The sequence below is a fragment of the Gopherus flavomarginatus genome, chromosome 1 (genome assembly GCF_025201925.1).
Source record: "Gopherus flavomarginatus isolate rGopFla2 chromosome 1, rGopFla2.mat.asm, whole genome shotgun sequence".
NCBI lineage: Eukaryota > Metazoa > Chordata > Testudines > Testudinidae > Gopherus > Gopherus flavomarginatus.
Genome location: NC_066617.1, coordinates 368,123,891 through 368,267,484, shown reverse-complemented (window position 1 = coordinate 368,267,484; position 143,594 = coordinate 368,123,891). Strand labels below are relative to the sequence as shown.

The window sequence follows — 143,594 nt, the reverse complement described above, 5'->3', positions numbered from 1 at the left end:
TTCGGGAATGTTCTTCTCCCTTGCTTAAGATTCTCATGGGCTACGTCTACCTGCTGATCCTGCCCATGATGAACCCAACTGTGTACAGATTGAAAAGCAAGCACCTTCATGCAAGGATAATCAGAGTACTCAAAAAGTGAAGGGTCAGTTCATCAGCTGGCTCCGCTGCTGGTCACATGAGACATGAAAAACATGGGCCATGGCGAGGGCACCTATTCCATCCTTACACCCAAGAAGACATGAACTACTAATCTAAACTCTGTAGAGAGAAGTTCAGAAAAACTTCTGAGGAGAGTTGGCAGTTTTTCAAAGGGACGCTATTAAGGACCCAAAAGCAAGCTATTCCGATGGTTAGGAAAGATAGAAAATGTGGCAAAAGACCACCTTGGCTTAACCACGAGATCTTGCGTGACCTACAAAATAAAAAGGCGTCATATAAAACATGGAAACTAGGTCAGATTACAAAGGACGAATATAGGCAAATAACACAGAAATGCAGAGGCTAGATTAGAAATGCAAAGGCACAAAATGAGCTCAAACTAGCTATGGGAATAAAGGGAAACAAGAAGACTTTTTATCAATACATTAGAAGCAAGAGGAAGACCAAGGACAGGGTAGGCCCACTGCTCAGTGAGGAGGGGGAAACAGTAACGGGAGACTTGGAAATGGCAGAGATGCTTAATGACTTCTTTGTTTCGATCTTCACTGAGAAGTCTAAAGGAATGTCTAATATAGTGAATGCTTACGGGAAGAGGGTAGGTTTAGAAGATAAAATAAAAAAAGAGCAAGTAAAAAATCACTTAGAAAAGTTAGATGCCTGCAAGTCACCAGGGCCTGATGAAATGCATCCTAGAATACTCAAGGAGTTAATAGAGGAGGTATCTGAGCCTCTAGCTATTATCTTTGGGAAATCATGGGAGACGGGGGAGATTCCAGAAGACAGGAAGTGGGCAAATATAGTGCACATCTATAAAAAGGGATATAAAAACAACCCAGGAAACTATAGACCAGTTAGTTTAACTTCTGTGCCAGGGAAGATAATGGAGCAAGTAATTAAAGAAATCATCTGCAAACACTTAGAAGGTGATAAGGTGATAGGGAATAGCCAGCATGGATTTGTAAAGAACAAATCGTGTCAAACTAATCTGATAGCATTCTTTGATAGGATAACGGGCCTTGTGGATAAGGGAGAAGCAGTGGATGTGATATACCTAGACTTTAGTAAGGCATTTGATACAGTCTCGCATGATATTCTTATAGATAAACTAGGAAAGTACAATTTAGATGGGGCTACTATAAGGTGGGTGCATAACTGGCTGGATAGCCATACTCAGAGAGTAGTTATTAATGGCTCCCAATTCTGCTGGAAAGGTATAACAAGTGGGGTTCCACAGGGGTCTGTTTTGGGACCGGCTCTGTTCAATATCTTCATCAACGATTTAGATGTTGGCATAGAGAGTACGCTTATTAAGTTTGCTGACGATACCAAACTGGGAGGGATTGCAACTGCTTTGGAGGACAGGGTCAAAATTCAAAATGATCTGGACAAATTAGAGAAATGGTCTGAGGTAAACAGGATGAAGTTCAATAAAGATAAATGCAAAGTGCTCCACTTAGGAAGGAACAATCAGTTTCACACATACAGAATGAGAAGAGACTGTCTAGGAAGGAGTATGGCAGAAAGAGATCTAGGGGTCATAGTGGACCACAAGCTTAATATGAGTCAACAGTGTGATACTGTTGCAAAGAAAGCAAATGTGACTCTGGGATGCATTAACAGTGTGTTGTAAACAAGACACGAGAAGTCATTCTTCCCCTTTACTCTGCGCTGGTTAGGCCTCAACTGGAGTATTGTGTCCAGTTCTGGGCACCGCATTTCAAGAAAGGTGTGGAGAAATTGGAGAGGGTCCAGAGAAGAGCAATAAGAATGATTAAAGGTCTTGAGAACATGACCTATGAAGGAAGGCTGAAGGAATTGGGTTTGTTTAGTTTGGAAAAGAGAAGACTGAGAGGGCACATGATAGCAGTTTTCAGGTATCTAAAAGGGTGTCATCAGGAGGAGGGAGAAAACTTGTTCACCTTAGCCTCCACTGATAGAACAAGAAGCAATGGGCTTAACCTGCAGCAAAGGAGTTTTAGGTTGGACGTTAGGAAAAAGTTCCTAACTGTCAGGGTAGTTAAACACTGGTATAGATTGCCTAGGGAAGATGTGGAATCTCCATCTCTGGAGATATTTAAGAGTAGGTTAGATAAATGTCTATTAGGGATGGTCTAGACAGTATTTGGTCCTGCCATGAGGGCAGGGGACTGCACTTGATGACCTCTCGAGGTCCCTTCCAGTCCGAGAGTCTATGAGTCTATGAGAAAGGGTCTAAGGCCTGGAGCAATGGGACAGGGCCTGGTGAGGGAGGATGGTGCACTGGGAGAAAGAGACCAAGGCAGCAGCAGAATTTACAAAGGGACTGTGTCAGTGGATAGCCAGGGGACTGGTTGCATGTTGGCCCATAAACATCTGGATCGGTGGCTGCTCTGACCTCAGAATTCCTGCCGATACTCTCAGTAAAGAGAAGGGATGTGAGTGTTGTTTACCATTACACCTGACTGTCAATGTCCCATTGTCTTTGGTTAAATATCTAGGGGCCATTGAAAAAGCTGCAGAGCTATTCTGTAGTCACAGTCCTGGCACTTCCCGAGCCCTCTGGGTGCAGCTTGATCCATGAGCACTGCATGAGCTGTGGATGGGGCTATTGAAAGGGAATGGTCACCCATCCTTCCCCTACTTCCTCAGTCAGGTGCTTGTGATTGAGTCATGTCAGACACATGATGAATGGAGGAGACACAGGAGAAGCTATTTAGGCAACTTGTCCCCATCCCCTGGCTCTGTTGATGGCTCTGAACACCACACATGTGCTGAGCCCCCTCCGCACTGAGGCAGAGCAGAGCTGTGTGTGCGAGTGAGGGTCTGACACATGGAGCCTCCGGCCCAGATTCTCTTCTCTCACCATTCATTTGTGCTGCAATGAAAATGGTTGGAAACCGTCTTCAACTCCCCCGCAGAGGCACGTCTCGCTCCAGTCCCAGCCCAGCCCGTTCAGTGTCGAGTGACCATCTTTTCAAAAGGCAAAAGTGGGATACATGCAGGAGCACCATCCCCACTGCCTCTCTACTTCCCGCTTAACACTTCAACCCCTACTCTTCCTCTTCCCACCAGGACCCCTCCCTCAGCCCCATCTCTTCACTCAACACTCAACTCCCTGTTCCTCCTCACTGGTGAAGGCTTCACACCCTATTCAGACCAGAAGTCAGAGCTGGGCCATGATGAGAGTTGCCCAGGGATCCAGAGCCACTCTGAGGAGCCTCAAACCCTCCACCTGTCCTGGGCAATTCACTGGGAGACCCAAGGGGACCCCTCAGCCTCTGTCCCCGCCCCCCAGAACTTAAAATCCAGGAAAAGTGGAGTGTCCAGGGCTGCCCAGAGTTTCCTGAGCTCTCTGAGCAGCTCTTATCACAATCTAGCTCTGACATGGCTGGGGCTGGAGCATCAGGGAAAGGGGAGCAACAAGGGGCAATGCCTTCTGGGAAGAGATGAGGTCGTGGGTGTGGCAAGCCTGAACCAACTCTGACTCCAGCAATCAGTGTGTGTGTGTGTGTGTGTGTGTGTGGCGGGGGGAAGGGAGGCCTGAGTAAAGGAGGAGGATGGGGCTCTAGGGTAGGAGAATCTGTGTGTTCCTGGGTAACACCCCTCTGGTAGATAAGGCCACACAGCTATTTGTTGATAAACTTTCAGGGACACTTACCTCTCACAATGGGCCATATAATCAATACACTTCCCTAAGCATGATCAATGGCTGCTCTTATCTGTCATCAAAGAATGTAAGGACACATGATACGCTCATGGGACCCTGGACTCCAACTTGGGAGAATAATTTTCCAGGCACGTGCACTGTGGACTTTGTTTGGGACTGTAAAATTTCATGCAAGGTGGGGAAGGTATGGAAGGACCCCTGAGACATCTCCATCTTGTGGTTATTTCCTTGGACTGGGTATCTAAATAGGAAGCTCTGAACAGGGACTGATGACCCCCAACCTGCTTGTGTAATTTTCAGAGACACTTGAGCAAGCTAGCAATTTATTTTATCATTGCTATAATCCTGATCTACGAACACTGAAAAATCACTTGTATGTATCTCATTTATTAACCATTTATATCTCTTCTTCCTTTCTTTTATTATTTAACCTTAAGTGTTTAGTTACTAATGGATTGGCAACAGTGTGATTATTGGTAAGATCTGAGTCATATATTGGCCTTTCTAAGTGGCTGATCTCTTGAGAAGGACTCTAAATGTGGTGAAATTGGTTTTCACTTGCTGCTCATCTGGGTGTCCGTTGTTTGAGTGGTGAGCCAAGGGCTGGGATGCCTAAGGAGACTGTATTTTTGGCTTCTAGTTAACCTGTGCGGTGAAACAGAAGTTTACATTTGTTACTGGTTTGGTATAATGTAATGATAGAATAAACACCAGTCTGAGATGAGTCTGACCTATTTCTCAGTGCTTTGTCCTGAATTTGGCATCCTCTTCTTTGTCACACGGAGACACAGTGTCACATGGAAACCATAGATAGGTGCTTTACAGACTATTGCTCACTGCTTCCAGGAGGTATCCCCATTTTACAGATGGGAAAACTGAGACAGAAGAAGGGGAAGTGTCTTGAGCCAGGAAGGTCGCCCATGAGTCCCTAGCCGGCAGTCCACTGGTTAGTGCCTCTCAGACCTGGCTCTTATGGTCCATGCAGCAGCACAGAGGTGTGATGTTCTCTCTCCCTTTATTTCTCTAGTGAGGGAATGTCTCCTGATTTGCATGGGCTGCACCACTTACACCAGCTGAGGATTTGGCTCAAGTCAATGAGCTAGAGACAAAGCATCGCAGAGTCCAGTGACCTGGCAGCAAAGAGTCCCAGCTCTGCCACGGATTCGCTGGGTGACCTTGTCACTGGGTGACCAGAGTCACTTCCTCACTCTGAACCACAACCTCTCCATGCATGAAATGAAGATTATAATTTTAGTATTCCTAGTGTGCTGCTACCAAGAGGCCCTAAACAAAGCTGTAGAATCACACACTGCATTGATGTGATACCCTGCAACACATCCTTGGGCTCTATGCATTGTGTATAGAGAAGTGCGCTGCTTTGCATTACATATAGAGAAATGTGCAGCCCGAGAAGTGTGCTGCTTGCTTGGAGCTAGAATACAGGATGTGACAGAGTGTCTGCCAAGACTGATCAAAACATCAGATCGCTACCTCTTCCTCCTTCTCCACGTGGGCACCAATGGCCCTGCCAGGAATTACCGAGCAGATCCCTGAAGACTACATGGCTCTGGGAAGAAGGATAAAAGAGTTTGAGGCACAAGCTGTGTTCTCATCCATTCTCCCTGTTGAGAGAAATGGCCCAGGTAGGGACCGTTGAATTCTGCAGGTGAATGTGTGGTTACACATGTGATGTCAGAAAGAAGGCTTTTGTATTCTTCAAGCATGGGATGTTGTTCTGGGAAGAGAAGCAGACAGGCTGGCTAACCTAGTGAGGAGGGCTTTAAACTAGGTTCACCAGGGGATGTGACTCAAAAAGGAGACGTGTCTCTCCCTCTCTGTCACTTCTAAGTCCCTGACCATTACAAACTAGCAGCCTGCAGCTGTGGTAACCAATGATCTAGCTTACTTGCTTCCTGATATATCTTTTCTTAAAAGTTTCTTATTTGCTTAGGGTTGGATTATTTGTTTTATTAATAAGTTTACAGATTAATATTAGAGTACATTTCCCCTGTAACACAAGGGACCTGCAGGCCACATCCTGTATGTTGAGCTAAAGCAGGTAGCAGAGATGAAAAGGTTTGGGGAAAAGTGCAGCCAGAACCTCCTGTGGAAGTTGTGGAAGTGTAGGAAGAGGGGCTGCAACCTTGCACATTCTCCGTAGGCATGCGCCAGGGTCTGCCTCATGCCACAAAATGGGCAGGCATCTGGAATGGGGGTGAACTGGGCCATGTACCTGCCTGTGCTCACTGCTCCATGAAGGACCCACCAACCAATATTCCCAGTGTGCTGTGGGACCAGGGTGCAGTACTCGCTGGCCCTCCGGGGTTCGTCACCCTGGAAGGCGGTACTAGGTCCTGCCACTTGGTATCAGGACATCTGAGGAAGTGAAATGCTTGGAGCATGAGTATGTAAAGTTGTTCCCTTGGTGGAATTCAAAAGTGAAGCAGCTGCAGGGTGCTGAGCTGGCTCGGGTTATGAAAGTGAGGGAACCAGGGGGACTCATGGGCAGGAGCCAATTCAAGAATTCCAGAGGCATTGGGGTGAGGGGTGGGTGGGGAGAACCCTATTTTAGGACCCATTCAAGGAAAACCCGAGCAATAGGCAATAAGTTGGCCCCAGCTCCTGGAGTATCTGCAGGGGGTGTCAAGGTGAAAAGCCCCAGGCAAGCTCTGAGATGAGAGACGTCATTATGCCCACTAAATGGTGGGTGAGAACTGGGCCAGTCAAATGCTGGAGGAGTGGGCCTGGGCAAGATGGAAACAAAATACATACATGCCGTCCAATCAGGAGTAGCACAACCGATCGACCTCCATCTGGACATAGGTAAAGGCGGAATACTCATCCAAGTGCTGGTCATGCAAGGAGTGATGAGCTCTCTGAGGATGCCAGCAGCAGCCTGGCTGCTTTCAATCCCTGTGCAATTCTGACCTTCAAAGATGGTATTAAAATCAGGTAATAGTGAGGATCCAAATTGCCGAGGACGGCAGACACCTGTTGATAGAAACACATCCACTCTGAGTCTGCACTGAGGGGTAGATATTGAACAGAGTCAATGTCCCCCACTCCATACAGGCCTGGAGGTGCAGCAGACGACCTGGCATGACCTCAGCAATTCCCAGCATATCAGGCTGTAGGTTGAGGGAGAACACGGGTGTCACTCAAGCAGAATTAGTGCTGAGGTGTCTATAATATACCTGGTCTCCTCAATCCAGCTGCCAACTAGTCTCAGAGGCTGTATCGATGTGTGTTTTCTGCAGGCAAATCATAGAGTACCCTACATCACAAAGAAGGAGAGCACCACAACTTCGGTGACAAGGCTTTCAGATCAGTCATTGATTGTTGCAAAGGGCTGGATGGGGATTTCCTGCTCACGAGGATCCTCCTCAGCCTTCAGAATGAAGCCAACTATCTTTTCAACATTAAACAACAGAGGCTCTAGGGTGGGTATCCACATTTGCCCGAGAGTGAAGCTAACAGGTAATGATCAAAGTGATCTCTCTCTTGCCATCCATCACTATCCTCTGACAAACGGAGGCTAGGGACAACATTCCTTACCCATCCTGGCTAATAGCTATTAATGGATTTAACTTCCATGATTTAATCTAGTTTTCTTTTAAACTCTGTTATAGTCCTAACCTTCACAGCTTCCTCAGGCAAGATTTACTGTGAATTGAGTAAAGAAGAACTTTCTTTTATTTGTTTTAAACTTACTGCCCGTTAATTTCATTGGTGGCCCCTAGTTCTTATATTATGGGAACAAATAAATAACTTTTCCTTATTCGTTTCCTTCACACCACTCATGATTTTATATACCTCTATCATATCCCCGCCTTAGTCTCCTCGTTTCCAAGCTGAAGAGTCCTAGCCTCTTTAATCTTTCCTCATATGGGACCTGTTCCAAATCTCTAATCATTTTAGTTGCCCTTCTCTGAACTTTTACTAATGCCAGTATATCTTTTTTGAGATGAGGAAACCACTTCTATACAGAGTATTCATGATGTAGGTGTACCAAGGATTTATATAAGGGCACTAAGATATTCTCCGTCTAGTTCTCTATTCCTTTTTAAATGATTCCTAACATTCTGTTTGCTTTTTTCACTGCCTCTGCACACTGTGCGGGCGTCTTCAGAGCACTGTCCATGATGACTCCAAGATCTCTTTCCTGACTCGTTGTAGCTAAGTTAGCTGCCATTATATTCTATGTATTTGGGGTTATTTTTTCCAATATGCATTACTTTACATTTAGCCACATTCAATTTAATTTGGCATTGTGTTGCCCAATCACTTAGTTTTCTGAGTTAATTTCAAAGTTTTTCACAGTCTCCTTTGGTCTTAGCCATCTTGAACAGTTTAGTATCATCTGCAAACATTGCCACCTCACTATTTACCCCTTTCTCCAGATCATTTATGAATAAATTGAATAGGATTGGTCTGAGGACTGACCCTTGGGGAACACCACTAGTTACCCCTCTCCATTCTGAGAATTTACCATTTATTCCTACCCTTTGTTCCCTGTCTTTTAACCAGTTCTCAATCCATGAAAGGATTGTCCCTCTTATCCCATGACAAGTTAATTTACATAAGAGCCTTTGTAGAGGGACCTTGTCAAAGGCTTTCTGGAAATCTAAGTACACTATGTACACTGAATTCCTCTTGTCCATAGGTTTGTTCACCCCTTCAAAGAACTCTAATAGATTAGTAAGATATGATTTCCCTTTACAGAAACCATGTTTTATTTTGCCCAACAATTTATGTTCTTATATGTGACTGACAATTTTATTTTTTAGTATAGTTTCTACTACTTTGCCCGGTACTGACGTTAGACTTACCAGTCTGTAATTGTCAGGATCACCTCTAAAGCCATCTTTAAATATTGGCTTTACTTTAGTTGTCTTCTAGTCATTGGGTACAGAAGCCGATTTAAAGGACAGGTTACAAACCATAATTAGTATTTCCAGAATTTCACATTTGAGTTCTTTCAGAACTCTTAGGTCAATGCCATCTGGTCCCAGTGGCTTGTTACTGTTACGTTTACCAATTAATTCCAAACCTCCTCTAATGACACTTCAATCTGTGACAGATTTGTCACCTATAAAGGATGGCTCAGATTTGGGAATCTCCCTAACATCCTCAGCCAGGAAGACTGAAGCAAAGAATTTATTTAGTTTCTCTGCAATGATTTGATCATCTTTAAGTGCTCTTTTAGTATCTCGATTGTCCAGGGGCCCTACTGGTTGTTTAACAGGCATCCTGCTTCTGAATTACTTAAAAAACATGTTGTTATTACCTTTTGAGTTTTTGGCTAGTTGTTCTTCAAACTCCTTGTTGGCTTTTCTTATTACTTTTTTACACTTCATTTGGCAGTGTTTATGCTCCTTTCTATTTAACTCACTAGGTTTTGACTTCCACTTTTTAAAAGATGCCTTTTTATCTCTAACTGCTTCTTCTACAAAGTTGTTAAGCCAGAGTTTCTCAACAGGGGTCCCTGCTTCTGTAGGGAAAGCCCCTGGTGGGCTGGGAGGTGAGTTTACCTGCCCCATCCGCAGGCCCAGCCAATCGCGGCTCCCGCTGGCTGTGGATCGCTGCTCCGGGCCAATGGGAGCTGCTGGAAGCGACGGCCAGTAAGTCCTTCAGCCTGCACTGCTTCCAGAAGCTGCCATTGGCCCAGAGCAGCGATCCACGGCCAGTGGGAGCCACGATTGGCCAGAGCTCTGGACGGGGCAGGTAAACACACTGGCCGAGCCCGCCAGGGGCTTTCCCTACAGAAGCAGAGACCCCTGTTTGAGAAACTCTGTGTTAAGCCACAGTGGCTCTTTTTTAGTTCTTTTTTTGTGTTTTTAGTTTAGGGGTATGTATTTAAGTTGGGCCTCTATTATGATGTCTTTGTATTGAGTCCATGGAGCTTGCAGGGATTTCACTTTAGTCACTGTACCTTTTAATTTCTGTTTAACTAACCTCCTCATTTTTGCATACTTCCCCTTTTTGAAATTAAATGTCACAGTGTTGGGCTGTTGAGGTGTTCTTCCCCCCACAGGAATGTTAAATGTTGCTATGTTATGGTCACTTTTTCTAAGCAGTCCCGTCACAGTTACCTCTTGGACCAGCTCCTGCGCTCCACTCAGGACTAAATCCAGGGTTGCCTCTCCCCTTGCGGGTTCCCGTACCAGCTGCTCCAAGAAGCAGTCATTTAAAGTATCGATAAATTTTATCTCTGCATTTTGTCCCGAGGTGACATGCATCCAGTCAATCTGAGGATAATTGAAATCCCCCACTATAACTAGGTTCTTAATTTTGATAGTCTCTCTAATTTCCCTTAGCATTTCATCATCACTAGCACTGTCCTGGTCAGGCGGTCGATAATAAATCCCTAATGTTATGTTCTTATTAGAGCCTGGAATTTCTATCCATAGAGATTCTATGGAATTTGTGGATCCATTTAAGATTTTTACTTCATTTGATTCTATATTTTCTTTCACATATAGTGCCACTCCTGCCCCTGCACAACCTGTTTTGTCCTTCCGATATATTTTGTACCCCAGAATGATTGCGTCCCATTGATTGTCCTCAATCCACCAGGTTTCTGTGATACCTATTATAGCAATATCCTCCTTTATCACAAGGCACCCTAGTTCATCCATCTTATTATTTAGACTTCTAGCATTTGTATACAAGCACTGGAAAAACTTGTCCCTGTTTATTTGTCTGCCCTTCTTTTTTATGCGACTGTTTATCATCTGATCTGGCCCATAGTTTATCCTCTTTAATCCTCTCCTGCTGACTAGAACCTACACAATCTCTGTGAATAGACTCTCCTCTAAGAGAAGTCTCTTTCCGATCCATGTGCTTCTCTGCAGCAATCGGCTTTCCCCCATCTCTTAGCTTAAAAACAGCTCTGCAACCTTTTTAATGTTAAGTGCCAGCAGCCTGGATCCACTTTAGTTTAGGTGAAGCCCATCCTTCCTGTACAGGCTCCCCCATCTCAAAAGTTTACCCAGTTCCTAATAAATCTAAAGCCCTCCTCTCTACACCATCCCCCTCCACTCCTCCAAAACAGCCCTCGTGGCCCAGAAGGTGAGATGGACGTCTCCCCAATGTTTGAAAGGGATCCCACCCTACCCTTGAAATCGCATATGTCCACCAGAAAATGGTGAAGTTCATCCTACAGAACAGTGTGGGACGATGTCGTGGACCTATGATGATCCTCTGGTGGGGCCCTGTTATGATCCTATAGCCCACAGAAATGAGCATAGAGGGAGCAGACCACCAGTGCAGAGACTATATCAGTGGTGCCATGAACCTGCCTAAATCTCCAGAACGGGTGAGGGAGAGGAGGGAAGTGAGCAGCCCCTAAAGGGTCAGAGAGGGGACACAAAAAAACCCGCCCCCTGAGGTTCGTCTAAGGACAGGGGAAATGAGACAACCCCTGGCTGGAAGCAGTATGGAAGATAGAGGGGACAGAAATGAGTAGGGCTTCTCTCCTATCCTCCTCCTCCACGCTGTGGCAGTGGTTAGGGCTCAGGGAAGCCAGAACTGACAGATTCTTCTACCGTTCCAGCCGGGGCAGCCTGGGCTCTTCCCCTCCTCTGGCAGCTCCTACTGGGGCTGGAGGCTTGAACTCCTGCCAGATGAATCTGAGACAGCCCAGACTCAGGACATCTGACCCCTTCTGCTTCACATGAAACATAGGCTGATTGCCATGTTCTGTTCATTCCCTCTGAAGCACCTGGCACAGGGCACTGTCAGAAGACAGGCTGCTGGGCTGCCTGGACCATTGGTTTTACCCGGAATGGCCATTCTGTATTTCTCATTTAGACCCCAGATGTTTCTGTCTCCTGCTGCAACCCACTATACCCCACCCCACTCCCAGAACTCAGATAGATCCCAGATATGATAGAATCACAGAATATCAAGGCTGGAAGGGACCACAGGAGGTATCTAGTCCAACCCCCTGCTCAAAGCAGAACCAATCCCCCACTAAATCATCCCAGCCAGGGCTTTGTCAGCCAGGAGTCCTGATGGGGTCTCTCTCTCCACAGAGTTAGTAACAAATTAAGAATAAACATTAAAATTTAACACTAACTTGTTTCCCTTAAGTGACTTAAGGGGATAGAGAAAAAGACAGAGAATATATTATTGCCTCTGTATAAATCCATGGTACGCCCACATCTCGAATACCGTGTATAGATGTGGTCTCCTCACCTCAAAAAGATATTCTAGCACTAGAAAAGGTTCAGAGAAGGGCAACTAAAATGATTAGGGGTTTGGAATGGGTCCCATATGAGGAAAGATGAAAGAGGCTAGGACTCTTCGGCTTGGAAAAGAGGAGACTAAGGGGGGATATGATAGAGGTATATAAAATTATGAGTGATGTGGAGAAAGTGGATAAGGAAACATTATTTACTTGTTCCCATAATACAAGAACTAGGGGCCACCAAATGAAATTAATAGGCAGCAGCTTTAAACCAAATGAAAGGAAGTTCTTCTTCACACAGCGCACAGTCAGCGTGTGGAACTCTTTGGCCGAGGAGGTTGTGAAAGCTGGGACTCTACCAGCGTTTAAAAGAGAACTAGATAAATTCATGGTGGTTAAGTCCATTAATGTCTATTAGCCAGGATGGGTAAGAAATGGTGTCTCTAGCCTCTGTTTGTCAGAGAGTGGAGATGGATGGCAGGAGAGAGGTCACCTGATCATTACTGTTACCTCTGTTTCCCTAAAAACCAACCCAGGGTCACACTCGTAGTTAGTTTTATTACAATGCCGCTGTTAGATCAGATAGAAAAGAGATGGAGCTTATTCAGACATGCACACATTCGTACCCTCATGCACCCACACACTTACACAGGCGGAGAGTTACTGGAGACAGCATGGAGGCTGACAAGCTGAAGTGCGCTAGATCTAGGGTGTGTCTGCCTGCGCTCACGAATCCAGGCTGCTGAGCAGGTCAAGGAGCAGCAGCTGCTTGTGTCCATGGCTGCTTCCTTTTGCTGGAACATACACTGAGTTTCCCTTCTGTGTCCATCACCGAGAAGCATTCCCAGATGAGTTCTTCTTTTCTTTACAGCATTTTGTGATTTCCTTCTCAGGGCAGATTATATCAGACACACCTGGCTCCTGTCTCTGGGCTCCTTTCTCCTTGCAGTTCCTCTCCTCCCAGATGGGATATTACAAAGCTAGTAAGTTCATACAAGTAGTAACTTGAAAAGGTTACAGAGCTTGCAAAGGTTACAAAACTTAAAAGGCTCTGTTAACAATAACTGAAGTTACAAGTCTGAAAAAGGTTGCAGAACTTAATGATACAAGTTACAGATCTTACAATTGCATTTGAGCAGAGGCTTTACATAACAATTACCTGTTAGGTTCACTCACTCTGGGGCACCTGGCATTGGCCACTGTAAGTAGACAGGATTCTGGGCTAGATGGACCTTTGATCTGACCCATTATGTCCGTTCTTATGTTCTTCTGACTTGCCATAAGATATGAGAACATATTGGTTTTAGAGATGACTGGACCACAGCTGACAAGGAGAGGGGAAGAGAGGAACAAGAGATGGGGTAGGGCCTTGGGGAGAAGACATGCAGCAGTGTTCAGGATTGACAGAAGAGCTGAGGCAAGATTGCAATTTCAGGGATCCATCTACCAGCAATTAGAAAGGTGGCCACCCAGTGTATTGTACATAGACTGATTCCCCAGTTCATCACATTGACACAGCAAGTAGGGACAGGACAGGGTTTAATGTCTCTCTATCTGTCCAGGAAGTGATTCAGGGAAGAGGACCCAGCATCATGGACCAGCCAGCTCTGCACAGAGCTCAATCTGAGAGCCAGAGCACAGGGAGAAAACATTTAGGTCTCTTTATGGATAAAGAGCTGGAGCAGCCTGCCCCAGATCTGTTCGGTCCTCAGACCGTAAATGATGGGGTGTAGCACAGGAGGCACAATGTGGTACACACCACTAATGAGAACGAGGAAATGCAGTGGCATATTTTGGCCAAATCGGAACATGAGGGAGGAGAATACATCTGTGATGTACAAAGCTGAGATGGCACAAAGATGAGAGATACAGGTCCCAAAAGTTTTGAGCCAGGCATCCTTTGTGGGGAGGCGGAAGATGACCCGGAGGATCTGAATATAGGACACGGCGATAAAACATCCATCCATTCCAATCACAAAGAGAAGATCAAACAGGCCATAGTAACTACTAATGCGGATGTCAGCGCAGGCCAGTTTCACCACTGCAATATGCTGACAATAAAAGTGTGGGATGACGTTGGTTCTGCAATATGGCAACCGCCTCGCCAGGAAGGGATAGGGCAATGCGAGTATGCCACTACGCAGCACCACGCTCAGGCCTATCTTGGCCACAACAGAGTTTGTCAGGGTCGTGGAATGTCTCAGAGGATTGCAGATGGCCACGTAGCGATCAAAAGCCATGGCCACGAGGATTCCAGACCCCATCCCTGAGAAGCACTGAACGAAGTACATCTGGGTGAGGCAGGCACTGAAACTGATCTCCCTGGAATTGAACCAGAAGATGCTCAGCATTTTTGGTAGGGTGAATGCGGACATGACCAGGTCGATGACAGCCAGCATGCAGAGGAAATAGAACATGGGCACATGGAGGCTAGGCTCCCTCTTCACAATGAACAGGATGGTGAAGTTCCCCAATACGGCTATGGCGTACATAGCACAGAAGGGAATGGAGATCCAGATATGGGCTGCCTCTAGGCCAGGAATGCCAAGTAGGATGAAGGTGGAGGGGTTGGTGAAGTCGGTTTTGTTAGATTCTGGCATGGCGTAGGGGAAATTGTGTCCAACTTTGAGGCATAAGGGTGTCACCTGCATTTGCCATACATTCCCCTGACTTTCTGTGTATTCCCAGTAGATGGTCACAGTAGAAATGCCTGCATGGAGAGACAAAGTTAATATGAGACACTGCATACAGTAGTGGAGGCTGTTCTCATGGGAGAAGCAGATTGATCGCTCTTCACACACTGAAAAATGACATTTTCATTATTCAGAGAGAATAACTGTGAACAATGACCCTACTAAATACAATTCCATATTTGTACGGTGCTCCCTGCATTAATAATTCCTACACTTTGTGGTGGGGGAACCTTCAGAGGCACCAGCAGGAAACACAGTGTGGTTAGTGGTTATCCATCATTGCTTCTTAATGCAATGAGAGCCTGGATAGGGAGTCCATACTGAAGGGAGTTCCCCATTCAACCAGTTGCTTGAAATCAGAGAGGGGGGGAAAACAACCTTTTAGGAAGACATGTGCTGGGAGAAACATCCCAGCTAGAACATCCCTCAGGGGAAGGACCTGGGCCCCAGTGATAGCAGCTCAAGAGAAACACCTGCTCATTCGCAGCAGTGGACAAAATAAAAAAAAATGTTCAGATCCTCAAGATATGGGATGAAGCATAAAATGTTCAGGAATGTGCTGAGGTTTAGTCACCCAGTCTCTATTAAGGATAGAAAAGTCTGGGACACTTTAGTTCATACAAGGGACAAAGAGGAGAGCATATGATATAGGAGAGGAAAATAGAAAAGGAAACTGATTTATGTTCAAATGGACAGTTCCCTACCAGTACTGTCGATAGACACTTAGTGCTCCAAGGGGACTAATTCCCTAAAGATGAAGAAAATTGTCAGCAAAACTGATTGGGAGGAAAAATTTAGACAGAAAAATATGAATGAATATTGGTAATTCTTTGATAACATTTTATTAGATATGAGAAAAATCACAATTCCAGAGTCAACAAAGTGAACAACTTTTGGTAAAGTGAAGGCAACAATTAGAGGGAGGGAAGCAATATGTAAGAAAAAGGAAAAAAGGAAAATAGCTGGCCAGCAATAGAAATCAGAAGTTATGAAAATTGATAAGGAACGTTAAGACATCAGGGAAAACTCCATGTTTGCAGGGCTATGGATCACAAAAAGGAGTTTGTTAAGTATACTGAGAACAAGAGAAATCCTCGAAAGGGTTTATGTCAATTCCTGTGTTAAATGTAAAATATTGAAATATGAAAGGATAGGGGGTTTTTTATATGTAAAAAGATTGACAAGGTTAAGAAACAATGGAAAAATGGGTATAAGATTAGGTAAAAAAAAGTCTAGAAATGTAAGTAATGCCAGTCGCTAGCAGGGTTTATGCAGAACAGATCTTGTTGAAGAAACCTGTTTTCATCCTTTCATGAGAGTGCACATTGGTGGATGAAGGGAACACATTTGGGGGATCAAGCGAACAGCCCTGATTGAACAAACCTTGATTTCTCAGAGGCCTTTGATTTAATAGTGGAAAATACTGAGCTGGTGAGTTGGCGCAGGGAAAGGATTTAACCTCTGCACGTGGGATTGGGGGAATAAACTGCATCCAGTTCTGGGGCCCACATTTGAAAAAAGATGTTGAAAACTTGGAGAAGGTGCAGAAAAGAGCCACAAAAATGATTGGAAGATAGAGAAAATGATGGATTGTTATACTTGAAGGTATAGATCTCTTAACTTATCAAAAAGATTATCAAGCAGAGACTTTCATGGGGAGAAAATCATGGGTAATAACAGGCTCTGTAATCACCAGATAAAGGCTGAGCGAGACCAAAGGGCTGGAAGCTGAAGCCAGGTAAATTCCAGCTTGAAATTAGGGGCAAATATTTAGCACTGATAGTGATTAACCATTGGGATGCACTGAGAAGGGAAGTGTTGGATTCTCCAATTCCCCATGTTGGCAGATCCAGACTGGATGTTGTTTTTTGGAAAATCTCCTTGAAGGGTTGTTTACACTTAAAATGGAACAGTCATGCTGCCATAATGCTTCAATATAGACATTACTTACACAGATGGAAGGGTTCTCCCCTCAGCACAGGTAATCCTGGAGAGGTGGTAGCTAGGTCGATGGAAGAATTCATCTCATGTTGTCTACAGCACACAGATTATCCAGTAAGTTCTTGGAATGTATTGGAGAGATTTTTTTGTTCCAGGTGCTGGAGAAACCTACTTGGAGAGAGGTTGTTCTAGACTTGATTTTGACATATAAGGAGGAACTGTTTGAGAATTTGAAAGTGGAAGGCAACTTGGGGGAAAGTGATCATGAAAGGAGAAGACTGAGTGGGAAATAATAACAGTTTTCAAATACCTAAAAAGTTTTTACAAAGAGGGAGAAAAAGTGTCCACCTTAACCTCTGAGAGAAGACAAGAAGCAGTGGACTTAAATTGCAGCAAGGGAGGTTTAGGTTGGACATTAGGAAAAATGTTTCAAAAAATGCAAATGAAACGTTGGGTTATATTAGCAGAAGTCGGTGTGGGTTTGGTCTCAGCTGGAGTTATGTGTCTAATTAAAAGAAAGGATGTAGAGAACCTGGAAAGGATCCACAGGCAAGTAACAAATGTTACATAAGGGATGGAATGCAAGCTGTGTGAGCAAGCCAAAGGAACCAGTATGTTTATTTGGAAAAAGAGGAGATTAATGGGGGACATCATAGTGGTCTTCAAATACTAGAAAGTCTGCCATGAAAAGGTGGAGGAAAGTTATTCTGTCTTACCACAGAGGGACAGGACAAGAGGCAATGGGTTACAATTCCAGCCTAGCAGATTTAAATTAAATTTCAGGAAAATCTTCCTAACTTTAAGTACAGGAGGCCAATGGAACAGACTCCCAGGGAAGTCATGGAAGCTCCTTCTGTGGAGGTTTTCCAAAGTTGTGTGATTGGCCATCAGTCTTAGATGACTAACACAACACCAATCCTGTATCTTGTCGGGGGATAGACTAGCTGTCCTTTGCGATCCCTTATAACTCTAATCCTAGTGTAGACCTGGCCTTAGTCACACACACGTCTTTCGGCTCAATTCAGATGTAACTGAGTGAAATTTAATGGGCCTGTGTTTTACAGGTGGTCAGACTGGATTGTCAACTGGTCTCTTCTAATATTAAACCCTATGGATCTATTGATAAAGAAAGTAGATCAGGCATTTATATTTAATATGTTTCATAACATGAACAAGGGAACATTTAGTTAAATTGAAAGTCTGAACATATAACATTGAGAAAAGAAAATTGCCACCATAATTCCTATTTGGTCTGTAGAACTCTTTGCTACCAACATTATTGGAGCGAAGAGCATAGAAGAATGGGATTCACAAATGGATTGGCCTTTATAGGTGGTGCTGGTGGCATAACCTGTAGTTAAGGCTGTCTGACACCTTCCATTAGAAGACCTCATTTCCAGTTGCTTATAAATTTGCCAAATTTTTGGAGTTTGTTCTGAAATATCACACTTTGGGTGTCTACTTCAAGAAATTTTCTTTTTTTTCATTTCAGGCGTAATATTTCAGCAGACTTCTTGAATGAAGCTAGGAGAAATATGTGTTATTCATATTGAAAAATTTTCATTATTGTTCTAGTGAGGAGCCCTAGCACCGCCAAGATTTGCAGCAGATAAAAGTCAGGTAACAGCCCCTGTCCCTCTGCCACATTAATAGACAGAATCATGAAATGCAAGTGGAGGGGGTGACAGTGTCTGTGCATTAACACATAGTTGGCTCTGACATCTGTACTCAGTTCTTGCTCCAAGGGGAGTTTTGCCTCCCTAAGGCCTGAGCAAAGTACGAGCCGTGGTCTCAGAATTTGGCCTTGTATTGCACATCTACTAACATCTTTCATCCTGAAGGATTCACTGTGCCACTGAAATGCACCACCTTGGGGCTGGAGTCCGTCAGGGAGGATGAACAGGGGTGCACAAAAAAGAGTGACTTTTTGGCCAGTGATTCTTTAGCAAATTGATCATTTATGGCAGAGGCCCTGGGCTGTTCCATGGTTCCATGGTTGTGCAGAGTGGAAAGGATCATAGACTTACCCTCTATCACACTACACCCACCTTGCAGAAGGATTGTTGGTTGCTCAGTAAGAGATGGGTACCTGTGAATTACGAGATGGAAATGTCCTCCCTGGGAATCCCCCTCAGTTATCTGTGACCAACATCTCTCTAAATCCAGCATCTGCAGCAGCATCCGATGCCGAGAGCCAACACACAGTCTGCACAGTTTATAATATAGCTCTTTGTAATCCCAGGGGGGGTTGATCAGACTCTAGAGGACAAGGGAGCATCTGAATGTAAACAGACTGTGGACAAGCCTGTCTCTCCTTCTGTGCTAATTATCCAGCTTTAGAAGTAAACAGCAATTAAGGAACTTTCCCAAAGGGAGTTGAGAACTCCTGGGCTCTGTGCTGAGTCAGAGAGGAATTGGCTGCTCTGTACGTTTGTGTGCATATATTTAAAATTTATAGTTGATGAGTAAAAAAAACTAGGGATAATGGTCAACTCTCCAGAGGATCTGATGTCCTGTAAACTCTCAGGATAGATGGGTAGATAGTAGACAGAGAGATCTGGAGAAAGTTGACTAAGAAGAGACACAAGCACTTACAGCAGCACAGAATCCTGTGGCACCTCATAGACTAACAGACGTTTTGGCGCTCATGCTCCAAAACGTCTGTTAGTCTATGAGGTGCCACAGGATTCTTTGCTGCTTTTACAGATCCAGACTAGCACGGCTACCCCTCTGACACAAGCACTTACAGCAAACACATGGGGCTGTCGCTAAGGGATCGGAGATCAGTACTTCTCATCAGTAACTATCATTACACTGTGCAGCACCTTTCACTGACGAACCTTCAAAAACCTGGCAAAGGAAAGTCACTATGAACCATCCCCATTTCACTGATCAGTAAACTGAGGCACAGGGAGACGTGACTTGTCCAAGGTCACACAGACACGGGCTAAGAGAATCCAAGTGTCCTGACTTCCCCTCCACAACCAGGGTCTCTCTCTCAGTAAGTGACCACATGGCAGCAGGGAAATGGCCTTACGGTCTTGCAGGGCCTGTTCACTGGGATGGGGTGAAAGGAATTCCATGGATTGCAGCATGGGGCTCGGGGCCGCCGAACCCTCTGGCAAACCAGTCTGGCCCCTCTCGCACTGTCAGGTATTAGAGCAGTAGCTGTGCTAGTCTGGATCTGTAAAAGCAGCAGAGACTCCTGTGGCACCTTACAGACCAGGGGTTGGCAGCCTTTCAGCAGTGGTGTGCCGAGCCTTCACATACACACTCTAATTTAAGGCTTCACGGGCCGGTAATACATTGGAATGTTTTTTAAAAGGTCTCTCTATAAGTCTATACTATATAACCAAACTACTGCCAGCTGGGGTCTCAGCCCACTGCCAGCCTGGGGTTCCTTCCCCCAGGCCAGCAGCGCGTACTGAGTGAGGCTGCGGCAGGGGGGACCCTGGCTGGCAAGGGGCCAGCAGCAGGAACCCCAGAGCGGCGGCAGGCTGACCACCACTGATCTGGGGTTTCCACCACCAGCTCCTTGCCAGCTGGGGTCTCAGCCCGCTGCCGACCTAGGGTTCCTTCCCCCAGGCCAGCAGCTGGCACTGAGTGGGTCCAGCGGCAGGATGGCAGGAGCTGGCGGTGGAAAACACAGAGCTCAGCCTGCCCCACGTGCCATGAAAAACGGGCTCGCACGTCACCTTCGGCACGCGTATCGTAGGTTGCCGACCCCTGTTATAGACTAACAGGCGTATTGGAGCATGAGCTTTCATGGGTGAATGTACATGCATCCGACGAAGTGGGTATTCACCCACAAAAGCTCATGGTTCAAGACATCTGTTAGTCTATAAGGTGCCACAGGACTCTTTGCTGCTCTCACACTGTGAGGCTGTGACAAGCTGTAAACATCTGCAGGTCTTGCAGTTACACAGCCACACATAGACAAGGACACATCCAGCTGCAGTTACATGAATGATTTCACTAGTCAGCCATGAAACTACAATAGAGAGGCTCCAACCAGTTCCCCAGCCTAGGACCCAAGAGCTGTACCATCTTGCCCTGGCCAAAAGCCTGTCCAGTATAAGTTTCTTTCCCAGACTGCCCCTCCCTCAATGTGGAGAGGACAATACACCAGCCTGAGCAGATTTCCCTTTTACATTTCAAACAACATCCTGTATTGAGGAAAACAATATAAACCAGATTTATTAGTTAAAGAAAGATCAATTGTTTAAGTGATTGTAAGTAATAATGTAAAGAACAAAGCTGAAATCTGGGAAATAAACAACATCACACACTACGTTCTCTACACTAGACAGGCTTTGAATCAATGTGTCACACTGATGGTACAAACAATCCACCAATTTTCCACACACAGGCTAGAAATCCCTTCAGCTTGGGACCACATCCTCAGTTTAATCCCAGGTTCTAACGTCCTTTCGTGTTGAGTTGTTTGTGGAGTGAGGGGAAGTGATGATGTTGCTTCCACATTTTATAGCTTCTGACAGGTAGAGGGCGTGTCATTATTCCAAGCAAAAGTCCCCAGCACAATTAACGGAAAAGTACAGGCACCAGATGGAGTCCAGAGTCACAGGAGCTGGTCACATGCCCTTCCATGCTTTCAGAACATTATGTACAAAAATAACATATGCATTCTAATAGGTTAATCATATTCATCAAATCATAATTTTCCACTGATGTCTTACATGACATATTTTATATGCATTGTAAAAATCACATCATAATCATATCACCATGGTAAATATGAGTCTGCCAGGGTGTTGCTTTGGGGAACAGAGAATCACACCTCACTCCTGAGTTCACTGCAGGAGTGTTAGTCACTGACTGATGCAGAAGCAGTGTGCTCAAGGCTCCCTTTACCCTTTGATCATAAAACTCCCAAGTGTTGCAAACATTGTTATTCACAGGTGGTCTTGCAAATGTCTGTGTACCTTTCAACACTTTATAGATCAACCTAGTGATCTCAAAAGTCAGCTAGTGTGCTTTCTGTGCAGCATTCTTAGCCATTGTGCTTTTCCAACTAGTGGTAACTCAATACATGGATTCATCAATGCCATGAGGTGAGGTGCCTCAGTTTCCCCTCCAGAATGCAGACCAGGTTTATTATCATTTCCTTTCTGTGATAAACTTTGGGCCTTTGAACAGGTGTTAGCTGAGAAGTAATAGCCACCTACAGCATGTTGTTGATTACTCCTAGTACACCTCTACCCCGATATAACACGAATTTGGATATAACATGGTAAAGCAGTGCTCCAGGGGAGTTGGGCTGTGCACTCCAGTAGATCAAAGCAAGTTCTATCTAATGTGGTTTCACCTATACTGCGGTAAGATTTTTTAGCTCCTGAGGACAGCATTATATTGGGGTACAGGTGTATGTCCGAAAGGTTTTCCCCAAAATCATGCATGCTACATCTTTCCATAAGTTTACCATCAGTACCAATTTTTTTATCCTAAGATTTACCATTAGCAACTTACTTTGCATTCTGAGATTTAACAATAACACCAAATCTTTTTTCAGAGGTAGGCATTTCCAACTATTTTTATTGTACCAAGCCTTGTGTTTGGACAGTTTGGTTTGTTCAATTCTCATTGCATTTTTCAACTGCTTCCTAAACCTTAACATGTGTTTAACTACTGGGTTTCCTTTCCTTTCCCCAGTGTGGCCTTCAATAGGGATCTCGGTCTCAGATTGTCCTTGGGGTCTTGGTATGCCAGGGTCCGGTGAGATAAAGATGTAAGGGGACTTCCTGTGTTGGCTAGCCCCGTGTGGCGCTCCCTCCCAACCCCAGGGTATGGCCATGCAAAAAATCTACCCCTTCTTCACTTTGGTCACTGACTAATGTGGAGGCAGAGTACTGAAGACCATCTTTAGATTCTGAACATTTGAGTCCTGAGTGTTGCAAAACATTATAATTGTAGTGTTTCCTATAGGTGTTCTTGTAAAGTTCTGTGTACCTTTTAAGACTTTGTAGATCAGCCCTGTGATCAAAAGTCTGAAAATGTGTCTTCTCTGGGTCGCTAGAAAAACCTCTTTTTGTATCTTTGCACATTGTTAACCATTCTGCTTTTCCAAATGGGGATATGTCAATAGAGATATTCATCAAGTCATGAGACAATGTGCCTCAGTTTCCAGTTGCATACAGCTGACCAGGTTGTTGCAGTTTCCTTGCTGTGATAAGCTTTGAGCCTGTTTACAGGTATTAGCTGAGATGCAGTATCCCATAGGGCTTCTTGTTTACTACTCCTAGTGTTAGACTCACAATAGATGTCTCTTACGGGATGGGGAGCAGGGAGATTCCGGACACAGTCTTGGTGTATAATACTCTAAGTGCTCTTTATTGATTACAAAACAAACTTTACTCACTTTACATTCACACCCCAAATTATACCAGAGTCAAAAGTTCAGAAGGATCCTGATGGTCAGTCGAGATTCCTTTCTATCATAAGATAATTAGATGCGGGGAGCTGGCAAAAACCACATCTATATCCAAACGGGGCTGTGGATCAATAAACGTCTCTGATTTGTGGAAATCATAGGCAACCATTTATAGTCCGTTCTGTCTTGTCATCGGTTCTTTGCCTTTGTTTCCTACAACTTCTACACACACAATTGCAATGAGACAATCCAGGGTAGGCTGCCATGAGCCAAGGTGTGCAATTTCCTACAATTCTTACATAATTTTATATCAGTTCAGCTGGTGTTGTTTCCTTTTCTACTGATTCTCTATATTTTTCTTGGAACATAACAAGATCATTTTTGCACATATAGTTTTAATAGCTGTCGACCTTACGTTTTTGATTTGGCTGTCAACTTGAAATACACGTATTCATGTCAAGCACACATTATGTCCAAAAGCCTTTCCCAAAATTCATGAATGGTAAAAGTTTCCATAGGATTTACTATTAATACCAAATTATTTGTTATAAGGTTTACCCTTAGCAACAAACTTTGCATCATGATATTTACCAATAATATCGAATCTTTTATTACAGGTAGGTGTTTTCACATATATTTATTACACCACACCTTCCGCTTGGACAGTTTGGTTATTGAAAATACATTTTGGCTTTCAACTACTTCTTGAACCTTAACATATGTTTAGCTACCGGTTTTCCTTTCCCCTCAGTGTCCCTTTCAGTGGGCACCTCAGTTCAAGGTCTTCACTGAGATACTTGTTATCTAAGGTTCTGATGAGGTAAGGATGTAAGAGCGCTTTGCATGTTGGCTGGCGTTCACTGAAGCTGCTTCCCAACCCAGGGTTATGCCCATGGGAAAAGTTCACCCAGCACTTGGGCTTTCTTTGTGATCCCCACTCCAAACACTTTTCCTAGATGGTTCTGATGGTGATCTGTGCTCTCTGAGCAAACTATTGTGCCTTCTCCCAGCACCTCTTTCACAGCTGCTGTCTGTGTCTTACCAGAATTTCCTCCTTCTCTCTGTAAGGTGGATCATTAGCATTTTCACAGACAACTATTTATTCAGTGGGCTGTACATCCTGTCTTAAAGCTGAGGGGAGAGGCAGATATGGAGGAGGATAGGGGTAGGGTCCAGAGTGACCTAGACTAATTGGAAGATTGGGCCAAAAGAAATATGATGAGGTTCAACAAGGTAACAGAGTCCTGAAATTAGGATGGAAGACTCCCATGCACCGCTACAGGCTGGGGACAGGCTGGCTAAGCAGTGTTTCTGCAGAAAAGGACCAGGGGACTACAGGGAATGAGAAGCTAGATATGAGTCAGCACTGTGCCCTTGGTAGCAAGAAGGCATAAGAACTCCTCCCACTGTCCTCTACCAATCAGGAATGATTTCACCCCCATAGGCCTACTCCAAGAGGTGATTTGAGCAATCCAGGGTGTTCCAGGGTGGGGTGACTCATCCAGATGTGGCTCATGTGACCCCTCTAAGAACTCCTCCCTCTGCACTCTACCAATCACGATGGGTTTCAGCTTCATAGGACCACCCAAAGAAAAGATTTGACCAATCAGTGGTGTTCCAGGGCAGGGTGACCCATCCAGATGAGGGTCGTGTGAACCCTCTGAGAACTACTCCTAGTGCCCTCTGCCAATCAGAGCGCAGCACTATCACCCCCCATAAGTCCCTACAATCGGGACAGAAGAGGCCATCTTTTACCAAGGACGCGTGCTTTAGAAATCGTGGAAACATGGACTCCTTCACCGCCCCTGTGAGCACTTTGGACTTCGTTTTAGCCCCGAAGGCCTTTGGACTTATGTGGAGAAAGCGCTACATCAGCAACAGTTCCCGCGAGGGCTCTTTGACTCAGCCGTTGATGGATACGCCAGAACCCGAAACCCAAACTCTCGTGAGGCACCCTGATGAGTGTGATGGCCTCTCATTTTCCACCCCTCTAGAGGTGGAAGGCAAACACAGCTTGGGGGAGTCATCAGAGGACAAGGTGAATGGAAAAGACATTGCTCAGTTAAATGCATGATTAAGAAGTGACCGTTGATGATGGGGTGTAATGGGGTTAGGAACCGGGGGGTGGCGGTTGGGTTGTGTCTATTGAAAAACAAGCAGTGAGAACTTACACTGTTTCTTTTCTGAAAATCTCTCGACAACTTGGCGATGCCTTTCTAGAGGACCCAGAGGCCCTGGACAGCGTTACATCAAGCAGCAAAGATGAAACGGGTTTTCCTTGTTTTTGCTCAATGCCGATACAAATTGTTGAAGAGGACTCCAAGAATGACAGCTTTGAGGAGTTTAGGAGGCTTGGCATGGAACTAACTGAGCCAGTGCCACATCGTGAGCATAAAAAAGTCGTGCAGACTATTGTACGTGTTGCTGTTTATGCTGTCCTTAATCACTGCCTTAGGGAAAAGCTTTTTGAAGATTGTGAGGGCTGTGTCCTAGATGTGCCAGCCCAATGGCGCCATGACTGTGTGACTTGGACTTCAGTAGGTATAAATTGCAAGCTCCGGGGCCTGTGTACTGAGCTGTATTTGGAAAGCTTATGCTATGCAATGTCTGTGCCTAATCCAAGAACATTTAGCGTAAGCGGTGACTTTGATAAATGCTGTGCAATTTAGTGCAGACTCTGACCGAGTTTTAAAGAAAATGACCAAACCAGAAGATGTGTGTGTCACCTTATTGATTTGAACTGGGACAGTATAGAATATGGTTGCAACCAAGGTCCTGTTGTGGCACCAACTCTTATGTAAAGGGGGCCATATAAGGGGTCTAAGAAGAGGTTATGAGTTGCTCGTTATGATTATGCTGTCTGTATGCATGTGTCTTTTTGTAGTTGAAGTTATGAATATTGGCTCTATCCTGTCTGTATTTCAAACTTATGCTTTCCTTCTGGGTGACATTCCAGACGACTTGGTGTTAGCTCTACCTAGCCTGCTTGCTGGCCCATTAAGAACCATCAGCTACACAACTGACCCATTGAGAGAAGGCAGATGCACCTTGTGAATCAGCAAAGTATGCAAGGACTTGTCCATAGGACTCCAAACACCATTTTGCTTGTAATTTTCCACAGTAAGGACAAAGAGGTGTTCTTACACCTGGAAAAGACTATAAAAGGCTGATGCCTCATCTCCATCTTGTCATCAGTCCTGCTTCTTACCTCTGGAGGGACTTTGCTACAAGCTGAAGCTCTGAACAAAGAACTGATGACCCGTCCAAGCTGGGGATGTACTCCAGAGACTTAATTTAAACCTGCACTTTATTCTATCACTGCTACAAACCTGAACCAAGAACGTTGCCATTACTGTATGTAATTGATTCCATTGAACCAATTCTAGATCTCATCTGTATTTTTTTCCTTTTATGAATAAACCTTTAGATTTTATAGATTCAATTCATAGATTGTAGGGCTGGAAAGGACCTGGAGAGGTCATCGTGTCCAGTCCTCTACCCTCATGGCAGGACCAAATACTGTCTAGACCAGCCCTGATAGACCTTTATCTAACATACTCATAAATATCTCTGGAGATGGAGATTTCAAAACCTCTCTAGGCAATTTATTCCAGTGTTTAACCACCTTGAGAGTTAGGAACTTTTTCCTAAGGTCCAATCTAAACCTCCCTTGCTGCAGTTTAAGCCCATTGCTTCTTGTTTATTCTTAGAGGCTAACTAAGGTGGATAAGTTTTCTCCCTCCTCCTTATGACACCCTTTTAGATACCTGAAAACTGCTATCATGTCACCTCTCAGTCTTCTCTTTTCCAGACTAAACAAACCCAATTCTTTCAGCCTTCCTTCACAGGTCATGTTCTCAAGACCTTTAATCATTTTTGTTGCTCATCTCTGGACCCTCTCCAATTTCTCCACTCTTTCATTACCTCTTTTCCCTCAATTACAAGGTTTATCGAAGATGAAACCGTGTGTGTGTCTTGGAAGCACACAAAAGACCGGTACTCTGTCTCCGGCAATACCAACATCCTCATAGCCAGTTTCACCTCCGCTTATGCCTGCGTAGAACTGTACAACCTCCTAGAGAGGTTGCAAGAGTGGTGCCTGTACCACAACACTGTCTTTGTGATATTTGTGAAAATGGGGAGAGTGAGTGGAATCCCCCTCTGGGGGATTATTTAGGGGCAACAACCGATGTTATTTTAAACCATCGCCGTAAACCCTTTTCCATACCTTCAAAGAGTTTGAAGGGCTAACATCAGCGGATCTGGTACGTATAGCTCTGTGAAGCTCTGGTTGTAACTCTTTAAAGTCAGGTAACAAATCAATGTAGCAAAAGGTGTTATGGGTTGTAAAATATCTCCATATCCTAGTTTTTAAAGTTCTCTTAAATCACTCTACAACCCCTGCTTTCACTTCATTATTAGTAACAAACAGGTGAACTCCATGCCACTTCAATAATCTGCTTAAAGGTTTGTTTAAAAATTCTTTCCCCCGATCTGTTTGTAATTGTTGAGGCATGCGACCTTTGCTGAAAATAGCTTGAAAGGCCTTGGATACCTCAACACCCTTCTTGTCTTTTAGACCTAAGGCCCAGGCATATTTGGATAGAATGTCTATCACTGTTAAGATGTACTTAAAATCACTGCTGCATTTGGAGAACCGGTGCATATCCACCAAATTTGCCTTCCATTGCACATCCACATCTGAAACAATCGTCTTGTTTCTTTGAAAACGCAGTCAAGCCAGTTTGTGTAAAGGGAAAAAAGAACAGGAGTATTTGCGGCACTTTAGAGACTAACAAATTTATTTGAGCATAAGCTTTTGTGGGCTACAGCCCACTTCATCGGATGCATGCAGTGGAAAATACAGCAGGAAGAGATATATATATATATATATACACACAGAGAACATGACCCAATGGGTGTTACCATACACACTATAAGGAGAGTGATCAGTTAAGCTGAGCTATTATCAGCAGGAGAGAAAAAGAACTGTTTGTAGCGGTAATGAAAATGGCCCATTTCCACCAATTGACAAGAAGATGTGAGGAACTGTAATGGGGGGAAAAATAAGCGTGGAGAAATAGTTTTACTTTGTGTAATGGCCCATCCACTCCCAGTCTTTATTCAAGCCTAATTTAATGGTGTCCAATTTGCAAATTAATTCCAATTCAGCAGTCTCTTGTTGGAGTCTGTTTTTGAAGTTTTTTTGTTGTAATAGTGACTTTTATGTCTGTAATCAAGTGGCCAGGGAGACTGAATTGTTCTCTGACTGGTTTCTTAAAGTTATAATTCTTGGCGTCTGACTTGTGTCCATTTATTCTTTTACGTAGAGACTGTCCGGTTTGGCCAAAGTACATGGCAGAGGGAAATTGGCATTGCACATTGTGTAATGGTTAGCAAACCCCAGAAATATTATGAGTCAGTACTTTAGACAAGGGTTAACAAGGTGAACCAGGATATGGTCCTCCGGAGCAATACTGATGATAAATTAATCACCATCCGTTCCTGGGGAGAATTCAATAGGGCTTCAAATCTTCCTTGGGCCTTGTGGCTATATAGCTCAAACTCCCATTGCCCTGAAACATATGCTCCCTAATTAAAGATATGACATCTCACTGCTGTAGGGTTCTTGGCAACAGACTCAGTGAGGCAGGAAAAAAAACTTTTGCTATTCTGCATGGATGGAGAAGGATATTCAGCTGCCTTGAGAGGAGGCAAGAGCTTGTGACAGTGGATCATGTGACACCAGACGCTGCAACAATTTTCTGATAAGGTTCTTGAGTTCCACTGAACAGCCAGCAGGTGCTCTGCTCCCAGTCACCACTCATTCAGCAAGCCTCCATCTTCTGGGGACCATATCTCACTATGGTCTTCTCTAAATGCAGGAGCTCAGCACACAAAATTAGGCCTGTAGGTTGCTCTTCCTTTTTTGATGAAGCACAAACTTAGACAGACAAGGTGGATGAAGTAATGTCTTTTATTGGACCATCGTCTGCTGGTGAGAGAAACAAGTTTTTGAGCTTACGCAGAGCTCTTCTTCAGGTTTGGGAAACTAAGGGAAAATCTACACTATAAAATTAAGTTGGCCTAAGTTACATCCATGTACAGCCACTGCAGTAACTAAATTGCTTTTGCATGTCTAGCCTACGCTCCTTGTGTCGGCAGTGCACATCCTCACCAGGAGTGCTTCCACTGATTTGACTGTCAGTGTGGGACACTGTGGGATGGCTTCTGAAGGGCAGCAACAGTCAATGTAAGCAATGCAGTACCTACACTGACACTGCGTTGACTTAACTACATCGATCTAAGCACTCTGCCTCTCTTGAAGGTGAAGTTATTAAATCTGTTGTTATATCGGTAGGAGCTACATTTTAAGGTAGATGCTTACAGAGTTAGGTCGACCTAACTCTGTAGTGTAGACCAGGACTCACTCAGAGTGTCACTGCCAAATACAAGATTGAACAGATTGTTTAGCATAAGTAGTTAGCGCATATCCTAAGGGACCATTCGAGGTAAAGTGGCCTGTTAATATTCCATAGTCATTGGACAAAACAAGGAGGTTAGTGAGTTACACATTGTTGTAATAAGCCATAAATCCAGTATCTCTGTTCAGTCCATGATTTTTAATATTTAGCAAAGTTACGAATTTAAGCTCTCAGGCTTGTCATTTGAAAGTGTTGTGCAGGTTTTCTTTTGAGGACGGGGACTGATAGGTCAGATATAGAGTTATCACTTTGTGAAAAATATTCACCCACAGGTGATACAGTGTTTTTGTCTTTTATTATTTTCCTGTGTGTATTAATTTGAGAGCACAGTGATTATCTGGTTTCACCCACACGGTTGTTATTAGGGCAGTTAGTGCACTGGATGAGATATACCTTTGAACAACACCTCAGCCTCTCCAAGCTCATCATCCCACATACCAGGACAGACCAACTCAAAGCGGCACCAGTCCCTGCCAGAACAACAGCTGCAAAACCTGCAGACATATCTCCACTTCGATTGTGATCAACACTCCCCACAACACCCCTTTCAAAATCCCTGTCACATGCCTATCACAACATGTGGTGTACCTCATCCAGTGCACCACACTCTCTAATAGCCTGGGACCAACAGAGCTACAACACTGCATACAAAGCACAAACTGTCATTCCCAACTGCCATGGAACCTTCAATCCTCAGCATTCGACCCAGCTGCTCCCCAAATCCCATTCCTCTTGTTTGGAGCTCATCTAGTCCATCTATCATCGCCATGGCATCTCAAGGGCCTCAGCTGCTGTTTAGCCAGCAGGAAGAGGGAATGAATATTAGGAAAGAAGGGATTATGAATAACACTAGAGGGATTACTTCTTCTCCAGACAAGAGCCAAAAGAGGCATCATCCTAGAGTAGCACTTAGATATTATGTTGGCAGGTGCTATTGCAAAATTTAAGTTTGATAGATATAGACAGACAGATAATATGAGTAGGGAATGAAACCACTCTCAACAGAGTCTGTAGGAATCTTCCAGAGGGATGAAGCCACAAGTAAAGTGCTGTGGTAAGGTAGCTTTACATTAAAATTGATTTTGAGGCAATTGGTTTCCATAGTTGTCAACGCCCGACACTTTTGAATAAAATCCTCAAATTTAGCTTTTTATTGTTTTTAATAAACGTTTACATTGAACCATAAATTCACACAACTTTACAAACAGATTAAGACACATTTCCTGCTCCAGAGAGTTTATAATCTAAGACAAATAAAACAATCACAATACACTGGACAACTGTCATAAACAGATGGTTAAGGGTTAATGTCTCTTTTTCATGTAAAGGGTTAACTAGCAGTAAACCTGGAACACCTGACCAGAGGACCAATCAGGAGACAAGATACTTTCAAATTTTGGTGGAGGGAAGCCTTTGTTTGTGCTCTCTGGGTTTTTTCTTTGTTCTCTCTGGGTTTTGAGAGGGACCAGACATGTAAGCAGATATCTCCAAGTTTCTGAAACAGCCTCTTCTGTTCAATTTAGTAAGTACCAGTTGGAAAGGTGGTTTAGTCTTTTGTTTTCTTATTTTGCAAATGTGTATTTTGCTGGAAAAATTGTATCTCTGTTTGCTGCAACTTGTATTTGTGCTGGGAGGAGGATTCTCTCTAGTGTCTATAAGCTGAAAGACCCTGTAACATTTTCCATCTTGATTTTACAGAGACAATTTTTACTTTTTTCTTTCTTTTATTAAAAGTTTTCCTTTTTAAGAACCTGATTGATTTTTTATTCTTGTGTGAGAACCCAAGGGGAGGGAGTCTGCACTCACCAGGAAATTGGTGGGAGAAAGGAGAGAAGGGTGGGAGAAAAAACCTGCTTTCTCTCTGTGTTAGTATCACTCTCTCTCTCTCAGGGAGAGTCTGGGAGGGGAAGTAAAGAAGGGAGGGGAAAGGTGGATTTCCTCTCTGTTTTAAGATTCAAGGAGTTGAATCACAGCGATCTCCTAGTATAACCCAGAGAAGAGGGGAATGGTTTATTTCCCTTTGTTTTGAGACCCAAGGGCCTTTGGGTCTTGGGGTCCCCAGGGAAAGGTTTGGGGGCCAGAAAGTGCCCCAAAACACTATATTTTTGGGTGGTGGCAGCTCTACCATTTCTAAGCTTGGGGGGTTCATGCAGGTACCCCATCTTTTGGATGCTAAGATTCAGAGTGAGGGTTCATACCTTGACAACAACTATTAAAAAAAAAGAGAGAGAAGCTGGAGGTGGGGATCATTAGTGATGAAAAGAAGGGAGCAGGAGTTGCTTGAAGAGATGGACAGAGGCATCCGGGAGTTCTGGATTTAGATCCCGGCTCTGCTCCCTGTGAGACCTTGGACAAGTAACTTGGTCTGTCCATGCTTCAATTCCACATGTGAAAAATGGGGGTAGCAGCACTTCCGAACCTAATAGAGATGTTGTGAGGAGAAATTTATTAAGGTTTTGTGGTGTTCAGCATCTGGAGTCCTGGGGTGGAGTTCCCACAGCTGACCCTGGGCTAGTTGGTACAACCTTCAGGCAGGTTAATGTGCCCAGATGGACTGCTGCATAATTGACTGATTGGTCAGCCCACCCAACTGGCAGCAGCAGTAGGTTGCTGGCTGCTCAATGCTTATGTTTTCAATTGCAATCACTCTGTGCTTGCCTTGTTTCTGTATTGCTCCAATCTGCTCCTACCCTGTTCTGGTCCTGCATGAAGCCCCTCAGCCCAGCTCCCTTGCCTGGCTTCTGACTCTGGCTCTGACATTGGTTCTGGTTATTGGCTTCTAGTTCTGATTATTAACTTCAGCTCTGTCCCTTGGCTTAATTCCTGGTTTCTGACTCTGGCTTGGACTTCTGTCCTCTGCTTCGAATCACTAGGCTAGGCTCTGGCTGTAATCACTGGGTCAGATAACCCATATCTCAGGCCTGACACTGAGAAGGGAGGGTGATAGGTTTTGAATGAGGATTTAAAAGAAGAGAGAGAACTCCAGATGGACAAAATGAAGACAGCCTGGCCCAAAGTAGGGCGGGGCAAGGGGGGGCAGCATCAACACTAAAGCCATATTATGTTAATCTTGAAGTGTAAAGGGGCCTTAAAGTGAGAGTAAAGCCCTGTCAATCCAGGTATTCATAAAAGCAGCAAAGAGTCCTGTGGCACCTTATAGACTAACAGATGTTTTGGAGCATAAGCTTTCGTGGGTGGCAAGCTAGAGATAATGAGGTAGTTCAATCAGGGAGGATGCAAGACACACCCAAGAAAGAAACCAACAGGACTCCACTGGCCATCACATACAGTCCCCAGCTAAAACCTCTCCAACGCATCATCAGGGGCCTACAACCCATCCTGGACAATGATCCCACACTTTCACAGGCCTTGGGTGGCAGGCCAGTCCTCCCCCACAGGCAACCTGCCAACCTGAAACATATTCTCACCAGTAACTGCACACCACACCATAATAACTCTAGCTCAGGAACCAATCCATGCAACAAACCTCGATGCCAACTCTGCCCACATATCTACACCAACGACACCATCACAGGACCTAACCAGATCAGCCACACCATCATGGGTTCATTCACCTGCACGTTCACCAATGTAATATACACCATCATATGCCAGCAATGCCCTTCTGCTATGTACATCAGCCAAACTGGACAGTTGCTACAGAAAAGGATAAACGGACACAAATCAGATATTAGGAATGGCAATATACAAAAACCTGTAGGAGAACACTTCAACCTCCCTGGCCACACTATGGCAAACCTTAAGGTGGCCATCCTGTAGCAAAAAAACTTCAGGACCAGACTTCAAAGAGAAACTGCTGAGCTTCAGTTCATCTGCAAATTTGACACCATCAGCTCAGGATTGAACAAAGACTGTGAATGGCTTGCCAATTACAGAACCAGTTTTTCCACCCTTGGTTTTCACACCTCAACTGCTAGAACAGGGCCTCATCCTCCCTGATTGAACTACCTCATTATCTCTAGCTTGCCTGCATATATATACCTGCCCCTGGAAATTTCCACTACATGCATCTGATGAAGTGGGTATTCACCCACGAAAGCTCATGCTCCAAAATGTCTGTTACTCTATAAGGTGCCACAGGACTCTTTGCTGCTTTTACAGATCCAGACTAACATGGCTACCCCTCTGATACCAGGTATTCATAGGCTCTTATCATCCATAGTATCTGATGAAAATAGGGAAAGGAGATGAAGGGAGCAATAAGGTAACACCATTGGTCTTTTTCCTCCTTTGGATATTAAGTTAAAATTAGAGGCATTGTAGTTGCAGTTTATTCATACGTGTATTTCCTAGGAAATGAGAGCTCCTAGTATCCTGTGAAATCAGACTACCCCTGCATAAAAAAACCTTGAATTCGGAGCTCTCTGAGTTACTGTAAGTCATTCTGTAGGCAAACAGTGAGGAGTGGCAACTTAAATAATGGTGAAGGTATATTAACAGTGCAGTATTATCCAACTAACCTGCTAACATATGTCATCACCTCCTGAACAAGTAGCAAATGAGACGGCCTAGAGCTGGGGCCCTGATGGACTGCACTATCCGGAGACAATTTTTGCTGGCTGAAGGAATCCTCTGTTCTGAGATGGAAGCAGGGTCGGTGCAACCATTTAGGCAGACTAGGCGGTTGCCTAGGGCGCCAAGATCTGGGGGTGCCAAAAAGTGCCCCCAAATTTTTTTTAAGTGGTTGAGCGGCCGCTGCTGCTGGGATCGAGAGGGACTTGGAGCTGCCGGCAGCATCCGCAGCCGGCAGCCCAGGGTGTCCCCTGCATCAGGGCGCCGCCGCGGCAGCCGGCAGCCCAGGGTTTATAGGGGGTAGGTTCTATATGTTTGCGGTGCTCAAGCACCAGCAATATTCAGGGCCGGGGGCCCTGCTCCAGCAATATTTGGAGCTCGGTCTCTCCCCCGGCCCTGCCTGGATCGGGCCCCGCCCCTGCCCCCCGCGGGTCTCCGCCCCACACGCCCCGCCGCGTCCGTGCCTCACAGAAAGCAGCGCAGCATCTCTCCTCTGCCTGCTTCTGTTACTGGAGCAGAGCGGCTCCCGGCAGAACTGCTGTCTGCTGTCCCACGGTCCTAGTACCCCCCATCTCCTACTGGCAGGGCAGGCTGCCCTTACCCTGTGCTTCCGCCCTCGACCTGAGTCTCTCCAACACCCCAAACCCCTCAGCCCCCCACACCCTAATCCTCTGCCTCAGCCCTGAGCCCCCCCACATCATGAATCCCTCATCCTCAACCCCAGTCCTCATCCCCCTGCACCCTGATCCTCTTCCCCAGCCTTCAGCCCCCCCGCATCATGAACCCCTCATCCCCAGCCCCAACCCTCATCCCCCTGCGCTCCCTCCTATCCCCAAACTCCCTCTCAGAGCCTGCACCCCTCACCCTTTCCTACACCCCCACCCCCAGCCTGCACCCAAACTCCATCCGGAAGCCTGCACCCCTCACCCTCTCCTGCACACCCACCTCCTGCCCCAGCCCGGAGCCTGCACCCAGCACCCAAACTCCATCCGAAAGCCTGCACACCTCCTGCACCCTAATCCCCAGCTCAGGGCCTATACCCCAGAGCTCTCCCCCCAAACCCCTCCCAGAGCCTTAGGCAAGTGGGGGTGGAGTTTGGGGGGCAGGTTCTGGGCACCACCAAAATTTCTACAAACTTGCCACCCACGCCTGGGTGAGCGTGCCACTGGCAGCCCAGGGGTTCCACTGCGCAGTTGCTACTTCACTTCTCCCGCCTTCCAGGCTTGCTGCGCCAATCAGCTGTTTGGCGCCGCAAGTCGCGGAGGAGAATTAGAGCAGGACAGCATGCTCGGGGAGGACGCGGAGCAGAGGTGAGCTGGGGTGGGGAGGTACCACAGGGCTCCTCGGCCCAGGGGGAGGGGAGCTGTCGCGGGGGCGGCGGGCACACTTCAGGGTGAGGAGCTGCTGCAGGGCTGGGGGGGCGCAAGATGGAAGTTTCGCCTAGGGGGCGAAACTTCCTTGCACCGGCCCTGGATGGAAGTGAAGAAATCTGGCATTCTGAACCTGATCCAAATTCCATTGAAGTCAATGGAAAGACTATCATTGACTTCAGGCCTGAAATGATCATCAAATGGTGGCCACTGCTGCTTTATTTAGAGTTACAGTAGATATTTCAAACCCAGCAGTGGGGTCTTGGGGGAGTGTAGCAGGGTGGACCCCTGCTCCTGCCCTGAAGGGGTTAAAACTAGCCCTGGGAAGGGATTGTGGCTGAAGAAAGCAGCCTTTAGGCTGGGCCGATTGAGGGAAGTGGCTGCAGCTGGGGCCATGCCTCAAACTGAGCAACAGGGCCTTATAAGAAGGCCAGGGAAGCCAAGTCTCTCTCAGGGCCTGGCTGCAGGGAGCTAGACACAAGGTACCAGGGCTGGGGAGCTCTGCCCTGGAAAGCCCCAGGCTGTGGCCTAGTGTTGGGCTAACAGGCACTGGGGGTTGCAGAAGGCAGCCCAGGGGTAGGCCAAGGCAGCAGGTCCAAACCCAACCTTGCCAGTGATGAATAGGCTGATACTGCAGTCTGCCCCAGGGCGTGGGGCTAGACAATGACTGGCAGTAGCCATATACTGAGGCAGGGTGGGGGTTCCCTGGGCAGGGGAGACCTGGGAGAAAGGGGTTACTGCCAGGGGGCAGCACTCCATGTAAAAGGGCACTGGGTCCAGGGAGGGACACAGGGGGCTAGAGGACAGATGGATCACTGGCCTGCAGAGGGTGCTCTGGAGTGGGAACCAAGCTAATTCCCAGGAGTCACCAGCAGGAAGCACTGCTGGGGTGAGTCCACTCATCTACAGGGAGAGAATGAAAAGATTGTCACATGGAGGACTATGGCTCAAATGATTCCTCCCATCTCTTATTGTGGTGGAGATCCAATGCAGTCAGGAATAGGTCAGTGGAGTGGAAGCAACACTTCTTTCCCTCTGAGCTGTCAGACCCCCTTGCACACAAATATCATGGTTTGGCGGTTCCAATGGAAGCAGACAGGAGAGGGGAGAAGCCCAAGGATAAGATGTTTTAGTCTACATAGCCCTTTTGAGGCAGCAGAATTTGAGGAGAGATGTTACAGAGATTAGGGAGCTAGTCTTTGACTTGGGAGACCTGTGTTCTAGTCTTATCTTTACCACTAGACACTAGAGAGAAGCACCCCCCCCCCCAGCAAAATACAATTTAAAATACTGCCAGCAAATTACACATTTGCAAATACAGAAAACAATCAAAAGACTATAACCGCCTTTTCTACTTAATACTCACTATTCTGAATATATAAGAGACTGTAGCAGGGAGATTGGCAAGAAACCTGGTTGCACATCTAGTCCCTTTCAGGACCCAGAGAGAACAAAGCAAAACCCAAAAAACACAAACAAAGGCTTCCCTCCACTGAGATTTGAAAGTATCTTGTCTCCTGATTGGTCCTCTGGTCAGGTGTTTTTGGTTTACTCTTTGTTAACCCTTTACAGGTAAAAGAGACATTAACCCTTAACTATTTGTTTATGACACTGCCACTCCAAGTGGAGCTGGGGACAGGGCTGTGGGGGCAGTGCCATGCCGGACCCCATGTCATGATGTGCCTAGAGGTCTGGGTTGACATAGGGAGTTTCTTCACTTCAGAGTTAACTCAAGTTATCTACACTTGGGTTACTCCTTTTAAGTTAGCCTAGACTGAGTGAGAGGAGTCCACTGTGAAATAACACGTGTTGCTGTATTCACACTGGCACGTCCCTCGCTCGTGTGTAGTGCTAAGAGTTCCAGGAGGCATATCCCATGGTTCTTTGTGCCGCAGTAGGCTGAGCCACTCTATACATTTCCCCCCCCCAATGAATTGTGGGAGAAATGGTCTGTCCTTTCTGAGCCCATGGAGGGAATTGTGCCAAGGTACTAGAAGACTCGCAGCACTCAAGGAGAACTGGCCTGCATCCACACTACAGAGTGGTTGCGGTAGCAAATGACAATTTGTGCTCACTTGAGATTTAGCCCATACACCCTGACAGGCCAGCAACTCTAGTTACGGTTTGTGGGTGAATGGGACTTAAGTTGGGGGCAACACTTGCTTTGCACAAACTCATTTTATCTAGAACGATAACCCCTTCGTCACACACACATGTGCAGCACCTAGCACAATGGGGCCTTGAGCATGATCGAGGATCTACTGCTATTTTAATAGAAAGATTAGCTAAGAACAATTGGTTTAGGGGAGGAAGATTTGAGCATGTGTGTGCAACCCTTGCCAGAGGATGTTGTGAAGGCCAGGACTATAAACTATAAAAGGAACTAGATAAATTCCTCAATGGCTATGAGCTAAGGTGGGCAGGGATGGTGTCCCTAGTCTCTGTTTGTCTGAAGCTGGGAATGGGTGACAGGAGATGGATCATTTGATGATTTCCTGTTCTGGTCATTCCCTCTGCTGCACTGGCATTGGCCAGTGTTGGAAGACAGGATACTGGGCTAGATGAACCTTTGATCTGACCCAGTCTGGCTCTTCTTATGTTTTTACATTCTAAACCACTGGAAAACTGTCCTCTTCTAATGGCTGAAACACTAGAGGCTAACAACCTACTATTGCTCCCAGTTAATGGAGTTTCTCCAGTGGTGGACGTCAGTGTTATGGTCCCAAAAGTCCTGGATTTGAACCCAGCTGATGACTAGTGTTTGGGGTGTATCATGTGGTGTCCCTCTCACTGTTTGTCTGCTGCGTACTCTGAGGATTAGCTCTCGAGGTCAATGCCCCTTCCAGTTGTCACATGTGGTCACTGTCACTCCCACCAATGACCCAGACAGTTTTCCTGTTTATTGCCCCGCCGGTCTATGCCACGCCCTTGGTGGCTGGTAGGGAAACCCGGGCCCACGCTTCACATGGGGCTCCACGCCAGGGACCCTCAAACCAGAAGTTCTGGGCTTTCCTCTCCAAGCCTGGACTGCTTCCTACTACTCCTGGTTCCCCTCCTTGCATGGGTGGCATATTTGTAGAAATTTTGGTGGTGCCCAGAACCTGCCCTCATCCAAACTGTGCCCCGCCCACACCTGCCCAAGGCTCTGGGTGGGAGTTTGGGTGAGGGAGGATGTCTGAGGTGCAGACTCTAGACTGGGACAGAGGATTGGGGTGCAGGATGCAGGCTCTGGGAGGGAGTTTGGTGATGGGAGGGGTGCAGAGGGATGGGGTGCAGGGGTGAAGGCTGTGGGGTGTGGCTGCAGATGAGGGGTTTGGAGTGTAGGAGAGGCTCAGGGCAAGAGTAGGGGGTGAGGGCTCGGGGGATGGCAGTGAGGGGTTTGGGTGTGAGGGGGCTCAGGACTAGGGTTGAGGGTGTGGTGGGGGGGTCTGGGGTGGGGCAGAGCTGGGGATGAGTTTGGGGTGCAAGCAGGCTGCTCTGGGACAGGGTCCAGAGAGGACTCCCCCCAGCCCTTTCCCTGCCGTCTGCAGCAAGCTCTGGGGGAGGAGCCCCCCTCTCCTGCCCCCCAGCAGCACACTGTCACTGTAGCCTCACTGGGGGTGAGGGATGGAGCTGCCTCCTTGCATGGGGCAGAAGTGGTGACTGCGGGCAGAGGGGGGCTCCCCTGTGCTGCTTGAGGGTCCTGCTGAAAAAGGGAAGGGTTTGAGGGGTCAGAGCAGGCGCAGAGTCAGTCTGTCCTGGCCGTGGAGATGGCGGGGGAATAGGACCCTGCGGCAGCAGTTGCTGGGAGGCAACATGAAGCTGTTCAGGGAAGAGAAAATCCGTGATTCTCTGCTCCTGGACCCGGGAAAGACAAACGGGGCAGGGCCCGAGGGCAGCAAGTCGGGGCTGTGGAACACTCGGGGTAGGCGCAGGTGGGGAGCACCTGGCTCCACATATTGCTGGAGCTGGGCCCCTGATTCTGAATATTGCTGGTGCTGGAGCACCGCATGGGTATGGAACTCGCCGCCTATGCCTCCTTGTTCTGGGTGCACCAGCTCCAAACACTCTCCCTTCTTCCCAGGGAGGGGCTGCCCTTTCCCAGCGGCAGCCCCTGTCTGTTGCCAGCTTCCTGGCTTTATAGGCCTTGCCCATTCCTGCCCAGCTGAGCCTGCTTGGAATCAATTCCCTGCTCCCTGGCTCTTCCTCCAGTGCATCCTGTGGAGTTAATGGCCGTGCCTGGCCACCTGAGCCCCTTCCAGTGCTATGTGGGATGTATACCTCCTCACAGAGTGTCATTTGATTGCTTTTTCTTTCAAACACAGCACGGGCAGGTGCTAGATAGTCGCCTGCTGGCAGACATTGCCGTACAGAAGGATTTGATCCTACTCACAACCCCAATTTGTAGTCTCTACATTTAATTTCTGATAATCCCTCACCTCACGTTCACTGGTCTCTCACCTTGGAAGCTAAAGCCTCTTAGTGGCTTTTTCCCTGTTATTTTAGGATCCTGGAGTGTCTGGTTGTCCCTGCTCCCTCCTCTCTACATTCACTATCCCCTCCCACCCAGCCCCCAGTCTGGTGCCCCCGGTCAGATGCCTTACGGTATCAGAACTTCATCCAGGTGTCTAGCCACGTACTGTAGCCTCCTCTCCAAGAGCCTGAGGCTGTGAGCCAAGGGGAGCTTCTCCAGGGGCACAGGGCAGCTGTGGAACAGAGAGAGCAGATAGCTGAGTGCAGGCCCTGCCCTCAGGCCCTCTTTTACCCAGAGGTGCGGCACCGAAAGGCTCCCTGTCCCATTCTCCACTGAGGCAGCCTCCTCCCCTGCAATACCCGGACCTTGGATGGTCTGGTTTGGGGTTAGCTGGATTGTTAGGTGAGCCCTGTCTAGTGCTGTGGAGGTGAGAGTGTATCCTGCTGGCAGCGTGTGTGTCATGTCCTGCCCACATAATCTAATCAACATATAGGATAACAGCCTACTATAGCTGCCAACTAATGCAGCTACCTCTTTAGCTCTAAGGGGTACTTTATGCTGCAGAACTGAAGGTCCAGGGTTCAAACGCTACTGGGAACCTATCCTGGGGGACTGGAGGAGGGACCATTACCCAAGTGCTGCCAGATCCCTTTCACCCTACTCACTGTACCAGAAAGGTCAGCCTTCCTCCTGACCTCTCCACCTCACCTCCCTGGGGTGCACGGGGTTCCTCCCAGAAAACATTTTCTCCCCCTCTTGGGAGGGGAGGATGGTCCAGTCCAGTTGACACAATCTACTCCCCACACACTGCCCCAGGTTAAATGAACCGTATGATGCTCGAGGAAGGGAATGACCCACTGTACGAGGTGTGGAGGTGGATTAGAGATGGCAACTTCTGCTGGGTGGGAATGAATTACATGATTCTAAAGGAGAAGAGTTGCTTGCCTGGTACATAGGTCGGGGCAGGGGAGGGATTACTCGGGCTACTGCCCCTGGGTAGGGATGAATTGCATGATGCTATAGGATAGGACTGACCCACTGCAGATTTATGGAGGGTGGCATTGCTTACCATGTATCTAGGGATGCACAAGCCTCCTCCAACTCTTCCTCACAGCATCCAAAAGCTGCTAGAAGTGAGATATAAAGGAGATATTGAGCTGCTTGGGCACCCTCTGCTTCCTAACACTCTAGAGCCCCAGATTTCAGAGACAGTCTGTGAACGGAGCCCCAGCCAGTGCCTGTGCATGTCTCTGGGCATGACTGTGCCTTCGCAGGAAAAGGGGAGGCAGGTGGGGGAATAGACCTTATTTCTCTGTTTTGCATGGGGCCTGTCTGCCACTGCAGCTGTGGGGTCAGGGGCTGCTTACTTTTTGATTTCTTCTTTTTCTTTCTGTGACTCCTCTTCCTCGGAGAAGCCTGCCACACACAGAGAAAGCAGCAAGGTTAGAAAAGAACTCGTCAATAAACCTGGGAGAACAATGAGCCAGAGGTGACTGCCATGTGGGGCCAGAGGGAAGTTTTTCCTTGTGGGAGAGTATTGCACTCTGAGGCATCATGGGTAGGCATCGTGCTTTCCTATGATGCAGACAATGTAGGGCACACAGCACAACCCATAACAGAGGTCACTGGAACAATCCAGGGGTTGGAGAAAGAGGGATTGCTGGTACCAGGAGACTGCAGAGTTTATAAGCATTGAAGGAGAGAGCCTGCAAAGTTCTCTCTCCTGCAGAGATGATAAAACTCTGCAGGTTTTAGGATTGCAGGGTATGCAACTAACCCCAGATACTATGCACGGAATTCAGCCTTGGGGGAGAAATCTGACCTCTGGACAACAGTGTTTCCTAGATACATATTTAAGGAATGCATGCTATTGGGGTTTTATCTGTGTGCATTTGGGATGGCCATGCTACTCCTGAGTGGTGAAACCATGAATGGGTTATGCAAATCCTCCCAAACAAGTGCTGATATAACCCCAAAATCATCCTTAAACGGCAGCTCTTTTACACCAAAAAACAACAACAACAGTTTGGTATGAGTTCAGCCCACTTGCCTGGGAGCTGCAAAGTTTCTTGAAGGTAAACTGCACTGCTTGCAGCTTAACTCGCCAGGTATTCCTTTCCCAGGCTAGAACTTTCTCACCTGGGCTCAGCCCCTGCCCTTGTCCCCCACAGTTTAGTTCCTTTATTTCTCCAGGTGTTTTCAGCAGTCTTCCTTTTTTGGGCAGGGAGGTGGTGGAGAAGAACCTAGATTAACTCCTTTCGAAGCCTTAAATAGGATTGGGCTATGACAGGAATCCTTTGTCTCCCAGTTTGACCCCTCACTCCCTCCTTTTGGAAAAATACCACCAGTCCAAAATGATGTCCATCTGAGGGAACTGGGATTGTTTAGTCTGCAGAAGAGATGAATGAGGGGGGATCTGATAGCCGCTTTCAACTACCTGAAAGGGGGTTCCAAAGAGGATGGATCTAGACTGTTCTCAGTGGTAGCAGATGACAGAACAAGGACCAACGGTCTCAAGTTGCAGTGGAGGAAGTTTAGGTTGGATATTAGGAAAAACATTTTCACTAGGAGGGTGGTGAAGCTCTGGAAAGGGTTACCTAGGGAGGGGGTGGAAGCTCCTTCCTTAGAGATTTTAAAGGGCAGGCTTGACAAAGCCCTGGCTGGGATGGTTTGGTTGCGAATTGGTCCTCCTTTGAGCAGGGACTTGGACTAGATGACCTCCTGAGGTCCCTTCCAACCCTGAGATTCTATGGATTCTATGATTCTATGAGGTGATATGACCACATGACCCTGCAGTGTCAAAGCTGCATCCCAGGAAACTTCTCAGGAAGGAGGAAGATTAGGATCTTCAAAGTCCTATTGTCCTTCCTAATAGCCCATCCAGGCTGATTGCCTACTGTTTAGGGTATCTCCCTGGTGCAAGCACTTTTGTAATTGATACAGAGCCCATATTTCTAACTTCAGATACAGAAATGATACATACATACAAATAGGATAATCCCATTCAGTAAATCATAACCTTTCCAATGATATGTCACATGACCCATCTTGCATAAAACATACCTTAGTTATGCCATATTCATAGAACAATATTTCTATGAAGAATATGGGGCGTAATGTCACAGGGGTGAAGAAGCATGTGGAGAAGGGAAATCCAGTGGATATAGTGTACCTGAACTTTCAGAAAGCCTTTAACAAGATCCCTCATCCAAGGTTATTAAGCAAAGTAAGTTGTTATGGGATAAGAGGGAAGGTCTTCACATGGACCAGTAACTGGTTTAAAGATAGGAAACAAAAGGTAGGAATAAATGGTGAGTTTATGAAGAGAGATAAATAGCAAGGTCCCACAGGGATCTGTACTGGGACCAGAGTTGTTCAACATATTCATTAATGATCTAGAAAAGGGGGGAAACAAAGTAGTGGCCAGATTTGCAGATGATACAAACTAAAGATCGTTAAATCCAAAGGTGAATATGCCATCCTTGTTCCCAGATGCATAACTCTGTGCTGGGCTGTGTGAAAATACATTTTGTTTGAATGGGCCCCATTTGCCAAACAAACTCTCCAGAACTCTCTGTATGACCGCCCTGTCCTCATCATTGTTTACCATTCTGCCAATCTTCATCTCATCAGCACATTTTGATCAGCAGCAATTTTGTATTTACTTCCAAGTCATTGAAAAGATATTGACTAGCATCAGACCTAGTCCTGATCCCTGAAGAGCCCCATTAGAAACACCCACATTCGATGAGCCCTTTGACAATTACTTTTTGAGATCTGTCAGTTCTCCATTAGCCTGTTCCCAATCCGTTTAACTTGTGCTCCATTGATATTTTGTACAGGGCTAATTTTTAATCCAAATGTCCTGCGGTACTTGGATGCAGAAACAGGGGAATCTCAAGTTGGAGGAGAGAGGTTATTTTACCTCTTTATTTGGCACTGGTGCAACCACTGCTGGAATCCTGTGTCCAGTTCTGGTGTCTAACATTCAGGAAGGATGTTGATAAATTGCAGAGGGTTCAGAGAAGAGCCATAAGAATGATGAAAGGATTAGAAAACATGCCTTGTAATGATACACTTTAGGAGCTCAGTCAATGTCGCTTACAGAGGTTCAGGGTGGTTTGAGGAAAAGTCTATAAATCCCTACATGGGGAAGAAATAATTACAAATGGGCTCTTCAGTCTAGCAGAGAAAGGTCTAACATGGTCCAATGGCTGGAAGCTGAAACTAGACAAATTCAGACTGGAAATAAGGCGTCCATTTTTAACAGTGAGAGGAACTAACCATTGGAACAATTTATCAAGGTCATGGTAGATTGATTCTCCATCATGGCAGTTTTTAAAATCAAGATTGGACATTTTAATAAAAGGTATGCAATAGGCATTATTGTGTGGAAGTTCTTTGGCATGTGTTAGACTGGAGAGTCAGACTAGAAGATCACAATGGGCTCATCTTGCCTTGGAATCTATGAAAAACGACACCTTACAAAACTCTAAGTTTGTCACATCTATGTTTGACATGGCCCATTTTCCATAAAACGTTGTTAACCTGCTTTAAATATATTCCTCTCCTTTAATTCTTTATTGATTAATTCTCATATCAGTTTGTCCATTATTTCAGGCTAAGTGGCCTATAAGAAGCCGGGTCAACCTCCCGTACCTTTTTGAATATTGAAAAACATTAGCACACTTCCAGTCTTCTGGAATTCCCTCAGGAATCCAAAACTGGTTACAGAATTAACATCAGTGGGCCAATAACCTCCTGAGCCAGCTCTTTGAAGACTCTTGGGTGGAGATGATCCAAGCCCGCTGATTTTAAAATACTTATATTTGGTTCCTGCATTCAGCTGGCATCAGTCCAGCCTTTCCATCTCTGTAGGAGTTTCACTTACCTCAGATCTGGCGAGCCTTATCACAGCATAACAGACCAGAAAGAGCAGCATGAATTTCAGGAACTCTAGGCAGGAGGCAGAGTTGAGATAGCGGAGGAGTGAACTCATTTCCCCGGGCTCAAAAACTAAGACACTCTCAACACAGACACTCTCAAACCAGCAACAATTACCCAGGCTACACCTGAGGGCAGGTTGCTGCTCTGGCATCAGGCAGGCGCTGATGTCATGTCTAGGTCACAATGGGGCTGCCCTCCTGCAATCTCCCTCTTGTCTGTGAGGTGTCAATGCTGTACTTAGATCAGGAGATGGGATGGGGCAACCATTAAACTGAGCTGAGCTGCTGAGCTCAGAATAAGTCAGGAGAGAGGGCATCAGGTTTCCCAGGAAAACCCTGGGTCTTTTCCGATCTTTGACTCTCAAGCCCTCAGGCAAGGGACATTTTTTCCCTACTTGTGGGAACTCCTAAACCCCCTGTGACTGAAGCAGAATCTCCCAGCCTGAAGTGAGAAGCAGCCCTGATGTGATTATCTAGTGCTACGTGTGCAGAAAAGCTTTCACGGTATTGCCAGCCCAAGCATTCCAACACCATGAGCTGTACCCCACCAAAATCGTGAGATTGGCTTCAAAATAATGAGATCTTCCAAAAATATTCATCTGGGGAACTTTTCATTTGCCTTCTGGTGGCTGAGCCGCTAAGTTGCACTCAATTCACGTTCTCCAGCTTCTCTCTGCAACTATCAGGGCTTCAAATTGGCTAACAAATAAAATAAAAGAAAGAGCAGAGATTCTCAAATAAATTACTTGACTCCAGCAGTGGGAGCTTTAAGAGAGGCACCCTATATCATAAAATAATAAAGAGCCCTACCTCGTATCTAACATGTTCAATCAGTAGACCTCAAAGCACTTTCAAAAGGAGGTCTGTAACATTAGCCCCCATTTTGAGAGGGGAAACTGAGGCACAGAGAAGCGCAATGAGTTCCCCAAGGTCACCCAGCACAACAGTAGCAGAGCCAGGACTACCACTTAAGTCTTCTGAGTTCCATCTAGTGCTCTATCCACTAGGCCACAGTGCATCTGAAGGAATGGGTCATAGTCAATACATTCCTGTAGTGGTTCTTTTGGGCTCTTCCAATACCGTTCTTATTGAAGTTACACATTTTGACCTGTAGCCTGTGTTGGCACAGGGGCATCCTTGTTAAAACGAGTTTCTCACAGCAGGTTGCATCTGAGTTCTTGAGTGAGGAAGGGTCCTCTCATGGATCAGTAACTGGCTGAACCATAGGAAACAAAGCGTAGGAATACTGCATGGAGATATGGTCTCCCCATCTCAAATAAGATATCTTGGAATTGGAAAAGGTTCAGAAAAGGGCAACAAAAATGATTAGGGGTGTGGAACAGCTTGCATAGGTGGAGAGATTAATAAGACTGGGACTTTTCATCTTAGAAAAGACAACTACAGGGGATATGATAGAGGTCTATAAAATCATGATTTGTTTGGAAAAAAAAATAAGGAAGTGTTATTTATTCCTTCTCAGAACAAAAGAACTAGGGGTCACCACATGAAATGAATAGGCAGCTGGTCGAAAAGAAATAAAAGGAAGTATTTCTTCACACAATGCACAGTCAAGCCAGGGAACTCCTTGCCAGAGGATGTTGGGAAGGCCAAGACTATGAGAAGGTTCAAAAAAAGAACTAGATAATTTCATGAAACATAGGTCATCAATGGCTATTAGCCAAGATGGGCCAGGCTGCCACACCATGTTCTGAGTGTCCCTAGGTTCTGTTTACCAGAAACTGGAAATGGATGACAGGGAATGGATCATTTGATGATTCCCTGTTCTGGTCATTCCCTCTGAAACACCTGGCATTGGCCACTGTCAGAAGACAGGATACTGGGCTAGATGGACCTTTGGTCTGACCCAGTGTGACCATTCTTATGTTACAGCTGTTCAGCCTCCTTGACACCTGTGATGTCATAATCCTGCTCAGTTCTCCAGTCCTCCTTGGAGTCTGGATGGAAAGACAGAGTAGATGTCATCTAGTGAGCTGGGCCTGTAAAAGCAACCCGTGTTCAGGCAGAGAGGGGCTCCTGGGAGAGCAGAGTCAGTGCTCTGTTAAAGAGCCGGAGACAAGGGCCTGGCCTGAGTGTAACCCACCAAACTTCGGTTACACCCGTAACCATAATAATTCCATTGTATTGCAGGGATAGTGAGAAGGTTCAGTCTGTTCTGAGAGCGGAACTCCCCCCTGTGGAGAACAACACAAATATGCAAACTGGGACAGTTGGGGATGCCAGTACCCTGAGTCGCTCCAAAGTGGAGGAAAGACACCACAGTGTAGTAAAGCTGTTCATACTGAACAAAAAAATCCTTCCACTGATAAGACGACAATCTGTAGGTGAACTAGGATGCCTCATAAATCGAAACATGCTCTTATTATAGCAATACAGCACATACGGTCAAAGATAAATAACAGTATCCAACATACAGATTTCTTCAGTACAGTCTTACTTTAATCTTGAGCTGATGGTGTCAAATTTGCAAATGAACTGAAGCTCAGCAGTTTCTCTTTGGAGTCTGGTCCTGAAGTTTTTTAGCTGCAGGATGGCTACCTTTAAATCTGCTATTGTGTGGCCAGGGAGGTTGAAGTGTTCTCCTACAGGTTTTTGTATATTGCCATTCCTAATATCTGACTTGTGTCCATTGATCCTTTTACGTAAGAATTGTCCAGTTTGGCCAATGTACATAGCAGAGGGGCATTGCTGGCACATGATGGTGTATATTACATTGGTGGACGTGCAGGTGAATGAACCAGTGATGTTGTGGCTGATCTGGTTAGTTCTTGTGATAGTGTGGCTGGTGTAGAGGAACTGGGTGTTTATATGGGTTACCAGAAAATCTAATTACAGCAGTGAGGATTGTTTTTAATAAAGTATAGGAAGGGCTCTAAACCTTCCTGATTTACACCACAAAATATGTGTAAGTGCTGGGTGTCAGGAGGAAACTTTCCCTGGAAGCTGGTTATCTCATAGCTGCCTATTGAAGGGCTTCTTCCCCCTTTCTCTCCAGCATCGGAAACTGGCTACTGAGCTAGATGGAGTACAGGTCTTATCCAGTCTGGCAGTGTCTATCTTCCCATCAGTGGTGTAAATCCAAGACTATGTTTTTGATGATCTTCCTTGAGATCCTGGGAGTCTCTAGACTTGCATTGAGAGCAGAAAGATGTCTTGTTAAATATAGTCGAGTTTCCTGTTCTTTTTCCTTTCAGGAAGGAAAGTTGAAAACCCCTGGGACCTGCCCAGTACATTGTGTCAGCTGTCAATGACACCAAATCCAAACCTGGGCTGGAAGATGTCCATTTCTGGATCTCTATCTCTTTCTGCTTAATGTATGTTATTTTGATAGTAGGAAATTCAGTCATTCTGTTCATTATAAAAACAGATCCAAGCCTCCATGAGCCCATGTACATTTTTCTTTCCATGTTGGCCGTCACAGACCTTGGCTTATCGGTAACCACCATGCCGACGATACTAGGCATATTCTTGTTTAAATCTAGGGAGATCAGCCTCGATGCCTGTTTTGCTCAGCTGTTTTTCATCCACTCGCTTTCATACACTGAATCGTCCATGCTCTTCTTGATGGCCTTTGACCGCTTTGTCGCGGTCTGCAATCCTTTAAGATATGCGTCCATCTTAACCACCCCCAAAATAACCAAGATGGGAAAGTGTGTGTGCTAAGGGCAGTGGCTTTAATATTCCCACTCCCCTTTCTCCTGAAAAAGTTCCAGTATCGTTGAGCTAATGTCCTCTCCCATTCCTTCTGTGTGCACCAAGAAGTCATGAAGTTAGCTTGTTCAGATATCACAGTCAACAGCATCTATGGCTTGTCTATTGCATTGTTAACAGTGGGGTTAGACTCGCTGCTCATCTGCCTCTCTTATGTGATGATCCTCAGAAGAGTGCTGAGCATCACATCCCACATGAAGTCCCTCAGGCCCCTGAACACCTGCGTGGCCCATCTCTGTGCTGTCTTGCTTTTCAACACACCAATGCTTGGCTTGCCTGTGATACACAGATTTGGGAATAGCTCTTCTCACTCACTTCAGATTTTCCTGGGATATGTATACCTGCTGGTCCCGCCTCTGATGAATCCAATCGTGTACAGCATGAAAAGCAAACACTTTCATGAAAGAATAATCAGGGTGTTCTTCCAGTGACAGGTCAGTTCATCACTTGGCTATGGCACTGGTGACTTAGGAGACAAAAAAGATGGACCACAACCACCTATTCCATCCTGGACCGTTCCATCTGAGAACATATGAGCTACTTATCTCCACTTTGTAGAGAGGTTCAGATGAGGTCTAAGCCCTGGCACAATGGGAGATGGATGTCCTGACCCGCTGGTGAGGGAGGGCAGTGCAATGGGGGAAGGAGACCAACGGAGGCAGTGAGATGAACAAAGTTCTTGTGTTTCTGGAGAGACAGGGGACTGGTGGGATGTTGGCCCATAAAAAGCCATATCCTTGGCTGCTCTGACTTCAGAATTCCTGTTGATGCAGTTAATAAAGAGAATGGATGTGGCTATTGTTTCCCATTAGACCTGGCCTGTCACTTTCAAGGCTCTGGTTAAAAATCTACATGCCATGAAAAAAGCTGCAGAGCCATGATCAAAAATGAGTCCAGTCCTCTTTTCTGGCACGCGACCCTGGCATATTGTTCAGTGCATAAGCCTTTGTAAGCAAGGTCTAAATGAGTTTCCCCTGACAGCTAGCTGGGAGTGGAAGAGACTTCAGAAGCAAATGGTATTTACATCAACACACCTAGTCTTCCTAGATACTCAGCAGATAGTGGTGTTGCTCAAAGTGATCTACTTTGGCTGGTGCTGGGTTACAAATCACCATCGTACTGAATTCAGGGGTAGGGAAATGTTGTTATCAATGTTATTTTCTTTGTTGTAAGAACAAAGGTGAGGAGAACTGTGCTTAACCTCTCCCAAATGAGGGATTCTCACTCAGCTGAAAGGACCTTCAGCTGGGGAAACATTCGCCTTTAACAGGCAAACAACTTGGAATATCCTTTCCCCCTGTTCCAGCACACATGACTGTTTAAGGACAATTGCTTGGAGATTGGGATAGCTCCCTTCATGGGCAAGTCATTACCCCAACAAACACAGGAACATTTCCTTCACTGTTACAGTTCTGCACAGTAATTTTCTACAGAGAAACATTTCCCTGAGCCTTATCTAATGCCAGATTTACTTCTGAGATACCAGCTAGACACTCATTAACTAAACTGAAATTTAGTAAAAAACAGAAGAGAGTATGATTAAAATATTTCTATACATTCAGACATGAGTTCAATTCATTGATGTGCAGATTCATCGCACAGATGGTGAGCTTCGAAGTTTCAAAAAGTTCCTTTAGAATTCAGTTTACAATGTCAAATTACAATGTCAAAATTTCATATTCAGGGCATACCAGTTGTGATGGGGCAAGGCCAGATGGCTACAGTAAAGTACTGAGGAACAGGTATGTTAGCCCCAGGCTAAACAAATCCCTAGGACCGTGGTAACCAAATGGCAGTTGCTCCAGGTTAATCAAGGCACCTGGGGCCAATTAAGATCTTTCTAGAAGACACTGGAGATAGCTACATTGATTATAACAGCTACAGCCAATCAAGGCAGGCTATTCAGGGCACCTGGGTTTAAAAAGGAGCTCACTCCAGTCAGGCGGGGAGGAGCCAGAGGAGAGGAAGTGCATGTGAGGAGATGGGAGCAAGAGGCACAAGGAACTGAGACTGAGAGGGTGTGCTACTGGAGGAATGAGGCATTATCAGACAATCAAGCATTATCAGACACCAGGAGGAAGGTCCTGTGGTGAGGATAAAGAAGGTGTTTGGAGGACGCCATGGGGAAGTAGCCCAGGGAGTTGTAGCGGTCATGCAGCTATTACAGGAGGCACTATACACAGCTGTAATCCACAGGGCCCTGGGCTGGAACCCGGAGTAGAGGGCGGGCCTGGGTTCCCCCCAAACCTCTCAACTCCTGATCAGACACAGAAGGAGTTGACCCAGACTGTGGGTTCCACTAGAGGGGAAGATCACTGAGGTGAGCAAATCCGCCAATAAGCACAGGACCCACCAAGGTAAAGGAGGAACTTTGTCACAACTGGTGTCACAGGTGGGATTTTTGGTGTCCACAGTGTGGCGGAAGAAGGAGGGTGATTAAAAAAAAAAAAGAGAGGGTTAATTTTTTTTTGTCACTACAATGGATGACGTAGTGCGGGCACTGATACAAGCCATGGCAGCCCAGCAGGAGGCTACCCGTGTCCAGGCAGCCACCTAGCAAGAAGCAGTGAGGCTGCAACAAGAGACTAATCGCCTGCTGATGGACCAAGCTGCTCAAGACCGAGCTATGTTGCGGGAACTGGTAAACCAGGTAAAGACCCTCACAGAGTTGAACCGTGGCCATGATGGGACGCGGCTCATACGGGCTAGCCATTGGCTGCAGAAAATGACATGGGAGGATGATGTAGAGGCATACCTTTTGGCCTTTGAGAGGACAGCCCTATGGGAGGCCTGGCCTCGAGATCAGTGGTCTGGCATCCTTGCCCCATTCCTGTAGGGAGGCCCAGAAGGACTACCATGATCTGCCTGAAGAGGCTGCAGCAGACTACTCCCAGCTGAAGGCAGAGATCCTGGCCAGATCTGGAGTAACAATCGCAGTGCGGGCCCAGTATTATCATGACTTGAGGTACCAGGAAGACAAAACCCCGCTGTTCCAATTGTATGACCTCATCCATCTCGCACGAAAGTGGTTGCAAACAGAGTCCCGGAGTCCAGAAGAGATCCTAGAGGTTCTGGTTATTGACCAGTACATGAGGGCACTGCCACCAGATCTCCGCAAATGGGTAGGCCAGAACGATCCGTCCACCTTTGACGAGATGATCACGCTGGTAGAAAGAAGCATGACAGCCAGGGAATTGACCGAACTACCAAAGGAAAGCCCCTTTCATAGCAAACACCCAACCCCAGCCCTGGAAGGTGGGACAGCCAAATCCCTGGGGAGTCCTAGGTGGTGGAGGAAGAGGAGGGCTGAAAACCAGCAGAGACTCCAGAAGGAAAGGATTGGCCTGAGTGGGGGGAACCCTGGGACTAAACCCCCTAGCCCACATCATAGGAGAATAATTAGAAACAATTATAGGTGTTATTCATGTGGGGAGTGGGGACACATAGCAGCACAGTGTCCCAGCACCGAGGAGCCTATGCAATGCAACTTGGGGGATTGGGAGGTCCCATGCATCTTTATCCACCTTGCGGGCATCGCGTTAGCCCCACATAACTACACCAGGCTGGTGAAGATAAATGGAGCAGAGACTACAGCACTTGTGGACTGTGGAAGTGCTATCACCCTTATATCGGGTAAGCTGGTAAAAAGTAGCCAGCTGCTACAAGCCAAACACATAGCAGTGACATGCGTTCATGGGGCCATGAGCCATTACCCCACCATCCCAGTGGAGATAGAGGTTCAGGGGAACCCCATTAAGGTGACAGTGGGCGTAATTCCTAAACTCCCATATCCTGTAGTTATTGGGAGGGACTATCCAGGGTTTGATAAGTTACTCCTGGAAAGGCTGGAGAGAAGTGGAGACCCTGTTGGCAGTGACTCATCATTGGGGGGTGTCAACCCCCAATGTTTTCTGAGTTTTCTCAGGATCTATTCTCAGCCCCCCAAAAGGCCCGGAAGACAAAAAAAGAAAGGAAGGCCGCGAAGGCTTTGGGAACCCGGATCCTGACCTAGGGCCAGAAGACCGCTCTAGTAGGCAGATAGACACGAGCAGCCATCAGAGAAACTACCAACACAGAAGGTGAGCCAGAGGCTGGCCCCAGCCATGATGGCAATGAGCCATTGGAAGAAGCAGAAGCCGGACCCTGGGAGCTCAAGCAGGTTAGTCCTGGGATAGAGACTTTGGGACGGGACCAGGCAGAGGACCCTAGATATGATAACATCAGGAAAGAGGTGGCTGAGATAGATGGGATACCAGTGGAGGGGAAGGTCTGGGGTCCAGGACTCTACTTTATAGGAAAGAAAGATCTCCTGTACCGTGTGGTGCAAATGCAGGAGCAGGAGATACATCAACTTCTCGTGCCACGAAAACATCAAAAAGCCATATTGAGCCTCGCCCACAGTCACCTGTTTGGAGGACACTTAGGGGTAGAGAAAACCCAGGCCAGGATCCTGCAGAGGTTTTTCTGGCCAGGAGTACATGAAGATGTCAGGCGATACTGCACCTCTTGTCCAGAGTGTCAGCTACATAGCCCTCGCCCACACTTATGGGCCCCTTTGATACCTCTTCCAATAATAGAGGTACCATTTGAATGCAAAGCCATGGATCTGTTGTGCCCCTAGAGAAGACAGCTTGGGGCCACCAACATGTGCTGGTTGTATTAGACTATGCAACCCGATACCTGGAAGCTGTCCCGCTACGCAACCCAGCTTCCAAGACAATAGCTAAGGAGCTAGTACAGATCTTTTCCCGGGTTGGGCTACCCAAGGAGATACTGACTGATCAAGGGACACCTTTCGTATCCAAGTTGATGAAAGATCTCTGTTCATTGCTCCATGTACAAGCCCTGTGGACTGTATACCACCCACAAACAGACCGTCTTGTAGAAAGGTTCAATAGGACCCTCAAGGCCATGATCAGGAAAGTGGAGAGCCGGGATGGGAAAGACTGGGTCCAGTGAATTTCTCCTGCTGTTCTGTCCCTCCCTTACTTCCTTATCATCCTTACTGCCCCCACTCAATCGCCTGCCCCTCCTGCATTCTATCTCCCTGCTCCTTCACTCCACCCAGTATTTCTCCTCCCTGTCCACTCACGTTGTTGCTCTCTTCTCCCTCCTCCCCTGTCCCTCTGGCCACTTCTGGTATTAAGCTCTATGAATGTACCAGTGCTGTTGAAAGGTAATTGCTTGGACTAGAAATTTGGGACTACATTTGAAACAGGAGCAAATGTTTTCCTTTGTTTTAGAGAAGGGAGAGGTTGTGTGGGAAGAGAGGATCTAGGGTGTGGGCTGAGCAGCCAGAAGGAAGGATCCATATGAACAAAGCAACCTATAGAGGAGGTTTGAGCTAAACTTCCTGTTTGATTATTGCTAATTTCTGCATTAAGAAAAGTAAGCCCCAGGAAGGGGGAGAGCTTGTATAACACATGGGGCACTGTGTGTGACATTTCCCTCTGTTCCTGATCCTGATATAGGTCTGTTACAGCTCTCAGCTAAAGCCTCTGGTCTTTTAGCTCAAGCTCACTGGGTCTTGCTTTTAACTGTGGACGTTTCCAGGTCAAAGGGTCTCTGCTCTTCTAGTCCCAATCCTGGTTGAACCATGGGATGTGAGGAGGCAGGTGAAAAATATTAAATGAAACAGAAAAGAACACATAGAGATTGGGGAGCTAACTGCACAGGTCAGAGCTCTCCAGACAGTTCTTTAGAAGTGGACAGATGTTTATGTGGGAGCTTAAATTTTTCACAACCAGTTTGTCAAATGGAGGAGGTTGCAGGAGTGGAGATTGGAGAAGAACACTGAGAATTAACAACTAAGAACATAGCACGTTAAAGGATGTAGATGCCCTTATTATGGTTTAATAGTTTCAATCCAGATCCTCAGCTGGTGTAACCGCGTGTAGCACCACTGATGTCAATGGACCAGATACTCAACCGGTGTAAATTGGCCTAGCTCCAGTGATATCAATGGATCAGATCATCAGCTGGTGTAAACTGATCTAGTTCTGTTGAGCTCCAAGGATCAGATCCTTAGCTGGTGTAAACAAGTGTAGCACCACTCATATCAATGAGCCAGATCCTGAATTCATGTAATTCAAGTATCAGAGGGGTAGCCGTGTTAGTCTGGATCTGTAAAAGCAGCAAAGAATCCTGTGGCACCTTATAGACTAACAGATGATTTGGAGGATGAGCTTTCATGGGTGAATACCCACTTCATCAGATGCATGTAGTGGAAATTTCCAGGGGCAGGTACATATATGCAGGCAAGCTAGAGATAATGAGGTTAGTTCAATCAGGGAGGATGAGGCCCTGTTCTAGCAGTTGAGGTGTGAAAACCAAGGGAGGAGAAACTGGTTTTGTAGTTGGCAAGCCATTCACAGTCTTTGTTTAATCCGGAGCTGATGGTGTCAAATTTGCAGGTGAACTGAAGCTCAGCAGTTTCTCTTTGAAGTCTGGTCCTGAAGTTTTTTTGCTGCAGGATGGCCACCTTAAGGTCTGCCATAGTGTGGCCAGGGAGGTTGAAGTGTTCTCCTACAGGTTTTTGTATATTGCCATTCCTAATATCTGATTTGTGTCCATTTATCCTTTTCCGTAGCGACTGTCCATTTTGGCCAATGTACATAGAAGAGGGGCATTGCTGGCATATGATGGCGTATATTACATTGGTGGACGTGCAGGTGAATGAACCAGTGATGGTATGGCTGATCTGGTTAGGTCCTGTGATGGTGTCGCTGGTGTAGATATGTGGGCAGAGTTGGCATCGAGGTTTGTTGCATGGATTGGTTCCTGAGCTAGAGTTATTATGGTGCGGTGTGCAGTTACTGGTGAGAATATGTTTCAGGTTGGCAGATTGCCTGTGGGTGAGGACTGGCCTGCCACCCAAGGCGTGTGAAAGTGTGGGATCGTTGTCCAGGATGGGTTGTAGATCCCTGATGATGTGTTGGAGGGGTTTTAGCTGGGGACTGTATGTGATGGCCAGTGGAGTCCTGTTGGTTTCTTTCTTAGGTTTGTCTTGCAGTAGGAGGCTTCTGGGTACATGTCTGGCTCTGTTGATCTGTTTCCTTATTCCCTCGTGCGGGTATTGTAGTTTTGAGAATGCTTGGTGGAGATTTTGTAGGTGTTGGTCTCTGTCTGAGGGGTTAGAGCAGATGCAATTGTATCTCAGTGCTTGGCTGTAGACAATGGTTTGTGTGATGTGCCCGGGATGGAAGCTGGAGGCATGAAGGTAGGCATAGCGGTTGGTAGGTTTTCGGTATAGGGTGGTGTTAATATGACCATCACTTATTTGCACCGTGGTGTCTAGGAAGTGGACCTCCCATGTAGATTGGTCCAGGCTTAGGTTGATGGTGGGGTGGAAGCTGTTGAAATCGTGGTGGAATTTTTCCAGAGTTTCCTTCCCATGGGTCCAGATGATGAAGATGTCATCAATGTAGCGTAGGTAGAGAAGGGGCGTGAGTGGACGAGAGCCGAGGAAGCGTTGTTCCAGGTCGGCCATAAAAATATTGGCATATTGTGGGGCCATGCGGGTGCCCATAGCGGTGCCACTGGTCTGGAGACATATACTGTCATCAAATTTGAAATAGTTGTGTGTGAGGATAAAGACACAGAGCTCAGCAGCCAGTTGTGCTGTGGCATCATCAGGGATACTGTTCCTGACAGCTTGTATTCCGTCTGTGTGTGGGATGTTCGTGTAGAGAGCCTCTACGTCCATGTGCAACTCTTAACTTTGCAGTGAAGACAGGCCCTTAATCTGGTCCTAGTTTAAGTCAATGGGGAAAGCACACATATGGCTGGCTGAAACTCAGTAAACAGCAAACCTGTTGATGACACACAAGCATTGGACCCCAGCTTGACACAGCTAAGAGAGAGTGGTCTTGCAGAGCAAAAGGAAGTGAAAAGCATTAAAAACTATTTGTCTCATAGTTAATATTTTATAGCAAAACTACATGCCAATGTCTTCATTTACAGACTTTCATAATTTCCCAGGTAGAAGGTATGCTAGCAAACCTGATCTACTTAAAATGGATTGTGATAGGTATTATTGTCCTGATAAAGCAAGGTACTTAGGCATAGGCCTAACATTCAAACACATCGACTTCAATCCTTGCTGAAATGGGTCCGTAATCCATTAATAATGATACTTCAAAATAATTACCTACAGATCAATTGCCAAATACTTCCTGCATGTCACATTATGAAGGAGCAAATAAAACAATCCTCCACTGTATTATTACAGGCAGAATTGTAATAGCCTAGAGTCAGGTTTAAAATAATGAATTCCCTTTTTATGTTTTGTTAAAAGCCAACTCTCTGCTACCCCGTAATCTGTTCCAGTAACACTTTAGGTTATTCTTTGTCTAAATGTACATTGCTTATCAGTGTTATGATTGGTACTTGACATATTATGCCATCTGACTTCTGGACAACCATACTTGTACCCTTCCTGCACAGTGAAACTTTTAAAAAAAAAAGTTCTCAGTAAACATGTTCACATCTGCACTGAAAAAAAAATGCAACAGAAAGTCTATTAAGTAGCCAGAGTGACCATGCAAACTTCTGCAATTGTTTAAATATTTGATTGTTTAAATGTCATGGAAGGCAGCTAATGCCGAGCATTGGATTCCTCCTCAGGATCTGCAAGTCTGAGCTGAAGCACACTCTTTACCCAGTCATTCAGGTGAATGAGCCTCTGATAGTGTGGCTGATGTGATTAGATCCTATGATGGTATCCCCTCAATAGGTATGTGAACAGAGTCAGCAAGAGGCTTTGTTGCGAGAATAGGTTTCTGGGTTAGTGTTTTTGTTGTGTGGTTGCGGTAGGTTTGTGGGCTGTCTGTAAGAGCGGGCTGACCTGTCTCCCAAGATCTGTGAGAGTGAGGGATTGTCCTTCAGGATAGGTTGTAGGTCCCTGATGATGTGCTGGAGAGGTTTTAGTTGGGGGGTGTGGCAGAGTAACAAATTTGCGGCCCCTAGGCCCTCAAAAAATTGCCTTGCACCCCCCCATGCGCCTGCTCACCTCCACTCCCCCACGACAAGCCTGGTAGGAAGAGAGGAGAAGGGGAGTTGTGGCGCTCTCGGGGGATGGCGGCAGTGGAACGGACTTGAGCTGGGGCGGGAAGCGGTTCCCACCCCTGCTCCCGGGTTACTCCCCGCACCTGCGGGCCGCAGCTCACTTCTGCTCCTCCTCCTCTGAGTGCGCCGCTACTCGCTTCTCCCTCCCTCCCAGCACTTTCGCGTGGCAATCCTGGGAGGGAGGTGGAACGAGGGAATCGGGGTGCGCCTGGGGGAGAAGGTGGGCCAGGGATTTGGGGAAGAGGCAAAATTGAGGAGGGGACTTCAGCAAATTTGACACTCTAGGCCTAGGCCTTGTTGGCCTAGGCGATAATACACCGCTGGTTGGGAGCTGAAGGTGATGGCTAGTTGTGTTCTGTTCCTTTCTTTGTTGGGCCTGTCCTGTAGTAGGTGACTTCTGGGTACTTTTCTGACTCTGTCAATCTGTTTCTTCACTACAGCAGGTGGGTATTGTGATTGATAGAGATCTTGTAGGTGTTTTTCTCTATCTCTAGGGGTTGGAGCAAATGCGATTGTATCGTAGAGCTTGGCTGTAGACAATGGGTTGAGTGGTTGGTCTGGATGAAAGCTGGAGACATGTAGGTAAGTCTAGAGGTCAGTAGGTTTCCGGTATAGGGTGGTGTTTAGGTGCCCATCGTTTATTAGTGCTGTAGTGTCTAGGAAGTGGCTCTCTTGTGTGGAATGGTCCAGGCTGAAGTTAATGGTGAGGTGGAAATGTGTAAAGTGTAAGTGTCCCTCTCTGAAAGCCAAACTGCTCCCTGTCTTCTATTTAAAGTTTTACTATGCTTTCTGGCCACTTGAAAAAGAGGGTTCACCCCGCCGAAGCTCCCAATTTCCCCGGGGATGTAATATATTTTCTTTAACAGAGCTGCTTGTGTAGAAATTACTGTTATGGGTACCGTCTTTTGCTAACACAAATATAAAGGGGGACACATTCATATTGACACATTTAAATAAATAAGTTTTATTAATTGCCTGGTTTAATACGACCTTTTACAGAAGCTTGTAAAAATGGACAAATGCTGATGCATGATATATTTACTCCCGCATAGTGGTGAGCTGAAGCCAGTTCCCACCAGTTCACAGGAACCGGTTGTTAAATTTAGAAACCCTTTTAGAAGCGGCTGTTCCAGGACAACTGGTTCTGAAATAGCTTTTAAATTTAACTAAAGCTCGGGCAGCTATCCACCTGCTCCCGGCCCCAGCTCACTTCCCACTACTCCCCTGAATGCTCCGCCCTCCTTCTCCTCCCCCTCCCCTCCTTCCGGCGAATCAGACGTTCGCGAGAAGCCTGAAACAAGTAGCAGGCAGGTAAGCTGGGGGGCAGGAGTGAGGAGGGCTCCAGAGAGGCATGGCGTGGTCCAGTCTGGCTCAGGCTGAGTGGCTCCCTCCAACCTGGCCCCTGGCCTGGCCCTGGCTGAGCGCCCCTGCTCAGTCCTGGCCAAGCACCCCTGGCTCTAGCTCCAGTGGCATCGGCCCGGCTCGAGTCCTGCGGCACCAGTGCCGGTCCCGGCCGTGTGGCTCCGAGACAGCCCGGCTCAGGCCCTGCAGCACTGGTGCTGGTTCCAGCCGAGCAGACCCGGCTTGGCCGAGTGGCTCCAGGCAGCGTGGTAAGGGGGCAGGGAGGAGGGACGGGGTGTTGGAAGAGGGCAGGGGAGTTCGGTGGGTTCTGAGGAATGGATGGGGTAGGGAGCAGGGGGATTGAAAAGGGCCAAGGGTTCAGGGGGGCAGTCAGGAAAGAGCAGGGGTTGGATGGGGTGGTGGGGGGCAGGAACAGAGAAAAATGGTGGTTGAATGGGGCAGGGGTCTCAGGTGGCCATCAGGAATGAGAGGAGGAGTTGGATGGAGTGGCAGGGGACAGTCAGGGGACAGGGAAGAGGGGTGGATGGGGCAGGGGTCCCGGTGAGCATCAAGGAACATAGGGGGCTGGATGGGGCATGATCCCCTGGGGTGGATGACCCCCTCGTGGGGTGAGGAGGAGGGAACCTGTTGTTAATGTTTTGGCAGCTCATCACTGCTCCGACAAGGCTACCGATGTCAGTTCTCAAAGGCCTCTAGAAAGGCATCGTCGAGCTGTTGAGAGATTTTCAGAAAAGAAACAGTGTAAGCACCCCACTGCTTGTTTTTAGATTTACACAACCTCCCGTTTCCTAATTTTATTGCACCTCATCATCAGCCGTCACTTCTAAATCATTCATTTACCTGAGTGACATCTTTTTTGTTCACCTTGTCCTCTGGTGACTCCCTTGAGCTGCGTTCATCTTCCACCTCTGGGGGGTGAACAACGAGAGGCCTTCATGCTCATCAAATGCCTCACGAGGGTTTGGATCTCGGGTTCTGGCATATCCACCAACGGCTGAGTCAAAGGGCCCTCACTGGAACTGTCGCTCATGTAGCGCTTTCTCCACACAAGTCCAAAGGCCCTCGGGGCTCACACAAAGCCCGAAGTGCTCACCAAGGTGGTGAAGGAGTCCATGTTTCCACAATTTCTAAAGCACGTGTTCTTGGTAAAAGATGACCTCTTCTGTTCCGATTGCTGGGACTTATGGGGTGATAGTGCTGCACTCTGATTGGCAGAGGGCACTGGGACGAGTTCTTAGAGGGGTGACATGACTCTCTTCTGGGCAGGTCACCCCACCCCGGAACACCACCGATTGGTCAAATCTGCTCTCAGGGCGGTGCTGTGTGGCAGAAACCCATCGTGATTCACAGAGGGCAGTGGAGGAGATCTTGGAGGGGTCACACGAGCCACTTCTGGATGGCTCACCAAGCTGCGGAACACCCTTGATTGGACAAATCTCCTCTCAGGGTGGGCCTATGGGGGAGAAACCCCTCCTAATTGGTAGAGGGTAGTGGGAGGAGTTCTTGAAGGAGTCACATGACACACTTTGCTTCCGGCTGTGTGTCCTCCTTGACCCCGGAAGTAATATTCCCCATGGGTGGGACTGCCAGTGACAAGTGGTCAGGGCTTAAGGGGTCAAAGGGCAGGGCTTAAGCGGCCAAGGGGAGGGGTTAGGGTTTGATTGATCGTAAGTCCCTTATACTATTTCTGGTTTCCATGCTACTGAATCCCACCCTGCCAGCATGCCCATTAACAGAAGGAGCCCACTGATTCCACCATCTCCCTAGCAACCAGCGGTCCTTGTAATCATGGGCCAAAGTGACTGAGAACAATGGCTTGTTGTCCTGGGACACAGAGACTGATGATAAGAGACTCTTCTTGGGGTATGACATTTAACTCCAGATTCCAAGATGAAAGCGGGGCCTGGGGCTTCAGTGAGACTGATGGTGTGACTAGCTCACTGGATTTCGTATTTTACCTCATCTGGATCAAGAAGCTATCCTTTCTTGGGAGATGCATGGCCGAAGTCTCGTCCTTACAGATGTTTTGGCCACATGTGTGAATAAAAGCCAACAACCCATGGAGAAGGAGATTAGCAGGGCCCGTGGGTGATTAACCAGGGATAAGACAGTGACAGGCCAGGTGTAATGGGAAACAGCAGTCACATCTCTTCTCATAGTGACTTTATTCATAGGAATTCTGAGGTTAGAGCAGCCATCGATATGGCTCTTTAGGGGCCAACATCCCACCGTTCCCCTGGCTCTCTACAAACAGAGTGACTTTGTAAATGCTACTGCCTGGCTTGGTCTCCCATCCCCGGAGTGCTGTCCTCCCTCAGCTGCGGGTGGGGATGGCCCCACTAACCTTCAGGTCTTAGATCCTGTAGGAGCCTCTCTCTACAGAGTGGAGATCAGTAGCTCTTGTTTCCTCATATATAAGGGTCCAAGATGAAATAGGTGGTCATGACCTGTGTCACCAGCTCTGGAGCCAGATGATGAACTGACTCTTTACTTGACAAACACCCTGATTATCCTCGCACAAAGATGGTTGCTTTTCATGCTGTACACAATTGGATTCATTAAAGGAGGAACCAGCAGGTAGATGTAGCCCAGGATAATTGGAATCAAGGGAGAAGAGCTCTTCCAGAATCTGTGTATGACAATCAGGCTGAACTCTGGCACGTAGAAGAGCAGAACAGAGCAGAGGTGGGAGACCCAGGTGTTCAGGGCCCTAAAGCATTTTGTGGGTGACATGATGCTCAGCACTGCTTTGAGGCTCATCACATAAGAGAGGAAAATGAGCAGCGAGTCCAACCCCAGCATTATGTCTGTAATAGAGAAGCCATAGATGTTGTTGACTGTGATGTCCGAACAAACCAGCTTCATGAGGTCCTGGTGCAGGCAGTAGGAATGGGAAAGGACATTGGCTGAAAAGAATAGGAACTGTTTCAGGAGAAAGAGGAGTGAAAATATTACTGCCACTGCTCTTAGCACAAACACCAGTCCCATCTTGGCTATTCTCAGCAGGGCTAAGATGGAGGCATATCTCAGCGGGTTACAGATTGCGATGAAGCAGTCAAATGCCATCAACAAGAGCACAGAGGATTCAATGAATTGCAGAGAGTGGATGAAGAACATCTAGGCAAAACAAGCATTAAGGCTGATCTCTCTAGATTTAAAAAAGGATAGGCCCAATATCATTGGCATGGTGGCTCTCAATAAGCCAAGGTCTGTGACGGCCAACATGGAAAGGAAAAATCCTCATAGAGGATTGGATCTGTTTTGATAATGAACAGAATGTCTGAATTTCCTACTATCAAAATAGCATACATGAAGCAGAAGAGGACAGAGACCCAGTGATGGATGTCTTCCTGCCCAGGTATCCCAGTGAGAAGAAACACTGCAGGTGTGAATTTGGTGTCATTGACAGCTGACATACCACACTGGGCAGGTCTGAGAAGTTTTGAACTTTCCTTCCTGAAAGGAAAAAGAACAGGAAAGTAGATGATATTTAATGAGACATCTTTCTGCTGAGTGCAAATCTAGGATTCCCATAAGCTCAAGGAAGATCAGAAAAAAAATAGATTTGGATTTACGCCCCCAATAGGATATGCCAATAGGAAGATAGGCACTGCCAGACTGGATCCGACCCGCAGTCCTTCTGGCTCAGTAACCAGTTACATATGCGTCAGGGGAAGATGGAAGAATCCCTGCAATTGGGAGCTATGAGATTAACTGCTCCAAGGGAAAGTTTTCCCCAGGCACCCACTAGTTAGACATATTTTTTGGTGTAAATCCAGTCCCTCTTTGAATCCGGCTAATCCTTTGGCCCCATTTATATGTAGTGGATCAGAGTTCCACAGACTATTTGAGCAGTGTGTGAGTTTGCAATAATGACATTCACACAGACACCCTTTCTGGCCCTCAACTTCAAAGTGTGGCCCATTGTATCACAACATGTATGTACACATATGGCAAGTGCATGGTGAAAATGGTCATTGTGTTTATCTGTTCTGCATTTAAGTTATTCATAAATGTGTTTCATTGCCTCATTATGTACCTTATTTTTTTATATTCTCTGCTCATGTGAGTTCAAACTATGCCACTGCCTCTTTGCAGCACATGGGATAAACTTTCAGGGTCTGGTTCTGAATTCAATAATGGCATCATTCCAGATTTACATGTGTAAATTCGATTGGAATCAGGATCTATTAACTTTCCCTTACCAAATGCTCCCAGTGATACACTCTGACCCCAAGAATCCCTCCAAGAGAAGTTGAAGTGCTTTGCCTAGCCTATGTTGAGTGAATCCAAAGACTTTGTTCATCCTACAGGTTCCCCTTCTTCCTCACAGGACCCGCATCTGCTCCCCATTCAAGGGATTGTAGTTGTTTGGTAAGTTACAAGCTAACATGGTGTTTATGACACATGGACAGTTACTTCAGCTGGATGAGGGAGGGGTTGGCATCGCAAACAGATGAATAGTGCAAACACTAGATTTGCACTAATATCTAGTTGAGTGTGCTAGTTACCTCAGCCATGCTTTTTTAACAGGTGATGGAGGTAAATTACATAAAAAACTATCACACTGCTCTTTCCTGCACCTCAGCTCTCCTCTTTGCTGAAACATGGACCAGCGGTTCTGTTTTCTCAGGACTTTTTGGAAAGTCTTGCACAGCTATTGTAGAGTTATTGTGTGCATGACCCTGAATGTAAGTATTACAAATGGCTTCTGCTCAGTTAGCAGGGATGAGTTCCATATAGCTGTTCACTGAACAGAGAGTTAATCGCACAAACCCATTGCAAACAGTTACCACTGCTCCTTCCTGTAGCAATTCCAACAACTCTGCCGCTGGCTTTCAATATGCAGACATGTCATGAAATTTGTGTTTGTAATATTTGTATTACAATGTAAAGTTTTGACATAACATTTACCCAGCTGTACTTTAGCACACACGTCAGCCACAGGTACAAACCCAGCCGGACCTATTGAGCAGGCACAGTGCTCAGTGCTACAGCCAAATTGTGCGGTAGCCCAGGGCCCAGTCTGAGGATGGGAGAATGATGAGATTTCTCCCCATGAGAAAGGAGGCTACGAGTCCTGACATTTGGTCCTCAGAAACCCAAGAAGGGAAAGAGATGAACATAGCCCTGTAACTCTGAGGGGTAACTTCAGGGCAGAAGGGCTGGAGCCTTCAGCCAGTCAGGAAACAGAAATACAGGCAAGTCGCATCTTATGCTCATTTAACATGCGCAAATTCAGCTTTGTGCAGTCAGTAAAAACAGGGGAAAAAAAGAAAAATTACAATATAAAAGCTGCTTCTGTAATGCGGGCGATTCCGCCCACCATTCAACTCAATGAGTGTTTCACCATTCGTGGTTTTCGCTTTACGCGCTAACCGTGGAACGGAACCCTCACATAAAATGAGACTTGCTTGTGTGCCCTCAGAGCAAGGCAGCTCTGAATTCCTGCATCTACAATCCAGTCAAAGAGTAAAATTGTTGAAAATGCATTTGCTGATTAAATTTCCAGTAGCAAATAGACTGATGCAATTTGGGAAGTAGTCACTGATATTCCGTGGGACCTCTTCTTCCTCAGCCCCTGGTAGGGTCGGGCTCAGAGCACACAGCACCTCTAAAAATGGGACTCCTTGAGAAATCATTGCTCAAGGCATCAGGATTTTAGCACTGCAAGCTCGCTCTGAATGTCAGATTTCTGTGTAGATTGAATTACTCACCGTGGAGCATGGGCAGATGTAGGAGAGGGGTTCTCAGGCTACCTACTGCTACCTGCCCTCCAGCCCGATCAATGAGTCACCCCAACAGCCCAGCTGAGTCCTCTTCAGCTTCAGAGAACATCTGGAAATGGAAACAGCTTGTAGTCTTTACACATCACTTTGCATTTTAAAGAGAGTGAAACCTGCCAACGTACCCAATTCCTGCTAGAAGGGGCTCCGCTGACCACAGAGGTCTTCACCCTAAAGGAGAAGGAGTCATCGGAGAGGTTACAGGGCAAGAGGCAGCATTTGTTCAGATAGATAGGCACTTGTCTTTATGAAGCATGTTCACAATATCCCTTAGGGGTCACTTGACCATCAGGGACACTTAGCTGCTTGGCTTCCTGTGCAGCAGGTATAAACCCCCTGAGAACGAAAGGCAAAGTGCAAGAGGTGAAATGATAGGGAATGCGAGCTAATGCGACCCAATGAGACTGCAGAACCAGCCCTGCTGCAGGCTGTCTTGCTGGAATTGGGGCTTATCATCCCTGTTATTCACATGGCTACCTCAAGGGTGGCCGAGTGGTAATGATGATGCCATAACAGCAGTGATCTTGCTGAAATAAACTAAAATAGAATAATAATATTAATATAGGCGCAGATTTCTCTGCAGCAGCCCCCTTTCCTGCATTACACACCCAGGATGCTGACCAGAGGACAGAGAATCCACAAGTCTCTGTACATGGAAATTTTCCTCAGATTGTTCCAGGAGGGGAGCTCCCTTCCTTTTCCCTGAAGAATGAAAAGGGGGGATCCAGGACCTAGGAATCCCCAAAGTTATGCCCTGATCTCAGTGATCCATTGGGAGCCAAACTCACCCACGCACAATCTCTGGACCTCCCCAACTACTCCAGGACCCTCACCAGCTCCCTGGAAGCTCATTAGAGATGTGCTACCAGGGACTATCACAATAGTCCACAGAGATTGGCAGATTGGTTGGTGTAGCTGAAGGGCACAAATCCTCAGCCATAGACTGATTGGGAGGTTTTGACCTTTACATATCCAGAGTGCAGCCAGAGACTCCACCAGGGCAGCCTTCATTTATGTTACGAGGGAGAAGCAGATGAATAGTCTCAATTTTTCTTGGGGATCCAGGCAGCTGCAGCTGGGCAGTATCGTGGAAATTGATATTTTACAGAAAAATGATCCATTTTCTATGAAAACACACCTCAGAGAATGGACAAAAAGGGAACATTTTCATTTGGGTCATACTTTTTTATCGGGGGTATATGTGGGGTGGGAACCTCTCAGTTTTCCAGCCCAGCTCTAGCTTTAACCATGAGCCTCTGTCCCATTTCATGTGTGAAATAATGTTCTATTTCCATGAATACTCATGCATTTGCCTTTGAAATCTGTGTCCTGCAAACCCTCATCGTGCCTGAATAACAGCTCTGGGGTCACTATGTACTAGAAAGTGAGAGCTCAGGGAATGCCTGTTACCACTCCAGATACAGGCTGCAGATTGACAGAACAGAACCTGAGGAGAACCAGTCAGCTATTAACCCAGGGACAGAGGAGCTACTAGACTTTTGTTTGCTGACAAGCCACTGACCGAAGGCTGAGATACTGGGATCTTTCAGGTTCTGAAGAAATCCAGATGACAGATGCTACATTTTATGTCCCACTCTAGCCTGAGAAATCATTTCTGAAGGACGATTAGAGGGGAACGAATGAGTTTACATGTGTGTGTCAAAGTACAAATGTGTAAATGTTATGCCAAAACTTTTCATTGTAATATGAATATTAAAAAGACAGTTTCATGACATGCATGTATATCAAAAACCAGCAGCAGAGTTGTTGGAATCTCTAGAGGAAGGAGCAGTGGTAACTTTACTGCATAAGGCTGTTGCTTTAGAAAGTATTTCAGTAGTACTCCAAATAGTGTTTGCAATGGGTTTGTGCTATTAACTCTTCGTTCAGTGAACAGCTTTATGATACGGTCTCCCGGTAACTGACCAGTAGCTGTTTCTAACACTTACATTCAGAGTCATGAACAAAATCCCTCTGCAATAGCCGTGCAAGACTTTCCAAAAAGTCCTGACAGAACACAACCGCTGGTGAGTGATCCAGCGAAGAGTAGAGCTGAGGTGCAGGAAAGGGGAGTGTAGCAGTGGTTCTCTATTGTTGTGATGGGTTGGATCACAGAAACCCCTTGGGATGTGCCACCTGATGTGCTGAGATTACCTCTAAGCCCATTTTCCCTGGCTGTTTGGGACTTCAGTGCCCTGCCTGGCTTGAGCCAGACATGCTATGTCTGCTACAAACCCAGACCCAGGTCTGAACATCATCCCCCAAAAGCTTTAGGCTTAACTGAAAACAGCTTGAGAAGTGTTAATGTCTCCAGCACTCAGATGCCCAGCTCCCAATGGGAGGTCCTAATGGGATCCAGACCCCAAATAAATCCATTTTACCCTGTATAAAACTTACACAGGTAAACTCATAGGCTGTCCGTCCTCTATAGCACTGGTAGAGAGATATGCACAGCTGTTTGGTCCCCCTCTTCAGGTATTAATACATACTCTGGGTCAATAAATAAGTAAAAAGTGATTGTATTAAATACAGAAAGTAGGATTTAAGTGGTTCCAAGTAATAACAGACAGAACAGAGTGAATTACCAAGCAAAATAAAATAATACATGCAAGTCTAAGCCTAGTACAGTACAAAAGTGATTACAGATGAAATCTCCCCCTCAAAGATGTTCCAATAAGTTTCTTTTACAGACTAATCTACTTCTAGTCTGGCTCCAGCGATCTTCACCCCTGTGGTTGCTGTCCTTTGTTCCAGTTTCTTTCAGGCATCCTTTGGGGTGGAGGGGCTCTCTCCTGAGCCAGCTGAAGACCAAATGGAGGGGTCTCCAAGGGGCTTAAATAGACTTTCTTTTGTGGGTGGAGTCCCCCCCTCTCTCCTATGCAGAATCCAGCAAGTCACATGTCTGCCCATGACTCAGAACTTTACAGGTGGCAGCCATTGTTTACACGCTACCTTCAACGTCCCCAAGTAGATGTCTTCTTTGGATTGGAGTCTTCCAAGGTTCTATTGTCCGTTCAGTGTTTCTTGATTGGGCACTTAACATGAAAATTCCTTTCTTAAGAATCTGACCAAAGGCCTTACTAAGGTTACTTAAAATCAAACAAGTATGCAGCCAATATTTATAACTTTGAATACAAAAATGGCACATGTGTACAGATAGGATGGATAGATTCAGTAGATCATAACCTGTGCAGAGATATGTTACATGGCATGCCCAGTTATGTCATATATACATTCATAAGCATATTTCCATAAAGCATTATAGGGTGCAACATCAGTTAAACATCTTGCAAAATAAATAACCCACAGAAGACATGTGGGGAGATAATGTTTGTGGTTTTGTGTATTTACATATCTATGAGTAGTGTGGAAAATGTAATCAACAGTCCCTGTCTGTGCTGTATTCTAATAATTCAGAGGTCAAAAGAACATCCTGTCATGTAAATAAATTGTAAACACAAGATATCTCAGTACTCCTCTCTCTTTGAAATGTACTGTGAATAGTGGAGAACAAGCAAATGGCCTTATGTTAATTTATATAGCTAAGTAATGGTGATGGACGTCCTTCAAAGTCATCTTAATTACCTTCTATTCCCTGAGGAATTTCAACTTGTCAAAAGACATGAAATTGTACAAATGATCCTTGAGTCCTGAAATATACAGGAAAAAAAACAAAACACAAAGAACAGCCCAGTCCTCTGACTCACAGAGAGCAGGAGAGCTCTCAACTCCCTTTGGGAAGCTCCCATAATTACTGTTTACTGCTAACGCTTGATATTGGTCTTACCCAAAAGGGTCATTCTGATGTTCTTATAGAGATACCAGATATATCTGCCTCCTGTTGTACCTCACTAGACCCCCATCCCCTCCTCTTCCCTCCCCGAGCTGAGACAGAACCCAGGAGTCCTGATGGGGTCTCTCTCTGCAGAGTTAGTAATAAAGTAAGAACATACATCAAATTTATAAACCTAACCAGTGTCCCTTAAGTGACTTGCCACATGAAGTCAGAACCTGTTAGTATTAGAGCTGAGTGCATCTAATATTTTTTAATTTTCTTGCTTTTATATAGGAATAAAATCCAGTGTGTCTGTCAGCTAATTGCTAAGTTATCTGCCAAAAACGCAGAATTTTCAGGTGCCTAAGTAGCCCCTGGAATCAAGGTTAAGGTTGCTGTCCCCTTAGCAGAGCCGGCTCAGGGACTGGCGGTAACAAGGGCTCTGGCCAGTGATTGCAGTGAAAATACACAAAACTTCACACTGGGCTGTGAAGTGGGCAGGCCCCACTCAATTCCCCTTGCCTTGTCAGAACCAATGCTGCTTTTGTTGCCGGCACAGAGTGCCCGAGGGTGGCAGCGGTTGGGTCCATTGCCCGGTGTGCTTCGCAACCAATAGAACACACCAGGGTGGAGAAGTAACCAAACTTTATTTGAGCTCAAATAAGATGCCTGGTGCCACACAGGACTCAGATCAAGTGCGCCAAACAAACAGCTTACCTAACTATTTATACTGGAACCAAAACTGATACACATTATAACATGATCTGTCACTCACACTGTTCCCACCCAAGGCTGAGTCTGCCTAGTAACAGTTCAGTTTCCCTCCCAAAGGTTAAATCTACCCAGCAACAGAGGGAGTAGGAGTAGCCCCTCCCAACAAGGGCAACCTGAGGTCAAACATGGAGGAGTAAAACTCAAAATGGAAGAGCTGGTGCACTATGGCTCAGAACAAGAGGACTTCATCGGCTCTCATGGCCTTCCATTCTCCTCAATTACCTGGGTTATGCCAAGTACATCCCCAACATTCTCACACGGGTGTAAATCTGCAATGCCCCTGGCATGTCACTCTCCCAGCCCCTATGGGGTGCCATATGCTCAGGGACAGGGAAAAGCTGGCGACTGTTTCTCTATCTCACGCTCTCCGCTAAGCGGCGGCTCCCCACGTGAGACAGAAACCCTGCTGGGATCCCACAGCGATGGCTGTAAACCTCCCTGCCCAGTGCTCCTCTGGCACAGCACAGAGACTCTCCGGATGCCTCCCGCTGCCCGGGCAGCCGCTCTCTGCTGCACAGGAGCCGGGTGAGTGCAGGGCTTTGGAACCCAGAAATGACCCTGGTTAGTTGCACCTGCCCGACATAATAGCCCAGAGGAAGGACAGAGCTGAGGCAGGTCCCAGGCCAGGGAAGCTCAGAGAGGAGCCGGCTCAGGGTCAGGGGAGACAGTGCTGAGAATCACTCCTGGAAAGTTGGTCTAAGCAACAGGAGCTTTTTATTTCCCCTTCCCTCCTCCCATAATGCCAACGCCTCCCTTTGCTGCCTCTGGCTCCCACCTGGCTCGAGAGGCTGCTCACCCCTATGTGTAGGAAGGGCTGGGAGCAGCCTCCGTGCCCTGCTTCTGCTTAGCTGAACTCCTCCATAGTGCTGGGGTTGCCAAGCCTCCAGGATTGGCCTGGAGTTGCCAGGAATTAAAGATTAATTTTTAATTAAAACTATGCCATGAGATGAAATCTCCAGGAATACAGCTAACCATAACTGGCAACACTCCATACTTCCCCAGCATTAGTCCATCCAGTCCGACCCTGGCATGAACAAGCCAGGAAAATGCACCTGCTTACCCCTTTCCTGAGCCAAGGACTTCAGTTAGACCGGGGGTCTCAAACTTCCTTACACCGCGACCCCCTTCTGACACCAACAGTTACTACCTGACCTCAGCAGGGGAGACTGAAGCCTGAGTCCCCCTGATTTCCACTGCCCTCAGTGGGAAGCCAAAGCCCGAGGCCTGGCTTCAGCCCCAGCCAGGGGGCCTGTAACCTGAGCCCTGCCACCCAGGGCTGAATCCCTCGGGCTTCGGCTTTGGCCGTGGGTGGTGGGAATCAGGCTTAAGGCCCAAGCTCCAGCAAGTCTCAGCCAGCCCTGGCGACCATATGAAAATGGGTTCGTGACCCACTTTGGTATCACAACCCACAGTTTGAGAACCGCTGGGTTAGATCAAAACATTTCAGTCCTCGGGAGACTATGCTGTTGTGTCCTCAGGCAGAAAACAGGAGGGACCAAGCCCCCCAGCCATGCCAGAGCCCTTCAAATGGCAGGGGATTGGTCAGGGGAGACATGCCCAGGTGTTCCCAGCGGGCAACCCACATCCCAGGCTGCAGAGGAAGGCAAAAACCCCAAGTCCCTGCCAATCTGACCTGGGAGAAATTCCTTCCTGATCCCAAATCTGGCAAGGAATTAAATGTTGAGTACATGACCAAACCCACCAGCCAGGCATCCAAGAAAAGAGATTCTCTGTTCCAGCCTAGGGCACTGGTCCGCCCCATCCAGTATCCCTTCGCCAGCTCTGGCCAACCGCTGATGTTTCAGAGGAAGGTATAGAAAAGCCCAGAATACATCTGGCCAATTGTTAGAGGTGCTGGGAGGGGGAATTCCTTCCTGGCCCCAAGTCCAACTGACTGAAGCTCTAAATCCTGAGATTTGAGTACAGCCTCTGTCTTAATGCACCACAGGCCTTCCTGTTCTCCCCATGGCCCAGGGAGGGACGGGATGAACAGGGGGCCTCACAAATTCCAGGGAATCCCCACAACCTCGCCCTCCACAAACAGGGCCATGGAATTACTGCCAGATACTGGATTAAAGCATCTGGTTTTTAAACTTCATTTAAAAATATATCAGTGCTAACCTGAGAGACTCTAAGCCATGTTGGGTCACCCCACCAGCCACCCAGGTGAGCTGTGCAATGTCTAACCACCCTCACTGCTAGGTACTTGCATTTTACTTCAGGGTTGAATTTATTTAACCTTAACTTCTGGCCCCAGGATCTTGGTGGAGCATGGGGGGGAGGGGGAGGCAGTGAGATCAGGCCAGTTCAAGGATGGTTTTGGTACAAAGTTGTAGTTGCACGAGTGCAGCGTGCTGGAGCAGGCAGCTGGTTCAGTGAGGGTAGAAGAGCCAGCCGTGCAGGGGATCACCCCCTCTGGTACTCGCCCCTCCATACTCTTGTTGAGTGCCGACGCTTGGGGTGTGGGCAGCTGGGAATTTCCCGCTGGAGTGAGGGTGCCAGGGCTCTGCTTGTTGCTGTTACTGCGCTGGGCAGCTGGCCCCACTGCCCAGGGTGCCATGCAGGGGAGCAACGCCCAAACGGTCCCTGCCCAGAGAGCTCCAAGCCGGGACTGTGACAGACCCAAGAGATGGAGCTGAACAGATCCAGGGGACATGCAGTGGGAGAGTCACGGAGGACAAGGGGACAGATGGGGCGGGGGGTGCCCTTTGCATTAACTAGTGTCCTCACTAGTCAGAGTAGTCACTGGTGACCACACTCCTCATCGGTGCTGGGACAGATCAGAGCCAGGCACATCAGCGGTGGTCTGGCTGGGGGAGTGGGACTCAGCTGCCCAGACCATTCCCTGCCTGTCTTCCTGCTGTGGGAGGGACGGGGGTGATTATACTTTCTGCCTGAGCTCCACTGATGATCCTTGTCACAGGAGCTTAAAGAGAATGTGAATAGCCCCAGCGGGGAGAGGGCAGCGCCCCAAAACCCAGTGCAAACGTCCAACAGGCAGGGAGAGATCCAAGAGCATCTGCCTCTGTGCTCGGAGCTGGACCAGCTTCCCAGACCAGGCCTCCTCCACTAGAGGAAGCCAACACACAGAGCAGGTCTCCTGCTGTTCAGAGCTTTCCCACTCCCAGGAGCAGCTGGTTCCCTCTCAAAGCAGAGCCCCGAGCTAGCTCTGCCTCATGCAGCCAGTGGCCAGCTGAACCTCTCTCTGCGCTCACACGCCCCATGCAGGACTCGCCCTTCTGGCTTCCTGGGAGTCATCTTTAGAGCCTGGCCCTAAGGGTCTCCGTGCTCATGGCCTGTGGGAACCTGCCAACCTTGAATACATCTGCGGCTGTGGCCAGGGACAGCAGAGATCTCCTACATTTCCAGTGGCGGGAGATGCAGGCTGCCGCCAGCCCTGGGGCTGAGCTCTTGAGCTGAGCTATTCAATTAAAAGTCACCTGAGCGTTGAATGTGAGCTCCACGTCGTAACACAGAGAGCAGCGCTCGCCCCCGGGCATCCCACCCCAAGGGATATGGGGGAGCCGTCTCCCTAGATCACCACAGGAGGGCGCAGGGGGCAGAGGGTGCCTGTGAGGGGCTGTTTGGGATCTTCTGGCTCATGTCAGCCCAGTTAGACGTGATGCTCCATTGCAATGGCACATGGGGGTGGCCGCAGCATGTGTGAGCCCCAGTCCACGGGTGTGACAGCCCTGCTCCCCAGACTGCACCGTCTCTGCCTGTGCTGGAGGAGAAGTAAAATGATCAGTTTGTAGGAAGCTGCCTGCTCGCCGGGTTCATGTGCCCCCCCCCGCAGACAGCCTGAGGAGGGACAGAATGTAGACGGAGCAGAAGGGGTCATGGCCTTTGATAGCTATGTTGCTATCTGTAACCCATTGCGACACTCAGCCATCCTGACCAGTCAGGCCATAGCCAAGATAAGGCTGAGTGTTGGGATGAGGGGAGTCCTGTTACTGGGCCCACACCCATTCCTGGTGCAGCGGCTCCCATACTGCAGGACCAATGTCATTTCTCACACCTATTGTGAGTTCATGGCACTGGTGAAACTGGCCTGTGTGGACACTACAGTCATGACAGCCTATAGTCTGGTTGTAGCATTTTTCACCGGTGGCTTAGGCCTGCTCCTGGTTGTCCTGTCCTACGTGATGATTCTCTGGGCCACCTTCAGACTCTCCTCCAAGGAGGCACGGCGCAAGTCCCTCAGCACCTGCAGCTCCCACATCTGCGTCATGCTGGTGTTTTACACTCCTGCATTCTTCCCCTTCCTCTCCCACCGCTTCGACCACGTGGCTCCCCACGTTCACATCCTCATTGCCAACATGTACCTGCTTTTCCCTCCCATGATGAACCCCATCATCTATGGGGTGAGAACCCCGGGGATCCGGCAGAGGGTGCTCCACATTTTGAGCATGAAAGCAGCCTGAAGGCCAACAGGACAGTCAGTGCCTGGGAAGTAAGGTCCGTGCAGGTGACATCTAGGTCAGCAGGGCCCAAGATCCAGATGGCTGAGTCACTCTCCAATATGGAAACCCATCTTAGCCTTGCTGAGCTGCAGGGCTAATAAACAGGCTTGTCTGGGTCTGCAGCACAACACTGCTTTGACTTTTCACTGCTCTAGAACATTGTTATCACTTGTCATTTACACAGGCCCGGCCCAGATCAGGGCCTCATCGTGCATCATTCAGCTAGAGACCTTTATGGCCCAGGGGATTCTACCCAAACAGACAGGATGGCTGCTCCTCTGTCCCTGGCACACACCCTCTCACGCCCAGATGGTTACCCCTCTCCCCTTTCCCTTGCACCCTCTCAAGCCTAGTCTTCTGCTCCTCTCCCCTCGGAGAATCTTTCATGGGTTCCCAGGCCAGAAGGAACCTTTCTAACTATCTCATCTGACCGTCTGCCTGGCACAAGCCCCAGTCCTTCACTCAGTGATCCCAGCACTAAGTCTATATCTTGTGTTCAGCTCGAGCATGTATGTTTTTAGAAAGGCATCCAGTCCCAATCTCAGGTCACAATCTCAGGCTGAGCGAGGGTTGGTGAGAGGGACAAGTTTTTGGTCTTCCACAGTTTTCTCACCAACAGAAGTTGGTCCAATAAAAGATATCACCTTCCTCAGCTGGTCTCTCTAATGTTCTGAGAGTGACATGGCTGCGACCCCGCATGCAATATATATTCCAAGCAGTTCAGTATATGTAAGAGGAGGAATAGTCCCGCCATTGTGGGGAACTTTTCCTGGCTTCTACACTACCCCGGTGAAGTGGGCTGGTGAAAACTCCAACAAGGCTGGGCCCAGGATTCCTGGGGGGCTCAACCCCCAACCCTGCTGTGGTCACCTAGAACAGGGTGTCTCTCCGCGCTGGTAATTTCCCTGTGGGATAGCTCAGTGGTTTGAGCATTAGCCTACTACGCCTAGAGGTGTGACTTCAATCTTTGAGGGGGCCATTTAGGGATCTGGGGCAAAAATCTGTCTGGGATTGGTCCTGCTTTGAATAGAGGGTTGGACTAGATACCTCCTGAGGTCCCTTCCAACCCTGATATTCTATGACCCACTGATTTAAAGTAAATACAAATTATTTAATCAACAATTCATTAAAAAAGAATAAGGAAAAAATGGGAAAGGTTAAAGGAAAACACATCACCCTGCTCTGTGGCAGGGAAAATCACAAATAGTGTCTCTGGAACGTCAGGGCAATTCACAGTGTGTTCCGTTTAGGTCCCAGGTCTCCTTCTCAGGCCCTGGCTGTGCTGCAGGGATGCTGCCGGTTGGACACTTGCAATGATGGTGGCCACACACCTCCGGGCTTTGGGTGGTGGGACCCTTCTTCCCAGTGTCAGCCCCCACTGGGCTAGGATCCCTCTCACAGCCTGGCCTGCAAGGACCCTTGGCTGGGGGTGCCTTTCTGCACTGGGCCCTTTGCCCAAGGTCTCCCCTCTTGGCTGGCCCCAGTTGCTCACCACACCTGGCTCCAGCCCCAGCTCCACTCATCCTCAGCACTGATGCTGCTTCTCAGGCCCCTCTGGCTCTGTGGCTGCAATCCTGCTCCCAGCACAGGATCTGCTCTCCCTGGGCTGTGTCTGGCTGGCCCAGCTCTGCTCCCAGCACAGGATCTGCTCTCCCTGGGCTGTGTCTGGCTGGCCCAGCTCTGCTCCCAGCACAGGATCTGCTCCCCCTGGGCTGTGTCTGGCTGGCCCAGCTCTGCTCCCAGCACAGGATCTGCTCCCCATGGGCTGTGTGTCTGGCTAGCACAGCTCTGTTCCCAGCACAGGATCTGCTCCCCCTAGGCTGTGTCTGGCTGGCCCATCTCTGCTCCCAGCACAGGATCTGCTACCCCTGGGCTGTGTCTCTGGCTGGCCCAGCTCTGCTCCCAGCACAGGATCTGCTACCCCTGGGCTGTGTCTCTGGCTGGCCCAGCTCTGCTCCCAGCACAGGATCTGCTCCCCCTGGGCTGTGTCTGGCTGGTCCACCTCTGCTCCCAGCACAGGATCTGCTCTTCCTGAGCTGTGTCTGTGGCTCTGTGGCTGCAGCCCTACTACCAGGGCAGGTCTGCTCTGTGGGCTGCTTCTGTGACTCTGCTCCCAGCTCTGAGCTGCTCCCTAGGCTGCTTTTCTGGCCCCTCTGGCAGGCCCAGCTCTGCTCTCCAACTCAGCTCGGGCCCCTGCTCTCTCCTTAGCTCTGTCCCACTCTGTCTGACCCAGGCAATTCCAGCTCTCATGAAGGCCGCGTCCCCCGTGGCCCCTGACTCCCTCATTAACTTGCTCGCCCTGTCAATCAAGCTGACCGGGAACACTGGCCTCGCCCCCATTGTTCTTGGGGAGTGTCTCAGGGTCCTGATTTCCCATCGATCCCTCCCCTTTTACTGCTGGGAGCTAGCAACCAAAACACGCCCTCTGAGTGTTAGTGAGGGTGCAACAGTCCCCCTACATATATACAGTATTACACATTAACAGCAGTTAGAGAACCCAGACTGGGAGGAATGGGGGAGCCCTGAAGGGGCTGCTTTTCTATACAGTCACTCATAGACTCATAGACTCCAGGACTGGAAGGGACCTCGAGAGGTCATCGAGTCCAGTCCCCTGCCCTCATGGCAGGACCAAATATTGTCTAGACCATCCCTAATAGACATTTATCTAACCTACTCTTAAATATCTCCAGAGATGGAGATTCCACAATTTCCCTAGGCAAACTATTCCAGTGTTTAACTACCCTGACAGTCAGGAACTTTTTCCTAATGTCCAGCCTAAATCTCCCTTGCTGCAGTTTAAGCCCATTGCTTCTTGTTCTATCATTGGAGGCTAAGGTGAACAAGTTTTCTCCCTCCTCCTGATGACACCCTTTTAGATACCTGAAAACTGCTATCATGTCCCCTCTCAGTCTTCTCTTTTCCAAACTAAACAAACCCAATTCCTTCAGCCTTCCTTCATAGGTCATGTTCTCAAGACCTTTAATCATTCTTGTTGCTCTTCTCTGGACCCTCTCCAATTTCTCCACATCTTTCTTGAAATGCGGTGCCCAGAACTGGACACAATACTCCAGCTGAGGCCTGACCAGCGCAGAGTAAAGCGGAAGAATGACTTCTCATGTCTTGTTTACAACACACCTGTTAATGCATCCCAGAATCACGTTTGCTTTTTTTGCAACAGTATCACACTGTTGACTCATATTAAGCTTGTGGTCTACTATGACCCCTAGATCTCTTTCTGCCATACTCCTTCCTAGACAGTCTCTTCCCATTCTGTATGTGTGAAACTGATTGTTCATTCCTAAGTGGAGCACTTTGCATTTATCTTTATTGAACTTCATCCTGTTTACCTCAGACCATTTCTCCAATTTGTCCAGATCATTTTGAATTTTGACCCTGTCCTCCAAAGAAGTTGCAATCCCTCCCAGTTTGGTATCGTCCGCAAACTTAATAAGCGTACTTTCTATGCCAACATCTAAATCGTTGATGAAGATATTGAACAGAACAGGTCCCAAAACAGACCCCTGCGGAACCCCACTTGTTATACCTTTCCAGCAGGATTGGGAGCCATTAACAACTACTCTCTGAGTACGGTTATCCAGCCAGTTATGCACCCACCTTATAGTAGCCCCATCTAAATTGTACTTTCCTAGCTTATCTATAAGAATATCATGCGAGACCGTATCAAATGCCTTACTAAAGTCTAGATATATCACATCCACCGCTTCTCCCTTATCCACAAGGCTCGTTATCCTATCAAAGGACGCTATCAGATTAGTTTGACACGATTTGTTCTTTACAAATCCATGCTGGCTATTCCCTATCACCTTACCACCTTCCAAGTGTTTGCAGATGATTTCTTTAATTACCTGCACCATTATCTTCCCTGGCACAGAAGTTAAACTAACTGGTCTGTAGTTTCCTGGGTTGTTTTTATTTCCCTTTTTATAGATGGGCACTATATTTGCCCTTTTCCAGTCTTCTGGAATCTCCCCCGTCTCCCATGATTTCCCAAAGATAATAGCTAGAGGCTCAGATACCTCTTCTATTAACTCCGTGAGTATTCTAGGATGCATTTCATCAGGCCCTGGTGACTTGCAGGCATCTAACTTTTCTAAGTGATTTTTTACTTGCTCTTTTTTTATTTTATCTTCTAAACCTACCCTCTTCCCGTAAGCATTCACTATATTAGAAATTCCTTCAGACTTCTCAGTGAAGACCGAAACAAAGAAGTCATTAAGCATCTCTGCAATTTCCAAGTCTCCCGTTACTGTTTCCCCCCCCTTACTGAGCAGTGGGCCTACTCTGTCCTTCGTCTTCCTCTTGCTTCTAATGTATTGATAAAAAGTCTTCTTGTTTCCCTTTATTCCCATAGCTAGTTTGAGTTCATTTTGTGCCTTTGCCTTTCTAATCTTGCCTCTGCATTCCTGTGTTATTTGCCTATATTCATCCTTTGTAATCTGACCTAGTTTCCATTTTTTATATGACGCCTTTTTATTTTGTAGGTCACGCAAGATCTCGTGGTTAAGCCAAGGTGGTCTTTTGCCACATTTTTTATCTTTCCTAACCATCGGAATAGCTTGCTTTTGGGCCCTTAATAGTGTCCCTTTGAAAAACTGCCAACTCTCCTCAGTTGTTTTTCCCCTCAGTCTTGATTCCCATGGGACCTTACCTATCAGCTCTCTGAGCTTACCAAAATCTGCCTTCCTGAAATCCATTGTCTCTATTCTGCTGTACTCCCTTCTACCCTTCCTTAGAATTGCAAATTCTATGATTTCATGATCACTTTCACCCAAGCTTCCTTCTACTTTCAATTTCTCAACAAGTTCCTCCCTATTTGTTAAAATCAAGTCTAGAACAGCTTCCCCCCTAGTAGCTTTTTCAACTTTCTGAAATAAAAAGTTGTCTGTAATGCAGTCCAGGAACTTATTGGATAGTCTGTGCCGCGCGGTGTTATTTTCCCAACATATATCTGGATAGTTGAATTCCCCCATCACCACCAAATCTTGGGCTTTGGATGATTTTGTTAGTTGTTTGAAAAAAGCCTCATCCACCTCTTCCACCTGATTAGGTGACCTGTAGTAGACTCCCAGCACAACATCACCCGTGTTTTTTACCCCTTTTAGCCTAACCCAGAGACTCTCAACACTTCCGTCTCCTATGTCCATCTCCACCTCAGTCCAAGTGTGTACATTTTTAATATATAAGGCAACACCTCCTCCCTTTTTCCCCTGTCTATCTTTCCTGAGCAAACTATACCCATCCACACCCAGGGGAGGTGCAGCTCACGGCCTTTCCCTGGCCACTCCTGCAGCATTTCAGCTACAGCTCACTTCTTCAGATGCACAGAATGGAACACACAGACAGGAGATATTTATACATACAGAGAACATGAAAAGGTGGAAGTACCCATACCAACAGGGAGAGCCTGATCAATTGAGATGTGCTATCCTCAGCAGGAGAAAAAAAACTTTTAAAGTGATAATTAAGATGACCCATTGAAGGTGTGAGGAGAACTTAATATAGGGAAATAGATTCAATTAGTGTAATGACCCAGCCATTCCCAGTCTCTGTTAAGGCCTGAGTTAATTGTGTCTAATTTGTAAATTAATTCAAGTTCAGCAGTCTCTCTTTGGAGTCTGTTTTTGAAGTTTTTTTGTTGCAAAACTGCCACCTTCAAGTCTGTCACTGAGTGGTTAGAGAGGTTGAAGTGTTCTCCCACTGGTTTTTGAATGTTATGATTCCTGATGTCAGATTTGTGTCCATTTATTCTTTTGCGAAGAGACTGTTCGGTTTGGCCAATGTACATGGCAGAGGGGCATTGCTGGCACATGATGGCATATATCACATTGGTAGATGTGCAGGTGAACGAACCCCTGATGGCATGGATGATGTGATTACGTCCTATGATGGTGTCACTTGAATAGATATGTGGACAGAGCTGGCATCGGGCTTTGTTGCAAGGATAGGTTCCTGGGTAAGTGTTTATGTTATATGGTGTGCGACTGCTGGTGAGTATTTGCTTCAGGTTGGGAGGCTATCTATAAGCGAGGACTGGCCTGTCTCCCAAGATCTGTGAGAGTGAGGGATCATCTTTAAGGATAGCTTGTAGATCGTTGATGATGTGCCAGAGAGGTTTTAGTTGGGGGCTATAGGTGATGGCTAATGGTGTTCTGTTATTTTCTTTGTTGGGCCTGTCCTGTAGTAGGTGGCTTCTGGGTACTCTTCTGGCTCTGTTAATCTGTTTTTTCACTTCAGCAGGTGGGTATTGTCGTTTTAAGAATGCTTGATAGAGATCTTGAAGGTGTTTCTCTCTATCTGAGGGATTGGAGCAAATACGGTTGTATCTTAGAGTTTGGCTGTAGACAGTGGATCATGTGGTGTGTCCTGGATGGAAGCTGAAGGCCTGCAGGTAAGTATAGCAGTCAGTTGGTTTCCGGTATAGGGTGGTGTTTATGTGATCGTCGCTTCTTAGCACAGTAGTGTCTAGTAAATGGGCTGCTTGTGTGGATTGGTCTAGGCTGAGGTTGATGGTGGGATGGAAATTGTTAAAATCACGGTGGAATTCCTCGAGGGCTTCTTTTCCATGAGTCCAGATGATGAAGATGTCATCAATGTAGCGCAAGTAGAGTAGGGGCATTAGGAAACGAGAGTTAAGGAAGCGTTGTTCTAAGGCAGGATTTTTAACAGAGTTCTGCTCCAGGAATATCCCCCATGACTAGAAGGATTTTAGTAGCAAGGTTCATGATCTTTTCACCCCATCCAGCAAGCTGGATGTTCCTTTTTCAGGGTTTGGAGTTAGTTACTGTTTGAAGAGTTCAGTGACTGATTTAATTGGGGTTGGTCCTGCTTTTAGGGGGGAGGTTGGACTAGAACCTCCTGAGGTCCCTTCCAACCCTGATAGTCTATGATTCCATGATACCTGAGCACCAATGTAATGCTTTTCCCAAGGACACAGCCTATTCTTGGGGTTTTCATTGCTGGGCCAGACCCCCACCCGGTTGTTTGCTTCCCCAGGGAGAGGCAGTAGGAGTGAGACGCAGCTGAGTACAGCCAGTGATGGGACTATCCTGGCACTGGGCCTAGCCTGGCAGGGGTAGGAACAGATACTGGAGTCTCAGGAGCAGGGTCGGTTCCAGGTACCAGCCCAGCAAGCAGGTTCCTGGGGCAGCCAAGGGGAAGGGGCGCCCTGTTGGGCACTTCGGCGGCAATTGGGCAGTGGGTTCCTTGGTCACTCTCAGAGGAAAGGACTTGCTGCCGAATTGTCTCCGAAGAGTGAGGCGGCGGGGGTAGAACTGATCGCGATCATGGCTTTTTTTCTTTTCCCAATGCTTGGGGTGGCAAAAACCTAGAGCTGGCTCTGCACAGGAGGCAAGAAGGGAGTGGAACGGTTTGCAAGGAGGTTAGGAAGGAAGGGCAGCTGTGTGGTCCCAGAAGGGCTTGTTAATGAGACCCAGGGCTTTCTCCATCTGCAGTGGGATGTATCTGAATCTCCACGGGGCAGGAGATCAGTCTCCCCTATTGTTACCATGGGAGACTGAGTGGTCCTTCCCCTACAACAAGGCTGGGTTCACCAGGCATAGCTCCACCCCAGCAGTGCGACCAGGTGGAGCTGATGACAATGGATTTGTCTCACTGTTCTCTAGGGGAGATTTGATTTCCTTGCCCAGTGCACCCTGCTGATGGGTGAAGAGATACCCCCGGCTGTGGGGATGCAACACTCCAGTGGGGATTGTGAGCAATACTCTGCCAGAGGAGGTCCTCCCTTGGCCCAAGGGAAGTGTCCCCAGCTGCACAGTCATTGCCAGGGGCCTGGGATGCCTGGGACCTTCTCCTATCCATGTGAAGGGGTCGGAGACTTGGGGGCATGACAGGAGCTTAGCCTGTTCAGTGATTTTCTTCAGGTAAGTTAGCAAAGAGAAGAAAGTCAAGGTAAGTGTGGGCCCCTTACTGAATGAGGGAGGCAACCTAGTGACAGAGGATGTGGAAAAAGCTCACATACTCAATGCTTTTTTTACCTCAGCCTTCACGAACAAGTTCAGCTCCCAAATTGCTGCGCTGAGCAGCACAGCTTTTGCTACCATCTCCCACAGCGTTCTTACCAGCAAGTTAAAGAAGTATGGGCTGGATGAATGCACTGTAAGGTGGACAGAAGACGGCTAGATCATTGGGCTTAACAGGTAGTGATTAATGGCTCCATGTCTACTTGGCAGCTGGTTTCAAGTGGAGTGCCCCAGGGGTCAGTCCTGGGGTCGGTTTTGTTCAATATCTTCATTAATGATCTGGAGAATGGCGTGCACTGCACTCTCAGCAAGTTTGCAGATGACACTAAACTGGGAGGAGTGGTAGATACGCTGGAGGGCAGGGGTAGGATACAGAGGGACCTAGACAAATTAGAGGACTGGGCCAAAAGAAATCTGATGAGGTTCAACAAGGACAAGTGCAGAGTCCTGCACTTAGGACAGAAAAATCCCATTCACGCTTACAGGCTAGGGACCGAATGGCTAGGCAACAGCTCTGTAGAAAAAGACCTAAGGGTTACAGTGGACAGGATGCTGGATATGAGTCAACAGTGTGAAGTCAGTCACACCCAGACAATGAACAGACCCTGCTAGACCTTGAGTCCATTTCCCTGTTATTATGCACTCAGTTACTGACAGGGAGACGTGGTTACATCAGGGAAGGCAGGACTCCTGGTTTCTGTCTGTCATTCTCTGTGTGACCTTGGCCAAATCAGATAACCCCGTACCTCAGCTTACCTATCTGTATAATTGGGATATGTTCATAGTGAGTTTCCTTTGCTAGGTGTTTCGAAACTCCTTCAATGAAAGGTGCTGCACCATCTGATGATAAGGATCAGAGGGGTAGCCATGTTAGTCTGGATCTGTAAAAGCTGCAAAGAGTCCTGTGGCACCTTTTGGAGTGACAGATGTATTGGAGCATGAGCTTTCGTGGGTGAATACCCACTTCGTCAGATGATAGTCACTGATGAGAATTACAGATCTCTGATCCCTTAGCTACAGCCCAATGTGTTTGCAGAAAGTGTTAGTGTCTCCCCTCAGTCATCTTTCTCCAGATATGTCTGTCTAATATCTACCCAGCCATCCTGGGCATTTACAGGGCCTCAGAACCTAGGGAGACTTAGTTTTATTACTAATAAACCATAATTTAAAAACATACGCAAATGCACAGAGCAGCCAATTCCTCTCTGACTCAGCACAGAGCCCCAGAGTTCTCATCTCCCTTTGGGAAGGTCCCTTAATTACTGTTTTCTCCTAAAGCTGGATGAATACCACAGAAGCAAAGACAGGCTTGGCTCCAGCTTGTTTTTTCTCAGATGCCTGCATCTTCCCCTGAGGCTGAGTGAACCCCCTTGAGATTGCACAGAGCTGTATTATAAATGGTGCACACCCCTGTATCTGCTCTCAGCGTGGGTTGCTGCTGCAGATGCTGGGGTGAGAGAGGTGCAGGACACGGACACCTGAGGGGGATTCCCAGGGAAGACGCTTCCATCTCAGAATTCACAGGTACCATCTCTTGCTGCTCAACAAACTGAGTGCTACTTGGGTGTGATGGGATAGAGAATAGGTCTGTGATCCTTTCCGCTCTGCACAGCTGTTGAACATCCCAGAACCCTTTGCACAGGTGAGGAGTTTGCTCCAGTGTCATGTGTCAAAATGTCCCCCTTTGCTAGCCACCCTCATCCCCCGCCAGCAAAGGGACTCCAGCCCTGAGGTGGCTGCATTTCAGTTGCACAATGATGAAAAGTGATCGGAGATGTACAATAAAAGGCCAATTTCTGAGGCCCTGGCCTATGCTTTGTTCAACTCCCCTCAGAGTGCAAACTGAGTAAAGACCTGAGGAGCCAGCTGTGTGCTAGTGCATGGACACCATCACCTGCCCACTTTGTTGTTAACAGGGGAGAAAGGGGCTGTTACCTGACTTTTATCTGCTGGAAAGCCTGGTGACGTCAGTTAAGGCTCGTCCCTGGAACAATTATCAGAATTTTTCAGCAAGGGCAAGACATCTCTCATAGCTTCATTCAAGAAACCAGTTAAATTCTTATGTCTGAAACTTTCAGAAAACAATTCAGCCTGATGCCAACGCCCAATGTGGGAAATTTCTGTCCAAATGCTTAAAAATTGACAAACTTATAAGCAATTGAAAATCAGGTCTTCTGATGGAAGGTGTCAGACAGCTTAACTAATGGCGGTGCCAGCAGCACCACCTACAATGACCAATCCATGTGTGAATCCCATTTAGCTAAGCTCTCTGCTGCAATAACGTATGTGGCAAGGAGTTCCACTGGCCAAATGTGTATTACGTAGATAATTTTCTTTTATTAGTGTTATATGTTCAGACTTACAATGAAATTGAATGTTCCCTTGTTTGTATGTTATGAGACACATTAAATATAAATGCCTGATGTACTTTCCTCATCGATAGATTTATAGAGTTTAAGACTTAAAAGGACCATTAAATTATCCAGTTTGACTTCCTGTATAGAACAAACCATAAAATTTCACCCAGTTACCCCTGTATTGAGCTCCATAACTTGTGTTTGACTGTGACCTGGTCTATACTATGATTTCACATCAGTAAGAGGGTGAGAAGGCACTGCAAGGGTCAGCTACTCTAGCCCCCTCCCAAGGGGCAGAATTTGTTCCACCTGAACCATTCAAGAGAGATGATTATCCAGCCTCCTTTTGACTTCCTCCTTTGAAGGAGTTTCCATAACCTCCCAAGGCTTCCGTCCCATTGGCCTCCTCTTCTTGCAGTTACGACGTTTTTCCTGAGATTTACTCTAAATCTGCTGTGCTGTAGTTTGAACTCAGAGTTTCTTGTCCGGCCCTCTGTAGCAAGAGACAACAACTTTTCTCCAGCTTTTTTATGGCAGCTTTTCATGTATTTGAAGACTACTACCATGCCCCCACTTAATCTCCTCTTTTCCTTCAGCCTTTGTCGTATGGCTTCCCTCTCAAGTAGCTGAAGACTGTTGGCATGTCCCCCCCTCAATCTTCTATATTACAAAGTAAAAATACCCAGTTCCTTCAGTCTTTTCTCTTATAGCTTCTGTTCTGTTCCTTGGATCATCTTTGTCTCTCACCTCTGGATTCTTTTCATTTTCTCTTTATACCCTCAGCTGGAATTGTCTAACTTCATCTTCCAGCCCTTGGATCTTGCTTTGCCTTTCTCTGCTAGATTAAAGACCCCAATATTACTATTTAAGATAAATAAATAAAGCTCTTTAAGTCTCTCTCACACTCTGTCATTTTCTTCAGCCCTGAATCATTTATGTGGCTTTTTGCTTCACTCACTTCAATTTTTCAACATCCTTTTTGAAATGTGGACCATGGGACTGGACACAGTCAGTTTCACCAATGCCAGGTGCAGAGGTAAAATCCTTCCCATGCTCCAACTCACCAACCCCCTGTTTATGCATCCAGGGATCACGTCAGTGCTTTTGGCCACAGCATTGCACTGGGAGTTCACAATTATTAAGTTATCCACAGTGAACCCTAAATTGTTTTCACAGTCCCTGCCTTCCATGATACAGTGCCCCCGTCTATGGGTCTTGCCTGCATTCCCTGTTCTAAGAGGATCACTTTGCATCTGACTGTATTAAAATATTTTGTCTGCATGGCCCAGCTCACCAAACACTCTAGATCAATTGGTGTTCTGCCCTGGCACTTCATTGTAACCGCTCTGCCAATATTTGGATCATATGCAAATTTTATCTGCGGTTATTTTATATTTGTTTCCAGATCATTGGTGAAAATATTGAATAACATTGGGCCAACAAGTGATCCCTGCAGAATCCCACTGGAAACACTTGCATTTGCTAACAACATCTCATTGTCAGCTGCTTTCTGAGGTCTGTCAGGTGGCCAGATTTTATTTCATTTAATGTATGTGCTACTGAGATAGTAGAGAATTCATTTTTTATCTGAGTGTTTTCCCTTACTTAGTCAAATGTCTCAGAGAAATCAAAGTCTATCACATCTGCACAGTTCCCTTGATCTACCAAATATGTACTCTAATTAAAGAATGAGATCAGGTTTATATGACAAGACACCTTCTCCATAAACCATGTTGTTGATTAGCATTAATTATATCACTAAACTTTTTCTGAAGTAATCTCATGTCAACTTTTCCATTTTTTCATAAAATTTCAATTGTTTAAAACTTTCCCTTTATCTTTTTAATAGTTAACATTTAACACAGTGCTGTTCTGTATTTGCATTTTTTTTTGGTTTGTTTTGGCTCAGCTGCTGCCTGATTTTGCACTTCTGGTTCCAAATGAGACATGTTGTTGATTGGTCAGTTCGTAACTCTGGTGTTTGTAATTCTAAGGTTCTGTGTAGATGCTCTTTAATGTTCTCCTTGATTGCTGATGGAGAACATTAAAGTGTGTCATCACCTCATGTGGTACGAGTACATCATATTGCTTCTTTCCAAGTGCAGAACAAAAATATATATGAAATATATCTACCTTTTCTGCAACATTAACAAGTTTCCTTTCTCCCTCTAGAATTTTGCCTAAACCTTTTATAAGATTTCTTTTGTTGTTAAAATGCTTAATGACATCCAAGCACAGATTTTTCCCTGATATCTTTAATGCCCTTTATCAATCTTAACTTCCAGTTTCTAGTTCTTGCTATCTATATTCCCGATTTCCCCCCATTTTTATATATTTTATATATTGCTTTTCCCTGCCCCACAATAGCTGCCTTCACTTTGCCACTGGAGTGGGTTTTTAGCCAAATTTGTCCATATTCATGACTGTGGTATCATGGCTTTTTAGCTGTTTAATCAAGTATCAGAGGGGTAGTTGTGTTAGTCTAGATCTGTAAAAAGTGACAAAGAGTCCTGTGGCATCTTACAGGCTAACAGATGTATTGGAGCGTGAACTTTCAGGGGCAAATACCCTCTTTATCAGATGTACGTAGTGGAAATTTCCACAACCAGGTATAAATGTGCAGGCAAGAATCAGTCTAGAGATAACAAGGTTAGTTCACTCAGGGAGGATGAGGCCAGTTTGGCCGATGTACATGGCAGAGGGGCATTTCTGGCACATGATGACGTATACTACATTGATGGATGTGCAGGCGAATGGACGGGTGATATTGTGGCTGATCTGGTTAGGTCCTGTCATGGTGTTGCTGCTGTAGATATGTGCGCAGAGTTGGCATCGAAGTTTATTGCATGCACATATCTACACCAGCGACACCATGACAGGATCTAATCAGATCAGCCACAACATCACCTGTTCATTCGCCTGCACGTCCACCAATGTTATACAAGTCATCATGTGCCATAAATGCCCCTCTGCTATGTACATCAGCCAAACTGGCCTCATCCTCTCTGAGTGAACTAACTTTGTTATCTCTAGACTGATTCTTGCTTGCATATATATACCTGCCCATGGAAATTTCCACTACTTGCGTCTGACGAAGTAGGTATTCACCCCTGAAATCTTACGCTCCAATATGTCTGTAAATCTATAAGGTGCCACAGGATTCTTTGTTGCTTTCTATAGCTATTTAATATACTCATCTTAAAGAACTGCCAAGTTTCATTCCCATTTTCTCTCTGAAAATTTCCTCACCATCAGTTTTACTGATGAATTCCTCAGCTTTGAGGAATTAGCCTTTGGAAGCACTAAGTATCTCTAGATATTACTGGTTGGGAACTGTTCTCTCTCTGTCCATTTGAATGTAAACTGTTCCATTCTTTATTTTCCTCTCATCTATCATATGCCCCCTTATGTATCTCTTCTCTAAATGAAACAGTCCAAGCCTTTCCAGTCTTTCTACATATGGCAGCCTCCCCTAGTCTCATAGAGTTTCTTGAAAATCCCCTTTCACTCTACTACTATGGAGGGATAGCTTAGTGGTTTGAACATTGGCTTGCTAAACCCAGGCTTATGAGTTCAATCCTTGAGAGGGCCATTTAAGGAACTGGGGTTTAACAAAAAAAAAAAGTCTGGGAATTTGCCCTGCTTTGAACAGGGCATTGGACTAGATGCTCTCATGAGGCCCTTTCCAAGCCTGATATTATATGATCCTCTATAGAGAGTGGGTCACCATAACTGAACACATACCCAAAGCAGTTTATTCTCCATCCCATTATAAGGCATATCCACCCTAGTGTTTCCTGTTGGTGCTTATTATCATTTCCCACACATGGAGCACCATAAAATATGGAATTTGCATAAGTAGAGTCATTTTTTCATAATTAATTTATCTGAATAACAAAAATGTCATTTTCAGTGTATGAAGAGTGACCAATCTGTTTGTCCCGTGAGAACAGTTTCCAGTAGCACATGCAGTGTCTTATATTAACATTGTCTCTCCATCCAGGCATTTGTACTGTGACCATCACCCTAGAGCCTGGGCACATACAGGTAATCAGGAAAACATACAGTACATGCAGGAGACACTGTTCTGCCTCAAAGTTGGACACCTTCTCCCCTACTCCATGTCAGATTCCAACACAACCGACTTCACCAACCCCTCCACCTTCATCCTCCTGGGAATTCCTGGCCTGGAGGCTGCCCATGTCTGGATCTCCATCCCCTTCTTCACCATGTACGCCATAGCCATCTTGGGGAACTTCACCATCCTGTTCATTGTGAAGAGGGAGCCGAGCCTCCATGGGCCCATGTACTATTTCCTCTGCATGCTGGCCGTCAACGACCTGGTCCTGTCCACAACCACTGTGCCCAAAACACTGAGCATCTTCTGGTTCAATTCCAGGAAGATCAATTTCAGTGCCTGTCTCATGCAGATGTACTTCATTCACTGCTTCTCAGCAATGGAATCTGGGATCTTTGTGGCCATGGCTTTGGATAGGTATATAGCCATCTGCGATCCCTTGAGACATTTCACCACTCTGACAAACCCCACGGTGGCCAAAATCGGTCTCACTGTGGTACTACGCAGCAGCATACTCGTACTACCCAATCCCTTCCTGGTGTGGCGGTGCTCCTATTACAGAACCAACATCATCCCCCATACCTACTGCGATCACATAGCTGTGGTCAAGTTGGCCTGTGCTGACATTAGTGCCGGTTATTACTATGGCCTGTCTTTGGCATTCTTCATCACAGATCTAGATGTGTTTTTTATTGCTGTGTCCTATACTCAAATTCTCAGGGTTATCATAGGCCTCCCCACAAAGGATGCCCGACTCAAGACTTTTGGGACCTGCGTCTCCCACCTCTGTGTCATCTTAGCCTTTTACATCCCTGGTCTCTTCTCCATCCTGACACACCGATTTGGCCACAATGTGGCCCCACATTTCCATGTTCTCATTGCCAATATGTACCTCCTGGTGCCCCCCATGCTGAACCCCATCATATACGGGGTGAGGACCAAACAGATACAGAACAGGCTGCTCAGGATCTTTGCTCATAAAGGGACCTAAAATTTTCTCCTGGTGTTCTGGAGTGCAGAGCCCTCTTTCCTGAATCACTTACTGAAAATAAGAACATATGAACAGCCATACTGGGTCAGACCAAAGGTCCATCTAACCACTATCCTGTTTCTAACAATGGCCAATGCCAGGTGCCCTAGACAGAATGAATAGAACAGGAAATAATTAAGTAATCCATTCCCTGCTGCTTATCCCCAGCTCTGGCAAACAGAGGCTAGGGACGATGTCCCTGCCCATTCTGATTAAAAGCCATTGATGGACCTATCTGCCCCATGAATTTATATAGTGCTTGTTTTGAACCCTGTTATAGCCTTGGACTTCACAATATCCTCTGGCAAAGAGTTCCAAAGGTTGACGGTACCTTGTGTGAATAAACACTTCCTTTAGTTTGTTTTAAACCAGCTGCCTATTAATGTCATTTGGTGGCCCATAGTTCTTGTATTATGAGAAGGAGTAAATAGCACTTCCTTATTTAATCTCTCCACACCAATCATGATGTTATAGACCTCAATCATATCCCCCCTTAGTTATCTCTTTTCCAAACTGAAATGCCCCAGGCTTATTCATCTCTCCTCAAATAGAAGCCATTCCATACTCCTAATCATCTTTGTTGCCCTTTTCTAAATCTTTTCCAATTTCAATATATCTTTTTCGATGTGGGGTGGCCACATCTGCACGCAGTATTCAAGAGAGGCATTATGATATTTTCTGTCTTATCTACCCCTTGCTTAATGACTTCAAAAATTCTGTTTCTTTTTTTTGACTGCCGCTGCACATCGAGTGGATGTTTTCAGAGAACTATCTACAATGACTCCAATATCTCTTTCTTGAGTGATAACAGCTAATTTACATTCCATGATTTTATATATATAGTTGGGATTATGTTTTCCAGTGTGCATTACTTTGCATTATCAACATTGCTTTTCATTTTCCATGTTGTTGCCCAGTTACAGTTTTCAGAGGTCCTTTTGTAGCTCTTCAGAGTGTGCCTGGGACTTAACTATTTTGAGTAGCTTTGTATCATATGCAAATTTTGCCACCTCAATGTTTACCCCTTTTCCCAGTCATTTATGAATGTGTTGAATAGGACTGGTCCCATGGGGGACATCACTATTTATCTGTCTCCATTCTCACCATTTATTCCTACCCTTTGCTTCCGATCTTTTAAGTGCCTAGCAATGCTTTCACTCTCATCTAATGATCCTTAACTTAGGGTATGTCTACACTAGAAAATTAGGTCGAATTTATAGAAGTCGTGTTTTTAGAAATCGTTTTTATACAGTCGATTGTGCATTCCCCACACAAAATGCTCTAAGACAGGGGTACGCAACCTATGGCACGGGTGCCAAAGGCAGCATATGAGCTGATTTTCAGTGGCACTCACATTGCCTGGGTCCTGGCCACCAGTCCAGGGTGCTCTGCATTTTAATTTAATTTTAAAAGAAGCTTTTTAAACATGTAAAAAACCTTATTTAGTTTACATACAACAATAGTTTAGTTATATAGTATAGACTTATAGAAAGAGACCTCTAAAAATGTTAAAATGTATTACCAGCACGTGAAACCTTAAATCAGAGTGAATAACTGAAGACTCGGCCCACCATTTCTGAAAGGTTGCTGAGACCTGCTCTGAGTGCAGTAAGTTGGCGGACTGTGTCCACAGTACCGAGGCGAGCGTCGATTTCTGTAGCATTGCACTGAGGGCAGTTGTGTGTAACTGTGGGTAGCTATCCCACAGTTCCTGCAGTCTCTGCTGCCCATTGGAATTCTGGGTTGAGATCCCAATGCCTGATGGGGCAAAAACAGTGTCACGGGTGGTTCTGGGTGCATGTCGTCAGGCCCCCCTCTCACTCTCTCCCTCTGTGAAAGCAACGGCAGATGATAGTGTCACACCTTTTTTCCTGGGTTACCTGAACAGACGCCATAGCACGGCAAGCATGGAGCTCGCTCAGCTCACTGTCACTGTACGTCTCCTGGGTTCTGGCAGACCTGGGACTGCATTGCTACAAAGCAGAAGCTCATTGCCTTTTGGCAGCAGACAGTGCATTACGATTGGTAGCCATCGTCATCGTATTCCTGGGTGCTCTTTTAGCCGACCTCAATGAGGTTGGTCAGGGGTGCCTAGGCAGACATGGGAGTGACTCAGCCAGGTCATTCCCATCTTCTGGTGACCACCCAGGACATGACGATGGTTAGCAGTCATACTGCACCATCTTCTGGCGAGCACCCAGGACATGATGATGGCTAGCAGTCGTACTGCACCGTCTTCTGGTGAGCATCCAGGACATGACGATGGCTAGCAGTTGTATGGCACAGTCTTCTGGTGAGTGGCCAGGAGATGATGATGGCTTGCAGTCGTACTGCACCGTCTGCTGCCAGCCTAAGATATAAAAGATAGATGGATCAAAACAAGAAATTGAGCTGATTTGTTTTGTGAAATCAATGGCCTGCTAAACCCAGGGTTTTGAGTTCAGTCCTTGAGGGGGCCATTCTCTGTGACAGTGGTTTGTATTTCTCCTTAATGCAAAGCTTCCCCCATTGTTGATTTTAATTCCCTGTAAGCCATGTCGTCAGTCGCCCCTCCTTCCGTCAGAGCAACGGCAAACAATTGTTTCGTGCCTTTTTGCAGCGCAGATTTTCCAGAGAAGCATTAAGTCTGGATCTGCCAACATAGGGAGTTGGAGAATCCACCATTTCCCTTCCCAGTGTGTCCCAACAGTTAATCACATCCGTGCTAAATATTTGGCCATTTTTTCCAGCTAGAATTTGTCTGGCTTCAGCTACCAGCCATTGGGTCTTGCTCTGCCTTTCTCTGCTAGATTACAGAGCCCATTACAACACATGGTTTCATCCCTAGGAAAGTCTCCACTTCATCAGCTTTCTGAGAAGATAAATAGATGAAACTCTTTAAGTTTCTCCAGCTTCCAATCATTTTTGTGGGTCTTTTCTGCACCCTCTCAAATTTTTCAACAGCCTTTTTGAAATGTGGACCCCAGATCTGGACGCAGTCGGTTTCACCAATCCCATGTGCAGAGGTAAAATCCTTCCCCAGCTCCAACTCACCATTCCTATTTTTGTGCATCAAAGGATGACATCAGTCCTTTCAGCTACAGCATCGCACTAGGAGTTCACAAGTTGGTTTTACAAAATGATTTCTAAATCCTATTCTGGGTCCTTGCATTTCATAATACAGCGCCCCAGACGTTGGATTGGATGCTCATACCAATTCCTCAGATCAACTGAAACAGCAAAGAGTCTGTGTTTAATCCTGGAGCAGTTTCTCCTCCCTTGGTTTTCACACCTCAACTGCTAGAACAGGGCCTCATCCTCCCTGATTGAACTGACCTTGTTATCTCTACCCTGGACACACAATAGCAGATTTAAAGGCAGCCATCCTGCAGCAAAAAAACTTCAGGACCAGACTTCAAAGAGAAACTGCTGAGCTTCAGTTCATCTGCAAATTAGACACCATCAGCTCAGGATTAAATAAAGACTGTGAAATGCTTGCCAACTACAAAACCAGTTTCTCCTCTCTTGGTTTTCACACCTCAACTGCTAGAACAGGGCCTCATCCTCCCTGATTGAACTAATATATATATGCAAGCAAGAAGCAGGCTAGAGATAATGAGGTTAGTTCAATCAGAAATGCTTAGGGGGCTGGAGCACATGACTTATGAGGAGAGGCTGAGGGAACTGGGATTGTTTAGTCTACAGAAGAGAAGAATGAGGGGGGATTTAATAGCTGCTTTCAACTACCTGAAAGGGGGTTCCAAAGAGGATGGATCTAGACTCTTCTCAGTAGTGGAAGATGACAGGAGAAGAAGTAATGGTCTCAAGTTCAGTTTGAGGGAGTGTAAGAGGGCTCGGCTGAGGTTCGTCCCTCGGCGGGGCTGTGGGGTATCCCACCGCCTTGCTCTAGTTCTCCGTCAGTCTGGGCTCTGCAGTAGTATGGGACAGCAAAAACACTGTTAGGGGCTCCGGCCCTTTAGCAGGGGCTGCATCAATAATTAAGTGGCTGCCCATGCCCCAAGGTCAGGGTGGGGCGGCAACCAAACGGTCAGGGACTCAGGCCTTTAGGCAGGGGCTGAGTCAATAGTCATATCACAGCCCAGGCCCTAGGTCAGGGCAAGGCAGCAACCACACAGTCAGGGACTCAAGCCTTTAAGCAGGGACTGAGTCAGTAATTCAGTAGCAGGAGGTCCTAGCCTCTCCAAGCCAGGGAGAAGGGGGAGTCTGCCACCCAAGGAGTGGGTGGCAGATGGGGTACAGTCCCTCCCACTCCACTGCGTCCCAGCCCGGGGCCCTAGCAATGGCGGAAACTAGCTGCTGTCAGTGGAGATCCTGGCCGCAACATGCTCACATAGGCTCTGGCTGTGCTGCAGCCAGACTGGGGGTCGGCTGCCCCTGGGATACTTCCACACTCCCCCTCGTAGGGTAGCTGGGTCCTGCTAGCATCCTCGGCTGTCTCGAACATCATCTGTTCCTCTGGATAGGTAGCGAAGGGTAGGTTCAGTTGCTCCTTGGGGAAGTTGGCACGGGGCAGGCTCACCTCCTCCTCGAGGTACCTGGTTAGGGGCAGGCTTGGCTACTCTTTGAGGTAGCTGGGTAGGGGCAGGCTCGGCTACTCCTTGGGGTAGCTGGAAAGGGGCAGGATTGGCCAGTCCTCCTCAGGGTAACGAGCAAGGGGTAGGCTTGGCTCTTCCTTGGGGTAGTTGGCAAGGGGCAGGCTCGGCTCCTCCTTACGGTAGCTGGAAAGGGGCAGGCCCGGCCAGTCCTCCTTGGGGTAACGAGCGAGGGGTAGGCTCGGCTCCTCCTTGGGGTAGCTGGAAAGGGGCAGGCTCAGCCAGTACTCCTCGGGGTAGGCTCGGTTGACCCAGAGCGACCTCAGGCTGGCCGTGGCCTGCTGCTGTCTCCCATGAGGGATCTCGGTCACAGACGTCTGGTCTCTCTGGCGGCTGAATGTCAACTGAGCTCTGCAGGTGAGCTTTTATACTTCCGGATCTGCGCCATGACCTCGGGATGTTAGGAATAATTAAAAAGGGGATAGAGAATAAGACAGAATAAGACAGAGAATATTTTATTGCCCTTATATAAATCCATGGTACGCCCACATCTCGAATACTGTGCACAGATGTGTCTCCTTACCTCAAAAAAATATTCTAGAACTAGAAAAGGTTCAGAAAAGGGCAACTAAAATGATTAGGGGTGTCATAAACAGATAAGTAAGAGTTAATAGAACAGAAGTACTTCATATCTCTTTTGCCTGTAAAGGGTTAACAAGATCAGTGAGCCTGGCTGTCACCTGATCAGAGGACCAATCAGGGGACAGGATACTTTCAAATCTTGAGGGAGGGAAGTTTGTGTGTGCGCTGTTAGTTTTTGGTTCTTGTTCTCTCTGGGTTCTGAGAGTGACCAGACATGCAACCAGGTTTCTCTCCAATCTCTCTGATATAGTCTTTTATATGTCCAGAATGGTAAGTACTAGGTGATAAGGCGAGTTAGGCTTATGTTTGTTTTCTTTATTTGCAAATGTGTATTTGGCTGGGAGAAGTTCAAATGTGTATGTGGCTGGAAGGAGTTCAAATTTGTATTTTGCTCAAAGGATTTTAATTTGTACTTGTATACTCAGGCTGGGAGGGTGTTCCCAGTGTCTATAGCTGAAAGACCCTGTACCTATTCCATCTTAAATTTACAAAGATAATTTTTACTGTTTTTTCCTCTTTAATTAAAAGCTTTTCTTGTTTAAGAACCTGATTTTTTTTTATTCTGGTGAGACCCCAGGGGGCTGGGTCTGGATTCACCAGGGAATTGGTGGGGAGAAAGGAGGGAAGGGGGGGAGAGAGGTTATTTTCTCTCTGTGTCAGGATTATTTTCTCTCTCAGGGAGAGTCTGGGAGGGGAAGAGAGAAGGAGGGGGGAAGGTGGATTTTCCTCTCTGTTTTATTTTCAAGGAGTTTGAATCACAGTGATCTTCCAGGGTAACCCAGGGAGGGGACGCCTTTCAGAGGCAACGGTGAGGGAAAGGGTTTACTTTCCTTGTGTTAAGATCCAGAGGGACTGGGTCCTGGGGGTCCCCAGGCAAGGTTTTTGGGGGACCAGAGTGTACCAGGCACTGGAATTCCTGGTTGGTGGCAGTGCTACAAGTACTAAGCTGGTAATTGAGCTTAGAGGAATTCATGCTGGTTCCCCATCTTTTGGATGCTAAGGTTCAGAGTGGGGAATTATGCCATGACAAGGGATTTGGAGAGGGTCCCATACGAGGAAAGATTAAAGAGGCTTGGCCTCTTCAGCTTGGAAAAGAGGAAACTAAGGGAGGATATGATAGAGGTATATAAAATCCTGAGTGATGTGGAGAAAGTGGATAAGGAGAAGTTATATTCTTATTCCCATAATACAAGAACTAGGGGTCACCAAATGAAATTAATAGGCAGCAGGTTTAAAAACAAATAAAAGGAAGTTCTTCTTCACACAGTGCACAGTCAACTTGTGGAACTCCTTTCCTGAGGAGGTTGTGAAGGCTGGGACTATAAGAATGTTTAAAAGGGAACTGGATAAATTCATGGTGGCTAAGTCCATAAATGGCTATTAGCCAGGAAGAGTAAAGAATGGTGTCCCTAGCCCCTGTTCATCAGAGGATGGAGATGGATGGCAGGAGAGAGATCACTTGATCATTGCCTGTTAGCTTCACTCCCTCTGGGGTACCTGGCATTGGCCACTGTCGGTAGACAGATACTGGGCTAGATGGACCTTTGGTCTGACCCGGTACAGCCGTTCTTATGTTCTTATGTTCTTACTAGGAGGCTGGAGAAGCACTGGAATGGGTTACCTAGGGAGGTGGTGGAATCTCCTTCCTTATAAGTTTTTTTCAGGTCAGGCTTCACAAACACCTGGCTGGGATGATTTAGCTGGTGTTGGTCCTGCTTTAAGCAAGGGATTGGACTAGATGATTCTAGGCTGGAAAGACATAACGAGAGGGGTTCCAAAGGGATCAGTTCTGGGTCTGGTTCTTTTCAATGTCTTCATCAACAATATAGATAATGGCATAGAGAGTACACCTATAAAGTTTGCAGATGATACCAAACTGGGGAAGGGTTGGAAATGCTTTGGAGGAAAGGATGAAAACTCAAAATGATCTGGACAAACTGGAAAAATGATCTGCGGTAAATAGGATAAAAAGAACAGGAGTACTTGTTGCACCTTAGAGACTAACAAATTTATTTCAGCATAAGCTTTTGTGGGCTGTAGCTCACTTGTTCAGATGAATAGAATGAAACACATAGACAGGAGATATTTATACATACAAAGAACATGAAAAGTTGGAAGTACGCATACCAACTGGAAGAGTCCAATCAATTAAGATGAACTATCGTCAGCAGGAGAAAAAAAAAACCTTTGAAGTGATAATTGAGATGACCCATAGAAGGTGTGAGGAGAACTTAACATAGGGAAATAGTCTCTGTTTAAACCTAAGTTAATTGTGTCTTAACCTAAGTTAATTGAGTTCAACAGTCTCTCTTTGGAGTCTGTTTTTGAAGTTTTTTTGTTTCAAAATTGCCACCTTCAATTCTGTCACTGAGTGGTTAGAGAGGTTGAAATGTTCTGACACTGGTTTTTGAATGTTATGATTCCTGATGTCAGATTTGTGTCCATTTATTCTTTTGCATAGAGACTGTCTGGTTTGGCCAATGTACATGTAAATAATCAAACCAGTGTATAAATAAATCTTAGTTTAGTTAATAAGAATTGGCTTGAAGCGTATATTTGGGTAAGATCTGAAATATTCACTGACCAGGGAGGTGATGTGTCTGCTCCTTTGGGACAGCCAGAACTTTTATATGTGATGTTTTATATGATGAATAGGATTTTATATGATCATCATCATACTTGACTTACTGTCTGGGTGGAAGCCCAAGGCTGGGTGGCTTTGAGGGAATTGTGTTTTGGTTTCTGTGTAAGCAGTAAAACGTTGTGAAAGCTGTTTTGTTACTGGCTTGCTAAAGGAAGAACTGTCCATTTGGGGGATTGTCAGTCTTATTTTTGCAGTTTCCCCTAACTGAACAATTTCAGAATGGCCCCCCATGGAACTCCGGTTACAGCGTGCCAAAACAATTCCTCTACTTTAGATATCACAAGAGATACCCATATCCAGGTAAACACAATACAACACCAACATGCCATTCCATACCTCAGTGAACATAAGAATGTAAGAACAGTCATACTGGATCAGCCCAAAGGTGCATCCAGCCAAGTATCCTATCTGCCAACAGTGGCCAGTGCCAGGTGCCCCAGAGGGAATGAACAGAACAGGGAATCATCAAGTGATTCATCCCTGCTTGTCCACTGCCAGCTTCTGAAAGAGAAAGGCTATGGACATCATCCCTGCTCATCCTGGCTAACAGCCATTGAAGGACTTATCCTCACCTCTGTCTTGCTTGGCTTTAGTTTCAGACAGCTATTTTGTCCAAGAAACGAATGGTTTTAGTGATAGCAGTGTTGTCGTACATGAAGGATCAGAGGAGTTCAGTGTTACCTGAATATTGCTGTTGTCAGGGTCCATGTTGTATGACCAGTTCCCATAGAAGCTTCACTGAGACGTTGAAAAGCCCCAGAGAGAGAATTGATCCTGTGGGACTCCACCGCTACTTGGGTACATTCTGTCAAGAAGGATTCAGACCAATTTAGAGCATCCGTCTGGACTCCAGCTGCCTGCTAAGTGAGACAGCAGTATCTCATTGCGAACTGGTTCAAACAATGCAAAGAGATCCAGAAGGCTGAGTATGGGTGTCTGCCATCCATCCATTGACAGGAGGAGATGATCCATCAGTGCCTCTTAAGCAGGGGAAGAGGATAACAATAGATAGAAATGAGAAGTTATGAAGTATCGAAAATGGATCTGGGCAGCAAAAGACACCAGAGACAAATCCATGGCTAGCAGGTTAAGGAAAAGAAGAAGATTTTTAAGTATATTAGAAAGAAAGGAAATCCTGAGCATGGTATAGGCCTTTACTAGATAGAAACGGTTGTGACAGGTTGTCACGCAGGGTTAAGTCTCGGAAACATTGGAACCGATGTGTCTCCTAACACTTCAGCTGGGTTGACCTTTCTCATGATGCTTTCCTGATGTTACACAGCCAGTCTCCCTAGGGACTGCTGTCACCCAACCCCACAGAGGTGGCATCGCACACCCAAGCAAGTCACCTGAATGCTTTACCTAAGCCACTTATCGATTTACAGTGGAGCACCAGACAATTTTTCAGCTCCCCAGCCTTGCACCCCTACTGCAGTAGAAACCCAGAATTATGCTATCGCGCACTGCACGGAGATCAGTACTGTTCAAGGTCACTAACATAATTTGTTTCCCTCTCCCCTCGATGTGGGGAAGATATGCAATAGCCTTTGTTTATCAAGCTGAGATTTCCCCAGACACTTCACTCAAAAGTCAGGTTAAGATAAATGATAAAACAAGTTTATTAATGACAGAAAGATTGATTTTAAGTTATTATAAGTGACAGCAAACAGATCAAACCATATTACTTAGCAAATAACCAAAAAAGCTAACAGAGCCTCATATACTAGACAGATAGGATTTGAATTAGCAATATCTCACCCTCAGTGATGATAGAAGCAGTTCACCAAGCTCCCATTAACAGCCCAGAAATCCCTTTCGCCTGGGACCTCCACTTCCACCAGTTTAATCCTTGTTTCTCCTGTCTGGCCAGGTTTTCTCTTGTGAGGGGAGTGAAGACAAGTGATGATGGCACTCCCCATTTTTATAGTCTTTCACATGGTGGGTACCCTTTGTTCCAAGCTAAGTTCCCAGCCCAGTTTGCGGAAAAATACAGATACCAAAATGGAGTTCATTTCCTGTGGTCAGGTCACATGATCGTGCATGCCCCACTGAGTCATAGCAGCCATAACTCAAATTCTGGATGAAACACTGAGTCCACTGTCTTTTCTGAAGGGTCACTATCACTGCGTAGCCTCTTTATTGTTGTGCCCCAAAAGTTAGCTGTGTGTGCTTTCAGCTTCACAGCATCTTTCAGTAACACATAGAATCATAGACTTTAAGATCAGAAGGAACCATTATGATCGTCTAGTCTGACCTCCTGCACAGTGCAGGCTATAGAATCTCACCCACCCACTCCTGTAAGAAATCTCTAACCTACGTCTGAGCCATTGAAGTCCTCAAATCATGGTTTAAAGACTTAAAAGTGCAGAGAATCTTCCAGCAAGTGACCCATGTCCCACACTGCAGAAGAAGGTGAGAACCCCCCCAGTCTGCCGTGGAGGAAAATTCCTTCCTGACCTCAAATATGATGATCAGCTAAACCCTGAGCATGTGGGCAAGACTCACCAGCCAACACCCAGGAAAGAATTATCTGTAATAACTCAGATCCCGCCCCACCTAACATGCCATCACAATTCATTGGGCATATTTACCACTAATATTCAAAGATCAATTAATTGCCAAAAATTAGGCTATCCCATCATACCATGCCTCCCATAAACTCATCAAGCTTAGTCTTGAAGCCAGATATGTCTTTTGCCCCCACTACTCCCCTTGGAAGGCTGTTCCAGAACTTCACTCCTCTGATGATTAGAAACCTTCATCTAATTTCAAGTCTAAACTTCCGGATGGTCAGTTTATATCCATTTTTTCTTGTGTCCACATTGGTACCGATGTATTTATGAAGAGCAATCATATCTCCCTTCAGCCTTCTTTTGGTTAGGCTAAACAAGCCAAGCTTTTTGAGTCTCCTTCCATATGACAGGTTTTCCATTTCTCGGATCATCCTACTTGCGCTTCTCTGTACCTGTGAATCTCCTTTTCTCACATTGCCCATAGCTACCTCCTGACTACACCCTGAGCTACACCCTGCCCACCTGCAGCCCCTAGCTACCCTCTTCCTCCACGCTAAGCTACCTCCTTCCTGCACATAGTCCCATCTACCCCCTCTCTTCACCTGTCCTTCCTGTGCCTACGCAGAGCCCCAGCTTCCCCTTCCTCCACCCTGAGCTACCTCCTGACTGCACACAGCCCTTAGTTACCCCCTACCTGCACCCCAAATGCAGTTTTCAAACATTTGGAGCTGAGCCCCCTGCCCCTGCATTCCCCTCCCAACGCCAAACCTCCCCTGATATCCTGCTGCCCCTGCACAGTCCGAAGCCAGAAGGGGCCATTGTGGTCACCTCGTCTGACCCCCTGCACAGCCCAGGCCAGAGCTCTGCCCCCAAACAATCCACGAGCACAGCTGTTAGAACAACATCCAGTTTTGATTTAACAATTGTCAGTGATGGAAAATCCACCAGGACCCTTGGGAAATTGTTCCCATGGTTAATTACTGTCCCTGTTAAACACATATTCATTATTTCCAGTCAGAATTTGTCAATCTTCAGATTCATGGCAGTCCTTTCTCGGCTAGACTGAAGAGCCCTTTCTTAAATATTGGTCCCCCATGTCGATACTCATAGACTGTGATCAAGTCACCCCTCAATCTTCTCTTTGGGAAGCTAAATAGTTAGAGTCCTTGAGTCTGTCCCCACCTTGAACGGTGGGTCTTGGAGCTGGACACAGGATTCAAGCAGCGGGTGCACCAGTGTCAGATACAGCGGGAAAACCACCTCTTTACCCCCCATGCAGCACAGGACCATGTTAGCTCTTTGGACGCACACTTCAGGCTCCTGTTCAGCTGCTTATCCACAACAACCCCCAAATGTTTTTCAGAGTCGCTGCTTCCCGGGATAGGGATAGGGCCCTGATGGTGTCAGGATCACCTGCATTCTCTGTTCCCAAATGGATGAATTTACATTTAGCCAGATAAAATTGCTTGTTCACAGTTTAACAAGAGATCCCGATTGCTCTGAATCCATGACATGTACTCTTCATTATTTACCCCTCCCTCAATTTGTGTGTCATCTGCCAACTTTATATGGGAGGAAATTATGTTTCAAAGAGGTTGGAGCTCGGCCGTTCTTAGTGGTATCAGATGACAGAACAAGGAGCAACGGTCTCAAGTTGCAGTGAGGGAGGTCTAGGTTGGATATTAGGAAAAAAAATTTCACTCAGAGAGTGGTGAAGCACTGGAATGGGTTACCTAGGGAGGTGGTGGAATCTCCATCCTTAGAGATTCTTAAGGTCAGGCTTGACAAAGCCCTGGCTGGGATAATTTAGTTGTGGATTGGTCTTGCTTTGAGCAGGGAGTTGAACTAGATGACCTCCTGAAGTCACTTCCCATGTGTAGAAATAATAGTAAACAGTAAATATGTCAAGCGACCAGCTTGGCTTAACAGTGAAATCCTTGCTGATCTTAAACACAAAAAAGAAGCTTACCAGAAGTGGAAGATTGGACAAATGACCAGGGAGGAGTATAAAAATATTGCTCAGGCTGCAGGAGTGAAATCAGGAAGGCCAGATCACACTTGGAGTTGCAGCTAGCAGGAGACGTTAAGAGTAACAAGAAGGGTTTCTTCAAATAAGTTAGCAACAAGAAGAAAGTCAAGGAAAGTATGGATCCATTACTGAATGAGGGAGGCAACCTAGATACAGAGGATGGGGAAAAGCTAATGTACTCAATGCTTTTTTTGCCTCTGTCTTCACGAACAAGGTCAGCTCTCAGACTGCTGCACTGGGCAGCACAGCATGGGGAGGAGGTGACCAGCCTTCTGTGGAGAAAGAAGTGGTTCAGGACTATTTAGAAAAACTGGACAAGCACAAGTCCATGGGGCCGGATGCGCTGCATCTGAGGGTGCTGAAGGAGTTGGCGGATGTGATTGCAGAGCCATTGGCCATTATCTTTGAAAACTCATGGCGATCGGGGGAGGTCCCGGATGACTGGGAAAAGGCTACTGTAGTGCCCATCTTTAAAAAAGGGAAGAAATAAGATCCAGGGAACTACAGGCCAGTCAGCCTCACCTCAGTCCCTGGAAAAATCATAGACTCATAGAATCATAAACTTTAAGGTCAGAAGGGACCCATGCAGCATGCAGGGATTTCACCCTAGTCACTGTACCTTTTAATTTTTGCTTAATTAACCTCATTTTTGCATAGTTCCCCTTTTTGAAATTAAATGCCACAGTGTTGGGCTGTTGAGGTGTTCTTCCCAGCACAGGAATGTTAAATGTTATTATATTATGGTCACTATTTCCAAACGGTCCACTGTAAGATTTACAAATTACAAGGACATTGTAGTACCACAGTCCCTCCTATCTGTCCCTCCTCCTGGCCTTACTGTCCCTTGTGTGAAAGTCTTCTGTTCTGGGGCTCCTGCTGTCTTTAAAGGCTCCAAGGCTCTCATTGACTGTCTCAGCTGACAACTTCCCTTTCCTCACTAGCTCGTTTCTCTTTCTGTAGTTTCTCTCTTTGGCTCTTCAGTACAGTTTGGAGGAGCGACACTAGGCAGAGTAAAGAAGCAATGTTTTTCCTTGCAGGGAGTGTCTGTGCCCACAGCTGGGACATCAGCAACCGCTGGAGATGCTACTGCTCAATTATACCTACTCCCACCCTTCCACATTCATCCTGCTGGGCATCCCGGGGCTGGAAGCCGCACACATCTGGATCTCCATCCTCTTCTGCACTGTCTACATCATAACACTGCTGGGAAACTGCACCATCCTGCTCATCGTCAAAACAGATCCCAGCCTCCACCAGCCCATGTTCTACTTGCTGTGCGTGCTCTCAGTCGTCGACCTAGGCCTCTCTACTGCTACAGTGCGCAGAATGCTGGGCATCTTCTGGTTTAACTTCAGAGAGATCAGCTTTGGTGGCTGCCTCACCCAGATGTTCTTCATTCACACCTTCACGGGAATGGAGTTGGCTGTTCTAGCCATGGCCTTTGACAGATACGTGGCCATCTGTGACCCTCTGAGATACACTGTGATCTTAGCGAAGAAGAGAATTGCACTGATAGGCCTGGTGATTATATTGAAGCCAGAAGTCCTCGTTTTCCCCATGATGTTCCTGGTTGACTGTCTGCCTTTCTGTAGTGCCTGTGTCCTTGCCCACGCCTACTGCAAGCACATGGGAACTGCAAAACTGGCCTGTGCAGACATTAGGGCCAATGGAGAATATGACTTGTTTTTAGTTTACCTCTTAGTGATGGATTTGATCATGATTTTCTTGTCCTATGTTCGTATACTACAGGCCGCCTTCCGGCTCCCATCCAAGGACGCACGCCTCAAGGCTCTCAGCACCTGTGGCTCCCACATGGCCATGATGTTCATATTCTACACTCTCGTGCTTTTCTCATACCTCACACACAGGTTCGGCCAGCAGATTCCCCGTTCTGTCCACATTCTGGTTGCCAGTTTCCACATCCTCATGCCCCCCATGCTGAACCCAGTCATTTACGGGGTGAGGGCGAAGGAGATCCATGAGAGGGTGCTGAGAATATTCCCCAGAGAAAGAGCTTCTTAACTCTGTGTTTGATGATCAGTGCGACCTCTAATAGAGCTTCTCACATCCCAAAGCATTATGTTTGTCTGGGGCTTTTTGAACCTGAAGGCAGTAATGATGCATTGCTGTCATTTCTCGTCTGCTCCGTGCCTTGGAGAACTGGGGTGAGACTGGCAAAGGCAGGGCAATATTCTCCTGTCACCAGTGACTTTCCCACTTATACGTGGGTCACTTCAACAAATCAAATTGGTCAAGAGGCTGTGGGAGAAATATCGAACCAATGTAGCCAGCTATAGCAGAGATACCAACAGATTTACGACCAGTAGTGTGTGGAGAGTGACCTTGGAACGCTGGAGAAAGGGCTAAAGTTCTTCATTCCAAAGCATGGTGAGGAGAACTCAAGCATGGCCCTTGCATCAATCCTCACTGCAGGGGATGTGAGGGAGATTCCCACACCTGAGCCATTCTGTTTCGGTGACAGATCTGAGTACAGCTGCCCATACTAGCCAAGAGCCATTGGTGGGCCTGGCCTCCTGGGACTTCTCTGGTTCTCTTCTGAACCCAGTTAGACTTTTGGCCTTTACAACGTCCCCTGGCTCAGAGATCCCCTTGTTTTTGGAGCCATCTCTTCTGAGATTCTTCAAGTTCCTTGTTTTCAATGTGAGACTCTTTGGGTTAAAATACTCCTGGGGAGCAGGCAGGGACGAAAGAGGCTGTACCAGCAAGGGGCTGCCGGGGGCAGAGAAATTAGAAAAGCCCCAGGGACACAAGGGTTGGGTGGTGTTTTGTTGGTGTTTCTCCTCTCTGGATCTAACGGGTGAGCCTCAGGCCTCCAGGGTATCCTAGGTTGAAATGTAAATGAAAGCTGAGATTCTCAGATCCCAAGGCCTGAAAGGCCCCCTGTGATCCTCTAGTCCGACCTCCTGCACAACGCAGCCTAGAGCCTTGCCCCAAACCATTCCTGGAGCACATCTGTTAGAAATCACCCAGCCTTGATTTAAAATTGTCAAGGACGGAGAATCCACCACTATTGTTTGTACATTTTCCCCTCACCAAAGGCTCTTAAGCAAATTAAGCTGTCACAGGATCAGAGGGAAGGTTCTCTCATGGATTGGAAAGTGGTTAAAAGATACGAAAGAAAGGGTAGGTATAAATGCTCAGTTTTCAGAATGGAGAGAGGTAACTAGTGGTGCCCTTCCCCCAGGGGTCGTCTCTGGTCCCAGTCCTAGTCAACATACTCATAAATGCTGTGGGAAAAGGGGTAGTAGCAACATTTTCAGATGACATAAAACCACTCGAGACAGTTAAGTCCCAGGCAGACTGTGAAGAGCTACAAAAGGGATCTCACAAAACGGGGTGACTGGCATAATCCTAACTATACATATACAATGATGGGGTCTAAATTAGCTGTTACCACTCAAGAAAGAAACCTTGGAGTCATTGTGGATAGTTCTCTGAAAACATCCACTCAATGTGCAGAGACAGTCAAAAAAGTGAATAGAATATTGGGAATCATTTAGAAGAGAATAGACAACAAGATAGAAAATATCATATTGCCTCTATATAAATCCATGGTACACCCGCATCTTGAATACTGCGTGCAGATGTGGTTGCCCAATCTGAAAAAAAAACAACACATATATTGGAATAGGAAAACGTATACAGAAAGACAACATAAATCATTAGGGGTATGGAATGGCTCGCGTATGAGAAATTAAAAAGACTTGGACATGACTGGCATGGAAAAGTTGAATAAGGAAATATTATTTTCTTCTGTACATAAGACAAAATCTAGGGGTCACCCCCTAAGTTTCTTCTAAGCTGCGCGAACGCACAGCAAGCTATCAAGGGCCATACTGGGGTAGAGAGATGCCCCTCCCCCGGCCTGGCCCAGCCCTGCCCAGCCCCGCTAGAGCTGCCATGGTAGTTGAGAGGTGTCCTGCACTCAGCTAGGTGCTTCTCCCCCAGCGCTGAGCTGCTGCAGCAAGAGAGGGCTGGAGGGATTCCTCTCTCCTCGCTGCAGTCCCGGGAAGCCTGAACCCCAAGGTGCTCATCCACAGCCCTACCACAGAGTCTGCACCCCCAGCTGGAGCCTGCACTCCCTGTAACAAGGAGTGATCTTGGGGGACACACTGAGAGTATCAATGCAGGGAAAATTGCTCAGAGTAGGGCAGTCACAGCCCAAGGCTGGGTTCTTTCGCTACTAAGGCACCAAACCAGCCAAACAGAGAGGACTTCGGTCTCACCCCTCTGGCTAACCAGGAGTCATCCAAGCAATTCCCTCCAATGCCGTAGTTCTCTTGTATCACCACCAATAACACCCCTTATAGGAACAAATGCTTATGAAAATCCATGTCCCCAATTAAAGGGTCTCCTGATCCCAAAGGACCAAGCCCCAGATCCAGGTCAATATATAACTCAGATTTCACCCACAAATCACACAGTTGCCAATCCTTTAGAATCTAAAATCTAAAGGTTTATTCATAAAAAGGACGAGATATAGATGAGAGTCAAAATTGGTTAAATGAAATCAAATACCTACAATAACTGCAAAGTTCTTGGTTTAGGCTTATAGCAGAGCTGGAATAAACTGCTGGCCAAATACAAGTTTCTGGAGTACATCTACATATTTGAATGCATCGTTTAGTCCTTGCTTCAGTTTGTAGCAGTCCCTCCAGAGGTTAGAAGCAGGATTGAAGACCAAATGGAGGTGTTTCCAGAGCCTTTTATATCCTTTGCCATGTGCAAGGACATCCCTCTGTTCTTATTGTGGAAAATCACAGCAGCAAGATGGAGTCTGGAGTCACATGTGCAAGTCACATGTCCATGCATGACTCAGTTTGCAGGTAGAGCAGCCATGGCTCACAGGCTACCTTGAACATTCCCAGGGAGGCTCCTCAGATGTGGATGGGAGTGTCCCAAGGTCCATTGTCAGTTAAAAGTTTCTTGACTGGGCACTTAATCTGAAGAGTCCCTTCTCAATAAATTGGCCAAATGCTTCATTGATGCTACTTAGAATCAAACACATTGAAATACAAGTAGCTAGCCAATATTCATAACTTTAAATATAAAAATGCTACACACATACAAAGAGCATAATCACAATCAGCAAACTAGAACCTTTTCATAAACACGTTACTTGTACAAGATTTGGTGACACATAGAAAAACATAAAATGTTGAGCAATAGTCAACATGGTTTCTGTAAAGGGAAATCGTGTCTTACTAATCTATTAGAGTTCTTTGAAGGGGTCAACAAATATGTGGGCAAGGGGGATCCAGTGGACATAGTGTACTTGGATTTCCAGAAAGCCTTTGACAAGGTCCCTCATCAAAGGCTCTTACGTAAATTAAGCTATCATGGGATAAAAGGGAAGGTCCTTTCATGGATTGAGAACGGGTTAAAAGACAGGGAACAAAGGGTAGGAATTAATGGTAAATTCTCAGAATGGGTAGGGGTAACTAGTGGTGTTGCCCAAGAGTCAGTCCTCGGAGCAATCCTATTCAACCTATTCATAAACAATTTGGAGAAAGGGGTAAACAGTGAGATGGCAAAGTTTGCAGATGATACTAAACTACTCAAGATAGTTAAGACCAAAGCAGATTGTGAAGAACTTCAAAAAGATCTCACAAAACTAAGTGATTGGGCAACAAAATGGCAAATGAAATTTCATGTGGAGAAATGTAAAGTAATGCACATTGGAAAAAATAACCCTAACTATACATACAACATGATGGGGGCTAATTTAGCTACAACAGGTCAGAAGAAAGACCATGGCATCATTGTGGATAGTTCTCTGACGATGTCCACGCAGTATGCAGAGGCGGTCAAAAAAGCAAAGAGGATGTTAGGAATCATTAAAAAGGGGATAGAGAATAAGAGTGAGAATATCTTATTGCCCTTATATAAATCCATGGTACGACCACATCTCGAATACTTTGTACAGATGTGGTCTCCTCACCTCAAAAAAGATATTCTAGCACTAGAAAAGGTTCAGAAAAGGGCAACTAATATGATCAGGGGTTTGGAGAGGGTCCCATATGATGAAAGATTAAAGAGGCTAGGCCTCTTCAGCTTGGAAAAGAGGAGACTAAGGGAGGATATGATAGAGGTATATAAAATCATGAGTGATGAGGAGAAAGTGGATAAGGAAAAGTTATTTACTTATTTCCATAATACAAGAACTAGGTGTCACCAAATGAAATTAATAGGTAGCAGGTTTAAAACAAATAAAAGGAAGTTCTTCTTCACACAGCGCACAGTCAACTTGTGGAACTCCTTACCTGAGGAGGTTGTGAAGGCTGGGACTATAACAATGTTTAAAAGGGAACTGGGTAAATTCATGGTGGCTAAGTCCATAAATGGCTATTAGCCAGGAAGGGTAAAGAATGGTGTCCCTAGCCTCTGTTCATCAGAGGATGGAGATGGATGGCAGGAGAGAGATCACTTGATTATTGCCTGTTAGCTTCAGTCCCTCTGGGGCACCTGGCTTTGGCCACTGTCGGTAGACAGATACGGGGCTAGATGGACCTTTGGTCTGACCCGGTATGGCCGTTCTTATGTTCTTATGGTGCAACTATATGACCTTGGTTGCAACAATGATCTATATGGTCACACTTCATTAGGTAACGTCACATCCTCCAAAGCAAATTTGATGCAGGAAGGGAGGACACAAACATTGCTGACTGCATCCCAAGAGCTCCCCTATGTTGGCTCTCTCCTACTACAGCTAGTAGTGGTTAGAAACTGTGTCAGTGTATAACAGAAATGGATCATCAAAGTCATGTTCAATAACATGATTGAATGTCTTTACAAACTCAAGGTAAAACTTAGTTAAAACAATAGTGGATTGGAACTGCTCTTCCAGGATGGTTCCTGTATGTTTCATGTGATCTTGCCAAGAGCTAAAGAACATAGCTACTTTATCCATACAAGTGCTAGCAAATGTCTGGAACTCAATTAACATCAAGTCAACATAGATGTTAATGTTGTCCATAGTATAGGAAATTTGGCATTTATCTCATGCAATGCTACAGGCTGGGGACCAACTAGCTAAGCAGCAGTTCTGCAGAAAAGGACCTGGGGATGACAGTGGAGGAGAATTTGGATATGAGTCCGCAGTGTACCATTGTTGCCAAGAAGGCTAGCAGCATTTTGGGTTGAATTAGTGGGAACATTGCTAGCAGATTGAGGGAAGTGATTATTCCCCTCTGTTGAGCACTGATGAGGCCATACCTAGAGTATTGCATCCAGTTGGGGCCTCCCACTACAGAAAGGGTGTGGACAAATTGGAGAGAGTCCAGTGGAGGGCAATGAAAATGAATAGGGGACTGGGGCACATGATTTACAAGGAGAGGCTGAGGGAACTGGGTTTATTTAGTCTGCAGAAGAGTTAGGGGGGATTTGATAGAAGCCTTCTCCCCAACTGAAGGGGGGCTCCAAAGAGGATGGAGCTGAGCTGTTCTTAGTGGTGGCAGATGACAGAACAAGGAGCAATGGTCTAAAGTTGCAGTGGGGAAGGTCTAGGTTGGATATTAGGAAATACTAATTCACTAGGAGGATGGTGAAGCGCTGGAATGGGTTACCTAGGGAGTGGTGGCTTCTCCATCCTTAGAGGTTTTTAAGGTCCAGCTTGACAAAGCCCTGGCTGGGATGTTTTAGTTGGGGTTGGTCCTGCTTTAAGTAGAGGATAGGACTGGATAACCTTCTGAGGTCCATTCCAACTCCATGATTCTTCTATGATTCTATGATTTGATGATCACATGTTCAGTTCTTTCCCTCTGAAGCACATGCCATCTGTCACTGTTGGGAGATAGGATACTGGGAGAGACAGACCATTGGTCTTACCGACTATGGCCATTCTGATGTTCTTATCTAGATTGCAGATGTATCGCCCCCTGCTGTAATCGATTAGACCTCTCTCCTCTCCTAGAGCTGAGAGAGAACCGAGGAGTCCTCATGGGGTCTCTCTCTCTCTCTGCTGAGTTAGTAACAATATCCACTGTCTATGTCACTGATAGAGAGAGATGACTTTCTCTGGGCTTATTAATAAACAAAAGTGTTTCTATTAGTATAAAAAGTAGGATTTAACTGGTTTCTAGTAATAACAGACAGAACAACGTAATTCACAAAGCAAAATAAAACAAAACATGCAAGTCTAAACCTAATACATTAAGAAACTGATTACAGGTAATATCTCACCCTCAAAGATGTTCCAATAAGTTTCTTTCACAGACTAGTCTCCTTCCTAGTCTGGGCTCAATCCTTTCCCCTGGTACAGTCCTTGTTAGTTCCAGTAGACATCTCAGGTGGTAAGCAGGGGTTTCTTCATGACTGGCCTCCATTTTGTCCTGCTCCACCCCCTTGTATAGCTTTGGCTCAAGGTGGGAGTCTTTTGTCTGTGCTTGGCCCACACCCCTCCTTCTAAACAGAAAAATACAAGATTTAAGATAGATTTCAGTATCAGGTGACATGGTCACATGTCCCTGTGAGGCCCTGTTCTTCATTGCCCATGCGCTGGCCCACACCTACACAGGAAGGCTTACAGGTAAACAAGCCATTTCCAAATTGTTGTTTCTGAAGCAGCCTTAATGATCTCCACTTGATCTGACTACATTAGTTGTACAAGTTTATACCTTGTATTTTTAACTTCAGATATAAGAATGATACCTGCATACGAATAGGAAAATCAAATTCAGCATAATATAACTTTTCCAAAAATATGGTACAAGAGACCTTTTGCATAAAGCACATTCCAACTATGTCATTTTCAGATTCATAAGCCTATTTTCATAGAGCATATGAACTGCAATGTCACAGTAATGAACTATAATTTTTAAATATACTCAGATAAAGAGAGCAACCAATTCCTCTAGGTCTCAGTACAGAGCCCAAGAGTTTTCACCTCCCTTTGGGAAGGTCCCATAATTGCTGTTTACTCCTAAAGCTGGATAAATAACACAGAAGTGCAGACATGGAAGAAGAGACATTAGCTAGAATGTCTCCAGTCTCCAGCCTGTTTGCATCCAGATGCTGTTTCTCCCCTAGAGGCTGAGCGAACCCCCCTGGGATTGCACAGAGCTATATTATAATGGTGCACACCCCTGTGTCAGCTCTCGGCATGAGATGTTGCTGCAGATGCTGGAGTAGAGGTGTGGGAAACACTATCTGGAGAAGGGAAGTCGCTTCCATCTCAGGATTCACAGGTACCCATTTCTTGCTGAGGAGCTCACTTGCTCGACAAACCCAGTGCAACATGTGTGTGATGGGATAGAGAGTAAGACTGTGCTCCTTTCTGCTCTGCGCAGCCATTACATTTTCTTTTATCAGTGTTATCTATTCAGACTTTCAATGTGACTGAATGGTCCCTTGTTCGTGCGTGGTGAAACAGAGTAAATATAAATGCCTGATCTAGTTTCTTTATCGATAGATTCGTAGGGTTCATGGTCAGAAGGCACCAGTAGATCATACTGTATTACTTCCTGTATAATACAGGGTGATACATTTCACTCAGTTCCCCCTGTATTGAGGAGAAGGACTTGGGCTTGGGGTGTGCTACAGACAGCCGGGATCTGATTTGGATATGGATAGAGACCTCTTTAATGTTTTTAATGAAGTAAACACTAATGGGAATTGTATGATCATGGGAGACTTTAACTTCCCAGATATAGACTGGAGGACAAGTGCTAGTAACAATAATAGGGCTCAGATTTTTCTGGATGTGATAGCTGATGGATTTCTTCACCAAGTAGTTGAAGAACCAACAAGAGGGGTTGCCATTTTAGATTTGGTTTTGGTGAGTCGTGAGGACCTCATAGAAGAAATGGTTGTAGGGGACAACCTTGGTTCAAGTGATCATGAGCTAATTCAGTTCAAACTAGATGGAAGGATAAACAAAAATAGATCTGGGACTAGGGCTTTTTGACTTCAAAAGGGCTAACTTTAAAGAATTAAGGAAATTAGTTAGGGAAGTGGATTGGACTGAAGAACTTGTGGATCTAAAGGCGGAGGAGGCCTGGAATTACTTTAAGTCGAAGCTGCAGAAACTATCAGAAGTCTGCATCCCAAGAAAGGGGAAAAAAACCTTAGGCAGGAGTTGTAGAGCAAGCTGGATGAGCAAGCATCTCAGAGAGGTGATTAAGAAAAAGCAGAAAGCCTACAAGGAGTGGAAGAAGGGTGGGATTAGCAAGGAAAGCTACCTTAGTGAGGACAGAACATGTAGGGATAAAGTGAGAAAGGCTAAAATCCAAGTAGAGTTGGACCTTGCAAAGGGAATTAAAACCAATAGTAAAAGGTTTATGGCCATATAAATAAGAAGAAAACAAAGAAAGAAGAAGTGGGACTGCTAAACACTGAGGATGAAGTGGAGGTTAAGGATAGTCTAGGCTTGGCCTAATATCTAAATAAATACTTTGCCTCAGTCTTTAATGAGACTAATGAGGAGCTTAGGGATAATGGAAGGATGACAAATGGGAATGAGGAGATGGAGGTAGATATTACCGCATCTGAGGTAGAAGCCAAACTAGAATAGCTTAATGGGACAAGATCAGGGGGCCCAGATAATCTTCACCCAAAAATATTAAAGGAACTGGCACTTGAAATTGCAAGCCCATTAGCAAGAATTTTTAAAGAATCGGTAAACTCAGGGGTTGTACCGTATGACTGGAGAATTGCTAACATAGTTCCTATTTTTAAGAAAAGGAAAAAAAATGATCCGAGTAACTCTAGGCCTGTTAGTTTGACATCTGTAGTATGTAAGGTCTTGGAAAAAAATCTGAAGGAGAAAGTAGTTAAGGACATTGAAGTCATTGGTAATTGGGACAAATTACAACATGGTTTTACAAAAGGTAGATCATGCCAAACCAACCTAATCTCCTTCTTTGATAAAGTAACAGATTATTTAGACAAAGGAAATACAGTGGATCTAATTTACCTCGATTTCAGTAATTCATTTGACACGATTCCACATGGGGAATTATTAGTGAGATTGGAAAAGATGGGGATCAATATGAAAATCGAAAGGTGGATAAGGACCTGGTTAAAGGGGTGACTACAGTGGGTCTTACAGAAGGGTGAACTGTCAGGCTGGAAGGAGGTTACTAGTGGAGTTCCTCAGGGATCAGTTTTGGGACCAATATTATTTAACCTTTTTATTACTGACCTTGGCACAAAAAGTGGGAATGTGCTAATAAAGTTTGCGGATGACACAAAGCTGGGAAGTATTGCTAATACAGAGAAGGACCGGGATATCCTACAGGAAGATCTGGATGACCAGATCTGTAAACTGGAGTAAAAGTAATAGGATGAAATTAAATAGTGAAAAGTGCAAGGTCATTCATTTAGGGATTAATAATAAGAATTTTAGTTATAAATTGGGGACACATCAGTTGGAAGTAACAGAGGAGGAGAAGGACCTTGGAGTATTGGTTGATCACAGGATGACTATGATCCGCCCATGTGATATGGCCATTAAAAAAGCTAATGCAGTTTTAGGATGCATCAGGCGGGGTATTCACAGCAAAGATAAGGAGGTGTTAGTGCCATTATATAAGGCACTGGTGAGATTTCATCTGGAATACTGTGTGCAGTTCTGGTCCCATGTTTAAGAAGGATGAATTCAAACTGGAACAGGTTCAGAGACAGGCTATTAGGATGATCCAGGGAATGGAAAACCTGTCTCATGAAAGGAGACTCAAAGAGCTTGGCTTGTTTAACCTAACCAAAAGAAGGTTGAGGGGAGATATGCTAGCTCTTTATAAATATATCAGAGGGATAAATATTAGGGAGGGAGAGAAATTATTTAAGCTTAGTACCAATGTGGACACAAGAACAAATGGGTAGAAACTGGACACTAGGAAGTTTAGACTTGAAATTAGATGAAGGTTTCTAACCATTAGAGGAGTGAAATTCTGGAACAGTCTTCCAAGGAAAGTAGTGGGGGCAAAAGACATATCTGGCTTTAAGACTAAGCTTGATACGTTTATGGAAAGGATGGTATGATGGGATATCCCAATTTTGGCAATTGATCTTTGATTATCAGCAGGTAAGTATGCCCAGTGGTCTGTGATGGGAAGTTAGATGGGATAGGATCTGAGTTACTGCAGAGAATTCTTTCCTGGGTGCTGGCTGGTGAGTCTTGCCCACATGCTCAAGGTTTAGCTGATCGCTATATTTGGGGTCGGGAAGGAATTTTCCTCTGGGGCAGATTGGCAGAGGCCCTGGAGGTTTTTCGCCTTCCTCTGCAGCATGGGGCATGGGTCACTTGCTGGAGGATTCTCTGCACCTTGAGGTCTTCAAACCACAATTTCGGACTTCAATAACTCAGACATAGGTTAGGGATTTGTTGTAGAAGTGGATGGGTAGGATTCCGTGGTCTGCTTTGTGCAGGAGGTCAGATTAGATGATCATAATGGTCCCTTCTGACCTTAGAGTCTATGAGTCTATGAGACTTGTGTTTATCAAAGATCTGGTCTAAGGTACGATTTCACGTATAAATAGAATTGTAGAACCCACAGGGTGAGAAGGGACCGCAAAACCCCCTGCCAAGATACAGGATTTGTTTTCTCTAAACCATCCAGGACAGATGAATGTCAAACCTTCTTGGGAAAACTTCTAGTGAAGGTGCTTCCACATCTGCATTGTCCTCCTGGCCTTAGAGTTAGGAAGTTTTTCCTGAGATTTCATCTAAACCTGCTCTGTTGTAGTTTGAACCCATTGACTCTCTGTTGCAAGAGAGAACAACTTTTCTCCATCGTTTTTTACGGCAGCCTTTCAAATATCAAATCCTCTTCCCTGAGACATGTAACTATATCAGTCAAGCCCGGGTGTAGACCCCACCATGAGGTCAACCTAGTTATTGCCTCTCAGGGAGGTGGATTACCTACGCTGATGGGTAAATAGTCTCTTCAATGAAGTGCTACAGCAGTGCCGCTGTAGCATGTTAAGTGTAGACAAGCCCTCAAACAGATCATCCAGAAAAACATCCAGTCTGGATCTGCAGACATAGGAACCTAGAGAATCCACCACTTCCCTTCGCAGTTTCTCCCAATGGTTAATCACCCTCAGTGCTAAACACCTCACCCTAATTTCCACCTGAAATTTATCTGGCTTGGGATTAGCTCTGCCTTTCTCCACTATATTGCAGAGCCCGTTACTACCCATGGTTTTCTCCCCATGAAATTCTCCATTTGATCGCCCTTTTGATAAGATAAATAGATGAAGCTCTTTAAATATCTCACTGGTCGGCATTTTCTGCTGCCTCCAATCCTTTTTGTGCCTCTTCTGCACGTTCTCCAAATTTTCAAATTTTGAAATGTGGACCCCGGAACTGGATGCAGTCAGTTTTATCCATGCCATATGCAGAGGTAAAATCCTTCTCCTGCTCCAACTCACCACTACGATGAGTTGGTTTACACAGTGACCCCTAAATCCTTTTCAGAGTCCCTCAATTCCATAATACAGTGATCGAGTCTGTGGGTCAGGCCTGTGTTCCCTGTTCCGAGATGATAAGTTTGCATTTGACTGTATTGAAACATTTGTGTCTGCCCTGGCTGCCTCATGTAACTACTCTGACAAGTCTGGATCCTCCACTTTTTTAGCTGCAGTGATTTTCTATTTGCTTCCAGATCATTAATGAAAATGTTGAATAGCATTGGGCCTAGAACTGATCCCTGCAGAACCCCACTAGAAACACCCCCATTACCTGCAATACCCCATTGACAGCTGCTTCCTGAGATTGGTCCGTTAGCCAGTTTTTAGTCTATTTTACGTGTGCTCTACTGATATTGGACAGTGTTTTTATCTGAATGTTTTCCCCAACTCCATCAAATGCCTCAGAGACATCGAAGTCTATTGTGCATGTGCAGTTCCCTTGGTCAACCAAACATGTACAGCCAATAAAGGATGAAAACTTATTTGGCAAGACCTGTTTCCATAAACCCTGTTGGTGACTCACATTAATTATATCCCTAGACTTTTTCTTAACTAATCCCATGCCAGATTTTCCATTTTTTCCTAATCTTGTCAAATCCCTTTTTAAAAATCTTTCCCTTTAATTTTTAAAAGTTGATGTTTCTGGTGTTTGCAACTCTCAGCTTCTACTGTAGCTGCTGCTTAACACCCTCCTTCACTGCTAATGGACTAGAAAGTATTCCATCACCTCATCTGATATGAGTTCTTTACTTTCTGAATGTGCAGTTGTGGCTTGTTAGCTATCTATACTCTCTTCTTAAAGAACTCCCAATTTTCCTTCCCATTTTTCTCAATATGTTTTTCCTCCCAATCAGTTTTGTGGATAATTTGCCATCTTTGAGGAATTAGCCCTTTTGAAATACTAAATGTCTGTAGAAATTACTGGCTGGGAACTGTTCGTTGTTTCTCCATTGGAATGCAATCAGTTCCATTCTGTTATTTTGTTCTCCTCTATCATATGCCCTCTTCTTTGGGGCTCCTTTAATCTAAACAGTCTCAGATTTTTCAGTCTGTTGGCATATGGCTTCCTCCTCCATTCTCACAGCCTGTCTTAGAAGTCTCCTTTCCATCTGCTATATCCTTTATAGAGACTGGGGGATCAAAACTGAGTGCGTTTCCAGAGCAGGTTGATGTCTCCCCATTCCTTAGGCATCTGAACGTTTCTTTGTTTTGGCCACTACTATAAATGAGCAGGTGTGTCCATGGAACAGCTGTTGATGATACCCAGGTCTTTTCCCTCAGGTGGTTCTACTTGGAATGTTTCCCCTTGATACATGGATTGGCAAAGTTTTGGGAGGTTTGGGGTTTTTTTTAAACTTTCAGATTTGGAAAATGAAAATGTGTGTGAAGAGGAACCAGTCTGCTTCACCCATGAGAAAAGTATCCAGTAGTGCATGTAGTAGCTCTTATTAACATTGTCTCTCCACCCAGGCTTTTGTACTGCAACCATCACCCTGGATCCTGGGAACACATCAGAGTTGGACACCTTATCCCCTACACCATGTCAGATTCCAACAAAACCGACTTCACCAATCCCTCCAGCTTCATCCTGCTGGGCATTCCTGGCCTGGAGGCGGCCCACATCTGGATCTCCATCTCCTTCTGCACCATGTACGCTATAGCTGTCTTGGGGAACTTCATTATCCTGTTCATCGTGAAGACGGAAGCGAGCCTCCATGGGTCCATGTATTATTTCCTCTGCATGCTGGCCATCACTGACCTGCTCCTGTCCACAGCCATAGTGCCCAAAATGCTGAGTAACTTCTGGTTCAATTCCAGGGAAATCGATTTCAGTGCCTGCCTCACCCAGATGTACTTCATTCACTGCTTCTTAATGATGGAGTCTGGGATCCTTGTGGCCATGGCTTTTGATCGCTACGTGGCCATCTGTGATCCCCTGAGACATTCCACCATCCTGACAAACTCTGTCATTTCCAAGATTGGTCTGGCCGTGGTGATGCGTGGCATCATGCTCGTACTGCCCTATCCCTTCCTGGCGAGACAGTGGCCATATTGCAGAACCAACATCATCTCCCAGACATACTGTGAGCACATGGCTGTGGTGAAGCTGACCTGTGGCGACACCCACGTCAGTAGATACTACAGCCTCTTTATGGTATTCTGTGTGAAGGGTCTGGATATGATTTTTATCGCAGTGTCCTATACCCAGATCCTCAGGGCCATCTTCAGCCTCCCCACAAAGGATGCCCTGCTCAAGACTTTGGGGACCTGCAGCTCCCACCTCTGTTCCATCTTAGCCTTTTATATCCCCCTTCGCTTCTCCTCCCTCACACACCGGTTTGGCCATAATGTGCCCCTGCATTTCCATGTTCTCATTGCCAACGTGTACCTCCTGGTGCCCCCCATGCTGCACCCCATCATCTACGGGGTGAGGACCAAACAGATCTGGGGCAGGGTGCCCTGGATCTTTACTCATAAAGGGACCTAAAGTTTTCTCTTGGTGCTCTGGCTCTCAGATCGAGCTCCGTGCAGAGCTGGCTGGTGACATGGTGCTGGGTCCCCTTCCTGAATCACTCACTGTGCAGCCAGAGAGACATTAGACCCTTTCCTGAGCTTACTGTGCTGTGTCAGTGTGAGAAACTGGGGAATCGGTCAGTGTAGAACTCATTGGTTTGCCATCCTTCTAATTACTGATAACTGGACCTCTGCACATATAAGAACATAAGAACGGCCATACTGGGCCAGACCAAGGATCCATCTAGACCAGTGTCCTGTCTGCCAACAGTGGCCAATGCCAAGTGCCCCAGAGGGACTGAACAGAACAGGGAATCAAGTGATCCATCCCCTGCCACCCATTTCCAGCTGCTGGCAAACACATACCATCCCTTCCCACGTTGGCTATTGATGGACTTTCACAACACCCTTGGCAAGGAGTTCCACAGACTAGCTGTGTGTTGCGTGAAGAAATACTCCCTTTTGTTTGTTTTAAACTGTTGCCTATTAATGTCATTTGGTGAACCCTAGTTCTTATGTTATGAGAAGGAGTACATGCCACTTCCTTATTTACTTTCTTCACACCAGTTATGATTTTATAAACCTCTGTCATATCCCCCCGTAGTCATCTCTTTTCCAAGCTGAAAGGTCCCAGTCTTATTAATCTCTCCTCATAAGGAAGCCGTTCCATACCTCTAATCATTTTTATTGCCCCTTTTGGAACATTTTCCAATTCCAATATATATTTTTTGGGGTGGGGCAACCACATCCGAACACAGTATTCAAGACGTGGGCGTACCATGGATTTATAGAGAGTCAATCTGATATTTTCTGTCTGATTATCTATCTCTTTCCTGGTGATTCCCAACATTCTGTTCATTTTTTTCATGCTGCTGCACACTGAGTGGATGTTTTCAGAGAACTAACCACCATAACCCCCAGGTCCCTGCCCCTTACCCCGCTTCTCCCCACAAGGCCATGCCCCTGGTACACATCTCCCCTCAAGGCCACAGATACTTCTGCACCTATTCCCCCAAGACACAGCCCCTGCTCCATCTCTTGCATCTGTGCCCCACTCCCCTCTCCGCCTCTTGCCCCAAGTCCCCACCACTGCTGCTCGCTCTTTTTCCCCCTCCCTGTCCCTCACTGGATCACCTCCCGCTCCATCTGCTCCGGAGCTGTGACGGGAGCTGCTGCAGCCTGACAAGGAGCCTGCAGTGAGGGCAGCGAGGATGTAGTGCTGGGGCTGATCGGCCAGTCGGGATCGGAGAGGGAAGCCGGGAAGCCGTATAAAAGCAGCTGAGGGTTGGGAGCAGGCCTGTGTGGCCGGCGAGTGGGATTGTGCACCGTACAGCTTGTGGGCCCTGAAGCTCAGCTACAGAGTCCTGATGGCAGAGACCCTTGTGTGCTTTATTTCTTTAGCTTTCAGCTCCCCTTTGCTCCTCCCGGTGGGGGGCCTGTAGCAGGCAGAGCCCTGGAATGGGGATGAGCTGGGAGCCCTTTGCCTTGAGCCAGGCCTCGGGGGCAGGTGTGACTTTATTGATATAAACTGGGACCATATAGAACATGGTTTGCAACCAAGGTCCTGTAGTGGCACCAAATCTTATGTAAAGGGGGTCATATAAGGTGTCTAAGACCAGGTTATGGGTTACTGGTTATGATTATGCTGTCTGTATGTCTGTATCATGATGTAGTTGAAGTTATAAATATTGGCTGTATACTGTCTGTATTTCAAATTGGTGCTGCAGTTCTGGGAAACACCCCAGACAAGTTGGTGTTAGCTCTGCTTAGCCTGCTTGATGGCCTATTAAGGACCCATTGAGAGGAGGCAGATACGCCTTGTGACTCAGCAAAGTATGCAGGGATTTGCCCATGTGACTCCAAACTCCATTTTGCTGTAATTTTCCACAGTAAGAACAAAGAAGTGTTCTTACACCTGGAAGTGCCTATATAAGGCTAATGCCTCATCTCCATTTGGTCTTCAATCCTGCTTCCTACCTCTGGAGGGACTTTGCTACAAACTGAAGCTCTAGACAAAGGACTGATGACCCATCCCAGCGGGGGATGTTCTCCAGAGACTTGATTTAAACCTGCAGTTTACTCCATCACTGCTACAAGCCTGAACTAAGAACTTTGCCATTACTGTATGGAATTGATTCCATTTAACCAATTCTAGCTCTCATCTCTATCTTTTTCCCTTTATAAATAAACCTTTAGATTTTAGATTCTAAAGGATTGGCAACAGTGTGATTTGTGGTTAAGATCTGTTGTGTATATTGACCTGGGTCTGAGGCTTGGTCCTTTGGGATCGAGAGAACCTTTTTATTTTACTGGGGTGTTGGTTTTCATAACCATTCATCCCCGGGACGGGTGGCACTGGTGGTGATACTGGGAGACTGGAGTGTCTAAGGAAATTGCTTGTGTGACTTGTGGTCAGCCAGTGGGAAGAAACCGAAGTCCTTTTTATCTGGCTGGTTTGGTTTACCTTAGAGGCGGAAAAACCCCAGCCTTGGGCTGTGACTGCCCTGTTTGAGCAATTGGTCCTGAATTGGCACTCTCAGTTGGGTCCCGCCAGAACCACATCGTCACAGTAGGGCAAGGGATCAGCTTTGGCGCTAGGAGGACAACAGCTGAGAGAGGTGGAAGGCTTGTCCCCTGCATTACCTGGGAAGGGAGGATGCTAGGCAGAGGCATTGGTAGCTCACAGGGAGGGAGATCAATGAGACACCTTCCATTAGCCGACTGTTTACACACATACACGGCACCTTCTCTGGAGCTACAGTGGATGCGTTGCCCAGGGGCTGAAGCTGGACAGTGAAGCTGAGTCTAACAGACGCTTTGCGTGATGCTTTTGATCACTAGGTATAGAAGCTCTGTAGCTAGGCTGCTAGGCAGTGTTATCCCCGTGTCATGGATGGACTGAGTGACACAGAGGTAAAGTGATTTACCCAAGGCCACACAGTGAGTTGGTGACAGAGCTGAGAATAGAAACTGGGAGTTCCAACACCGCAATCCACCCTCCCTCCAGCACCACTGCTCTGGCCATGAACGGGCATTGATCCCCTGGGCTGTATTAGACACACCGAGGCTATTTGGGTCTTGTGATCAGTGGAGTTGCAGCTCTTCAGCAAGAGGAATTTATCAAAGAAACAGCTAAAAACTCTGGCCACAAAACAGGTTTCCACACAGCTCAGTTTTCAGCCTTGTCTTGCTTGTTTACCAGGGAAGACACACTACCCGGAACCCTGCACAGCGCATAGAGTCCAATGATGTGCTGCAAGGAACCACATCAGTGCAGTGTGCGACTCAACAGCCCTGATTAAGGCCCTTTGGTAGCAGAACCCTAAACCTAATAAATAGGCATCTTCCCTCCCAGCTCACTGGTCTCTGCTGATGCCTTATCTCTAGTTAAATGACTTGGGCCAAATCCTCAAATGGTGCAAGTGGGTGCATGGACTAAACAAGCCAGGCCTGAGTGAAACTAAGCAAGGGATTGGCAGCTAGGGACTTGTGAGCTGTTCTTGGCTCAAGACACTTCCATTCCTGCTGCCTCAATTTCCCCATCTGTAAGAGGGGGCTACCTCCTGATTGTCTGTGAAACACCTGTCAGTGGCGTCCATACATCACCATGCCTCAGTAGGATGCCGCTGAGGATGCCAGATTCAGAACAAATTGCCCTGGGGAAAGGTTGTGGCTGGGAGCTGCTAAGCTGGGCTGATTGGGAAGTGGCTGCAGCTGGGCCACACCCCAATCAGGCCCAGCTGGTCCCTATAAAAGGCTGTGAGCCAGAGGCCCAGAGGGAATCTCCTCTGGCTGTCGAGGGAGATGGGCCTGGGTGCAGGGAGCTGGACACAGGGTACCTGAGTGGAGCAGGGCTGGGGAAAGGCAGAGGATCTGGGCAGCTCCAGCCTGGAAAGGCCCAGGCTGCAGCCTAGCACAGGGTCAACAGGTACTGGGGGTTGCAGAGGGCAGCCCAGGGGTAGGGGCAGGCCAAGGCAGCAGGTCCAAACCCTCCTTGCCAGTGATGAGTGGCTGATGCTGCAGTCTGCCCCAGGGCGTGGGGCTAGACGATGACTGGCAGTAGCCTGATACTGAGGCGAGGTTGGGATAGTGGGTGGGGGTTCCCCAGGGAGGAGAAAACCCTAGAGAAAGGGGTTACTGCCAGGGGGCAGCAACCCCAATTAAAGGGAATTGGCGTCCAGGGAGGGAGACGGGGCCAGAGGACAGGTGGATCACCGGCCTGCAGAGGGCGCTCTGGGCTGGAAATTGAGCTAATTCCCAGAGAGACCAGCAGGAGGCGCAGCAGGGGTGAGGCCGCATATCTACAGGCAGATTCACCCCCCGACTGGTGGTTGTACACAAAGTGAGGAACAAAAGTGAGGAACTTCTATCTCACCGCACTGGTTAACTAGAAGTCAAATATGCATGTCCCGAGGCATCCCAGCCCTTGGCTCGTCACCGATCTCTGGACACCACGATGAGCAGTCAGTGAACGTCAATTTCACCACCTGTAGAGTCCTAATCTCAAGAGACACGAAAGGTTAAATAATAAAGAAGAAGAGTTACAAATGGTTCATAGATCAGAGACATCTGAGTGGTTTTCAGTGATCAGAGATCAGGATCACGGCAGTGATGGACTAAACTGCCTGCTTGCAAAAGTCTCTCCAGAAATTACCCAAGCAAGTTGGGGTCACCAGTCCTTGTTCAGAGCTTCCTTGTATGAAACCAGTGCAGAGAAATGGAGTTAAAGATGAGTCCAGGGTCACATGAGCATATTCTATGTCCTTACATGGCTCTGATGACTCACACGATCAGCCATTTCCATAGTCTTGCGTAGGCGCGTTTCTTCTATGGCCCTTTGAAATCGCTGTCTCCTCCAAGGGCCACCAACATCTAGTCTTATCCACCGGAAGGGTTTTACAGAGGAATACAACACATTGAATCACAAGACTGGAAGGACCTCGAGAGGTCAGATAGCACAGTCCCCTGCACTCATGGCAGGACCGGCACCATCCAGACCATCGCTGACAGGAGTTTGTCTGACCTGCTTGTAAAAATCTCCAGAATTGGAGATTCCACAACCTCTCTGGGCAATTATTCCAGTGTTTAACCACCCTGAGAGGAAGTTTTTCCTAAAATGTCCAACCTAAACTGCCCTTGCTGCAATTTAAGCCCCTTGCTTCTCGTCCTATCCTCAGAGGTAAAGGTGTAAGATACCAGTAGACTGTCAATAATGATAACTTCAGACACAAAACTGATACGTGCATGTAAACAGGATAATCATACTTAGCAAAAATGGCCCTATTCAATCACGTAGCATCACACCATATCCTTGTTCCCTGATGGTGCAACAGCTGCTAGACACCTAGCAAATGGCATTGCCTGGGTTCTAGCAGGGAAAGGAGATGAGACACTACAGCCACTGGAGGACAGAAAGAACAGATAAAAACTGTTTTTCCACAGGGACCATGCTCCTTGCACAAAGAACAGAGGAAAAAGTTTTTTAAAGTAAAAGGTGGATGTCTGTGAACTTGGCTGTTTCCTCCAAGCGTCGCCAGCCAGCCCCCCGGCTTTGAACAACCGTAACTTGTGTTTGACTAAAGCATCTTCAAGAAAGACGTCCAGGGCTAGATCCACAAAGGTACTCAGGTAAATACTGAATGTAGGCACCGCTGCCTTTCTCAACCCCCAGTTCATCTGCTCCCTGACCCGGTAGGAGCCTAATGTTCCGCCAGTAGCCTGCACAAAGCAACCTGAGCGCTGATGCTGCTCCACAGCTCATAGGCACCGACTCTGTGGGTGCTCCAGGGCTGGAGCACTCATGGGAAAAAAACAGTTGCTTAGTACCTATTGGCAGCCAGCTGCTCACCCACCAGCAGCCCTGCCAATCAAATCCTTCCAGTGCCTCCCACCCGCCACAGATCAACTGTTCTGCAGCATGCAGGGGGTGCTGGGAGGGAGGGGGAAGAGTGGGGATGGGGATGATGTCATAAACATACAGCTAAGGGTAGCATAAAATCCCTCTTCACCTGTAAAGGGTTAATTCCTCTTTTACCTGTAAAGAGTTAAGAAGCTGAGATAACCTGGGTGGCACCAGACCAAAAGGATCAATGAGGGGAGAAGACGCTTTCAGATCTGTGGGGGGAGGTTTTTGTTTGTGTCTTTGTTTTATTCTCTTCGAGCCAGCAAGGAACCAGGGCAGGAAAAATACATCTCCTTCAGCATATTGAGAAATAGTAAGTGATAGCAAAGAAATGCATTAGATTATCTTTTGGTTTAGCTTGTGAATTTTCTTTCTGCAACTTCACATCTCTGCTTTGAAGCGGAGAAAAAAACCTCCAGCTGCAACATGAAAAAACATCAATAAACAACCAACCAAAACCCGCTCTGCTTTCCAAGCAGCCAAAGAGGAAAAAAAGTTGTCCTTTTAAAATCTTACTGGGCTTTTGGTTCAAAATGATCCCACCGCGCTGCCACCATGTCAGGGTTCCTTCCCCACTCTGAACTCTGGGGCACAGATGTGCGGACCCACATGAAAAACCCCCTAAGCTTATTTTTACCAGCTTAGCTTAAAAACTTTCCCAAGGCACAAATTCAACCTTGTCCTTGAACAGTATCCCTGCCACCACCAAGTGAGTTAGACAAAGATTCAGGAAAAAGACCACCTGGAGTTCCTGTCTCCCCAGACTATCCCCGCAAGCCCTTCACCTCCCAGAACAGAGAGGAACTCAGCACTTAGGCTGCTCAGAGTCTTTGCTCAGGCCTCAATTCTGGTGGGATTCTCCAGCAAGGTGTAAGGATCAGGCCCTTTTCCTGCACGTCGAGGAGCCCCTCGTACTGCAGAAGAGAGACCTCTGCCAGGGAGGGGGCCCTGGGACAGGACGCCATCCAGCAGCTCTGGCCCTGGTCACCAGTGGGAATATTGCACTGTGTGATGGCCCTGGATGGACCTAGGGCAGAAACGGGGCAGCTCCGGGGACCACCTGAGCGCCAGTCGTACCTGGGGCAGCTCCTGGGGATCCCCTGGGAGCCAGTCGTACCTGGAGCAGCTCCTGGGGACCCCCTGGGGGCCAGTCGTACCTGGGGCAGCTCCCGAGTGACCCCCTGGGGGTCAATTGTACCTGGGGCAGCTCCTGAGGATCCCCTGGGAGCCAGTCGTACCTGGGGCAGCTCCTGGGGATCCCTTGAAAGCCAGTCGTACCTGGGGCACTTCCTGGGGATCCTCTTGGGGCCCAGTCGTACCTGGGCAGCTCCCGGGGACCCCTGGGGCCTGGCGATACCTGGGTGTATGACGGGGCCTGTCATGGGGACCTCCGGGGCCTGGTCACACTGTAAGGATCAGGCCTTTTTCCTGTAGCCATATGATAAGGTCTGTAGCCACAGTGTAAGGCCTAAAAGCTGCTGCCTTTGTCTGCAGCCAGATTGAAAGATCAGGTGGACACGGTGCCCTCGTTGGGCTTGGACAGGAGAATTCATTCAGTCTCATTCCAGTGCTTAAAAACCCAGGTGCTCTGCACTGGAGAAATACCCGCAATGAGCTGGTATGAGCAGGCAGAGAGTTCAGCTGTGGGAATCGAAGTGCCTCCATTTTTTTAGTTTCAGCATGGGGGAGCCATTTAGGGTTGCCAGGTACTGGGCTTTCAGCTGCAACAGCTGCCCTCTGTCCACAGGAACGTTCTGTTGGTGTTGGTTTTCCTGAGTCTGTTGCCCTGAAGTGACTGTGATGCATTGGCAGGTTTCTGAGTGGGAGCAAGAGTGGAGTCCCGGGGTTCACACCTCACAGGAGTGGGAGCTCACAACCTCCTGCTAGTTCTGAAAACCTCAGATTCACCTTCAGAGGACGGTGAAGGTTCAGACTCCCCTCTGCCAGCCTTTCCTCTGCATCCCACCCAGGGAACAGCCCCTACCAGAGCTGGAGTCCATTTCCCCCTTGGTGTGATGGAGAGACCGTGATTACAGCAAGGAATTAGGACTCCTGGGTTCTGTCTGTCATCCTGCCACTCAGTCTCTGTGATACCTTGGCCAAGTCACCCCTCCTTGTGCTCAATTTACCTATCTGTATATTAAGGATAGTTTACCTGTCTGTATAGGAGGGTGGTGAAGCACTGGAATGGGCTACCTAAGGAGGTGGTGGAATCTCCTTCCTTAGAGGTTTTTAAGGTCAGGCTTGACAAAGCCCTGGCTGGGATGATTTAGTTGGGGTTGGTCCTGCTTTGAGCAGGGGGTTGGACTATATACCTCCTGAGGTCCCTTCCAAGCCTGATATTCTATGATTCTATAATATGTTTCATAATGACTTTCCTTTGCTAGGTGTGTTGAAGACCGTTCAGTGAAAGGTGCTGCACACTCTGATGATAGTTAATGATGAGAAGTACTGATCTCTCCTTCTTTAGCGACAGCCTTGTGTGCCTGCAGAAAGTGTTTGTGTCTCCCCTTAGCCATCTGTCTCCAGATCTGTCTGTCTACTACTTACCCATCCATCTTGGGCATTTACAGGGTATCAGACCCTATGGAAACCCAGGTATTGTCCCTAGTTTTCTACCTAATCAAATACAATTTTTAAATATTCACAAACGTACAGAGCAGCCAATTCCTCTCTGATTCAGCACAGAGCCCAAGAGTTCTCATCTCCTTTGGGAAGGTCCCTAATTACTGTTTACTCCTAAAGCTGGAGAATTAGCACAGAAGCTCAGACATGGAAAGAGAGACATTGGCTAGATTGTCTCCTGTCTCCAGCCTGTTTACATCCAGATGCCGCTTCTTTCACTAGAGGCTGAACAAACCCCACTGGGGTTGCTCAGAGCTATATTATAGATGGTGCACACCCCTGTATCAGCTCTCCGTGTGGGATGCTGCTGCAGATGCTGGGCTGAGAGTGGTGTGGGACACGGCTACCTGAGGGGGATTCCCAGGGAAGACACTTCCATCTCAGGATTTACAGGTATCTATCTCTTGCTGAAGAACTCTGCTCAACAATCCTAGTGCAATGTGGGCATGCTGGGATAGAAAGTAAGTCTGGGGTCCTTTCTGCTCTGTGCTGCCATTAAACATCCCAAGCCCCTTGCCACAGGGGATGGGTTTGTTCCAGTATCACTGGCCAAAATGTCCCTCTTCCCTGTGCTACCCCAGCTGATGCCCTCCAGCCCCAAGGTGGCTGCATTTCAGTGACACAGCGGATTGCTCAGGATGAAAGGTGTCAGTAGATGTACAATACACAGCTCAATTCAGTGGCTCGTACTTTTCAGTGAGGGAAAACTGCCCGTGGAGTAAGAACTCTGGAGCCAGCTGTCATCTCCTGCTCTTGCATTTCAGGGACCGTTACCTGGCTTTTATCTCCTGTAAGGCATGCTCCTCACTGGAACAATTCAAAGAATTTTTAAACATGGGCAAGACATCATCTCTCCTGACTTCACTAGAGAAGTCAGCTGAACTTTTATGCCTGAAACTTTTAAAAAACAATTCAGCTGGAAGCAGACACCTAGTGTGGGAAACTTTAGTCCAAAGGGTTAAAGTTTGGCAAATTTATAAGCAACTGAAAATGAGGTCTCCTAATTGAAGGTGTCAGACAGCCTGAAGTAAAGTTGGTGCCACTATCACCACCAATCTATTTGTGAATCACATGCAGCTAAACTCTTTGCTCCAGTAATGTCAGTGCCAAGGAGTTCCACAAGCCAAGTACAGATTACGTAAACAATTTTCTTTTCTGAATGTTGTATGTTCAGACTTCCAATGTAATTGAATGTTATCTTGTTTGTGGTTTATGAGACAGAGTAAATATAAATGCCAGATCTTCTTTCTTTATTGATAGATTCTTAGAGTTTAAAGTCACAAGAGACCATTAGATCATCCAGTATGATCTCCTATAAAACAAAGGTAATTACATTTCATCCAGTCACTTCTGTATTGACTCTATAACTACTATTTGACTAAGACCCCGTCTACACTGGGATTTTTCATCACAGAAATCTTAGAGCAATGGAGTGAGAAGGGACAGCAAAGGTCATCTAGTCTAATCAGCTGCCAAGATGCACGATTTGATCTGTGTAAAACATCCAAGGTAGATGATTATCCAGCCTCCTTTGGAAAACCCCTATTGAAGGAGCTTCCATGACCACCCAGGGCATGTGTTTCATTGTCCTCCTGGTCTGAGTTAGGAAGTTTTTCCTGAGATTTCATCTAAATGTGCTTCGCCTCTTGTCCTGCCCTCAGTGACAAAGAGAATAACTTTTCTCCATCTTTTTTATGGCAGTCTTTCAAACATTTGAAAAGTGCTGTAATGTCCCCCCTCCAGTCTCTTCTTTTCCAAATTAACATTCCTAGTTCCTTCAGCCTTTGCTCATCTGGCTTGTTTTCCAGCTCTTGGATCATCTTTGTCTCTCGCCTCTGTATCCTTTCCAGTTTCTCTACATCCGTCCTATACACTGGTGACCCAAACTGGCCCTGAGAGATGTAGCTATATCAATCTGATCCCAGTGTAGACAGCATGAGGTCAATGGAAGAATTCTTTAATCAACCTAGCTACCGCCTCTCGGGGAGGTAGGTTACCCCTGCCGACGGTGTAAGTCGTGTCTACACTGAAGCACTATGGCAGCTCTGCTGTAGAATTGTCAGTGTAGACAAGCCCTCGAGCAGATCTTCCAGAAATACATCCTGTCTGGGTCAGCACAAATGGGGAGCTGGAGAATCCACCACTTCCCTTCGCAGTTTGTTCCAATGATTAATCACCCTCAGAGGTAAAGATTTGGTCCTTATTTCCATCTGGAAGTTGTCTGGCTTCAGCTTCCAGTGATTGGGCCTACCTCTGCCTTTCTCCACTACATTACAGAGTCCATTACCCAAGGTTTTCTCCCCAGGAAAGTCTCTGCTTGATCATCTTTTCGTTGAGATAAATAGATGAAGCTCTTTAAGTCTTTCTCTGTCAGGCATTTTCTCCAGCTTCCAATCATTTTTGTGGCTCTTTTGTGCACCCTTCCCAATTTCTCAAGATTGTTTTTGAAATGTGGATTTCATAATTGGAGGCAGTTGATTTCACCAGTGTTATGTGCAGAGGCAACATCCTTCCCCTACTTCAACTCAGCACTCCCCTGTTTATGCATCCAGGGGTTGCATTGGCTCTTTTGGCCACAGCATTGCACTGGGAGCTTGCAATGAGTTGGTTGCCCACAATGACCCCTAAATCCTTTCCTGAGTCCCTGCATTCCATAAAATAGTGCCTGCTTGTGGGCTGAGCCTCCCTTCCCAGTTCCAAGAGGATCACTTTGCATTTGTCTGTATTAACACATTTTGTTTGCATGGGCCCAGCTCTTCAAATGCTCCAGATCAATCAGTGTGCTGCCCTGGATTCCTCATTGTAACCACTCTTCCAGCTTCTGGGTCATCACAAATTTTATCTGCAGTGATTTTCTATTTGCTCCCAGGTCACTGATGAAAATATCGAACAGCATCCAGCGTAGAACTGATCCCTGCAGAACCTAACTAGAAACAGTCCCATTCACTGGCAAAGGCCCACTGACAACTGCTTTCTGAGATCTGTCAGTTAGCCAGTTTTTAGTCCATTTTATGTGCGCTCCACTGGTTTTGCAGTGTTCATTTTGTTTCTCTCAATGTTTTCCTCTAATAAATGAAATGCCTCAGAGAAATTGAAGTGTATTGCATCTCCACGGTTCCCTTGATCAACCAAACATGCACTCTCCTTATTTGACAAGGCCGGTTTCCATAAATCATGCTGTTGACTGGCATTGATTATATTCCTAGACTATTTTTTACACTACTCCCATACCAGCTTTTCCATTCTTTCCTAACTATGTCAAATAATTTTTAAAACATTCCTTTCATTTTGTTAAATTGTTTACTTTTAACCCAGCACTGACCTGTATTTGCCTTTCTTTTCTCTTTTTTGAGCAGCCAGACACCAAGGCCATTAGAGGGGCACAAGAGGAGAAATCTGAATCAGGGAGGCTTTGAGGCAACACTTTGAAGCTGAGAACCAGTAATGTATGTTGCTGTGCTTGGGACTGTATTGCAGAATGGCATCCAGTGTCAGTAGGGTAGGAAGCAGTTGTGATTGTTCAGGCCCAGGATAAATGATAAAATTGCTTGCTTGTTTGCTGCTGCCATCTGCTGTCACAACTTGCATGGAAACAAATAAAGAGTGTGTATTATTCAAACAACTTTGCTTTTATAGCCAAAACCCCCCCAACACTATGCACACGCACACAGACACATGCACATTCCTGGTGGGCGAGGTACCAGGGGAGGGCTGACCCAAAGTACCAGGTATCGGAGAGGAATGTATGCGCGGCATTTTGAGAGATCATGGGAACGAGTTCTGAATGTGCCGAAGGGGAGGGTGTTGCATCTCTACTCCAGAACTTTTATCAGGCTCTCCATTGCGGTATGCCTCATTTTCTTCGTTCCTGCTTTCTTCGTCCTCACTTTCGCTCCATTGCCTGCATTCTATCTTGTAGGTATCACAGTACTGCAGCCCCTCCTGGAACATATCTTCCTTGCTCCATCTTGGGCACTTTCTTATGCAGCAGAGATGCTCGCCTGGAGTGGAGGGGATGCCGCCCTTCAAAGACTTGTCTGGTGAAGCACAAGAAACAATAAACAGAAGCATTCTTATTAAGTGTACCTACAGCATTGAAACGATACTAAAATACACCTTTGGTAACACACCAATCACTTTCCTGCTGGCCCTTGGGAAGCACACATGCCAGCAAACACCACAAGCAGTGCAGAGATAGAGGACATTGTGCCTGGGATAAAAACAATGTGAGAAGGGTGCAGAGCACTTCTCAGGGGGCAATTCTCTACAGTTTCCCACCCTTTTCCACAGGCAGGGGTCATCGTGGCAGGTATCTCACATTGGAAGGGAAGCAAGGAGGCAAGGGTGCAGCTACTACATGCTTGTAGCTTCTGCCCAGGTCCCTGTGCTGCTCCTCTGGGTGCTGCTTTGTTCCTGGCCCAAGTAATTACCGAATGGTATGGAAAAGTATCCCTCAGTGGGGGAAGGAACAAAGCAGCTCTGCCAAGGACCCTCCGGCAGAGGATTGTTGAGTACCAGCAGGAAAATTTCCTAAAGATCTCTCTGGAGGAATCCTGTGAAATCTCAGTGAGAATCAACAATCTGCTCCACCACGCTGCCTAGCTGTACTGGGAAATGCCCAGCACAGAGAAACCCAGCCAGCCGTGTACATTTCTCTGCCGCCAACCCACCTCCACACTTCATAAAGCAAAACCATTTACCAGGGGTCTCCTCTTCGCTTCTGACTCCCCTGATTGTGACTACTGAGACTACCTGGCCACCTCCTGGGCGACTCTGACCTGGGAACCACATCTTCTTCTGCCTCCACCTTTTCCTCGATGACTTCCTCCTTTGGGTTAGGTCCAGCTTCCGCCAGCTCCAGCCCAGCTGAAGTACCCACAGGACTCTTGGCCATGGAGGTGGGGTTGCTGCCAAGGATAACACCTGACTCCTTATAAAAATGGCAGTTGTGGAGTGCTACTCTTCTTCACCTTTGCTCTGCACTGCAGCATGTCCCGATCAGAGCTCTTTCCCCAGAAGCTCCGTGAAAACTGTCCTTGGTATTGAAATTCCTATGGCTCCAGCACAGCTGGAACCTCATAGCCTCCTCTCCCCATATTCTGTGCATATCCAGCAGTTCTGCTGTGGTCCTACCGGGAGAGCATTGGCTGCGTGGAGCCACCAGGACCACCAGGAAGATGTGATATGAACACCCCACACTGAGCAAACAGGAAGGGGAATTTCAAAATTACTGGGCTTTCAAGGGGGAAGGACGTAAGCACAGCAACTGAGTTTAAACTGTGCGAGTGTTTAACTAGGCACTTTGATGACAAAACTTGTGTGTACAAACCCTTACAACTCTAGCCAAGGTGGTTTTATTACATCACTGAAACTGAGGAGTTCCATCATCAAAGTGGCTTTGTAGTATATATAACGCCCTAGATTCTTTGGCAAAAGCTGCCTTTTGGCAAAAGCAATAGGCAGTGTAGACAAGGCCTCAGGAACAATGAGATGTATGTTTCCTGCTGGTGCCTGTGAAGGTTTTCCACACCACAACGTGTAGGAATTATTGACACAGGGAGCATCATGAAATATGTAATTGGTATTAGCAGGGTCAGTTGTTCAAATGTCCTTTTTCAGTGTGTGAAGAGCGACCAATCTGCTTTACCCATGAAAACAGCCTCCAGTAGTGCATGTAGTGTCTCATATTAACATTGTCTCTCCATCCAGGCATTTGAAAAGCAACCATCACCCAGGGCCCTGGGCACATAAAGAAAGTCAGAGAAACATACAGTACATGCAGGAGACACCATTCTGCCTCAGAGTTGGACACCTTCACTCCTTCTCCATGTCTGAGTCCAATACAACCAACTTCACCAACCCCTCCACCTTCATCCTGCTGGGCATTCCTGGCCTGGAGGCTGCCCATGTCTGGATCTCCATCCCCTTCTGCACTATGTACATCATAGCCATCCTGGGGAACTTTACCATCTTGTTCATTGTGAAGAGGGAGTCGAGCCTCCATGTCCACATGTACTATTTCCTCTGCATGCTGGCTGTCACTGACCTGGGCCTGTCCACGTCCATCCTGCCCAAGACATTGAGCATCTTCTGGTTCAATTCCAGGGAGATCAATTTCAGTGCCTGCCTCACCCAGATGTACTTCCTTCACTGCTTCACAGTGATGGGGTCTGAGATCTTCGTGGCCATGGCTTTTGATCGCTATGTGGTCATCTGCCATCCCCTGAGACATTCCACCATCTTGACAAACCCTGTGGTCGCCAAGATGGGCCTGGCTGTTGGGCTGTGCAGCGGCATGCTCGTAATGCCCCATCCTGTCCTGGCCAGGAGGTGGCCATATTGCAGAACCAACATCATCCCCCACACGCACTGCGAGCATATGGCCGTGGTGAAGCTGGCTTGTGCTGACATCAGCGTGAGCAGTTACTATGGCCTCTTCATGGTACTTTGTGGGCTCAGTCTGGATGGGATTTTTATCACTGTGTCCTATATCCAGATCCTCAGGGCCATCTTCAGCCTCCCCACAAAGGACGCCAGGCTCAAGACTTTTGGGACCTGTGGCTCCCACCTCTGTGCCATCTCAGCCTTTTACATCTCAGCTCTCTTCTCCTCCCTCACCTATCGGTTTGGGCAGAGTGTGCCCCTATATTTCCACGTTTTCATGGCCAACATGTACCGCCTGGTGCCCCCCATGCTAAACCCCATCATCTACGGGGTGAGGACCAAACAGATCCGGGACAGGCTGCTTTGGCTCTTTATTCATAAAGGGATGTAAAGTTTTCTCCTGGTGCGCTGCCTCTCAGACCGAGCTCTGTGGAGAGCTGTCTGGTGACAGGTGCTGGGTCCTCTTCCATGAATCAGGGGTTATTTAAGGACGTTAAATCCTTTCCTGATTTACCTGTGCTCTGAAAGCATGACAAAGTGGGGAATCTGTCTATGTATTACTCACTGGGCTGCCACCTTTCTAACTGCAGGTAACTCAACCCCTGAGACCACATGCCTTACCCCACCTCTTCCTCTCCTCTGTCTCTTGCTCCTCTCCTCTCGTCTCCCTGTCACTCACTGGATCCTCTCCATGTCTTTCCTCCCCAGTGGAAGGGCTGCAATTTTAGATTTTGGTGTGGAGGAGACAACGATAACTGTGATTCCAGGGGCAACTTAGACATTTGAAAACTATATCGAATTCCACAATATAGCAAATAAACAAATATTAACCCATTCAGCTCTAGGAGTAACATTTTCTTACGTCTTATGGCAATTAACTTCCGGGACACTGGTTAGGCTTAAATTTAAAAATAAAATTAATGTGTATTCTTACTTTGCTCCTAACACTGCAGAGAGAGAGAGGCTCTGCTGGGTTCCTTCTCAGCTCTGGAAGGGGAGTGGGGTCTAGTGGGATACAGCAGGGGGAAGATACCTCTGCAGTCCGTATAAAAACATAAGAACCTAGGAATGGACATTGGTCCATCTAGCCCAGCGTCCTGTCTTCATCAGTGGCCAGTGCTAGGTGCCCCAGAGGGAATGAACAGAACAGGTATACAAAATAAATAATAATAATAATAATATATGGAGCTATACCTATATTATAAAACTAGAAGTCTGTTGAGTTCAGCCACCTGCCTTTACTAGTAGGACCAAGTACTGATTTTTACCCCAGATCCCTAAGAGGCCCCCTCAAGGTTTGAACTCACAGCCCTGGGTTTAGCAGGCCAATGCTGTAATCACCAAGTCATCCATCCCCTTTCAACTAGTCCCAGCTCCTGGCAAACAGGGGTGAGGGACACACAGAACATGGTTTCAGATCCCTGCCCATCATGGCTAACAGCCATTGATGGACCTGTCCTCCATGAACTGATCTAGTTCTTAATGGAATCCTGGTGTACTTTTGTCCTTCATAACATCCCCTGGCAAAGAGTTCCACAGGTTGGTGTGAAGAAATACTTCCTTTTGGTTGCTTGAAATCAGCTGCTTATTTATTCACTGGGTGACTGGTGTTCCCTCTAACTTTTTACATCCATGTGTGGAATTAATTTTGGTATGTGGACCAATATGGAGATGATGTGTGGCAGGGGTGGGGCCAAGTGGTTTTTAGTATGGGAGAGGGCTCAGGGCTGGAGCAGAGGGTTAGGGTGTGGGGGTACAAGGACTTTAGCTAGGGGTGCTGGCTCTGGGGTGGGACGAGGGATAAGGGGTTCAGGGAGCAGGAAGGGGCTCAGGGATGGGGCAAAGAATTAGCGTGCATGGGGTTGCAGGCTCTGGGATAGGGCCAGGGTTGACAGGCTTAGAATGCAGGATGCCCCGTGTTCTCTAATCTTTAGACTGTGTATTAATTATATTGATTACTTAAGAACCCCCAGTGATCAGTCTAGGGCTGATAGGTTCTTGTCCCAAAATCAGGCCAGTATTATTTAAATTATTATATAGTAGGGAACTCTGATGTGCACAGTTACAACACTCACACTATAAGACCTTTTTTAATATTTAATATCATTTATTAATACCTTTTCACAGTCACAAATACCGCAACTTAACAAGCTAGATAATGAATGTACATCTGCACTTCCATAGACTCACACCAACCCTGAAGTGATAGCCCTCCTCTTCCTCATCACCATCACCTTCCCCATCATCACTGGTGGCCATCAGTCTGCCACCTCCCAAAGATGACATCTCCTCCTGCTGCCCCTAGGCTGAGATGCCACGTTTTCAATATGTTAGACTGACAACATGGTGTCTGATGCGTGTTCAGCAGGGGATTTTTCCCTTTTCCTTGTGTGTATTTCCTCACTTTACCAGTGGTGGAGTGTCTTTTCCTGTAGGTTAGTATAGCAATGATCTCTACTTATTATCATATATGTCAATTCATTACTGTGGCCCTTTTCTGGTTCGGTGTCACATTTGGTATTTCTGTACTACCTGGTTATTTCGGGTTTTTCCAAGCTGTGGTGGACCTGTTACGTGGAAAAGAGTATGAACTTAGGAAAGCCCTTATGCCAGCCTGCTTTAACACCTCATGTGTGGCCCTTCTGCTTTAGCGCATCACCACCTATCTAACTTTGCCTTAGCTCAACACAGAGGATATGGCCTGCAGGTGCCTTTCCTTACAGCCAAACTACTTTAATATAAACCTATTATAACCTATTGTAATAAAGCAAAGAATCAAACCCAAAAGGCAATAAGAAATCCATAAGAAAAGATATACAGGCAAGCAAGCAGGTGAGCCCTATAGGCGACACCTGGGCTGTGGCAGAGAGAGAAGACCTACCCCAGCTCTCTCTCGGCGCAGCACCTTGGGACCAGGGAGAGGTGCTGGGCTGGGGGAGGGGTGCTTTCCCCATCCTGCACGGCCTGTGGTAGCCTGCTGCATAGTCACACAGCTTAGAAGAACTTAGTGGGTGACCCCTAGTTTTTGTCTTATGAGTAGTAAATAACTTTTAGTTATTCAACTTTTCCACAGCAGTCGTGATTTTACAGAACCTCCATCATAGCCCCCGTTAGTCGTTTCTTTTCCAAGCTGAAAAGTCTCAGTCTTATTAATCTCTCCATAACCTTAATCATTTCTCTTGGCCTTCTCTGTGCCTTCCTTAATGGTGCCCATGTCCAGCCGGGCTCCCTCTGCCTGGGGCTGGGCGGGGAGCTCCTACAGCCTGATAAGGAGCCTGCCTGCAGGTAGGAGGCAGCTCCGGGGTAGCACAGGCTCCCATGGGTTAATGACCCAAGGTTTCCCTCCACCCTGCAGTAACTAGATACTGCTGGATCCTCTTTTCCAGTTGAAAACCAGGTGCTTGGCAAATTTAAATGGCACCAGGGCAGAAAAGAGTGTGAAGCCCCAGGCTGGGGATGGGGCAAGGAAGAGTCATGTGGTGAGGTCATGTGTCCTCTGCTTTAGCTTGTGCCCACCCAGTAATTTCTGAGTGCAGGTGACACCCGCTGAACATGCATCAGAGGGGTCGCCGTGTTAGTCGGGATCTGGAAAAAGCAACAAAGAGTCCTGATGGCACCTTATAGTGCATGGAACAACCTCGATGCCAACTCTGCCCACATATCTACACCAGCGACACCGTTACAGGACCTAACCAGATCAGCCATACCATCACTGGTTCATTCACCTGCACATCCACCAATGTAATATACGCCATCATATGCCAGCAATGCCCCTCTGCTATGTATATCGACCAGACTGGACAGTCTCTACAGAAAAGGATAAATGGACACAAGTCAAATACTGGGAATGGCAATATACAAAAACTTATAGGAGAACACTTCAATCTCCCTGGACACACAATAGCAGATTTAAAGGTAGTTATCCTGCAGCAAAAAAACTTCAGGCCCAGACTCCAAAAAGAAACCGCTGAGCTTCAGTTCATCTGCAAATTTGACACCATCAGCTCAGGATTAAACAAAGACTGTGAATGGCTAGCCAAGGACAAAAGCACTTTCTCCTCCCTTGGTGTTCACCCTCAACTGCTAGAAGAGGGCCTCATCCTCCCTGATTGAACTAACTTCATTATCTCCAGACTGATTCTGGCCTGCATGTGTATACCTGCCTCTGGAAATTTCCATTATATGCATCCGATGAGGCAGGGATTCACCCCCGAAAGCTCATGCTCCAATACGTCTGTTAGTCTATAAGGTTGCACAGGACTCTTTGTCACTGAACAAGGAAAGTGAGAGAGCGACAATTTCAGCATGTGTGATGGGTAGCGGGGAAAACACTCGTTCCTTGTCTTTTGCTATGTACCTCAGCTTGCTTTTCTCCTCTCTATTTCATATAATATATCAATGGAAATTTTATGATTTACTGAATATCATTACCCTATTTTTATGCACGTATCATTTTTGTACCTAAAGTCATGAACATTGACTATGCACAAGTATTTCAAATGTGTTTGCTCCTGTGGTAGTTCCCACAAGGTAGGTTACATTCAGTCTAGACAGCATATTGTGAATGAATTATTCAAGTTGGTGACCCCTCAATGAACACAATGGATCATGGAAGAAACATATCCCCATCTGATGGACTTAACTGCGGACATTCTAGCCAGAATATGGATAACGGTCCCTACTAAGACACACTGAAGCAAGAACATAAGAACAGCCGTACTGGGTCAGACCAAAGGTCCATCTAGCCCAGTATCTGTCTACCGACAGTGACCAATGCCAGGTGCCCCAGAGGGAGTGAACCTAACAGGTAATGATTAAGTGATCTCTCTCCTGCCATCCGTCTCCACGTTGTGACAAACAGAGCCTAGGGACACCATTTCTTACCCATCCTGGCTAATAGCCATTAATAGACTTAACCACCAGGAATTTATCCAGTTCTCTTTTAAACGCTGTTATAGTCCCAGCCTTCAAAACTTACTCAGGCAAGGAGTTCCACAGGTTGACTGTGCGCTGTGTGAAGAAGAACCTCCTCTTATTTGTTTTAAACCTGCTGCCTGCTGCATGAAAGGATGTATGACCAGCTCATGTACAGCTGGACTACCTCTTGTGCCTGAACTTTCTCACTAACGGTACTGGGGTCTTTTGCTTGTAAAAAATTAATATCCATCCACACGGCGCACACTATGAAAGACTCTGACTGGGCAGGTGGTCCCAGGCTGGAAAGGAGAAATCCCAGCCTGTGTATGGAGGAGTGGAAAACTGTACCATGAGGATTAGACATTGCTTGACTCAAATCCTGTCTAGATTACAGAACTCAGATTGCCATTTTGTTTTACTTCTTGAGGAATCTACATTGATCAGTACACTTATTACTTATAGCCACTTAAAATCTACCTTTCTGTGTGATGGGGCAAGGCCAGATGGTTACACTGAAGTAGTAAGGAACAGGTATGTTAGCCCCAGGCTAACCAAATCCCTAGTACCATGGTAACCAAATGCTCCAGGTTAATCAAGACACCTGGAGCCAATTGAGATCTTTCTAGAAGGCAGTGGAGATAAAAACATTGATTGGGCCACCTGAAGCCAATGAAGGGCTGGCTGGAACTAGTTAAAAGCCTCCCAGCTAGTCAGTGAGTTTGGTGTGTGTGAGGAGCTGGGAGCAAGAGGCGCAAGGAGCTGAGAGTGTGCTGCTGGAGGATTGAGGAGTAGAAGCATTATCAGAAACCAGGAGGAAGGTTCTGTGGTGAGGATAATGAAGGTGTTTGGAGGAGGCCTTGGGGAAGTAGCCCAAGGAGTTGTAGCTGTCATGCAGCTGTTACTGGAGGCACTATAGACAGCTGCAATCCACAGGGCCCTGGGCTGGAACCCGGAGTAGAGGGCGGGCCCGGGTTCCCCCCAAACCTCCCAAGTCCTGATCAGACACAGGAGGAATTAATGTGAGAACGTAAGTATTAGAGTGGAGTGGGTCTAGTATTTATTCAATCTTCTCTCTTTTATATTAGAATTAGATACAGTGCTCTTGCCACATATCTTGCTAAGTTATCTGCCAAAAAATAGAGTTTTCAAGACCGTAAGTAGCCCCAGGAATCACCGTTACGGTGGTCACCCGACAGAAATCTGAAACAACTTCCTTGCAGCTGGGGTGGGTAAGGGAGGTGAAAATGATCCAGGATGTGATGAGGGTAGGGAGTAGAGGAGCAAAGTATGATGGAAAGAGGAAGCACAGGGACAGAGCCTTGGCAGAAGAGGTGGGGGTACGGCATGGGGACTTGGGTGTCCATTACAGCAATAGAAAAGTGGCAACCCAGTGAGTTCTACATAGACCAATTCCCCAGGTTCTAATGCTGACACTGCACATTAAGATCAGGAAAAGATTTAATGTCTCTTTGACTGTCCACTCAGTGATTCAGGGAAGAGGGTGCGGCACCAGGTACCAGCCAGCTCTGCACAGAGCTCAATATGAAAGCCAAAGCAGCGGGAGAGAACTTTAGGTCTCTTTACAAGTGAAGAACCGGAGCAGGCTGTTTCTGATCTGTTTGGTCCTCATCCCATAGATGATGGGGTTCAGCATGGGGGGCACCAGGAGATACACGTTAGCAAGGAGAACATGGAAGTGCAGGGGGATATTCTGGCCAAACCGGTGTGTAAGGATGGAGAAATAAGATGGGATGCAAAATGTTAAGAAGACACAGAGGTGGGAGCTGCAGGTACCAAAAGTCTTGAGCCGGGCGTCCTTTGTGGGGAGGCTGAAGATGGACTTGAGGATCTGGATATAGGACACAATGATAAAAAATACATCCAGACCTGTCATCAAAAACGCCACAAAGAGTCCATAGTAACTACTAATGTGGATGTCGGCGCAGGCCAGCTTTACCACGGTCATGTGCTCGCAGTACGAGTGGGGGATGATATTGGTTCTGCAATATGGCCACTGCCTTGCCAGGACGGGGTTGGGTATTACGAGCATACCACCACGCAGCACCACTGCCAGGCCAATCTTGGCCACCACAGAGTTTGTCAGGATGGTGGAATGTCTCAGGGGATGGCAGATGGCCACATAGCGATCAAAAGCCATGGCCACGAGGATTCCAGACGCCATCCCTGAGAAGCAGTGAATGAAGTACATCTGGATGAGACAGGCACTGAAATCGATCTCCCTGGAACTGAACCAGAAGATGTTCAGCATTTTGGGAATGGTGGACGTAGATAGTAAAAGATCGGTGACAGCCAGCATGCAGAGGAAATAGTACATGGGCTCATGGAGGCTTGGATCCCTCTTGACAATGAAGAGGATGGTGAAGTTCCCCATGACAGCTATGGCATAAATGGTGCAGAAAGGGATGGAGATCCAGACATGGGCTGTCTCCAGGCCAGGAATGCCCAGCAGGATGAAGGTGGAGGGGTTGGTGAATTCAGTTGTATTGGAATCTGACATGGAATAGGGGAGAAGGTATTTCAGCTCTGAGGAAGAACTTTGTCTAGTGCATGTACCGTATGTTCCTCTGACTTCCTGTATGTGCCCAGGCTCTAGGGTGATGGCCGCAGTACAAATGCCTAGACAGAGAGACAATGTTAACATGAGACACTGCATGCACTACTGGATGTTGTTGTCATGGATGAAGCAGATTGATTGCTTTTCACACATTAAAAAATGATATTTTCATTACTTAGAGAAATGAATTATGAAGAACTGACCCAGACAATGCTCATTCCTACACATCATGGTGTGGGAAACCTTAATAGGCACCAGTAGGAAACACCAGCCCGCCTGGATAGCCACTGTAGTGGGCCGTTCCCCTTATAGACTCATAGACTTTAAGGTCAGAAGGGACCATTATGATCATCTAGCCTGACTTCCTGCACAAAGCAGGCCACAGAACCCTACCCATCCACTTCTATAACAAACCCTAACCCATGTCTTAGTTACTGAAGTCCTCAAATTGTGGTTTGAAGAATTGAAGCTGCAGAGAATCCACCAGCAAGTGACCCATGCCCCATGCTGCAGAGGAAGGCAAAAAACCTTCAGGGCCTCTGCCATTCTGCCCCGGAGGAAAATTCCTTCCCGACCTCAAATATGGTGATCAGCTAAACCCTGAGCATGTGGGCAAGACTCACCAGCCATCACTCTGGAAAGAATTCTCTGCAGTAACTCAGATCCCATCCCATCTAACATCCCATCACAGACCACTGGGAGTACTTACCTGCTGATAATCAAAGATCAATTGCCAAAATTAGGATATCCCATCATACCATCCCTTCCATAAACTTATCAAGCTTAGTCTTAAAGCCAGATATGTCTTTTGCCCCCACTACTCCCCTTTGGAAGGCTGTTCCAGAACTTCACTCCTCTAATGGTTAGAAACCTTCATCTAATTTCAAGTCTAAACTTCCAAGTGTCCAGTTTATACCCATTTATTCTTGTGTCCACATTGGTACTAAGCTTAAATAATTCCTCTCCCTCCCTGATATTTAGCCCTCTGATATATTTATAAAGAGCAAGCATATCTCCCCTCAGCCTTCTTTTGTTAGGCTAACCAAGCCAAGCTCTTTGAGTCTCCTTTCATAAGACAGGTTTTCCATTCCTCGGATCATCCTAGTAGTTCATCTCTGAACCTGTTCCAGTTTGAATTCATCCTTCTTAAACATGGAAGACCAGAACTGCACACAATACTCCAGATGAGGTCTCACCAGTGCCTTATATAACAGTACTAACACCTCCTTAACTTTGCTGGAAATACCTCGCCTGATGTATCCTAAAACTGCATTAGCTTTTTTCATGGCCCTATCACACTGATGGCTCATAGTCATCTTGTGATCAACCAATACTCCAAGGTCCTTCTCCTCCTCTGTTACTTCCAACTGATGTGTCCCCATTTTATAACTAAAATTCTTATTATTAATCCCTAAATGCATGACCTTGCACTTTTCACTATTAAATTTCATCCTATTACTATTACTCCAGTTTACAAGGTCATCCAGATCTTCCTGTATGATATCCCAGTCCTTCCCTGTGTTAGCAATACCTCCCAGCTTTGTGTCATCCGCAAACTTTATTAGCACATTCCCGCTTTTTGTGCCAAGGTCAGTAATAAAAAGTTAACTAATATTGGTCCCAAAACTGATACCTGAGGAACTCCATTAGTAACGTCCTTCCAGCCTGACAGTTCACCCTTCAGTAAGACCTGTTCTAGTCTCCCCTTTAACCAGTTCCTTATCCACCATTCAATTTTCATATTGATCCCCATCCTTTCCAATTTCACTAATAATTCCCCATGTGAAACCGTGTCAAATGCCTTACTGAAATCAAAGTAAATTAGATCTACTGCATTTCCTTTGTCTACATAATATGTTACCTTCTCAAAGAAGGAGATCAGGTTGGTTTGGCACGATCTACCTTTAATAAAACCATGTTGTAATTTGTCTCAATTACCATTGATCTCAATGTCCTTAACTACTTTCTCCTTCAAATTTTTTTCCAAGACCTTACATACTACAGATGTCAAACTGACAGGCCTATAGTTACTCTGATCACTTTTTTTCCTTTCTTAAAAATAGGAACTATGTTAGCAATTTTCCAGTCATACGGTACAACCCTTGAGTTTACGGATTCATTAAAAATTCTTGCTAACGGGCTTGCAATTTCATGTGCCTGTTTTTTAATATTCTCGGATGAAGATTGTTTGGGCCCCCCTGATTTTGTCCCTTTAAGCTGTTCAAGTTTGGCTTCTGCCTCGGATGTGGTAATAGCTACCTTCATATCCTCATTCCCATTTGTCATCCTTCCATTACCCTAAGCTCCCATAGCCTCATTAAAGATTGAGGAAAAGTATTTATTTAGATATTGGGCCAAGCCTAGACTATCTGTAACCTCCACTCCATCCTCAGTGTTTAGTCATCCCACTTCTTCTTTCTTTGTTTTCTTCTTATTTATATGGCTATAGAACCTTTTACTATTGGTTTTAATTCCCTTTGCAAGGTCCAACTCTACATGGCTTTTAGCCTTTCTCACTTTATCCCTACATGTTCTGACCTCACTAAGGTAGCTTTCCTTGCTAATCCCGCCCATCTTCCACTCCTTCTAGGCTTTCTACTTTTTCTTAATCACCTCTCTGAGATGCTTGCTCATCCAGCTTGGTCTACAACTCCTGCCTATGGTTTTTCCCCTTTCTTGGGATGCAGGCTTCTGATAGTTTCTGCAGCTTCGACTAAAAGTAATCCCAGGCCTCTTCCGCCTTTAGATCCACCAGTTCTTCAGTCCAATCCACTTCCCTAACTAATTTCCTTAATTCTTTAAAGTTAGCCCTTTTGAAGTAAAAAAAACCATAGTCCCAGATCTATTTTTATTTATCCTTCCATCTAGTTTGAATTGAATTAGCTCATGATCACTCGAACCAAGGCTGTCCCCTACAACCATTTCTTCTATGAGGTCCTCACGACTCACCAAAACCAAATCTAAAATGGCAGCCCCTCTGTTGGTTCTTCAACTGCTTGGCTAAGAAATCCATCTGCCATCACATCCAGAAAAATCTGAGCCCTATTATTCTTACTAGCACTTGTCCTCCTGTCTATATCTGGGAAGTTAAAGTCTCCCATGATCACACAATTCCCATTAGTGTTTACTTCATTAAAAACATTAAAGAGGTCTCTATCCATATCCAAATCAGATCCCGGCGGTCTGTAGCACACCCCAAGCACTATCTCAGGGGAGGCTCTAGTAGCTTTCTTTCCCCGTGTGTGATTTCTGCCCAGACAGACTCTGTCTTATCCATTCCATCACTTCTTATTTCTTTACAGTTAAATCATCATAGATACACAGTGCTACTCCACCACCTTTGCCTTTATTTCTGTCTTTTCTAAACAGCACATAGCCTTCAAAACCTGTACTCCACCATGTTTCTGTCATCCCTATAATATCCAGTTTCACTTCCTGCACCAGTAGCTCTAGTTCCTCCATTTTGTTCCCTAGGCTGCTCGCATTAGTGTACAGACATCTTAATTTTTGCCTTTTGGCTTCACTGACATTCTTTACCAGGTTAGGCACAGACATTGTACCACCAGCATCACCTGTTAGACTGGTATCTACACTACCCTTCCTCCTTATGTCAATTCTTCTGTCCATGGCTGTATCCCCTCTTACTTTGTTTCTTCCCTC

At 46.4% G+C, this 143,594-nt stretch overlaps 7 protein-coding genes and 2 pseudogenes across 7 annotated transcripts; 6 read left to right on the top strand and 3 right to left on the bottom strand.

Moving 5' to 3' along the window:
- Positions 1 to 13,649: 13,649 nt before the first annotated feature.
- Positions 13,650 to 14,597, bottom strand: LOC127050505 (olfactory receptor 52E4-like). The gene has a single exon (XM_050952274.1). It carries the CDS (start codon positions 14,595 to 14,597, stop codon positions 13,650 to 13,652), a length of 948 nt encoding a protein of 315 aa, XP_050808231.1.
- A 33,608-nt stretch (positions 14,598 to 48,205) lies between these two features.
- Positions 48,206 to 48,966, top strand: LOC127044051 (olfactory receptor 51G2-like; annotated as a pseudogene).
- Positions 48,967 to 61,450: 12,484 nt separating this feature from the next.
- Positions 61,451 to 62,379, bottom strand: LOC127031426 (olfactory receptor 51G2-like; annotated as a pseudogene).
- A 10,758-nt stretch (positions 62,380 to 73,137) lies between these two features.
- On the top strand, positions 73,138 to 73,722 carry LOC127044048 (olfactory receptor 52P1-like). Its single transcript, XM_050938455.1, has one exon. The coding sequence runs from the start codon at positions 73,138 to 73,140 to the stop codon at positions 73,720 to 73,722; it is 585 nt and encodes a 194-aa protein (XP_050794412.1).
- A 9,436-nt stretch (positions 73,723 to 83,158) lies between these two features.
- Positions 83,159 to 89,187, top strand: LOC127044404 (olfactory receptor 52M1-like). The gene is made up of 2 exons (XM_050939245.1): positions 83,159 to 83,250; positions 88,116 to 89,187. The coding sequence occupies exons 1-2, from the start codon at positions 83,159 to 83,161 to the stop codon at positions 89,185 to 89,187; spliced, it is 1,164 nt and encodes a 387-aa protein (XP_050795202.1).
- A 13,479-nt stretch (positions 89,188 to 102,666) lies between these two features.
- Positions 102,667 to 103,608, top strand: LOC127044044 (olfactory receptor 52E8-like). The gene has a single exon (XM_050938439.1). It carries the CDS (start codon positions 102,667 to 102,669, stop codon positions 103,606 to 103,608), a length of 942 nt encoding a protein of 313 aa, XP_050794396.1.
- A 12,949-nt stretch (positions 103,609 to 116,557) lies between these two features.
- LOC127051978 (olfactory receptor 52R1-like) lies at positions 116,558 to 117,505 on the top strand. The gene has a single exon (XM_050955114.1). It carries the CDS (start codon positions 116,558 to 116,560, stop codon positions 117,503 to 117,505), a length of 948 nt encoding a protein of 315 aa, XP_050811071.1.
- Positions 117,506 to 131,885: 14,380 nt separating this feature from the next.
- Positions 131,886 to 132,833, top strand: LOC127052525 (olfactory receptor 52E2-like). The gene has a single exon (XM_050956379.1). The coding sequence runs from the start codon at positions 131,886 to 131,888 to the stop codon at positions 132,831 to 132,833; it is 948 nt and encodes a 315-aa protein (XP_050812336.1).
- Positions 132,834 to 138,929: 6,096 nt separating this feature from the next.
- On the bottom strand, positions 138,930 to 139,883 carry LOC127038684 (olfactory receptor 52E4-like). Its single transcript, XM_050931507.1, has one exon. It carries the CDS (start codon positions 139,875 to 139,877, stop codon positions 138,930 to 138,932), a length of 948 nt encoding a protein of 315 aa, XP_050787464.1. The 5' UTR covers positions 139,878 to 139,883.
- Positions 139,884 to 143,594: the final 3,711 nt, after the last annotated feature.

Excerpts from the sequence above, each read along its gene's own strand:
- LOC127044404 (XM_050939245.1), top strand. The coding sequence starts at position 83,159 with ATGGTGCACACCCCTGTATCTGCTCTCAGCGTGGGTTGCTGCTGCAGA. Across the intron at positions 83,251-88,115 it reads CACGGACACCTGAGGGGGAT|ATCCAGGCATTTGTACTGTG; the intron begins TCCCAGGGAAGA and ends CATTGTCTCTCC.
- LOC127044048 (XM_050938455.1), top strand. The coding sequence starts at position 73,138 with ATGGCCTTTGATAGCTATGTTGCTATCTGTAACCCATTGCGACACTCA.
- LOC127051978 (XM_050955114.1), top strand. The coding sequence starts at position 116,558 with ATGTCAGATTCCAACAAAACCGACTTCACCAATCCCTCCAGCTTCATC.
- LOC127044044 (XM_050938439.1), top strand. The coding sequence starts at position 102,667 with ATGCTACTGCTCAATTATACCTACTCCCACCCTTCCACATTCATCCTG.
- LOC127038684 (XM_050931507.1), bottom strand. The coding sequence starts at position 139,877 with ATGTCAGATTCCAATACAACTGAATTCACCAACCCCTCCACCTTCATC.
- LOC127050505 (XM_050952274.1), bottom strand. The coding sequence starts at position 14,597 with ATGCCAGAATCTAACAAAACCGACTTCACCAACCCCTCCACCTTCATC.
- LOC127052525 (XM_050956379.1), top strand. The coding sequence starts at position 131,886 with ATGTCTGAGTCCAATACAACCAACTTCACCAACCCCTCCACCTTCATC.